The following is a 144,179-nucleotide window of genomic DNA, read 5'->3' as shown; positions in this document are numbered from 1 at the left end:
ATGTAGGGTGGTCAGGCACACAAGTCGCTCAGAGTAGAGGGAAGCATAAGGCATGTGACAGATCACATGTCATTCTCAAAACAAAATTCTCCAGCATGGAGGTGATCAGAGAGTTAATGATAGTAAGGTTAGTAATACTGCATCAACTTACGTGTGAGACTTTATTAAACTCTCTAAACAAGGGAATGTGGTATGGAGAGGAAGGCTGAAAGTTGGAACAAGAATACCTGATCTTCTATGGAGAGGACAACTCAAATAGAAACTTCTTATCTTTCCTATTTGTCATGAAGAAAGACAAAGTGCACACATCGTACACTTTTTGTAATGAGCCATAACTATCTAAATAGCTTTATTCTGATAGTTATGGCTCATTCCATGATATGGAAATTTGGCTGGAAAAGTGGATCATAAGAGGTAACACAACAAAATTGGGAGGGTCATATGACACTACACCATTCAATAGACTAGAATAGAACCCCTTTTTATAGAGATGAATTTTTAGGATTGATCGGGAGCTCAGATTCAGCACCCAAATCTCCACCATTTATTATATTTAACCTTTTAAGATATTGCAAAAAGAAAGATCAATGATAAGCCCTCTGCTGTAGGTATTTTTGGAGGACCATAAACAAATAGATGTATGTATGAATATATGTTAAGCTTGTCAAGTCCATGTCAAAATCTCTTCTACAGATAAATTGATTTTGCAAACTTAGATTTTTTTTCCCTCCGACGTAGAGCGTGGTGATATATTGATTAAGGTAAAAATTTAGGAACCAATAAAGCACTGAGGGAAAATATCTGACAGGTTACTTACGTGTCTACAGGAACATGATGCAAATGATGAAGAGTCCTCGACTTCACCTGGTCATATATTGCACCCAACTTGGTCAAAGTGCAAATAACAACCTGGGGAAGAAGGGAAGAAAACAAGGGAAAACACAGAAAGGTTCCACGTGGCACCCCAGTCTGAGATAATGTTACTGTAATAAATAAGAGGGAAAACAGGTAAGTATAAACTCAGTGTACACCCATGAATCTTTCTACTCTGTTGTCTAGTACGTATATACCTGATTATTTCCCTTCTTCTGTGTTTTCTAATAACTGGGGTAAGTCTAGAGCATTGAAAAGTCTGGAACATGGAAAAAACCTGGATTGAGGAATTAAAGGTAAGAATGCATATAATATAACCGTTGTAATTTGTTTGCATGTCTGATATTAGGAAAATGTAGTAATGAAACCCACCAAAAGTGTTATGGGTACTGCTCCATATGTGTCTTAGGTATAAACATAACTTAAATCCCCTTGACTGCAGGTAATTCATCTTTTCCTTATCTTCTGAAATCAAGAATGAACGAGGAGTAAAGAAAAAACAAACCATCATCAACTTGGATCTTCAATTACATAAAATACATAGTGAAGAACTGAGTGAAGTTTAAAAATCACTGTTGCCAGTCTTCAGCTTTTCTTTTGCATTATTTCTTATATTTTTCAATAGATAGACAGGGGCTTGTAGCCTGCTGCAATGGAGAACATACTTTGAATCTTCACATTAGAGAATTAAGCCTACCGCGATGAGGAGACTTTCATCAGGATACGAGAAGTTCCAGGATTGAGGAAATACGATGATGAAGACGCAGCAATGAAGTGAAACCCGACTAGAGAGCTAAGTGACCTGGAAGCTTAAGTAAAAACTGGAATGATAGTGAATCCTGCAGCAAAACCAGCGAATAAATTTATCCCCAATAGTTAATATATCTGGTGAAAGTCGTCCACCATTGGTGTGTCCACACTGTTAATACACCCACTGTCACAGTGCCTATCCAGTGCAGGATAATAAAAGCTTAAAAAACAAACACATAGGTGCACCACTCAACAATACATAAAACGGACATTTAACGAAAAAATAAGTCTGTGTCCAAAATATCCTTTCTTCTTCTTTTATTCAATTTTTTGATAAAAACATTTAAGAAACATGTTTTGTCCAGAGAATGGAGTTCTTTGGGGCAAATGATCCAAGTTGACACTCCCTTTTTCAAGTTATCATGGGAATAATCGTCACATATGTATGTTTCCAGAGGCGGTAATAAAGATAGTTGCACCAAAATCAAATATTCAAAGTTGGTCCTCCCAAATCCAAAGTGTCATGGGAATAACAGTCACAGGCATACGTTTCCCGAGGCGGAGATAAAGATAATATCACCAAAGTTTTAGAAATAAGGAAGAGTATTCCAAGAGTGTTTCTGGGGCAATCAGGAAATGTGATGAGCCAAATACGGCTAGGCCGTCAGTCTCACTAAAATAAGGCAAGATAGAAATATCATATAGAAATCACCGTCTTGTACCTATATTATGGTCAAGAGGTTCCCCGGCAGTCACGGACAGAGAAACTACAGCTTGCCTTATTTCAGTGAGACTGATGGCCTAGCGAAACATACATATGTGACGCTTATTCCCATGACCCTAGGAGTGTCAACTTGGATTATTCACCCTGAAGAAGTCCATTCTCTGGACGAAACACGTCGGCTGTTTCCTCAATGTTTTTATCAAAAAATTGAATAAAAGAATAAGAAAGGATACTTTGGACACAGAATTATATTTTTGGTCAATGTCGGTTTTGTGTATTGTTGGGTGGTGCACCTATGTGTTTGGTTTTAGACCTGGAAGCTTAGGTAAGTGAATTAGGAAGTAGGTACTTTGTCGCAACGCTAGAACGCGAAGCTTTCCAGCCCAGGAGCAGCTTTATTAAATGAACGGCGGCTCACTCCCGTGCATGTGCAGGGCGCAAGTCGGCCATCATTTTATCCGATAGCCACTCGTGCTCTGCATTCCTGGCAATATCATTATAAAGGGCTGGTAAGGAAACTCATAAGAGGAAAAGAAAAATGAAGAATTCTGCTGATTCGATCATAGGTGAGGGATTAGGAGCACCCAGTGCACATGCAAAGTAAAATAGTATTCATGGATAAATCAATAGGGAGTGGTTCAGAACTAGGCATGTCTACAGAAATCTCATCAATTTAGAAGGCAAAAACAGATGATATTGAGGGTGTACTATTCAAATTTAGTGATGAAAACACCTTGGTGATTCACTGCAAATGTGAATCAACATAATAGCATATGTAGTTTAAAATACATTAGATGAACAGGCTGTTGAAAACCACTAAAGAACTAAAGCATTGGATAGAATGGGCATCATTTTTATCAGAAGAGTAAATATAATATTATTAAGTCTCTCATTTTTGCATGGCTTCATGGAGTGACCACAAGTTTGAGAGAAATAACAATTGGCAAAAACCTTTTAACCTGGAATTTAAAGTAGCAGAGGCTCCAAGTGTTTGAGAATTACTTTTTAGGCCACCATTAGTAAAATGCTGAAGCTTCTCATTGTCCCTGGGTTTTAATTCGGAATGCTGACTGAGCTGTATTTTGTATGATTTAAAAAGGAATTCTCTTATAAATCAGTTCAAATGTTCCCCTCTGAAATGTTTTAAAAGTAAGTAGCTAAAGAATTTTCAGTTTTATTCGCATTACTGGCACAACATTTTCACAGATCATGGCCATCCCCAAATTCTGTTCTTTCACTACTATGTGGCATAACTTAATACTTGTTATGATAGATATTTGATAGAGGTAATCACTGAGCTATCCCTGAATAATCCTTTACCATATGCTTGTGGAGGTAGGAGCATGTTCCGAGCTGATTTAAAAAGGGAATTTGGTTGCACAAGGTAATGGACTTTCTGGAGAAATGAGTAAGTTTTTGCACTATACATCCATCAGCCCCATTTTACAACTGGTGTAGGTCAATTGTTACAAAAAGCCCTGGATGTCTTTTGTTCAGTTTACTAAGGAAGGCCAGAAAATTGAAGAGAAAAAAATTAATGTCTCTGGTAAGCTGAGATTTGTCTTTGTGCATGTTACAAATATGCCAATGTACCCGATTCAGGGGAGAGACTCATGATTTTTTGAGCCACGAATTGATTTATTTTGACTGTCTCCCGCCTGAAATTGCCTCCATTTCAATAGAAGTAAATGGGGGAAATACATTCTCCTGATTATTGTTTTTTAAATCCCCCACTTTCCTCTTCCTAAATGTTGCCATGTACGGTGTAGGGCCATTGATTGATTTCCAGGTTAAGAACGTGTGGGCCTAATGATGGTGATGGTCATCTGTCCGAAACAGGCCAGGGTGACTCTCAATTGGCTTCAAATCCTACCAGTAAACAGGGCATTAAGTCAGAACTATCCACTGGTGAAGCCAGTTGAGGTTCTTTCATAGAATCCCTCTGGTTTCCCTACCTCTACCATGTGGGTGGGCAAAGCATACTCGTCTGTCAACCTCTAAATGAGTCATTTATCAAGATTTGGTGCCCATTAAGCATGTTTTTGGGGACAAAATCACCTGTAGCCAGCACAAAGGTGTAAATGGACTGTATGCTGTCATGTTTTCTTATATTTTTTCTACAACTAATACTGCCATCACCCTCTTCTTTCTGATAACCACAGGTTACCCTTGTGTAGTGTATGCATATGCTTTTAGGTTGCATGTAAGTTTATCAGTTGTATTGTTCTTTTCTGCAAGTCTCCCACAGAGTCGGCTTTTTTCTCATCTTATTGGTAGTAACCCATGTTTATTTTGTTATCTGTGAACATTTGAAGTTTCAATAATGTATTTACAAATGTAGGGGCATATTAGCAAGAGCCATATCGCCCCTTTAGCTGCACTTTTTGCCGCTAAAGCGGCAATATTTTTATCGCCCTATTAGCAAGCTATCGCTAACAGCAGTTAGCGACAGCTTTTAGGCGATAGCGACCGGTTTGGGGCCCACTTTGCATGTCCGCGATATTTATCGCTAATGACATGCAAAGTGGGCGTACCTATACTGTTAGCGACTGAAAGCAGTCGCTAACACAGCTTTCGCCTATTAGCAAGGCAGGCCGAGCGCTAAGCGCGATTATCGCCAGAATCTAAAGTGTGCTCACACCATTACTTAACCTGTTTATCGAATGGGAGGTGGATATTCAGGTTAAGTCCCCATTAGTGTTAATGCCTGAATATCGCTGGATTTCCTGAGATATTCACGCATTAAGACGCTATCACCGGATATATTATCGCATTAGAGATAAACGTTGCTAATAGCATGTTATCTCTGCGATAATATCCGGCGATAGGCGGGGATAAAAAAGAACGTGCTACGCGCTTTTTGCAGTAAATGCCGCATGTCCTTGCTAATATGTCCCGTAGTTTTTAACTTACTCTTGAATGATCTCTGGTTTTAACCCTGAAAGTAGGTATGCAGACATGCAGCTGAAAACAGTTGCATTGCAGTGCAAACACGGTCACATCTATACCTACTTACTGAAGACTCAAGCCTTTTTACTAACTCCCGATCCTGTCAACCTGCATAGACACTGGTCATAGACAACATGACCAGCATGACCAGTAAGATCATAGCCCAGCCTTGACTGCATTGGTTTTATCCCCTTTCCTAACTTCCATATGCAACATGGTGCTCCCTAGTGCGACCCACTGTTGTAAGTCAGATTCCCATTTAGTAAAGGGAGTCTTCCCACTGACTTCCATACCGTTGAAATTTGACATTTACCTTATATCACACCAAGTCAAAGACTTCCTATGGATTTTCTTTATTCTAGGATGTGGGTACTTGTCCAGTAAGCATACCTCAGGCTTTGATGCGATTGCTTTTTTTTTTTGCTTATATACAACAGTGTTTGTTTAATTCAGCATTGGAATGTAGTCAACCTCAGAGTATCCCACATCATGCTGTCAAACACCATCTCTTCCACTGTGCATCTGGGACACTATGAGGTTTCAAATGAGTATCATCTATTTATCTTCTGGAGAGTCTAGAATGTTATATGGGTAATATTAATTACTTTAAAGTGAGAGTTTTTTACACACATTTTTGGGATTCCCATCAAAATGAAACTCCAGTTCTGTTAAATTATGCCCTTGCCCACATTATTCATCCATTTCACTTTCAACCACTTCCCGGAGAACTTGGACAAATCCACAAATGTTTAGCACACATTTGAGAAAGTTTTCTTCCATAGCCCCGATGTGCATAATAACCAGACGCCGTCCTACAGGAATACTTTTGGAGCACGCTGTTTTTACGGTTACCAGATGGATAAATGACAAACCAGGGACTTTGGAGAGACTTCACTTTTGTCTCACGGACTGGACACATAGTTTTATATGATTTTAGGTACTTTGGAATACAACATGAGAACGTTGTAATATTGGATAACTGTTATTTACTCTAGATTGCAGTGAGATTTCGGCCCTGAGGAAGTCTATGACTTACACCACAAAGAGACGAAACACGTTTTGGTGGCTAGGACATTTGTTTTTGGAAGAATCATATAGAAATAAATACGATAAAGAAGATTTATGGTGTTGAAACTCATTAAGAATTGTATCTAATTATTGCGGAACTTGCTCTTTTGTGTATATCAGTGTAGATCTGTCTACACGTCTGGTAATTGTTGGGTGGCCATTACCTTATCCTTAGAGCAATCAGATATATTGAATGGATTACATCACAACTCTGTGCAATTGATACCCAACCACCACCCCCCTTTTTTTTTGTAGTCCATAAAACCTTTGCGATGTAGATTCCAACTCACCCATTAGCTATATTCTTTTCAATTACTCTAGCAGAAACTGATGAGTGATGAAATTGACTCGAGAAGAGATATTAATCCCTTACCAAAACCATAAATTATCTCATACCGCCATTATTGTGTAAGTCTCCCATCAGTTTGGTTCTATCCACTTGTAATTTCTGTAATTATCCAGTCATGGACGCTTCCCATGTCCTGAGTAGGGCAATCCGGGAAATGGCAGATACATATGGCTTAGTCAGGCATATCTGTGTAAAAGTCACACTGAGCAATATTTAATGGCTTCCCCAGTCATTCCACCACTGACTGCAGCTGTGCCACAGTGTAGTGCATCTTAAAGTCTGGGGTATCGGAGACACCGTCCAATGCAGGCAGTTGCAGTTTATTAAGTGCCACCCAATAGGTGCCCGCACGTCATATGAATTCCTCAAGCAGGCTGCGCAAAATGGGGAACAAGCATTTGAGCACCTTCACTGGCAGAGTGATAAAATAGTATAACAGATGCCGGAGAGCCACCATCTTTGACAATGCTACTCTTCCCATCACTAATAGTGGTAGCATTCGCCAAAACTGAGCACACCCCTGCAATACTGCATTCACTGCTTTGATATTATAGTCAAGGATGTCTGTCTCCTTGCAGTAGATTTTCACCCTCAGACAATGAATGACATGCGGCAGAATCCTGCGGCAGAAACCTGCCCAAGTGTACGACACGCCGCTATAGAGAGTCTGTCTATAGAAGAATGTATTGGAAATATTCATGAGTTACCAAGTTAATTCTTAACCTAGAGTGATTGCTAAACTCTTCCTCAACCACAATTACTCACCATGCCCTGGATTGCACATCGTCTATGAATAGTTGTGTGCTATTTAAACATAATGACATCACTCAAGTGTCATTAATTTCTCATTGAATATACACAAGTTCCTCTCCCTGTGGCGTCTGAATACTACTTATAGGGATTCCAGGAGAGACCCATATTAGGGAACCTCTGAAATAGTAAGTACTCCCAATATAGATCGGTTGGCCCCCACATCCCTTCACATCCCCTCATCGCTTCCCTCCCTCTTGTAGCATGCGGAGATTCTCTTGTAAGTTTACAATGTGCACCCATGTCTTTTGAAGTTTGCATGTATTTTCTCTTTCTTGGCTATACTACTCGTAGCCCTAACATTTCTTGTGAGGAATTTAAACCTAGCTGGTGCATCCATTCTTGGAATCTATGCTATGCTTCAACGCCTATCTCGATTCCCTGACTGGCAATATCTTGCTACACCCCTACAATATCAAGACCGTGTCACTCACCAGTCTCTTGAAACGTGTCGATAAAACATTGCAAACTGTAGCAGACTATCAACCCTAGTACACAAGGTTTGAGAAGGCCCCATTGTCAAGCTAGAACACCCCTCGATTTAATTGTCTTGAATTTGGAGGCGGGAGGAAAGCAGGCATCCTGAGTCTGAACAACCACCGGCTGCCTCCTCACTTCTTAGCCTCTTTGTGTGATTATTTCAAGTTCTGTAGCAACATTGTGTCAATGTTGTGATAGGTGTGTCTATAGTATAGACAGCAAAGTCACAGGTGCCTCTGCAGGGCCTTGCATAATCTTTAGAGGTAGGCGTTACTTGTGCAATTTGTTATAGCATAATTACGCAGAATTACTGCAACATTTTGTTCTCTTGCACGTTATTATACGAGAAGACACATTCAGAATGTAGCTCTTTTTTCTATCCAAAATGGACCGAGGATGCATTTTGTGCTAAGAAAATACAACTAATGCAAACCAACACGAAGATCAGTGCAAACAGCAACTCATCCTTGCTAAATTAGTTTTTTTGTTTGTTTATTTTCACCCAATATTACTCTTAATCACGTGAGCGGGCGTAATTGTTTAATAATTGGTAATTTTGCATCAAAAAGTAACACAGAATGACCGAAATTTCTCTGATTACTCCATCATAATTAATATTGCTCCCCGGCCTAATAATCATATTAGATTATCTGCTTAGCTTAGTGCCCCTCTTGCTTCCCTTGCTCGCCTTGCAAGGTATGATCCGAGGCCTGATTATGTCAGCTGTGTCACCAGTTGTGTTGCCTAATTTGCCCTGAAGCCGATTGTCACTGAGCTTGGCCATGGCCAGTGCCAGCTGCTTTCCCCCGCATACTAGTTACATCAGGGGTCCCTTTATTCATACCTGTTGCCCCTTGATTCTTCTCCTTCTTTTCAACGAATGCCCTGCTTGAAAGGGCTGTCTGCAGCCTCAGCCGGTAGTGGGAGTACCGGCTGGGCGGTGATGTGGGGAGGGAGAGGGGCAGGGTGGGGGGTAGTAATGTATGGATTATGGACCTTAACAGGTAAGTAAACATATAAATAAATAAAAATCGAATTTCGTTGCGCGCACTGCATCGCATTTGGTGATGCAGTGCGCGCAACAAAATTCATTTTCTTTATTTATATGTTTACTTACCTGTTAAGGTCCGTAATCCGTAGGTTACTACCCCCGCCCTGCCCCTTCCACTCCCCAAGTCTCCGCCCAGCCGGTACTCTCACTACCGGACGCGGCTGTCTGTCTGTTACCGCCTGCAGTTGCCCTGTCCCCTTCTTCTTTGGGTTCAGTAAAGAAGTGCGTTTTTAGGTCTCGGCTAAACGCGCGGAAGCGCGTCTCGCCGGGAACTATTGTTAGCGAGTGTGCTTCCCAGGAGACACTCCTGGCCGTGCGCATCGCCTTGGAGGTGCTTTGAAACGCGCACGCGCTCGCTGTGGGCAGCTGCTGTTGAGCATTCATTCACACGCATGCGCTAACTTGGGGCCACGGGCACACACCGCTGCTGTCGTGCATTCACACGCATGCGCTAACTTGGGACCATGGGCACACACATCACACTTGGGACCCCCTACTGATGCTCGCACTCACGGAGACTCCTGTTGCGGGTGGAGTTGGGACCCCCCTCCTGATGCTCGCACTCACCGGGATTCCTGTTGCGGGTGGAGTCCGTTACCTGGCTTCTTGCACCAGCGAGATTCTCTCTTCCAGGCGGAAGCCTCGCTCCCTTCAGCACTCCTCCGGTAGCTGCTCTGGTGTCGCGGGCGGGGCTCCTCTCCTCCGTAGGAAGTTCGGTGAGTTCCTGTTGTCCCTCGGTCCCGCCCCCGGCCGGCCTGACTTCCTACAACGGGCCGGGTGGCGGCGGGGACAATCTTTTATTTTTCTAACCAAACTCACTTCCGTCTCAAGTAAAGCAAGGGGCATACATTTTTAGTATGCACAATTTGTCAATAATATTACAATATTTGAGTCTTAAGCTGCACACAACGTATGTTTTATTTGTTTTGGGCTCACTCTGAATTGTATCGCTTCTACATGTGTGCAGATCACAGTCTGGGTGACTAGTTAACTAACATGCCGCTTTCAGCCCAGGTATCATGATCAGAGTTTCCAGTTCAGCCACAGTGGTTATCTCTAGAGTTGCACAGGAACAGCAACATGTTAGTGCATAGTTATCTTTCAAACACAACATTACTACACACTGATCAATGACTTTGACTTTCGAAGTATGATTATGTGGTGCATCTACCAAGCACTTTGTAAGAAGTCTTTCTGGCACTATGAGAGCTAAATCGCAGAGTAGTGAGTGCAGAGTAGTGAGTGCAGAGTAGTGAGTGCAGAGTAGTGAGTGCAGAGTAGTGAGTGCAGAGTAGTGAGTGCTGAGTAGTGAGTAGTGAGTGCAGAGTAGTGAGTGCAGAGTAGTAATGCAGAGTAGTGAGTAGTGAGTGCTGAGTGCAGAGTAGTGAGTGCAGAGTACTGAGTGCAGAGTAGTGAGTGCAGAGTAGTGAGTGCAGAGTAGTGAGTGCTGAGTAGTGAGCAGTGAGTGCAGAGTAATGAGTGCAGCGTAGTGAGTGCAGAGTAGTGAGTGCAGAGTAGTGAGTAGTGAGTGCTGAGTGCAGAGTAGTGAGTGCAGAGTAGTGAGTGCAGAGTAGTGAGTGCAGAGTACTGAGTGCAGAGTAGTGAGTGCTGAGTAGTGAGTACAGAGTAGTGAGTGCTGAGTAGTGAGTAGTGAGTGCAGAGTAGTGAGTGCAGAGTAGTGAGTGCAGAGTTGTGAGTGCAGAGTAGTGGGTAGTGAGTGCTGAGTGCAGAGTAGTGAGTGCAGAGTAGTGAGTGCAGAGTAGTGGGAGCAGAGTAGTGAGTGCAGAGTAGTGAGTGCTGAGTAGTGAGTAGTGAGTGCAGAGTAGTGAGTGCAGAGTAGTGAGTGCAGAGTAGTGAGTGCAGAGTAGTGAGTGCAGAGTAGTGAGTGCTGAGTAGTGAGTAGTGAGTGCAGAGTAGTGAGTGCAGAGTAGTGAGTGCAGAGTAGTAATAATGAGTAGTGAGTGCAGAGTAGTGAGTGCAGAGTAGTGAGTGCAGAGTAGTGAGTAGTGAGTGCTGAGTAAGGAGTAGTGAGTACAGAGTAGTGAGCGCAGAGTAGTGAGTGCAGAGTAGTGAGTGCAGAGTAGTGAGTGCTGAGTAGTGAGTGCAGAGTAGTGAGTGAAGAGTAGTAATGCAGAGTAGTGAGTAGTGAGTGCTGAGTGCAGAGTAGTGAGTGCAGAGTAGTGAGTGCAGAGTAGTGAGTGCAGAGTAGTGAGTGCTGAGTAGTGAGTGCAGAGTAGTGAGTGCAGAGTAGTGAGTGCAGAGTAGTGAGTACTGAGTGCAGAGTAGTGAGTGCAGAGTAGTGAGTGCAGAGTAGTGAGTGCAGAGTAGTGAGTGCAGAGTAGTGAGTAGTGAGTGCTGAGTAGTGAGTAGTGAGTGCAGAGTAGTGAGTGCAAAGTAGTGAGTGCAGAGTAGTGGGAGCAGAGTAGTGAGTGCAGAGTAGTGAGTGCTGAGTAGTGAGTAGTGAGTGCAGAGTAGTGAGTGCAGAGTAGTGAGTGCAGAGTAGTGAGTGCTGAGTAGTGAGTAGTGAGTGCAGAGTAGTGAGTGCAGAGTAGTGAGTGCAGAGTAGTAATGCAGAGTAGTGAGTGCAGAGTAGTGAGTGCAGAGTAGTGAGTACAGAGTAGTGAATAGTGAGTGCTGAGTAAGGAGTAGTGAGTACAGAGTAGTGAGCGCAGAGTAGTGAGTGCAGAGTAGTGAGTGCAGAGTAGTGAGTGCTGAGTAGTGAGTAGTGAGTGCAGAGTAGTGAGTGCAGAGTAGTGAGTGAAGAGTAGTAATGCAGAGTAGTGAGTAGTGAGTGCTGAGTGCAGAGTAGTGAGTGCAGAGTAGTGAGTGCAGAGTAGTGAGTGCAGAGTAGTGAGTGCTGAGTAGTGAGTGCAGAGTAGTGAGTGCAGAGTAGTGAGTGCAGAGTAGTGAGTACTGAGTGCGGAGTAGTGAGTGCAGAGTAGTGAGTGCAGAGTAGTGAGTGCAGAGTAGTGACTGCAGAGTAGTGAGTAGTGAGTGCTGAGTAGTGAGTAGTGAGTGCAGAGTAGTGAGTGCAAAGTAGTGAGTGCAGAGTATTGAGTGCAGAGTAGTGAGTACAGAGTAGTGAGTGCAGAGTAGTGAGTGCAGAGTAGTGAGTAGTGAGTGCAGAGTAGTGAGTGCAGAGTAGTGAGTGCAGAGTAGTGAGTGCAGAGTAGTGAGTGCAGAATAGTGAGTGCTGAGTAGTGAGTAGTGAGTGCAGAGTAGTGAGTGCAGAGTAGTGAGTGCAGAGTAGTGAGTGCAGAGTAGTGAGTGTAGAGTAGTGAGTGCTGAGTAGTGAGTGCTGAGTAGTGAGTAGTGAGTGCAGAGTAGTGAGTGCAGAGTAGTGAGTGCAGAGTAGTGAGTGCAGAGTAGTGAGTAGTGAGTGCAGAGTAGTGAGTAGTGAGCGCTGAGTAGTGAGTGCAGAGTAGTGAGTGCAGAGTGGTGAGTGCAGAGTAGTGAGTGCAGAGTAGTGAGTGCAGAGTAGTGAGTAGTGAGTGCAGAGTAGTGAGTGCAGAGTAGTGAGGGCAGAGTAGTGAGTGCAGAGTAGTGAGTGCAGAGTAGTGAGTAGTGAGTGCAGAGTAGTGAGTGCAGAGTAGTGAGTGCAGAGTAGTGAGTGCAGAGTAGTGAGTGCAGAGTAGTGAGTGCTGAGTAGTGAGTAGTGAGTGCAGAGTAATGAGTGCAGAGTAGTGAGTGCAGAGTAGTGAGTGCAGAGTAGTGAGTAGTGATCGCAGAGTAGTGAGTAGTGAGTGCAGAGTAGTGAGTGCTGAGTAGTGAGTAGTGAGTGCAGAGTAGTGAGTGCAGAGTAGTGAGTGCAGAGTAGTGAGTGCAGAGTAGTGAGTAGTGATCGCAGAGTAGTGAGTAGTGAGTGCAGAGTAGTGAGTGCTGAGTAGTGAGTGCAGAGTAGTGAGTGCAGAGTGGTGAGGGCAGAGTAGTGAGTGCAGAGTAGTGAGTGCAGAGTAGTGAGTAGTGAGTGCAGAGTAGTGAGTGCAGAGTAGTGAGTGCAGAGTAGTGAGGGCAGAGTAGTGAGTGCAGAGTAGTGAGTGCAGAGTAGTGAGTGCAGAGTAGTGAGTGCTGAGTAGTGAGTACTGAGTAGTGAGTAGTGAGTGCAGAGTAGTGAGTGCAGAGTAGTGAGTGCAGAGTAGTGAGTAGTGAGTGCAGAGTAGTGAGTAGTGAGTGCAGAGTAGTGAGTAGTGAGTGCAGAGTAGTGAGTACTGCCTCCACAAACGTCGAGCCCTTTTCACGCATCTGAGCACTTTGGTGAAAGCCTGCTACAGCCGCCACGCCTTGCCGGACCCGCTTCGCGGGTCCTGCTTCGCGGTCTGTAGCGGCCTGAAAGACACTGCAAGGGGCCTCACCTGCACTGACCGGCAGGGCTGCGAGCGAGAGCGGCGGACTCCAAGGACCAGGAGTCCCCGCGCGCCCTTGTCCAGCTGGGCTGCTCTCCCTGCCGGCCCCACCCTCTCGGTGGCCAATTGCAACAGTTACAAAGAGGAAGTATCTTTCCCGCTGCGCGGGAGCGCGCGGGGGGCGCCGGGAGAAGCCCGGTACAAGGGCGGGACCGTCTGTGGCCGTCCGGGGCCGCAGGAGGCCGGGCTGGGCCAGGTTACTGTCATTGTTACTTGTATTTGTATTTTCATTTGTTGTCCACTGTTCCGCTTTCTGTCAGTAGTGTATTAAGTCTGTATTATTGGGTTGAAATAGCATAGTCTGTCCTGTCTGGATATGAGTGATTCTGCTCCCCCAGGCGTGGGTATTTTTGTACTTGGCCCACTAGATAAATTCTTTAAGAAATCTACCAAGGAAGTAGATATGGACCTACTCCTTGCCGAGAGAAGAGCTGAGCGACGACGCTCAATTGAGCAATTAAAGAAAATTCCACTGCCCACCCTATCAGACCCAAACTTCACCCAAGAAACGGCTGCCCAAGGGTTGAGCTCCATTGAGGATGATGTCACTGATATTAATCAAATCCCCAGTATATTTAGGTTCCCAATTATTTCCCCGCCATGTGCTAGTGCTACCAGCGGAGGCCATTTAGTTTGTCCCCCTATTGATCATTCTAGCTTTGTTGATATAAACATCCCCGATATTCAAATCACGGATTCCGAACCTCGTCCTATGTTGCCCAACCTGTCATTGGTTTGCATAGATCCAGGCGAGAATTTACTCCCAACGAGTGTGTGTAACGCTGGAACCAAGCCTGACAAGGCTAAGAGGGTTGTGCGTTCTCCACCTAGGAAAAAAAGGAGAAAGGGCGGGGTAAAAAGGAAAGGCCAAAGTTGTCAGACACCACCCCCGTCTCTACCTAAACCAAACTCTGAGTTATTGATCCCACCTAATGCAGAGTTACCGCTGCCAGACTTACAAGAATTGGTTACCCCTGAGTTAGTTATCGAAGGGTTTAATGAGGTGTCCTATGCCATTATAGAGAAGCTTATTAAATCATACATGTTAACCTTGCTGGAGCGTGTTAGGACAATGGGTGACAAATTGGATCGCCTACTGGCGACCATTGAGCCAACACATTCCTCTAGCTCTGATAAGGACAAGGGTCCATCCATTAAACCTCATGGTACTACCCATGTTGCTGGCAATATAAATACTACTACCAGCCAACATCCTAAATGTACAACTAATGTAGCCACTACCTCAAATAAAGCATCAGCTTTGGCCGTCAAACCTCCCAGAGCAGCCAGCACTGCTAAAGCGAATCCCAGGGTGGTCGCTAATAAACCATCTACTAAGGGAGTAGTGCCACAGGCAAAGAATGGGATGGGTAAACCCGCTAACTCTAATAGTAAATCTCACAAATCCCTACCACGGAGGAACAATGTAGACCTGCCCCCGGATTCCATGAACTATGTTATTGTAATGACGGGTGTGCCACCAGTTGCGGAAGGGGATTGGGAAAATAACGAAAGTCTAAAAAACAAAGTCATCTTTTGGCTGAAAACAAATAGACCCCTTCCTGTTCATCTTAACGGGGATATTGTTTCGGTCAGAAGATGTCAGTGGGTGGGGGTACGCCCCAAGGATATAGAGGGGGATATAGTGATTATTAATTTTAGGGACCATAGAGTAGTATCCCATCTCACAGATTGGTATGTGGGAAGAAATGAGGGAGGGATCTCCACGAGGAACCTTAGTTATTTCTATCCTGAGACCTTGATTAATCCAACAGATCAACCTCCTGCCAAAAACACTAAAAGTTTCCTCAAATGGTCCAACTTTACACCTAGCTTTCATGGACCCCAATTTAACCCTGAGGCACGGTACCGCTCCTACACCCATTCTAGCTACAATTGTCCCCTTCAAACGCCGGGTTGGGCTAAGATTAAGCCCCAGCCTCTTGGTCCCCCAGCCTTATTGGACTTTCCACTCCCTAATAAGTCTCTGTATCCTATGGTTCCCACCACCCCTGTTTTCCCACAGATACAACAGCCCCCAAGCTTCTACCCAGCATATCATTATCCAAATAGGTTCACTCAGCCTAAAGAGTTTTGGAATATCCCGCTGAGAAACCTATATGACCCACTATCAGGGCTGTCGACTAACGATTGACCAACTTTTTCGACAAGGGATGATGAATCTAATTCCGAGTGTATGGGTGTTGGAGATGACCTGAGTAACCCACTAAGCATTGTTGAAAGTTTTGAAGACCAACCTCGCTATTGTGTGGATGGGTGCATGGTTTACTCAGGAGAGCCAGATATACTAGCTATGGTACCCACCTCATTGTCTTTCATGGATGTCACCACTGTAGGCGTAAACCCAGAGCTAATTATCCAGGCTGGGTCAATATGTATGCCAATGGAAGGTACGAACACAGCTGCCCCCGTGCATGAAGAACCCTCTCCCCAGTCCAACGTATCCCACCCTCTAGACGTAACAAAATTGTGTGATCGAGTATGTAAAAAGGGTACTACTATGGGATGTTGGAACGTTGCGGGAATTGAATCTTGTATATGCATTCCTGATTGGGTTGATTTCATCCGTCAAGGTGATGTTTGGTCTTTTCAGGAGACCTGGGCAACCTTACCAGTGTTTCTTCCAGGTTTCTTGAATTTTAACAAGCCAGCTATTAGAGGTCATAGAGGTCGGGCCATGGGTGGCCTCACAATCTGGGTTTGCCAAGCTGCAGGTGTATCTATTAAGGAAATCTTTATTGACTGTCCTGATATATTGATAGTTAGTATGAAAACAAAAAGTGGGTTGGATATACTGCTGATCAATGTATATGCTAGAGGAATCGCGGGTGGCAGAGTTCCAACCACCCTTACTTGTTTGGATGATTTCCTAAGTTCTACCCTAAAAACTGGTCATGTGGTTGTTATGGGTGACCTTAATACTTGTTTTGAACCATTAAGTAAAGATGATGGGTTATTAACTGAAGCAGAGGATCTGACCTGGGGGATCCCTCAACTTGATTTACCCCCGATCATTAAGTGGTCCCAAGCAGCCATATATATTAAAGGTCTCTGCCTGAATTGGGGGTTACATGCCCTCAACGGACGTGTAAGCTTGGACAGGATGGGTAATCACACATTTTTTAATGGCAGACATAGTAGTCGTATTGACTACATCCTAGTTGACATCAAAATGTGGCCTGTGGTATTGGATATGATAGTTAAGCCACGTCCAGAAAGTGACCACGAACCTCTGATAGCGGAACTGAAGGATTTTAGTTTTGCAGGACCGGTTGAACGACAGCCTAATCCTGTACAGGAGGCCGTCGTACTTACAAACGACATGAGGAGGGTGCGCTGGCCAAAGGTTTCTGTAGATGTGGAAGCACGTAAAAAGATCAGAGCCCTGGTCTCCGATTCACTGATAGAAATTGATAAGTGTGAAAACCAGGAAACGATGAACACTAATATCACAGACATTCATGCTAGCCTATTTTTGTCCTTAAAATCACTGTTTATTAAGTTTGTTGCCAATAAGGGTAGAGGGAAGGTCAGGAAACCCGCAAATTGGTACAACGATGTTTGCCGAGAGACCCATACAGATCTGTTTAAAGCTTTAAAATCAAAAAACCCATCCCTAATTAAAACAAGTAGGAAGGCGTATAATGAAGCCAAACGCCATGCTAAAGCCGCATGGGATGACGAGCGTTGGACATCATTAGCTGAGGCCTGTGGCTCTAGGAACCTACAGCAGTTCTGGCACCTTCTCAGGTGGGGTCAGTCACAGGACGATCGCCCAAGCCCCGCATCCGTTGAACAACAGAAATGGGTGTCCTATTTTGAGGAACAATTTAGATGCCGCAGTACCACGCAAGATTCCATCAGTTGGCCACTAATGCTTGATACACTTGTGTTCTCGGCTAAAGAAGTCGAAGCAGTCCTAAAATCCATCCCAAGGGGAAAAGCGCCTGGTCCTGACTGCATCCCAGCGGACATATTCCAACAGGACCATGATCTATGGGTACCTTACCTACTGCGTTTGGTAAATGCATTGGCCATGGGTGCTAGGGTACCTGATTCCTGGGCTGGTGCCGAAATATTGCCTATTTTTAAGAAGGGTGACTGGTCGGTTCCATCCAACTACCGGCCGATCAGTCTAATTGACGCGGTACAGAAGATCATAACCCGTCTTGTTCTTTCCAGGATTCAGGCATGGATAGAGGAGCCTGACATCCTTACTCCTCTACAAGCTGGGTTTAGACCCCACGTGAGCACCCTGGATCAGGCATTCCGTTTCATGCTTTTGCACTGGAAGACGGTCACCTTGGGCAAAGGCAACCTATACGCGGCCTTCGTGGACTTAAGGTCAGCATTTGACCTTGTCCCGAGGGCCGGGCTATGGAAATGCCTAATGGATATGGGCATGCCCCCCATTTTGGTACGACTCATAGCGAACCTTCATGCACAGACATTTGCATTTGTGCGATGGGGTAAACCGGGTGAGGTGACGGAGAATTTTCCAGTGGCTAAAGGTGTCAGGCAAGGTTGTGTTTTGGCACCCACCTTGTTTTCTCTATATATTAATAGAGTTACCAAGTATTACGACAATTTTTCCACGGATGCCCCAAGTTTGGCTGGAATGAAAATCCCCCTGCTCATGTTCGCTGACGATACTCTCTTGATTTCACGAACCAGACAGGGTTTGCAGAAAGCACTGTCAAGGTTCGAGAGTTTCTGCAGCGAACATGAGCTGGAGGTGAACGTGTCCAAAACCAAATTCATGGTTTTAAGAGGGCACAAACAAATAAATGCCAGGGTCTCCATGGGGGATATCCCCCTGGAGCAGACAAAGCATTTCACCTACCTGGGAGTCACCTTTAGTGAGACCTTGAGCTGGACCCATCAGATCGAGCTCATGACCATGAAGCATCAGCAGTTGGGTGGGGCACTGATTAAGGAACATAAAGGGTCATTTACAAGGCCAATGTCCCCGCTTATTAAGATCTATGGCGGTAAGATTCTATCAGCAGTCCTATATGGAGCGGAACTTTGGGGTGGTAGCAATTTGGATCCGCTAAGACATGCCCAAAATAAATTTTTAAGAATGGCAACAGGTCTGCCACAGTCAACACCACTAATTCCCCTTCTTTACGACTTAGGGTGCCATCCGGTGGAGGACCAAGCAAGACTTCGCCCTCTAACATTCTGGCGTCGTCTTTGGACAACGCCGGAACTCCATCATTATGCAAAAGCTTGTTTGGAGGTTAGAAACAGCTTTGGTGCCACAAACATTGGCTGGTTCAGAGACCTTAAGGCCACCCTATTAGCTTTGGGGTATGGCGACCTGTGGTCCTCTCCCGAATCAGCCAACTTCCCCTCAAAAAAGGATCTCAAACAATGTTATTGGGATTGGGTGATACACAACAGGTATTCCAAAATGAGCTCGAATAGCCTCACTGGTCTGTTTATTGTATATAAGGACACGCTCAAGTTGGAAAGGTATTGGGATATTATAACAAAACCCTCGGACCGCAAACTATTTTTTCAATTCAGATGCGGTTCACTTCCCCTTGGGGACTTTACCAAAAATTGGGGAGCAGAAAAGACGGGGTACTGTCCCAAGTGTCAAGGTATAGGGGAAAGTTTGAATCACTTTTTGTATGTGTGTCCACTATACTTCGCCCCTAGAGCCAAATGGCTTAGGCCGGTATGCAGAAATCTAGGTACCAGATCGGCTGTGGAAGCAAGTAGAATCTTAAAGACCAACTTGGACCCTCTTATTGTCGTGGGGGTTGCTAAATTTTTGGGGTGGGCCTGGTTGCTTAGAAGCAGGCTCATTAAAAGTAATCTAACGGGGACTTAAAAGATGTGATTGTCTTACATCCTGGCTTGTATTCTGTTGAACTATGGTTGCACTTGAGCGTCTCTGTAAATTTTTTTAAAATGTACAAGAGGCTGATTAGCTTGTCAATGATTTAATACTTGTTTTAATTGTTTTATATGTATAAAATGTATTTTATGTCTTTTATGATGAACTAATCGAATAAAGACTTCTTGAACTGAACTTGAACTGAGTAGTGAGTGCAGAGTAGTGAGTGCAGAGTAGTGAGTGCAGAGTGAGTGTGCAGAGTAGTGAGTGCAGAGTAGTGAGTACAGAGTGAGTGTGCAGAGTAGTGAGTGCAGAGTAAGTGTGCAGAGCAGTGTGTGCTGTTGAGTGCAGAGTGCTGTGTATTGGCAATGTTAATGACAATGCCATTTATTTGTGATTTAAAGAAAAAAAATGTCATGAGCAATGCCAATAGCTCTACCTTTAATGATGCCGAGACCATTGCATTGCAAATGCTTGTTTCCCTCTACCATTACTTTCTTTGTTGCTGGGAACAGAAGCTCATCTCTGGCACTCAAGACACATCATTCTTCAATTAACTTCCCGAAAGACAACGGGTAGTGTTTCACTGCTAAAATATAACCTGAATTGATCAATATGTTGATGTTGTTTTTCATCAAGCTACCAGTTTCCTAGCTTTTTTCAAGATCACATCTCAATCACTGCAGCTCAACAATCTGGCCACCCCCTGCATAGAGAGTAGGCCAAGAGCATGGACAGGACTTCGCTCTGGATGGAGCATGGAGAACACTGACAAGCCTTCCGAAGCTATAGTTTATGCCAGCCATCTTTCCAGTTATGCCACCATAAAGGCCTTTTATATCTTCTCAGGTAGTCATACCAATTAGAAATTAGTTCACCTGGACAGCACTCTGAGATGTCGTCCTGCATTTCAGGAATTGGACCCTCTCTTCAAGGTCTGGGACCTCTTTTTGTTGAGTTTCAATCGTGGGATCCAATTCTTTAAGGAAGGACTCCTTTGATTCAACTCTTTTGGTTAGTTTTTTTTTTAATCTTCTTGGAGTCGGTTCCAGTCGATAGTAATGGAACGATTCTTATGATCAAGGGTTTTGCGTTTTAGTGACTTTTCTCCAATTTCTTCAAATAGCATCTGGGATCACTGCTGCTGCAGTCCTTCCTTGTTTCCGCACCATTAGTAGAAGTGAAGGCTTCAGATGCTTGAACACACCCCCTTTATCAGTCAGAGATAAGGGAGTTTGTTTGTTGCCCCCTTTGAGAAAAGGAGAAGAAGCAGGTGTCTCTCATGTGTCTCTGTAACGAGACAAGCTCATCTAGATGTAGAGTCTTCAGTCAGCCCTGACAGAGGTACTTTTATCTGCAAGGGGTTATTTGTAGCTATGCAGATCCTTGCCCTGATCTCCGAAAGCAGTAGACACAAACACAGTAATTTGTGTTTATAATGATTAGTTATTCATTATGTACAATCAGCACAAAAATTCTATAGAAATGATGAGTAATATTAACAGTATATTTCAGCAGCCATAGTATAAAACAAAACGAAGATTAGAAAGCCCAAAGCATCTCACATTCGAGAAAGTAGACCTAATTCCAAAGTAGGACGCATCTGCAGTTTTTGTTTGGCAGTAAAATAGCAGCCCTAACAATGATACAATGTCAGCTTTTATTATTAGCAGATATTGTGATCCAATGCCCACGCTGCTTTACCTGAAAAGAACCCCTTATAGAAAATTAACAAAGTTTACTTTGCAGTAGCTGTGCAACACCTGACAAACCAAGAAGCATCGCAGCAGATAGGAAATGAATATCCTCTTCTTAAATTCTTTAATATTAATATTTCTGATCTCAATGGCAGTGCTTCTTTAGCCAATGACAACGTTATTATAATTATTGTAATTACTATTATTATTATTATTATTGTTATTATTATTATCATTGTTCATGGTAACCTGCAATCCTTGTGCAAAACATGTCTCTAATGTCCTTATTACAGGCTAGTTGTGATGCATCTGTCATAATGTCTGCTGCCAATACCAGCTGCCCGGGCGTATGGCAAGTCACAGAGGATGATTAGAGCCACACTTTAAACCAATAAAAGGGAAACTTGCTTTTCCTTCTTCTGATGTCTTTTTCTACAATGAAAAGAGATCATCAGAAAGGAGATATTTTTGGTAACATGTTTATTATTTTCCACCCAATAGGCCAATATAAGAAATTAAGAATCTCTGCATGTTTCAACACCATCTGAGCTACAACATTTTTACATTTAAGCCTGGCCTATGTCAAACGGATCCTGATGTATTTTGCAAACATTACTAACTCCACTTTGGTTTGTTTTTTCTCAAAACAGATTCTTCTTGTAATTTTCATGTCTTCAAAGAACAAGAAATATCAACAAACCAAGGACTTAACTGGTTTTTGGGAAAGGTGATGAGGTTACCATCCATTATAAGGAATGAAATACCATGTGCTGTACATTTTAAGGATATTGCAATTCACCTCACTGTTCCATGACTTTATTGAAATGAGATTGCTTTTATATAGTGCTTACTACCCCTGCCAAGGAGTTGAATTGCTTTACAGTGAGTAGAATGCTACACAGGAGCCCAAAGTTTGGGGTCAGTCTTTTGGTTATCAGGGTTAGTCTTGCATGCTAACAGAAACAATTCCATGCATATACCCCTTTTTCTTTTTGGTAAATAGTGGCTTAGTTGTGATCATTAGACTTGGCTATGTGAGAAGCAAATGATTTCAAAACATCTTTCAGATAGACAGGCATGAGAATTAAAGTACTTTATATGCAGAAGAAGTGTCCTGCAGAATGGATTTGTCTGAGCTCACATTGACCTACCACCATCCACCTTGTCTCAATATGTTCACAGTATTCCTTGGTGACTTGCAAGATCCATACAATGTGTATCAGAGGCTACTTTATCCCACATATAATTATTGTTATTATGTAAAACTTTCATTGAGTGCCACTAGCATGAATACCATAGTCCAATGGATTTGGAAAGGGTCTTGGCCTTCATCCTCAGTACCTTGCAATATTCTCATAATGTACGGCAGGGGGTACTTTATCCCATATAATATATTTGTATTTATACTGCACTTTCATACCACTTGCGGTGCCCAAAGTATTGAAGTAGAACTAGTATTTTTATGGTCAATAAAATATTTGTTCCTGTCATCATTAATTCTAGCAATTATCTTTACTGTAACTATTGATGGAGCAAGGTTGCGCACGTAGAGCGACTTGCTTGTATTCAGCCCTCTCAAAATATTATTAAACGTACTAATTAATATGTTTCGTCTTAATAATATTGCATTACACGACATTTCTAAGTATCTAGGGGAAGCTCGCCTATGTGCTTTTACTAACCGTAATCCAAATACACTAAAATGGCCGCCGCAACGCTGGATTTTCTACTGCGCATGCGTATGTCACACTCACGTGACATGACGTATTACTTTGCTTGGAGGGAAACTTTCGCTTCTGCGCATTAGAACTAAGATGGCTTCTCTATGCTTGCCTCTCTGTTTTTGCTAAATTGTTCGTTCTGCTTAACCCTTAACACTGTAGTTAAAATAAAATATTGGGAATAGTGTAGAGAAAAGTGGTATACAGTGCATTCATTTATTCTTTGTTCTAAAACTGTTCTTCTTTGACTTTGTTATTGGTTCGTGTCTGGACCAATCAAGTACAGGTTGCTCCATCTTGGGTTTTGAACTGAACATGTGCTGACGTCACCCGAGTCCACAATCCATGGCATTGAACTCATGCCAAGTCTTAACTTGCTAGAAGATGCGCCTGGGAAAATCACCCCGTGACCCCGCAAGAGGAAGCTGGACTGTACAATATAATATACAATGTTATTGATATTGATACATTCACTGCCGGTGGAATAAACGTGCATGGGAAAATAAAGTTATGGGAGGGAACATTAATTTGAATATATGAATGAGGTAACCTCATAACTGGTATGGTGTGATGACCTCTCCTCGTCTTTTGACCAACCAAATTGCGGAAATACACAACTTGCAACATTGGGGGGTGGTACACTGCCCTGGAAAATGGTATATCTAAGGTATGCTTGGCTAGTTAGATTTTCCAACTTGTCCGAATAGTTGACCTGTCACTGACCCAACACACTTAATGATCGAGAGCAGAGATGCTGGCGGAGCACTCTGTCAGAAGATTCGATAACCCAATCGGGGTTCTGGGAAGGAGTTCGATAACACAATCGGGGTCCGACTATTAGCTGCTGAGAGGGGTGTGATCACCCGCGTAGCTAGGGGGGGGCGAGGGGGGCGGTCCGCCCCAGGCGGCACTCTTTTTGAGGCGGCCTCCTTTATAATTTATTTGGGAACGAACACAGTGTCCCCAAATAAATTATAAAGGCGGCTGCGCCTATGCCAGGTGCTAGCAAGCTCCGGCGCCTCCCACCCGGGGCCGGGCCGCAGAAGACTTCCCTTGCGACTCGACCAGCAGCAGCTCAACAGTTAAATATCTGCTCTAGTCGTCCTACAATGTTACATTATCTGCACTGCTTCCTGCGTGCGAAAGTCCCGCCGGCGCACATTTCGCCACTCTCACTGCAGCCCAAAAAACAAGACCACGCAGGTATTATATTTTTACGAAATGTGAGCGGAAAGCAGTGATTAGGTCAACAACCCTCCGCCGCCCCCGGGGTCCCACAGCTGAGCTGAGCCTAACAATCAGCATATACCTCCTGGCCGGGGCCCGGGGGCACAGGGTGCTTCAACAGTGTAAATAGCGTGAGACTCACACTTAACAGAAGACAGGAGCCGCTGTCTCGCCCGATTTTTGCAAAAGCGGCCGGCACTAGCAGCAGCAAACTTGACCCACTAACCTCAAGCACAGGAACGGCGCCGTGACTTCTAGATCCCAGAACACACTCGGCTGTTGAATTTTCATGCAGCTCGAGTGGTTGTGTTCACGAGGAGGCCGGGCCCGTACCAGTTTGCAGCAGCTGAAGCTCACCTCAAAGTAAGTAGAGCCTCACTCTTCTAAAATGTCAAACGTGGTTTCATTTTTGTATTATTTATCATGTGGGTTATCTTCGCCTGCCTGCCCTGTGTTTACAGCTTTAGACTTAGTGCGAGTACTTCATTTTCAGCTGCGACATCTACTGTACCATGCTGGTGGCTGCGCGCTGACCGGGACGATCGCAGCTCTCGGGGTGACTGATTTAGTGTCGAGCCACTATTTAAATAAAGATTGTCATAGTGTGCACCTTGGTTGTGACCTATGTATGTTTTGCGCCTCAGCCTGAGGCTTCAATGCTCGGCTGTCGAGTCCGATAGTCAGCAGACTGTTGACTATTTAATTTTAATTACTTCAGCAGCTGACGAAGAAGATCCATGTTGTTGGGGCCTCACATCCTATTTTGGCCGGGTCCCACGTTGGACAGAGTGGCCTGCAGTGCACATTTCCTCTGCATCGGATTGATTGCCAGGGAGTACCCAGAGGGGGCCACTAGGCAAAGGCTGGCTAAAGCAGGGTCTGTTACTTCATTGTCTGCCGGCCCGCTCTGCTGGGAAACACCTGTCCGGTCACGCTGTGACCCGGTGCCCGAGATGTCTTTAAAAGACAGCATTGCGCTACTGCACTCTGCTCTGCACCACAGACCATGTCGATTTAAGGCTCAAGCATGAGCGAGTTATAAAAAAAATGTCTTTGTAAAGTGTATATAGGGGCTTTACTTTCTATCTTTACTTTATTTATGAGACAGTTATTAACTTCGCAGCTCCAGAACACTGCAAAGTGTTTTTGGTTTTACTGTTTAAAATATGTGCTGATGAGGGGAAAAATATCGACTTTCAGGGCTTCTCAGAATTTTTGTAACAGCCAGGACAATAAAATACCAACAGAGCCTGATGGTAACCCTGAAAGTAAGTGACTGGTAGAGTAGGAACTACATGTGATCTGCGGCAGAATAGAGAGCAATAGTGAAGGCAGCAATCCTTGTTTTTGGCAGGAGGGTAAATGTGCACACTGAGCAGTATCTGCTGCTGCTTTTGGGCCAGTACACGCCTGGTTGTATCTTTTTGTTATTATGGTGGGGAGAAGGGTTTACATTACTTATCAGGTAACATTTGTGTCAAAGGGCGGCTGGCTCTCTGTGTCACATGACACCAAGTACTATAAAGTGACCTATCCGTAGCTGCTTCCTGTTGTGTGCTTCATGCAAATTGTAACACAGTGAATCCTGATTTTTGTAATCCTAAATACTTTGGAATCTGAAATAATAGTTTTCTCCTTTCCTATAATAATGCATGGGCATACAAACCCCAGAATACAAAAAACACCTAGGTATAAAAAGCAGACATTTGGTGATCAATAGGAAACTTTAATTTCAGGTGCTCTGCAGCAGTTTCAAGATCTTTTTAGAGTTTCTCACAGCTCAAAAGAGTATAATTTGTAATATTTATACGTTCCCATGGACTTCATTGCTTGGTTTTGTTTGCGAGAAATTGTCACTCATAAATTATTGAAATGCCACTCATAATTGCACCGAAATTTAAAAAAATGTCACACATAGCAATCTGAAACCTTGGCAGCTATGACTGACCTGTAGTAACATTTTGGCCAGCCCTCGTGATTAGAACGTAGCAGTGACGCGTTATGCGCTTCACCGCTACGCTCTCATGACGAGTCAATTCTGGCCTGGTGCTTGCAGCTTTTGGCGTTGTTTTGCTGGCTCTCTGGACTGAGAGTCTGGCTGCTGCACTGCAAACTCAGTACAGCAGAAGTTATTAGGGTATTAAAGCTCGAACCGAACCGCCCCTGCCTGCCATAGAAACCCTGCCTGGATCGAGTGAGGTAAAAGGAGTGCAGCAGCAGGTTCAGAGGGGTGGGTGGCTGAGTCTGTGGCCCACCCATAGCTGCCAAGGTTTCAGATTGCTATATGTGGCACTTTCAGAATTTCATTGTAATTATGAGTGACATTTCAACGTCTAGGAGTCACACTTTCTCATGGGGCAAACATTAAAATCACTCAATAAAGATAATGGAAAGTCATATAAATACCAGAAATTACACCCAACTTTCACGTGCTCGCCGCCCTTTTTCCCCAGCACCCCCCCCCCCCCAAGGGGCGGCAATCTCAGGAATAGCCCCGGACGCCACAAGCTCTAGCTACGCCCCTGGGTGTGATGCTGATGTTGCACTTTCGCTGTGGGTGCCGGTCCTGACCTGCGGTGGTCCTGTCCTGATCCAATTTGGTCCGTACTTATCCTGATTTCTGGTCTGCATCTGTTCTATCCTGCTGGCACCTGCACAATTGGGGGGGTCTCCTGTTCTTTATCCCAGCCCGTGGCCAGGGTTGGTCTTCACACCATTCTAGGTAAATATGAAATAGAGTGGGTATGTCATTATACTGTTCCATTTTCTTTCCCTTCCTATATTTCAATGCTTGAAAAAAGTCTTGTTAAAGATATGCCTAAAATCATAACAAACTTTGACTGAATTAGTATGGACATCTGACACTTAAAACTTACATAGATAAAGTGTTTAAACCTTGCCTGAGTTTGTGGTTATTTTATACAAGGAATGTAATTTACTACCTATTTTCTTGCTAACTCCCTTGATCCCTTAGGATTCTAGGTACCGGTGACTAAGGTTGGTAAGTCAAATGGTATAGGTCCTATTTGATATAGCTCAAATTTGGTGGAGCATTAGGAGTTACCTGTTCAAAGTATGAATGTTGTTTTATGGGCCTCGGTGAGTATGGTAAATGAGTAGGTTAGCCCACGCTCTATCAATTTCTTTTGGTTTCTTTTGGTTTGGGTTTAGTTAAGATAGGTAGTTAGTCGTGTTAGGAATATTGATTTGTATTTTGAATTTGATTTATGTATTTACCAAACTTGTTCGTACCTGTTCCACGTTTGTTTTGGAATCCCGGGGGCAGAATAGCGGGTGATAAATGGAAGCCACACTGCAGTGAGGTCACTGGCCTGTGGTAGTAAGTGCACGGTTAGGTAAAACCGGAAGCACTAGTTTAGGGACTTTTCTGTATAAATGTGTAAATAATTCATAGCAAAGAGTACGCTAGTGAAACTTTGGTGTGATATCACCTAGAAAGGGTCACACTGAAGAAGTAACAGGTTTTTCTGAACTTGATTGACAGCAAAGGGGTTCGCTGTTGAAACTTTGGCCATATATCACCAAGAAAGGGTAAGCCAGAGGGAGCAAAAGGTTCTCTGATGCTTGCGTGAAAGGTAGACGGAAGGGATCTACTTGTAGTGTATGAAGAGTAAACGAAAGGGAGTTACTCGCAGAGAGTGCAAATCATCTTTCCTTTGAATTAGTCTCTCAGGCACAGTGGCGAATGTTTTTACGTCGTTAATTAATGAAATGAGCATTTAAAAGTGAAAAGAAGTAAGTTCTCATATCACCTTGCAAAGAAGGGAGTCAGTTGCGGAGCTGCGCTGACATCACTTAGAGCCGAGAAGGTATTGGTTGAGACAGCGGGTGTGTAGTTGAGGTCTCACAGGAAAAGCTGCTCAACTATTGGTTGGATTTATTTGAATTCTAATTGTTGATTGGTCATTGAAAATAAGAAACGCGCTGGTATTGGCGAAATATTTAGTAAACAATAAAGTATAGCTACATATTAAAAATGATCCTGGTACAAATCATATGTGGCATATAGGTCCAGCAATTATAGGAAACAGACCCGATAGAAGGTACTTAGGTTTTGAGCAAGATCAATACATAAGAGGAAGATCTCATATCATGTACGGAGATAAAAGAAAAATTTTGTTCATTAAGAAAGTTAAACATTTCTTTAAGAATGATAAACCGATTAAAACTAGAGAAGGGATAATTATTCCACCAGCGAATACGCCCACATCATATATGATGCTTGAAAGGGGCTATCACACTTGTGTGTGGTTAGAGAACTGGACAGAATACACAAAATATGATGGAGTTTTGGCATTTCCAGAAAATGGTACCTTCAATGGAAGGATTCTGTATAATTTGAGGACTCGCATGAATGAATTAGATCCCAGACCTAGACTAACACAGTATGAGGCATTAGAAGAATGGGAAATTGAAGCTTTTGAGCAAGATTGACCCAGAAGTGAAAGGAACTTAAGCAAGTTTTATCCAAAATGTCCACGAGAGACAAGAGATAAGCAAATGAAACAATGGATACAATCCATGATACTGGAAGGATTGTATCCTGCATTAGCCCTAGAAAAACCGATCGGAAGCAAGAGTACAGAGAAAACAAACAATCTAATGACTAGTGTTGATCCAGAAGATGATTACCTGGCGGATTTGTTAAGGAAATATCTGCCACCTTATAATGAGGAGTCATACCCAGTTAATCCTAGTGCTCCGTTCCGCAAGTAATACATGACACTTCATTTGAAAAAGTGTTACAGGAAAGGGAAAAAGAAGCAATAAATAAACAGAGAAATTAGTTAATTCAGATAATTTCACAGTTAAATACGAGTCCCGAAGCCTTAACGATTCCAGTAACTATAGGACCTATTGTTCCCTTATACGGAGATAAGCAGACTAGTCCTAAACCTCCCGTTCTGACTACTCCTGTAGTACAGCCAAGAAAAGAGACATTAATAGTGGATGATCAAGCAAGTGAATGTGAGTCGGAAATTTCTCTGATGGATTTACCTATAAGAGAACCTGTAAATAGCTCAGCCAGGAAAACTACTCCGCCAGTTCTAGAGAGGTACAAATGGAAACATCCTCAGGTACAAGAAGGGCTGCTGTAATTACTCCGGAAGAATTTGAGAGATGGTCCTGAGAAATAGAAAAGCCAAAATCAAAGCCGAAAGCATTGAATATTTTTAAATTAAGAGTAGAATTGGAAGAATTGCTTGCTGGAAATGTGGGGTTAGACAGATTAAATACATTAAATGAAGATGAATTGTTGTTTATATGTCAAAGTATTACTCGAAATACAAAAACATTTCATGTAAAGTTAACGAGTTTGGCCTCTGAAATGGGAATTGATATTGGTAAATCCAAAGTGTTACAGAAACCTTATATAGCTGATTTTTCTGACAAAGATTTAAAAAACATGAATGTGTCAGGTCGTAAATTGCAAATTAAGGAACTATTATCACTATTGGAAAAACGGGGTGATTTAGAAAGGTGGAAAGCTAGATTGATAAATAAAAAGGAAGAAGCCCAAGCCAAAAGCACTGTATCAGAATACGTAATGAAAGAACCAGAAAAAGTAGAAAAGTTGTGCCCGATGAGAGATGTGCATGTCCCGACAGGACATTTTATCATTTACGAATGATTTTCCAAAACTCAGAGAGAAACCTGTAGAGTGGTACCGGCAAGTCGAAAGATTTGTAAAAGTCTCAAAAGTGTTGCTAAAAGATTTGGATTGGTTATTTGACATTGTTGTTCCTGTAGATCTATGGACAGAATGTAAAATAGCAATTGATTGGACTAATGATGAGTACCCTAGAGACCCGAAGACAGGAGGCCCATCAGATGAGGCTATGAAGAAGCATAATCAAGTAATATTGTACTTAAAAGGGAAGGTATCCCCAAAGGAAACTGACTGGACTAGAATAGACAGAACTACCCAAAATTAGGATGAATGAGTACATGCATACTATGAGCACCTTTTATAGCTATTCAAGCAGTACAGTGGCTTGGAAAGCATCGATATGAGAGACATGACACATTTTATTTATCCGTTTGTGTCAGGATTAAAACCAGAAATTTTGCAAATGATTAAAGATCAAAAGATCTGTTGGCAGGCCAAGCCGATAGATGTAATTTTAAAATATGCAAAATACTGTGGAGATGAAATAGACAATAAACGAAAGAATTTAGAAGAAAAAGTAATGTGGGCACAAGTAAAAGTAGCAGAGCAGCAAGAACTCCAATTAAGCCAAATGAAAAATAAACAGACGCAAGGAGATGGAAGTGGGGGTAAACCAAGGGGAAAATTCAATAGAGATGAGGCCAAGAAAAAGTTCCTGTGTCACGGGGGCGGAAAATTGGGGCATTGGAAGAACGAGTGTAAGGCTGTACTGCATAATAATTTGCAAACTAACAATTTGAATTCACAGACGCAGAATGAGGTGTCGAGAAAACAGCAACATCAGGTAATACAGAATCAGTTACCAGCAGCGCCTTAGCCAAATTCTGGGAGTCAAGCCCCATACAGTGTGGATACCACAAATTGGGAGGGAAGTGGTAAAAAGGACACTGACACCACAATTTCTTTTGAGTGACACATACTTTGATGAAGACAGTTTCTGACGGTGCCTGAGAGGGGAGGACGAGGAGTGCGTACTTGGTGCATCCTTGCCGGTAGATCAGTCAGGTCCATACATTGAAGGGAAAGTTGAAGGAAATGAGGTTACCTTTTTATTGGACACTGGCGCTATCCATTCTACTGTGTGAACAGCAGATGTTCCAAACCTACCCTACTCAGGAGAAGCGATCCAAGTAGTGGGCATTTCTAATAAACAAATTATCCCAGTTACAGAACCAATGGAAGTTCGAATAGGCAATTTTAAAGAAATGCACAACTTTGTTGTGTGCGATTCCAGTCCAGTAAACCTGTTAGGTAGAGAGTTGCTGTGTAAAATGAATTGCACTATCTTTTGCACACCAAGTGGTGTTGAAATTCAAACCCCAGATGAAGATGGAATTTATAAATTAATGTTAGCAAAACAGGAAACTGAAAATAAAAAGTTGACTCTAGAAGACTTGCCAAGAGAATTACAGCATACGGTAAATCCTAATGTGTGGGATTTTACAGGAAAGGATGTAGGATTAATGGCAAATATTGATCCAATAAAAGTGACAGTAAAAGAATGTGCAGTTTACCCAAATATTCAACAATATAAAATGAGCCCAGAAATAAAAGCAGGAGTTGCAGCAGAAATAAAGCATCTAGTTGAAGCAGGAATTTCCAAGAAATAATGAGCAGTCCATGTAATTCACCTATGATTGGCATAATGAAACTGAGGGGAAAGTACAGGGTCGTACAAGACCTCCGCAAAATTCATAAAATCGGTATCCCATGTTGTCCAGAGGTGCCAAATCCTGCTGTGATTCTGTACCAAATACCGTGGGGAGCAGGTTGGTTCACTACAATTGATTTGTGTCATGCATTTTTCTCAATTCCATTACATCCAGATAGCAAATATCTTTTCTCATTCAAATACGTTTGGAACCGTGTCCCTCAGGGGTACACAGAAAGCCCATAGATTTTTAATCAAATTTTGAAAAAGTGTCTTGAATCTTTGATATTGCCTGGACACTCAGTCCTGGTGCAATAAATAGCGACCTACTGGTGGCGTCTAAAACTCGAAATTACTGTGTTGTTGATACCATTGCCTTACTGAATCATTTAGGTGAAGGAGGACACAAAGTATCACCTGAGAAACTGCAATTTTGTACCACATCAGTGAAATATCTGGGGCACCAGATAGAGAGAGGTGTTAGAAGGGTTACCTCAGAAAGAACCAGAATAATACGAAACATGGATCTACCTCAAACACAGAAAGAAATCAGAATGTTTCTTGGAGTTTTAGGTTACTGCAGGCAGTGGATTGTGGGATTTGCAGTCCTAGCAAAACCATTGATACAAATGACAAAGAAAAGAGCAAATGACCCAGTAGAATGGGAAGACGAAAGCATGTAATCTTTCTTAAAATTACAAGATTGTCTGTGCTTAGCTCCAGCATTGGGGATGCCTGATTACTTAAAAGACTTTGCATTGTTTTGTGATACACAAGACAATTGTGCACTTTCAGTTCTGACCCAGACCCGTGGTCTGATGAGAAGTCCTGTGGCATATTTTTCTTCCACACTGGATCCAGTGGCATTTGCATTACCAGGATGTTTGAAAGCAGTAGCTGCAACTTGCATGAGTCCTGAGCAAAATGAGTCCATTATTATGGGACATCCAGTAACTGTGTATGTTCCACATGCAGTTGTAATTTTGGTAACAAGAACTAAAACTCAGTATTTGACTCCTAGTCGGCTGACTAAGTATGAGCGAATCCTTTTAGGTGCAGCAAATGTGACCATTGCTAGGTGCAATATTCTGAACCCAGCAAGACTATTGCCTGATTCACATTTTGCAGAAGTCAAAAATGAATTTGAACATAATTGTATCGACCTTACAGAATACTGTACCAAACCGCGCCCAGACATAAGCGAAGAGCCATTAACAAATTCAGAACAGGAGCTATTCGTAGATGGTTCATGCATGCAACATGAGGAAGGAGGATTGAGTGCTGCTTATGCTGTGTGTACTTTATGGGGTCCAGTTGAAGCATCCTATTTACCTGGAGTCAAGTCTGCCCAAGTAGCCGAATTAATTGCATTGGCAAGGGCTTGCAAAATTGGGAAACATTTGAAAGTAACCATTTACACTGATAGCCAGTACGGCTATGGGGTTGTGCATGACTTTGGCCAACTCTGGATGCAAAGGGAGTTTCTGACTTCATCAGGTACTCCTATTAAAAATGGAAATTATGTGAAAGACTTGCTAAAAGCAATCCAATTACCAGAAACAGTGGCTGTGGTCAAGTGTGCTGCTCACAATCTGGCAACGACAGAGTGACAGCAGGTAACCGATATGCTGACCAATTAGCCCAACATTGTGCAAACTTAAAATGACAATAAATAGGAAAACTGTTGCATGTGGAAACAGCTGCCAACTTATGTTGCTTGGAAGAGTGAAAACGTGGGAGGAAGTGAGAGACTTGCAAAATGATGCAGAACAAAAGGAAAAAGAAGAGTGGCAAAAGATAGGTTGTCAGAGAAGGGCTGAAGATGGTGTCATTGTTTACCTTGATGGTAGTATGGTAAATTTAAATTACCTATACTTAATTTATGCGGTAAAGTTCAATAAGAATAACTCAGTCAAAATGAAAAGGCAGAGTCCGTGGCATCTGAGTTTTAAAAGGGGTTTTATTCCTTAAAAAGGAATTGGTTCGAACCAGGTTCATTCATATTCCATCACCACGAAGGTTCAGGAAGGGAATTACAATGCTTTATTAACAGTACATCATATATATAGTCAATGCATTACAGTGGTGATGGGTTCAGAAGGCGTAACAGCTGAGAGAAAAGAGATAAGGACATATGTACGTAACGGAAGGCGTGCATGAGGGCGTACACGGAGGTGTGTGCTAGAAACCTCACATAGAGGTGTCACATGTGGGTGGATCCCTAGGAGAATCCTGCAGAGTCAGCAGAAACATGTGGCAGAGATGCGCGCGCAGCAGTATGACGTGTGAATGACGTGAAACTGGAGGGTGAAGGGGACTTGACATTTAGCCCTACATGTGGAGACAGAAGTCTGGAGTGTCAGAACAACCTAATCCCAAATCATATCTGGTATCTTGTGTTTAAGGAACTGTATTATCTAGAAAGAAAGGTCTCTCGGGCAGAGGCTATTCTATACTGACTGCTAGTGCGTGCATATGCGACTACGTGTCTACATGAGATGTGAGGGGCCATGGGCCTACCATGGTAACGGAAGCTATGAATTACTTGCATGGAGACAGTGAGGCCGGGCCCTTTGCTCTGCAGCTGGGAAGGATGTTTTCGTAAACTACTAGACAGGAATGTATTTTCGAGGAGCGGAGCAGATAACTTGAAGGTTGAATACAGTTTTGGCAGGCAAGGCAGGCCGAGCCAGGCACCGTTCGCCGCGCAGGGAGTAAGTCAAGGGTCAGGAAGCAGCAGACTGCAGCTTTCAGAGACAGAAGGCAGAAAAAGGCTCGATGGCAGAAATCAGGGCCTAACTCGCCAGAGCTAGAAGAACGTGGAGGTGCACCATGTAAAGACGTTGGCAAGGCACACTTAGGAACGGAATATCTGACCCATTCATAGTGGATCTGAAAGAGGACATGTTAACGTTGGACGCAAATGTATTTGCGTCTTCATAGCTGGAAGTGGAGGGAACTTACATGTACTAGAAGCACGTACATGGAGCCGTTGGGGTCTACGATAGGGGACACAATTGACCATAAAATTCATATTACCTCATTCCCTCCTTGTCCCCTACGGACCCTTCATGATATATCAATCCTCATTAATCTATCAATCTGTTCATGTAACATCATTTGCTCTTCTTTCTTCTTACGGCGTTTTGAATGAGGACTTGAATGAGGAATACATGATGTGGCGCACAGGCCGCAAATCGCTGGCCCACATTGTAGACATAGGCAGCAACTGAATACTATGAGAAGGCCAATACCTAGGAAGGATAGGATTTTCTATCCCCAGGCTGACAACGTGGTCCAGAACCAACCGGACCAAGTCCAGGTGCCTGGATCCTGGTGTATCAGACTTGCAATCTTGTGAAGGCGGGTAATGGCTCTGTATACTGATGGCGCGTTTTCTGGAATGAAAACACAGCAGCTCGACCCGATGACCTTACAGGCTCCGCCCCTATCGGCCAGAATGACGTCAAGGACGAGACGATTTTGAAGAACAACAATCCGTATAGCAGACTGCTCCTCTGTTAAGTTACTTAGGGCGGAAGTAGCTTCATTCACTACTGCTTCGAGGGTTCTGGTTAATTTTCGTATCAGTTTACTATTGGAGACAGTACCTAAGTAGGGAAAGAAACCTTTATTGAAGTCTGTGTATTGCTCCCATGCCGTTTCAGTATAGTCGACAATCGGGAGATCTCTCTGTGGTCTATTGTGTACTAGATGGGTGTCCCTATGATAATCAGGAGGGGCTAGGAAAACAGGTGGCAGAAGGAATGCAATGTAACAGGTGCCATCCCAATCTAGAGGTAAGCGTATATATGCGGTATGACCACAAACGAAGTAGGAATGACGTGAAGCTTTAAATGTAGACTTGCCTTTGTCACTGAATTCAATCACAGTAAGGCATTTACTATGACCCAGGTGTACTGAACCATTCTTTCTGACACATAATTCACCTTTGACTGGTAGTACGGACATGGCGGGCAAGACTGGTTCTGTTTCGGATTCAACATTCAGAATCATGAGGTTAAGTGTAAAGTTACCTAATCCATATACTTCATTTTCTAGATCAGTCCCTGTCCTTTTTGGAAGACCCTCCTTGTCAGGGAAACATACTTTATGCAAAACTGTGTTCAGATTTCCCCACACCCAGTTGCCCTGGTAAACTACGGAATCAGAATCTAAGGAATTGATTAAACTAAACCATGCCCCACAGGAACCATTGTGTGTGAACGGGTACGGGAAGAGGGGCAGGACTCCCTTATATTTCTGATAGGGAGGGAGTCGGCCACATATCCAACAATTGGTAGCATTGCTGGTCTGATGGGAATGATGTAACATACTAATGAATGTGTTGTTGCGCAGCGCAAGTCGGTAGGATAACTCGTGCGGGGGCAGTTCACTGAAACAGTGCTCGGCAGTAACATTGAAGGGAGACTGTGCACGCTTGAAAATAGGGTAGTACACATGTAAAAGCACACTTGCAGCAATAATCAGAAGACTTAGAAAAAACATAATCAATAGTGTCACAATGCAGTGGCTGCGAAGAGATTTACAATATTCACGTTTCTTGAGCTGTTTCTGTCTATCTCTCTCTCTGTTGGGGTCTAGGGGATACATGTCAGAAAACACGTCTAACCGATTCACCTAGGGGAGGACTTAAACAATTAAACTGTCTGACTTGCTAGACCTCAATTTCAGTTTGTATATCTCAGAAGAAGTTTTCTCGACCAGGGGGAGTTTCGAGTCAGTCTGTGGAGGAGGGCCGGGCGGCTGAGAGTTCGGATCTGGAGGCAGTCCATGAAATTTCTTAATGTGACTCGAGTGAAGCCAGCCCTTGCGGCCCTCGACCTTCACTGCAGTCCTTGTGGTTAAAAGTACTAATTTTGGCGTCTGCCAACGGGGCTCCAGCGGACTTCTTCGGTCGAAGTTCCTGATGAACACGTAATCGCCGGGAACCACTTCATGGGGCTTCACCTCGGTGTTGTCGGGAAAGGCTGCAGCTACCTGTGAACGACAAGATTGTAGTGCAGACATCAAGGAGGCAAGGTAATCGGTCAGCATAATACAGTCAACATCAGTTATTTTTCTAGGCAGAGGCGTCCCCCACATATTCGGTGGCCTACCAAAGACCACCTCATACGGGGATAGCCCTGTTCTGGAGTGTGCGACCATTCTAACGTAAAAGAGTGCGACTGGCAAAGCTACTATCCAGTCGACTCCTTTCTCTCTACAGATCTTGGCAAGGCGAATTTTCAGAGTCTGATTATGACGCTCCACGAGGCCTGCTGCCTCGGGATGCCGGACACAGTGGAACTTCCATTGGTAGCCGAGCAGGAGAGATACCTGCTTCATCAGCTCGGACGAGAATGGCTGACAGTTATCGGAGTATACGACGCGGGGCAAACCATATCTGGGGAAAAATTCACGAACCAGCTGTTTGGCAGTGGTCGGAGCAGTGTAATTTGGGACTGGATATGCTTCTGTCCAACGGGAGAGTGCACATACAACTACGAGGACATATTTGAATCCTCGACAACGTTCCATCTGGATATAATCCATCTGGAGGACTTCAAAAGGGTGATCGGGAGGATGGAATCCACCTTGCTCTACGGGAATGCTTTTACCTGGGTTGAACTGACAACAAATCATGCAAGTACGCACTGTCTGTTTGGCTGCTGCTCGTAAATGCTTATTGAACCAGATGTTTTGAATACTGTCTAACATGGCTTTTTCTCCTAAATGTGCAGGACTATGTACTGTGTTAATGATTACTTGGACCATAGAGTCGGGGAGAAACCATGTAGATTTTCCCTTCGTCATCCATCCTTGATCTGTCTGGACCCCTCCTAGTTCAGCCCATTTCTTTATTTCGTCTGGTGTAGCATGTGTCTGTATGTCAATTACATCTAGGGCGGGATCCTTAACTGTCATGCAATGTGTCGGTGTCTGGACTATTGTCTTTGTCAGGTCGGTTGTGTGAGTCTGAGCTGTATGTTTGGCTGTTCGGTCTGCTAGGTCGTTACCCTGAGAAATTGAATCTGTGACTTTCGTATGTGCCTTGCACTTCATAATGGATATAGCTGTAGGCAGATGTATTGCATCTAACAGAGTTTGAATGAGGGGACCGTGTTGAATTTTGGCACCGTGAGAAGTCAAAAAACCTCTCTCTCGCCACAGGACACCGAAGTCGTGTACGACTCCGAATGCATAACGTGAATCTGTGTATATGTTAACTCTCTTGTTCTTTGCTTGAATACAGGCTTGGGTCAGAGCAATGAGCTCTGCTGCTTGAGCTGACAAGGTGTCTATACAATTTGTTTCTATGACTTCAGTTTCTGTCGTGACTGCGTAGGCTGCCACTAAGTCTCCTGTGCTTATTCTCATGCATGAACCATCCACATAGAGTGTCAGGTCTGGATCTGGTAATGCGGTGTCTGTCAAGTCTTGTCTGGGTTTCGTCGTAATGGTAATGACCTCAATACATTCATGTGCCAATGGGTCTGTCTCACTTAATGGCAAAAGTGTAGCAGGGTTCAATGTATTGCAGCGTCTGATTTCTATGTGTGGCTGAAACAATGTCAATTCATAACCTGTCAGTCGTGCTATAGTCAAGTGTTGAGTCTGTGTTCGATTTAAAAGAACTTCCACGGAGTGTGGAACTTTTACTGTCAATTGGTGTCCTAACACTATGGAATCACTTTTTCTGATTGCTAGAGCTGTTGCTGCTACTGATTACAAGCACGCAGGCAGAGCCTGGGCTACTGGATCCAATGTACTAGAAAAATAAGCACACGGTTTGTGTGAACCTGCTTGTTCTTGGGTCAGCACTGACAATGCAGTACCTTCACGTTCTGTGACAAAAAGTGTAAAAGGCTTGCTGTAACATGGTGTCGCTAAAACTGGTGCTTGATATAAGGCTTTCTTTAAGTCGTCAAAAGCTTGTGTATGTTCCTGAGTCCAAGGAAGGACAGTCGAAGACGCTGCCTCCTGTGTTGTCAACTGTATGAGTGGCTTTGCTAGAAATGCATACTGAGGGATCCATTGTCTGCAGTAAGAAGTGAGGCCTATAAAAGCTCGTACCTCCTTTTGTGTCTTGGGTTGTGACATGTCTGCAATTAACTGGATGCGGTCGGGTGTTAGCTGTCTCCCCCATTTGGACAGCAAGTGCCCAAGGTACACCACTTGCTGAACACAGAATTGCAGCTTTGAAGGGGACACCTTGTGCCCCTTGTCAGCCAGGAAATGCAAAACCGTCAGCGACGCTAGTTCACATTCAGGTTCACTTCGGGCGGTGATCAATAGATCATCGACATACTGGAGTAAGGCAGTGTTATCAGGCATATGAATACTGTCGAGTTGTCTTTTCAGTGCTTGGCTATAAATGCTGGGGCTTTCTGTAAATCCTTGAGGTGCGCGTGCAAACTTGAAGCTTCGTCCATTTAAACAGAATCCGAAAAGGTATTGGCTTTCCGGGTCAATTGGGACACTAAAGAAGGCGTTCTTCAGATCAATTACAGTAAAGAACGCTGCCTCGGAATCAATAGCTGTCAATAGAGATGAGATATCTGGGACCACAGGATATTGTGGCACAATGCATTTATTCAATTCGCGCAAATCGATAACTAATCGATAAACAGGAGGTGCATTTGGATGAGTACGTTTAAGAATTGGAATGATAGGGGAGTTACATAGATTCGAGTCGGTTTCTACAACCACTCCTTGTGCAATGAGCTCGTCAATGATTTTCAGTAAAGCCGCTACAGCATCTGGTGGTAACTTGTATTGTCGGATTCGAGGTAAAACTACTCCTGGTCTGAGTGTGACTCGATACGGTGTAATGTGCAAACAACCTACATCAGTGGGGCCTTGTGCCCATAAATGTGCAGGAACATCCTGTAATCTGGGATCAATATCTCTCAACACATAGTGACCTTTAAAGTCACGTAAAAACAGTCTTACTCCTTCCGGAGAACAGCAAATGACAGCTCCTAGAGCTTTCAATGTCTTTATACCTAACAAGTTTTCTGGACATGATTTCGTTAGTAATAAATCTGTAGTACGTGTCAATGGACCAACTGCAAGGGGAAGTGGTTGTGATACTTCATTAATAATAGGCTTTCCTGAAAATCCAAGGGAAACATTCTGTGAGCCTGAGAGGGGAGCCCCTGGAACCTCGTCGTGACTTATAGTTGTCCTGCTTGCCCCTGTATCAATCAGAAACTTTTGGTCTTTCCCTAATACTTGACTGTGTACATAAGGACCTTCTTGATCTACAGGAACCTCAATGAGAGGCAAGCCAACTTCCCTCTCTAGGCTGTTTCATGTGTATCGCTGATAATCGGGGTAATCCGTCTGTGCATACTGGTACATCTGCTGGGTTGCATGTTGTGCTGCGGCAATCGGTTGTGGCTGTGGTACCGCTACTGTCTGTTGTGAGGCTTGCATAGGCTGGATATTCTGTGGTACTTGTTGTTGGACCTGGTCCTGTCTAGGAGGACGCGGTCTCTCTTTAGTCTTACCAGTAAGTATATTATGTTTCAAAACTGCACAATCGTTTATATAGTGACCTGGCTGTTTGCAATAGTTGCATATCCCTTTAACAGGAGCTGCTGAATTATTGGACTGTGTCGTGCCCTTTTTCTGACCGTCAGCTGGAACTGACTGAGCAACTAACATCTTCATTTTCGTGTCTTTCATACGTCTTTGTTCGTGATCATGTTCTTCTCTAATTCTGTTCTGGTTGTACTGTAACATTTGTAACATTTGTGAAGGCGTATTTGCTTGCCATGTGCTCTCGACTTTCAGAACACAATTCTTAACCTGGGGCAGAGAATTTTCGACCAATTTAGATACAAAAAGATGTGGATATGATTCGCTACTTGGTTTCAGGCCACTATTAATAACAAAACATTTCTCAAATCGGGAATAAAAATCACTAGTGTCTTCATCGGGTTTCTGTTTGCAGGCTGAGATTGCATCCCAGTCTTCTTTTTTAGTTGCTAACAGACGTGGCAATACTTGTACTAACAATCCTGGTAATGCTTTAGTTTTCTCCCCGAGCCCTAAACCTGGGGTTCTGGTATTTTCTTCGTTCTCTAATACAGCCCACTCAATCTTTGCCTCTCCCACCTCCCATTCTTTTTCCTTGAGTTTCTCGTAAATACCGGCAGGCAGTAATACTTTCAATATTTTCATGATGTCGGGATAGGTATAATCACCCATGAGTAACATATCTTTTATTTCACGGTGGAAACCTGCTGGATCTTTGTCATGACTGGGCACTAATTTCTTCATTTCTAACAGTTCCATTTTAGTTATAGGTGTGTACACAAACACACGTCTAAAGGTATTATCATCATTCTTGACTGGATGTACTTCTCGCAAGGGATTCTGTCTGTCTATGTAATACATTTTTCTTTCTGGAGGTGGAGCTGGAACAAACTGTGTATTCAGGAAAGTAGTGTATCTGTGCCGATGCTCTAAAATTATTTTAATTAGGTCAGTACCTAGACCTCTCCATCTATTCATGAGTAGCTCTATTAAAATATCAGGTAGGGGACCTGGATCAGAATGTTGGCTTTTATACAATATAAGGAGATGCTGAATCATGTATATTCCGGCTAATTTCTGTTCGTCAGGGGAAAGATTTAAAAAGGTCTGTGCTAATGCGTCATCATTATATTTATCAGAACTGTCAGCCCATTGTACTGCTGACCTGGCTAATTCTTGTTCATCCATGGAATTTAGTACATGGTACCCCATTCGTTCTTGAAGTATTTTATCGGTAGCTTGAAATAGGTGTTCAGGCGTCTTCGGGTTTGACATGGCAGCTTGAAAAAGTCTCTTACTTTCTGGACGTACCGGACGCATTGAATTATTAAAGGGTCTTCCCTTACCTACATATGCTATCATTTCTCTAGCTGGTAATTGTAATTGTCTTGTAGTCGCTTCTAGTTGTTCCTCCTCCTCCTCCGAGCATTCACTCTTGTCTGCATCTATTTCTCTTTCAGGCTGTCTCCTTTCATGTATTTGTTCTACTGCTTTTCGTATCCTTCGGTACATATTTTCGATACTACTCTGTTTATCGTGTTTTCCGTCTGCTATATTCTGACCCCATTTGTTAAGTGCTTTCATTTCTTCCTGGTCTACACCAGGCCTATCTTGCTCTCTTATCAAGCAGTTTATAAAGAAACGTAATATCATTTTCTGGGTGTCAACTTTCTGGTATACCATGGCCTCGCCAATACTTTCAGGACCTTCCCCCGTTTGGACAAAATGATATATTCTGTCTAGATGATCAATCATTCCAGGTAGTATCATTAAATAATTTGTAACTCGTCGTAGACGTACTGATGATAGCATCATTCTGTCGTCTTTACCGGGTACTGGATCATATCTACAATCTGTAAGAGGCTCTTTAAGTATGTCGTAATTTGCTGATTGAGGTGTACGTTGCTGTGCTAAATCCCTATTGGTCAATCGATGTGCTTGTGGCGGGGTCTGAAAACCTCCTGTGGCACCTCCTGAGGTGCCAGGTCCAAAAGGATTTGTTGGGTGAATGGCAGGGAGAATAGGCGCGGGAAGGAGTGGAGGAACAGGCGGAAGATGTGGAACGGGAGGAGGAGTATGTTGTTGCGGAGGTGGCGGTAGATTATCTCGAGGTGGAGTGCCGTCAGCCGGTGGCGTGCGTGGCGGCGGAGTATTAACATATTCGGGGGCTACATCGTCTAAATAGGAGGAGAGAAAAACGTCCTTTGTGGTTTTGTGACGTACTTTAATCGGGACCAATGGAGGGGGCAGATCTTTTGGCATTTCCGGAGTGGCCTTAGGTAAACCCTCGGCCAGAAGAGGATACATACCATTCATAAGAGTGTTTCGTTGTCTGTCTACTTGTTCTGCTTTTACTCGTATCCCCTCCTCAACTAATACGTTTTCACGGACTTTGTCTGAATCCTCTCTACTTTTCTCTGCTTTTCTGAGTGCTTTCTCTGTCCGTCTGTGTGATTCTTTCCGCCATAGTTCAATGGCATCTTTCTGTGACTGCCTGGCTTTCTTTTTCCATAATGCTTCTTCTACTCTCATGATGCAATCGGCATCCCATGTCCCTGCAGCGGGCCATCTCTGATTCTCTGCTAAATCTTTGGTGTAATCCACCCACAAATCGAGATATAATACGGCATCTAGGCCATGTTTGTGGTACATAAAGTACCCTGGAGTGTCCCTGGGTGGAATGGGAACAGCTTCCTCTAGATTCCCTTTTCTAGTTCCTATCTGTCTTAGTTTGGGGAACAGCGGCATGTCTTAGCCGTACTACTTGATACTTGATACTTACTTGGATTTGAACACAATTAATACAATGAGCACAGTAATGTAAATCGAACAATCACTCATACCACGACATTAAAACACATTTAAAACATTTTTAAAATGAACAATAATAACTAGGATAAAACTAACTACCTGCATACTCGATATACTGCTAAACAGTACAGATACACCGCTAAACAGTGCAGACCGGGTCTGTGTACCCAAACCCGTCTTGACCGGCACAAATTAATGCGCACGTCTAGATGCGTCCCCAGCAACGGTACTCACCGGGAAGCACGGAAACAGAAGGCCTCGGAAACTCGACACTGGACTGGACCGGACTGGACTCGACTCGTGACGTAGGTACTTCGAAACTTCGGAACTGGTGGGCCTCGTAATACCTCGGACTTTGCTCTCTCAGCTAGGCTCTGGTCGGGATCCTCCGCACTCCTCACCGCCTCGTCTGGGTGTCGATCGCAGCCTCAGTCACCTCCGTTGGCCTGAGGGAGATACAGGAAATCCTGCGGGTACGCGTAGTTGTCCGTCAGCGCTGTGGCAGGGGACCGGGCCTGCAACGCACCTCCGGCGCGTGGGGTGGGGGAGGGGTCCCTATTCGGGCGCCAATTATGTGGTAAATTTAAATTACCTATACTTAATTTATGCGGTAAAGTTCAATAAGAATAACTCAGTCAAAATGAAAAGGCAGAGTCCGTGGCATCTGAGTTTTAAAAGGGGTTTTATTCCTTAAAAAGGAATTGGTTCGAACCAGGTTCATTCATATTCCATCACCACGAAGGTTCAGGAAGGGAATTACAATGCTATATTAACAGTACATCATATATATAGTCAATGCATTACAGTGGTGATGGGTTCAGAAGGCGTAACAGCTGAGAGAAAAGAGATAAGGACATATGTACGTAACGGAAGGCGTGCATGAGGGCGTACACGGAGGTGTGTGCTAGAAACGTCACATAGAGGTGTCACATGTGGGTGGATCCCTAGGAGAATCCTGCGGAGTCAGCAGAAACATGTGGCAGAGATGCGCGCGCAGCAGTATGACGTGTGAATGACATGAAACTGGAGGGTGAAGGGGACTTGACATTTAGCCCTACATGTGGAGACAGAAGTCTGGAGTGTCAGAACAACCTAATCCCAAAACATATCTGGTATCTTGTGTTTAAGGAACTGTATTATCTAGAAAGAAAGGTCTCTCGGGCAGAGGCTATTCTATACTGACTGCTAGTGCGTGCATATGCGACTACGTGTCTACATGAGATGTGAGGGGCCATGGGCCTACCATGGTAACGGAAGCTATGAATTACTTGCATGGAGACAGTGAGGCCGGGCCCTTTGCTCTGCAGCTGGGAAGGATGTTTTCGTAAACTACTAGACAGGAATGTATTTTCGAGGAGCGGAGCAGATAACTTGAAGGTTGAATACAGTTTTGGCAGGCAAGGTAGGCCGAGCCAGGCACCGTTCGCCGCGCAGGGAGTAAGTCAAGGGTCAGGAAGCAGCAGACTGCAGCTTTCAGAGAAAGAAGGCAGAAAAAGTCTCGATGGCAGAAATCAGGGCCTAACTCGCCAGAGCTAGAAGAACGTGGAGGTGCACCATGTAAAGACGTTGGCAAGGCACACTTAGGAACGGAATATCTGACCCATTCATAGTGGATCTGAAAGAGGACATGTTAACGTTGGACGCAAATGTATTTGCGTCTTCATAGCTGGAAGTGGAGGGAACTTACATGTACTAGAAGCACGTACATGGAGCCGTTGGGGTCTACGATAGGGGACACAATTGACCATAAAATTCATATTACCTCAGTAGGTCGGTATTACCAGACTGTATGCTTGCTCCTATGGCTATGATGTACCATGGATATTCCCACGTAGGGCGGGACGCCATGATTAGGTTGTTCAGGCAAACTTGGTTCATTGCGAGGTGCTTAGTTTGCCAACAAATAAATCCTGGGAAGAAAACTGTTGTGTTACCAGGAAAGATTGGAAAGGCAGAAGGTCCATTCATGCAACTACAGATTGATTTCATTCAGTTACCCCCTTGTCGAGGACTAAAGTATGTCCTTGTCATTGTCTGCCTATTTTCAAAATGGGTGGAAGCCTACTCTACGAGAAGAAATGATAGCATTACTGTAGCAAAACTCCTACTCAGAGAACTCATTCCATGTTTCGGTTTTCCAGTAACAATTGAATCAGACTGAGGAAGACATTTTAATAATAAAATAATTGGTCAAATCTGTCAATCTTTTAAAAATGAGCAAAGGCTGCACTGTGCATACCGCCCAGAGGCTTCTGGAATGGTAGAACAACTGAATGGCACAATCAAGTCTAGATTGGGAATGATATATGAATCTACTCAATTGCTTTACCTCTTGTTCTGATGGTACTCAGAAGCATCCCAGACAGAAAGACAGGCTTGAGTCCCCATGAAATACTCATGGGAAGATGAGCTGATAAATATATCTGATGACTTAGTACTAGAGAACTGCAAAGAACTGGCTGACCAAGTGCATTCTATCTCTCACCAGGTTGGAGAAGACGCTGTCGCCAGACAATCAACACCAGCACATGATCTGATTCCAGGTGACTGGGTTGTGATAAAGAAACATACTCGAGAATCTTGCCTGGCTCCGAGGTGGGGAAAGCCACATCAAGTGATATTGGTTACCACCACAGCTGTGAAGTGCAAGGGAATTCCGAATTGGATCCATGCGAGTCACACCTGATTAAACAGAAGCAGAAGGTTGTGCAGCTGAGGGGTCTCAAGAAGTTGATCCCAAAGTAGTTGATGATGAACAACCGAGTACCTGTCAGAATGAATGGATTCCAGTGATTAACATTCCTGCAGATTTTGTGAGAACCAGAAGTCAAACCTATTTAGATAGACAGAGTGATAGTGAGGATGAGTCAGGATTAGAAGAACGTACTCAGATTACAGAAATACAAGCCAATAGTAATGCTGAGGTGGAAAAGATAAGGAGAGATCAATACACTCAGACATTCAAGATACCTATCACCGCTCCAGAGTCTGAGGGGGGACAGATAGGTACTATGTCAAAGGCTCAGGAAGAAGAAAAACAAGAGATCGAGATACCTGAGCAGGACTAGCTAGGTATATAAAAACTTGTGCAGGAAGAAGAAGGCGAACAAAGTCAAAGTCAAATTCAGCACACTCCTGAACAAGGCCAGATTAGTATCCAGGCAGAAGAAACAGAAACAACAAAATCAGATAGAGAGGGATACAAAAGATGAAAATGTACAAATTGTGCCACAACTAAATGACAATAAAAGAGCATTTGAAGAAAATCAAAACACAGATAAGTGGCCTAGTTTTGTTAAGAGACTGAAATTTCGCCTTAAAAGAATAAATGAAGAACCAGAGCAAGAAAATGAAATATCTAGTCAAGCTGGACCCTCCACAGAGCAGACTGAACAACAAGTTCAGAGGAGCAGAATGGACCTATGTCATCCTTGAAGATTTCAAAAACTTAGAATTAAGTGATGAAAGTGATGACGAATTAGTTGCTGATCAAGCTGACGAAGAAGTGAGACCAACTTGAGAAAACTTCACAGTTTAAAATTCTGTGGAAAAGTCTCAAAGAGGAGCTAAGTCTCCTTAATCAGAAATGGCTGATCATACCGTTAATGGAAGACCAAAAATAAACTGCTTAAAAACATGATTTAGAATATGCACATGTAGTATGGTGATAATACTCATAGTATGGCTAGGACTGACAGTAGCTATTCCTTATCTAATGAGTAAAAACATGAAGAATAACACTAACATACATGAGAAAGTAGATGCACCTGAAAAGTTAAATATACACGAAAAGATAGATAGTCTCAGACAGGAAAAGGTAGATTTAGAAGCATCAGATGAGGAAGGATTACACTATAATAGAGTTAAAAATAGAACACACTTGAACGTATTTGCTAACCTGTTAGTACATTATGTTGAAGCAATGGAAATAATTGATTGCTATGTTTGTATGAAATTACCAACATCTGTAGCCGAGGGTGTTACGTACCACCATTTGCCCCTGACATATGGTATTTCATGTAGTATTTTAGCTAGTTTATTTTATAATAAAGGACCCTTATACTATTACCATTCTAATTCAGATGTGATATTTTCTGAACTTCCTATACGTAGTAACCTGAATCCTGTGCATACTAAAAGTGACATAACTAGTTATATGGGTGAATATTTTCTAACAATAGGTACAATAGATGTATCTGAAGCACACAAGAACAATTTAACATGCATTTTACATGAAAAGGAGAAAATATTTTTAAACTTAGTTGAGAAAATGAGAGAGGATTTCCAGAGAAAAGCCACTGAGCAGAAGCGAAAGATTCCTAAATGGGCTGAAAATTAAGAATTTACCTTGAATGGCAAGACTCCTGCTGCTATTTTGCTGGATTTCAAAAAGAAACGGAAACTCTGTCTCCACATGGAGAGAACAAGTTATTATAACAATATATTCATTGGTTCCAGTGAATGTGAACACAATTATAAGGTAATTGGGGCTTGGGATTTCAAAGATGGAGCTGAAACAGTATTTCCTGGAATTTATTACATATGTGGGAACAAGGCATATTATAAACTGCTGGATCATTGGTATGGGAGTTGTTCTTTTGGAATAGTATTCCCAAAGGTATATCATGTAAATAAAATGACTGGAAGCAATGAAGAAATTAATGGACTAATACATAGTAAAAGAGCGAGTTTTTCTGAAATTGCAGGTGATATATTTAGTGCATTGATACCTTCAGTATGAGTGCTTCTGAATACTCAAAGAATCTGCAAATTGTCAACAGTGGTGGATCGCTTATCGGCTGACATTGCTGGCAGATTTTTTTATGATCAATACTGAATTGGTTGCGATTAGATCAATTGTTTTACAAAATCGACTTGCTCTTGATACATTGTTAGCAAAAGAGGGCGGAGTCTGTAGATTGTTGAAAGAGCAACATTGTTGCACTTACATACCTGACAAAAGTATTGAAATTAAAAGGTATGCAAAGAATATTACAGATTTGGAAAAATAACTCAAACCCTCGAGGTTGATAGTGCATGGAAGAGACTTACAGATGGTCTCTCCTCTATAGGTAGTTGGTTCTCTAATGTAGGAAAATATTTTGTAGGTAGAATAATGATGCCAATGGTGGGAGTAGCCCTACTGATTTTAGGGATAATAATTTGTTGCAAATGCTGTAAGCATACAAAGACATATACAGTAAATAAGAAAGGAAAGAAGAGAAATATTGATGAAATTGAATTAGAAGAGTTGAATGGAAATTTGTACAAGAAAGTAAAAAAGTTTCACATGAATAATGAAAAGAAACAAAACAGAAAGTTTGAAAAAATTGAGTTGGGAGAAATGTGAAAGTTTTTTGGTTTTTAAAACGTTATTTTCCAGTTTTGATATACAGGCGTTATAAAGATATGACATTGCAGATTGCAACATTGATGGCAACGAAGCACATATTTAGTAAACCAAACATGGCATGTTCAAACATATCAATGTAAGTGAGCGGTGAAATATGGCTACGCATCTAGGACATACATTGTTCAAAAAACCCAGTAATACATTGATACATGTTGGAAAGAGACCCGATCGTCCGTGGCAAATGAAATGAACCAGACAGCAATATTGCAACAGCGGCAATGAGCAAACAGACATTTCCCCAATATGCGACCAAAAGTGGACACCTAGCCAACCCCCTCAGGGACTATGCCACTTGCCACCTTCGAGTCATGCGTTGACTAGCGTCTGGCAATGCATTCCCGGTATGGGCCCATATGTCCACCGGTCTTGACGAGCTAGGGAATAAAGTGGAAAACTCCTCACAATTTACTTTGCAAAATGCCAAACTCCTTAGCCAAGCCTGTAGAGTGAGAACTCTCCTGCTACCCCACAACAACGCAATCTCCAGCTTGGCCAACAGGAAGCCCAAGGCCGCCAGCTTCCTGACCTTCCGAGGGAAGTTGGACACAACAACACAATCTCAGGAGTGGGTAAAAGCAGCATGGATAGCATGTCCCCCAGTGTTGAGTGGACGAGGGTCCAGAATTGATGTATCCGAGGACATGTCCAGGCGAGGTGCGCAAAATCGGCAAAGGGAGATAAGCATTTCTGGCAGTGGTGTGTTCTGGTGTGATCTATTCTGTGGGAGCGTCCGGGGTGTGGTACATTCTGCGAAGGAATTCAAAATGGAGTAGTTTGTCTGCTGTTCAATGAGACCTCCTTGGTGGCACTACAACATGGTTCCCACTGATCGTCAGAAATAGGTTTACCCAGATCCACCTACCAAGTCGCCCGCACCTTTGCGTCTGACACTGGCCGGATCGCACTACACTGCTTGCATATTTTTTAGACCAAATGCACGCTGGTAGGGCTCTGTAGCAGCAACGTCAGTGGTGGTGCCAGCTCAGGGGCAGTTGGGAAGGATGTGAAAGTGGCCCTTAGTATGGAGCGAACACGCGTCAGAACAAAGGAGTCCATAAAAGAGCGTTCATTAAAGCGAGTCTCTTCTGACACTGAAACGGCATGACCCTCAGGGAATAAATCTCTGATCGTACGAATATGAAATTTCTCCAGGGTGCGCTGGACCAAGGTTTCCCCTGTTATTGGGAGCAGAGATGAGCTAGGCAGAGGCAACTCAGGAGAGTACAGCGACTCTAGTCCCAGCAACCAACGCAGTTTGTCGCATGCCCAGCATGTGGTAGAGACAGTTTGAACATCTCACGGGTCTCGAGGAAATCCTGTAGGAAGGATAGTAGCAAGCTGGCGTGGGAGCACCAAGTCCGCCTCCGGCTTTAAATACGGGACACACGCGTCCAGGTGAAACCAGACATGCACATAGCAACATTGTGCTATCAGGTAGTACAAATAAAAATCTGGAACCCCGAAACCCCCCTCTCATATGGTAGAGTCAAGGTCCATCAGCACACCCGAGGAGTCTTATTTCCCCACACGAGTCGTATCAACAATGTAGGCAGTTGTGAGAAGAAGGTCTTCGTAAGAGGGATAGGAATATTAATAAAAAGATAGAGAAACCGGGGCAGGACCACCATCTTAATCATGGCAACTCTCCCGTCCATAGACAGCGGAAGGCGTAGCCATTTCACAATCTGGGAATCCAGGGAGCTAATCACTCTGCCATAGTTGAATCTAATCATTGTAGCAGTATCGAGATGGACATGAATCTCAAGATACTTAACTGCGTCACTACACCACTCAAGTGGAAACTCAAAAGTCCAAGCAGTCGTGCTATCTGTGAGAGGGAAAATAACGGAATTATGCCAGTTGATGCTGAGCCCAGAAAACTTGCCGAATCTAATGATTTCCAAAATCAGGCGTTCCAAATTGACATGGGGCATCCAAACATATAAGACAGTTTCATCCGCATACAGTGAAATTAAGAGGGGACCCGTACGGAATTGAAGGCCACGGTGCAGATGGTTCTCCTGAAAATGTTGCACCATAGGGTCCATGGCAGGAATAAAAAGTAGAGGAGATAAAGGGCACCCCTGTCTCGTACCGTGCGACAAAGTGAAAGGGTCGGAAAGAGTGCCGTTTAGGTGCAGTCTGGCATTGGGATGGTATACAAAAGAGCCACTGTGGAGACAAAGCATTCCAGCATGCCCATACGACGCATGACGGACAGGAAAAAAGGCCACTCGAGGGAGTCAAATGCCTTTTCAGCATCCAGAAGTACAGCGGCAGCAGGCATGGAAGGGTCAACCCTATGCAAAACAGTATATAAGGTCCTAAGATTAAGGGAAGTGGATCTATGTGGTACGAATCCCGACTGCGCTGGTGAAATGATAGATTCCATTAACAAAGACAGTTGAATATCTATGACCTTGGCCAATATTTTATAATCGATGTTTAACAATGCCAGCGGCCGGTAGGAGTTACACAGTTTAGGGTCCTTCCCTGGTTTGGGAAGGAGAATAATGACCGCTTCCCTGAATGTAGGGGGGAGAATGTCCACCTCTAGTGCCTCCGCATAGACTTCCACTAACCGCGGAACCAAGATGTCCTTATACGCCTTATAAAAATCGGCAGAAAACCCATCCAGCCCTGACGCGTAAGAGCCCCGTAAGGCATCGATGGCCTCCCCAATACTATATGGTGTGATGGGAACCAGAGCGATCTCAGCCAGGTAATCCCCCTGGCCTTGCAGATCTACAGTGAGTCTGGAAGTATACAGCGTTTTATAATATGAGAGAAAATGATCACCGATATCCGGGGTAGTATATAGTGGGGTGACATCAGGGCCCTTGATTTCAGTGATGTACGTGGAGTCTCGTGGAGGGCGCAGAGTGTTTGCCAACAATTTACCGGGTCGCTCACCCTCACCATATCGCCGCACCACGTGTTGCTTACTGAGAAACGACAACTCTCGCTCCGCCGCCTCTCTAAAGTCAAGCAGCAGTGCCAAAAGCCTTGCCTCTCCCATACTGGAAACCACGGCCAGTAATTCACGGTCTAAAGCAGTGATTTCACCTTCAATGCGATTCAAAGTGGAGCGTAGATCTCGCAGGACTCCAGCGTGCTTGGCAATGCAGACCCCTCTAATATAAGCCTTGAAGCCTTCCAAAAGCACCGGCCATGTGTCCCCAGACCCTGTGTTGATGTCAAAGTGGTCTTCAATCACCTGTCTGACTTCTTCATTAAAAACCGGATCTAACAATGCGCTACCGGGAAACCGCCACTGCCTCTCGTAACCCCCCGGTCTAGGGACACTGAACTGTAACACCACTGGGGAGTGGTCTGATAGCGCGCGGGGAAGGGTAAGTATACCACCCAGCCAACCCTCCAACAATAATCAATCCTGGTCCATGTGTTATGAAACCCCGAAAAGATGTGAATGCAGTTTGAGCTCAACGTCTACCAAGGCAAACTGGGCATATATGTCTTTAAGGACTTGCTGAACCCGGGGCATCCTATCAGGGGAGGTGGAAGTGCTGTCCCTAACTGGGTCGAATAATAAATTGAAATCACCCCCTAGGATCAACATCCAAGGGTCAAGTGTCAGGAGCCGTACCTGTAAGTCATGGAAAAAGGCGGGGCGTCTAAATTAGGGCCATAAACCCCAACCAAGGTAACCTTATGTCCCATCAATGACCCGGTGACGATCAGGGTGCGGCCCTCAGCATCCTACAGGGTATAATGAAGTGCATAACAAACCCGTTTGTGTATGAAGATTGCGACCCCCCGAGCGCAGAGACTGTAATTGGGAAAAAACAATGGGTACCCCAACTTGCCGCAATGGAGGTGTGGTGGGAAGCTGACAAATGTGTCAATATCGATGTTATGTCGAACAAGGTAGTTGAGGACTTGCCTACGTTTTCTGGTATTGTTGAGCCCCCTAATGTTCCATGTCATCAGAGAGAGCCCGGAAGGACCGGGCAGATGTCCTAGCCTAACCATTGAAACACTGCTACATCAAACGTGTCGTAATGCAAGCCTAAGCCACGCCATACTTTAACAACTGGAGCAAATATCCAGCAAAGTCCACTGGAACTGAACGAACAATCCCCCTTTCACCCAGCACCCAGCCTCTTTCAAACCCCAAAGAGGCACATCCCAAAACCACTAGCCAAGAGCAAGTGCATTGCAAACAATAACATACCTATAGGAGCAAAAAAAGCACATTGCAAAGCAAAAACACTAAATAAGGGCATTGCGGTATTCACCATAGGGCATGGCAACGCCATGCCAGCTGGGCAATAGCATAGATGACATCATTGCATAGGAGAAACCTGTATGAATAGCCTACGCACAGAAGAACACAATGAAGAAATATAGAAAAATCAGTTAACCAGTCCCGGGTTGGGAGAAGAGCTCAGCGCTGTTTTGTGAGTCCCCCTGTGGCGAGGAAGCAGATCGTGGTACACCAGACGCCATGGCATGGTTCTTATTATAGTCCTGGCAAAATTCCTGCACCTCCGTCGGATTGTCCAACACGCAAAATCTGCCATCCACATCCACCTTTAACCTTGCCGGATACAGCATGACATATCTGAGACCTAAGTTCTTCAAAGTCGCCTTGACCCCTTGGTATTTACGCCTCACCTCCTGTACCATGATGGTGAAGTCAGGGAAGAAAGCCAACTTGTTACCCTGCCATTCGACATCTCCCAAATCACGAGCGGAACAGAGAGCGGCATCCCTGTCTCTGAAATTCATGAGCCTTGCAATGAAGGGCCTCGGGGGGAGACCCGACCGAGGACGGGGGCCCAACGACCTATGGGGGCGCTCAACCACGAAACCTTGGCTCTTGTTTTGTTTAATATATTAGTTGGACTCAGCCATCCTGAGTAATGAGTCAAGGCCCTTCTTGATTCCCTGACGTTTGAGCGGGCAATTGCTCGCGAGGTCCTGATTGGTAGTAACCTCTACCGCAGGGTATTAACTGTTGTTTTTGATTGGTTTCTGCCCAGCCTGTGGGCATTCGTGTTTGGTCACACAGTTGGAACTACTCTTACTTACTTATATCCGTTTTCTTTTTCTTTTCACTTTCGTTACTCACATTGTCTTTGTGTGTTTTGTTTAAGTGTTTCACTTGTGTGATATGGCTGAAGAAGACACACTAGTTTATAGTGAAGAACATATTAAAAATCTAATCAGGGATCCTCCAGTGTTCGCCTCCGCGGCTCTCAGCCTTACAGCTAACACTCAGAACGAATCCGATAAGCTCATTCGGTTACGTAAAAAACAGATCCGGACAGACCTGCATGGTCATTTTTTACTGCAACACCTCTGGGCTGGTACCATCCCAGCGGGTCTAGTGATCCGTAACATACCAGTGGTATTCACAGACGATCCATTGTATAAAAAAGGTTTCAGCGGCATTGAAACAAAGTGCAGCAGGGACCTCATGGTCCTCACCATAGAGACGGCACACAGGATATCTCTGAAGGAACTAGAAGAGATCGAAACTTTAACAAAGGAAATTGAGACCAACCAATTGATTACTGATTCTAAGTCTCTTTTAGAGAAAATTGACAAAGAAATACTTGAATTTAAAGACTTCACGGTGACTCAAAAAAACAATAAGTTTGAAGTGGACAAAAAAAACTTTTCATTAGAATCAATTTATCCATACCTTAACAAAGACTTCTTTACCTATTCGGATTCACGACGCTACCTACAGGATAACCAAGGACGATCACGTCGAAAATTTCTAACTTTCTCAGATACAACATCTTCCTCTGGAAGCGAACCAGATAACAGCAATAGATCAAATCAAAATAGGGCAGGCAACCGACCAAACCAATTCCAACAACAAGCCCAAAATCAGCAGCCTTTTTTAGGACGGGGTCAACCGAAACCCAGAGGACGAGCCCGGTATACACAACCATGGCAAATGAGGACGCGCCAGAAATCCTACAACAACTAGAACCCTCACCAATTTACAATCTATCCGATAGGACGCTCTCACCAGCAGAAACATCTATCCTAACTAAGGGGCTCAACTTTGTACCATCTAGACCTACGGACTACACAAGATTGAAACTTGAGACAATGGAATTCTGTCGAAAAATCCGTTTAAAAACCTTTTTTCAAGATACTATTGAGAACACCCATGAGGAAACCACAGGCCTTAAGAGAAAGTCTACGTTTTGTCCTAAAGGACCCAAAATCCCGAAGGAAGTCTCAACATTCGAAACCACCGTGCTATCAGGTATTACGTCAATTAAAAAAAAGAAGCCATTTGTGAAATTCAACCTTTCCAAAGCAGAGAAAGATGCACTAATATCAATGAAAAATGATAACACCATAGTTGTCAAACAAGCCGACAAGGGCGGAGCTGTGGTCCTATGGGACATTAACAAATATAAATCGGAAGTACATCGTCAGCTCAATGACCTGAACTGCTACAGACGCATCGGAAAGGACCCCACACATGAATTAAAGAATCAACTATTTGACATCATCCAAAAAGGTTTTGATGAAGGATTTTTAGGACCAAAGGAGCTAGCATTCCTACAAAATAAAAACCCTAGAACGCCGGTTTTCTACGTGCTACCCAAATTGCATAAGGACGAACAAAATCCACCAGGATGGCCCATCATTTCAGGATGCGAATCTCTGTTTGAACCTATAGCCAAATATATCGATCATTTCTTGAAACCCTTCATTCAGACCATCCCGGCCCATCTCCAAGATACCACTGCTTTTCTAAACCGCATTTCGACCATCCAATTTGATCAGGACAAGCAACTCCTAGTTACACTGGATGTGGTGTCTTTATACACCCAGATACCCCAAGAACAAGCAATGGAAACCTTAACAGTGTTCCTAGACAAAAGGGAAAGACCAGTCAGAGTCCCGACCAAGTTTATCCTAGACCTTGCACAGTTTGCATTGCAAAAGAACTTTTTTACGTTTGACAATGAATTTTTTTATCAAGTTAAAGGGGTGGCGATGGGTTGCCCCTTTGCCCCGGAGCTAGCTGTAATGTTCATGGGGTTATTTGAGGAGAAATTTATTTACCAATCTAATCCTTTTGGCGGCAGCATAACACACTACATGCGATACATCGACGACATTTTTTTGGTCTGGACAGGAGGACATGATGACCTGGACCAATTCGTATGTTGGTTAAACTCGAGAACGACTGACATCCAATTTTCAGTCTCAGCTTCAAATGAATCCATCAACTTTTTGGATGTTAAAGTGGAACCTTCAGATGGAGGTTTGAGCACTACATTATTCCGGAAACCTTCCGATAGGAACAAAGCGCTGCATTTTACTAGTAACCATCCTCGCAGCCTGAGACAGAACTTGCCCTATGGGCAATTTCTGAGAATTCACAGAAATTGTTCAAGTAAAGCAGAATATTTTATCCATGCTGAACAATTGAAAAATCGACTCATTCAGAGAGGGTACCCTAAAAAACTAATAAAAAACTCCCTTAAAAGAGCGTGGTGGACCCCTCGAGAGGCGTTGTTGGAGAAAAGAGTCAAACCTGATGTCAAAAGGATGGTCTGTGTTACCACCTTCGGTCCAGCTGCAAACTTACATAAAAAGCTGATCATGTCCAATTGGCACCTATTAAAAAACCTGCATGAGGATTTCACAGCACCACCACTTTTTGCTTACAAAAAGGATAAAAGTGTGGCCAACTATGTCGTTAGGGCAGCATTACCCATCACGAGGGCACCTACATTACATAGCCTTTTCGGATTACCTCCACCCAAAGGACATCATAAGTGCGGGACATGCACTTGTTGTGATGAGACTATCGAGGAATCAGTTTTTTCATTTGACAATATTCATTGGAAACACGATACCTTCACTAATTGTAAATCCAAAAACGTAGTCTATGCCATCATTTGCCCTTGCCCTCTAGTCTACATTGGGAAAACCACACAGGAAATCAGAAACAGGATCACGCAACATAAATCTCGCGTCCGCAGGGGGGTGGAAAATGCCCCATTGGTCAATCATTGGATCAAATGTAAGCACGAGAACATGGATTTGCGATGGACAGTTTTGTCCAAAATAGAAAAAGACCCCAGGGGTGGCGACACTGAAGCTAGATTGTCCCAACGTGAAGCTATGCTCATAATGAAATTTAACACTGCCGTACGGGGACTAAACGAAATTTCTGAAATTTACAAGCCCAGTCCATGAGGCAGTCCACGCCAGCCTTTGTTTTATTCTTCAGCCAAAAATCGCGGTTTTGGACTACAAGTCCCAGCAACCCCAGGCCTCCATATCCAAACCAGGAAGCACCGAGGCACCACTCCCACTCGACGACTCGAGCAGTGTGAACCACGGACACCGCCGAAGGAGTAGGTCCCACGCCTTGCTCCCGCATCGGTAGGTTTTCACGCATTTCTTCCATTCAATGCACACGCGTCTCCCACGCTAACCTCCTAACAACTCTTATCGCTCCACCTTGCAGCAGAGGAGCGGGCGTACAGACACCGGCTGATAGAACAGCGAGCACGAAGCAAGTTACGAACGGGTAAGTCTTCATGAACCCGACCGCTTCCCCGTAACGTTCTAGAGCTGAATGAACCATTGCGAAAGAGTAGACACTAAATGTAGTCTTTTGTATTGTCTTCCCCCACAGCGACTTTGATCACGCCTATTGGGAAATACTATTCCACTTTGGATTTTCACCTGCCCGCCATTGTTTGAGTTCTTAATACTTTTGGATTAAGGTATGGAGCCCCTGTTGAACACAGGGAGTTGATCCCTTTTATTCATCTAAATCCTGAATTGTTTGCCTAAGCCACTCCCCTTTCTATTTTGTTTCAGAACCATTCCGGTCCTGAGGAGAACCCCCATTTAATTAAAAGGGGTTCGAAACGCGTCGACCAGCTTCTTTGTCCCGCATCTGGTCACCAATTTTTGTTGGAACAGTTGTTCGATTCATTTGGTTCTACAAGACAGACTGTGATAATTACAACTAAAACAGATCGTTAAAACACAGAATGAAATTCTCTCCATTGAACTGAATGACCGATGCTCGGACGTATTGTTTCTCTATATATTTTTTGTTGTTGTGAATGCATGTTGTATGAGTGTATGGCCAAGGTTGTCTGAAACTGTATATTTATCTGTGTGTATATTTTGTATATATAATTCATTGTTTTGTATATTTCGTATTTTCCATGCACGACGAATAGTGTGCTTAAAAACCAGAAAAAGACAAAAAGTTTGATTTATTAATAGAATAAATTTGTCTGTGGTTAAAGGAAAATAGGTTGTTTTTGTTTCAATCGAAGCAGCCGTCGCCACAAATTGACCAGTCATCTAAATTTGACACCCCAGTGTTGGCTCTTGTTTTGTTTAATACAACCACGAAACCCTGCGCGAACGTTTCCCTCCCGAACAGCTCCACCAGCAACTGTTCCACGAAAGTGTCCATCCGGCCAGTGGCTGTCATCTCCGGAATTCTCATGATTCGGACGTTGTTGGGGCGACTGCGAGCCTCCAAATACTCGTTCTTTATAGCTACGTCTTTGAGGATCTTCTCCATCCTATCCAGACGCTTCAAGGAGGATGCAGCACCGTCCTCGACGTCCGACACTCTTGAATCCACTACATCCAGTCGCCGATCATGCACCTGAATTTTAGACCCCATGTCCGCCAACTTCTTGTCCAGGTCATCAAAAAGACCATCCAACGCCTTGAAACTGGCTCTTAGTTCAGCTAACATGGCAGTGGCAAGAGATGCCAGGATCTATGCGTCACGTGGGACTGCAGCCGCATCAGACTGACCAGTAGGGACATCCGACATGTTGCCAGCGGCTTTATCGAATTGTAGCTTACTTTGTTTAGGATCTTTCTTCCCCATCTCGAGGAAGAAAAGAGGGTCTGGGCGACGAGAGAGCAAATGTGTCATTACGACACGGCCAAAGGATGAAGAGGGTATCACCAAGCACGTGAAAGTCACTTAGCCAAATCTCCAGTTAGCAGAGTTAACACTTGACAAGCAACGTAAGGCGCCAGGTGTGATGAATGTAGGCACCAAATGAAGCAAAGCGAAACCCCTGGCTGTAATGGGGGGAAAACTACAAATGGCCAGTGCAGGGGCAGAGTAAGGTGTCTGGCTGGCCTCTGGTCTGCACAGCAGCTGCTTCACGCTGGATCGCACAGCTCACAGTGGCAAGAGGAACTGTAGCAAGCCTAGAATCCCAGTGCACCAGCATGCATCCAAATTGCAGATGGGACACAAGCAATATCAGCCCCTCAACAGGAGGCCGGGCGTGTAGCTGATGCCAGAGACCTGCAAAGAGATGGGGTCACAGGGCAGCCAGTGGTCTCGATGGAGCCCCAGCAAGGGGTGAAGTGTAGCTGGCAAAGTGCTCAAGGCCGCAGAAACAACATTCAGGGCCGGCCGTCTCCTCTATCAGGCTGGTGCACACTCACGAGGGGTCGGGGGGAAATCCACGCGCCCGACTAGGCCCGGCGCCACCATTGCCCCAAATCAGAGTCCCAGAGCCCCCTAGCAAGCCTACCCCCTCCCCCACCAGGCTCAACACAATGGACCGCCCACAAGGCCCCAAAGCCCAGAGAACAGACCTCAGACAGCGGGGCCCAATCGGAGGCACGGCAGAGGGGAGGCAGCGGGAGGAGAGCCCGCGGTAAGGAGCGCTAGGGAGAGGATGACAGCGCAGGGGCACCCATCCGGGCAAAACCCCTTTGCCCCGTCCTATTTCGTCAATGGAGACCAGCAGGCTGCGCCAGCCTACCGTCCCGGCCCACGCCGCTCCAGTCCTAGGTCATACAGCGCACCGTACCAGACATCAATTTGGTCCTCCCATACTCCGGGCACCGCAGGAAGGCGTCTGCTTCTGATTAAGAGCTCCTACATCGAGCTACTCCACAGCATTCAAGCTCGACCTGCGAAGCTTCAGCGAGATGCGACCATCTTGGACACCTCCGTGGCCACGCCCCGGAGAAATGTTGTTGTAAATGAATCTAGGACCCTAGTGTAAATTTTCCTCATTCATGCCCTTATATAGGTATACTTTATCATATCCTTATATAGGCATAGAAATCACTACCATATTTGGCCTAAGCCTTGCAACCCAAATACAGCATGGCTACTTCCACTAAGTTCCGAGAATCAACAACGATTTCTTGGAAAAACCCGCCTTCAGCAGCTAGGGACTTCCCCCTGCTTGAATATTGCGTTCTCCAAGAACTCCTGGAGTTTTCAAAGAATTTAGCCTTTGAGTGACGTTATGAAGTCCAATCATGCTTCAAACTCGGCACCTTCAAAGTATAAATAGGCCTAGGTTTGCCCATACAAACACGCAGTGGTTTGAAGCAGATCGACTATCTACTTGCCCAACGCCCTGCAGCAGCAAGTGCCGAAGGAAGCCAACCCACCAGCTGATGCACTGAAAGAGAAGCTGTCATTTCTCTTGTCGAGAAATCCAGCTCCAGTGTTTCCGGATTACCTTTGCGGGTATCTGGGAAATCGAGTCCTGAGAGAGAGATACAAGACCTCCTTCATTCTAAAACCAAGATACGGAGCTGATTAGACCTCTTAGGGAATTCTTGGAATAGATTCCTGGCAGAGAACTACTAAACTTAGGCTACTCCTCACTTACTTCTTCCCTCGTACTAGACTTAGGTTAGGTACACCGGGGTAGGCGTATTTTAGAAGCACCAGTTGAGTACTTTTAGTAATTATTTATTACTGTATGTATTTTATAAATGTTATGCACTTTTATGGCTTAGAAACCATATCATGCTTTTACAGTACTACTTTATAATACTGTTCGTATTATATGCATTGTACTTCATAAAAAGTATTTCGGTTGTAGCAGTACATTTCTTATGCTTGAGAAAGAAGACTGTTCAATAAATACCTTTTATTGAAAACACCCGTCTCTCTATTTTCTCAGCACTTCTGGTGAAACGAAGCATGCACGATTTACTGAGTAAAATAGCTATCTATTGTTTCCGCGACTCTAGAGATTGATTTCATATTCTTGGGAAACAAAGTTGTCATGTTTATGCAGTTGTCGGAAACGAATCCCTTCTTGTTTATTCGAGAAAGTTTCTAGTGACCTCTGAGCTAGCTGGCACTCACAATTAAGTCTAATATATTCGGTGGAGACCTAGTAGACCTCAGTCCTACGTCCAAACTACAGTATATATTATGAAAGTTGGCATCTGTTTCATTAATTGCTGAAGATATAAAATATCATCAAAGAGCGGATTGATGGAGCAAGGTTGGGCTTGTAAAGCTTGTATTCAGACCTCTCGAAATAATATTAAACGTACTAATTAATATGTTTCGTCTTAATAAAATATTGCATTACACAACATTTCTAAGTATCTATTGGAAGCTCGCCCATGTGCTTTTACTAACCGTAATCCAAATGCACTAAAATGGCCACGCAATGCTGGATTTTCTACTCGCATGCGTATGTCACACTCGAGTGACATGACGTACTACTTTGCTTGGAGGGAAACTTCTGCTTCTGCGCACTAGAACTAAGATGGCTTCTCTATGTTTTAACATGCTAAAACTTGCCTTGCTGCTTTGCAAAATTGTTCGTTCTGCTTAACCCTTAACGCTGTAGTTAAAATAAAATAATGGGAATGGAGTAGAGATAAGTGGTATACAGTGCATTTATTTATTTTTTGTCCTAAAACTGTTCTTCTTTGACTTTGTTAACAGGTCGTGTCTTGACCAATCAAGTACAAGGTTGCTCCATCTTGGGTTTTGAACTGAACATGCGCTGACTTCACCCGAGTCCACAATCCATGGCATTGAACTCATGCCAAGTCTTAACTTGATAGAAGATGCGCCTGGGAGACTCACCCCGTGACCCCGCAAGAGGAAGCTTGACTGTACAATATAATATACAATGTTATTGATATTGAAACATTCACTGCCAGTGGAATAAAAGTGAATGGGAAAATAAAGTTATGGGAGGGAACATTAATTTGAATATATGAATGAGGTAACCTCATAACTGGTATGGTGTGATGACCTCTCCTCGTCTTTTGACCAATCAAATTGCGGAAATACACAACTTGCAACATTGGGTGGTGGTACACTGCCCTGGAAAATGGTATATCTAAGGTAGGCTTAGCTAGTTAGATTGTCTGACTTGTCCGAATAGCTGATCTGTCACTGACCCAACACACTCAATAGGCGATCGAGAGCAGAGGAGCTGGCGGAGCACTCTGTCAGAAGATTTAATCAACCCAATCGGGGTTCTAGGAAGGAGTTTGATAACCCAATCGCGGGTCGACTGTTAGCTGCAGAGAGGGGTGTGACGCTAGCGTTGTACTTTAGCTGCGGGAGCCGGTCCTGACCTGCGGTGGTCCTGTCCTGATCCAATTTGGTTCGTACTTATCCTGATTTCTGGTCTGCACCTGTTCTATCCTGCTGGCACCTGCATTATCGGGAGTCTCCTGTTCTTTATCCCAGCCCGTGGCCAGGGTTGGTCTTCACACCATTCTAGGTAAATATGAAATAGAGTGGGTATGTCATTATACTGTTTCCTTTTCTTCCCCTTCCTATATTTCAATTCTTTAAAAAAGTCTTGTTAAAGATTTCTGCATCAGTTTTGCTTAAAATCATAACACACTTTGACTGAATTAGTATGAACATCTGACACTTAAAACTTACATAGATAAATTGTTTAAACCTTTCCTGAGTTTGTGGTTATTTTATACAAGGAATGTTATTTACTACCTATTTTCTTGCTAACTCCCTTGATCCCTTAGGATTCTAGGCACCGGTGACTAGGGTTTGTAAGTCAAATGGTATAGGTCCTATTTGATATAACTCAAATTTGGTGGAGCGTAAGGAGTTACCTGTTCAAAGTATGAATGTTGTTTTATGGGCCTAGGTGAGAATGGTAAATGAGCAGGTTAGCCCACGCTCTATCACTATTGATTGGAACCCTCCCGCATTTGACTTGAGGCGGAGGCTGGGTGCGGATGTGCGGTGGCAATTGTGAACTGCTCTTAACCCATTTTTTAGATATATTGTATCTTGCGCGGATTACTAGCGTTTTTTAACTTCTTTCCTTGCTGCTGCATTTTGTTTATGTCCTAGCGCCGTGGGCCAGTGCCTTACAGCTGCTCACTAGCGCCTACCGGCATCTTCATACTGGTGCGGTATTTCTCCAGCTCCTGAGCTGACTTCTAGCGCTGCTATACTTTCCTAGTCGGAACTGCTTTTATTGACTCCCGCGCTGAGTGCGAGCGCTCCCAAACATTTCTGTGCATTTTCAGTGGCTGTGTAATGCTACCTTACTGGCCATTTCTTCTTCTCTCTCCTTTTTTTCTACACCTGAGTCGGAAAGCCGGGTGTACTCTCACTATTCTCCTTCTCTTTTTCACGCTCGATCCCCCCGCTTCGCTGGGTGGCAACGGCATCGCGGGGGATCCTCTTTCTCTTTCTCCATACCTACACGGCTCACGATGTCCCGCAGGGTATCTCAGGAATTGTTTGGCTGCCTGCTCTGGGAACGGTCATCTTTGGAGGAGTCAGGCACGCTGGTCGGCGGACCAGTGGTGCGGGCTGCCTCACTTTGCCTGCTCAGGTATAAAATTAGAGGCACTCTCCTCCGCGCATCGGACGCGCTGTGCGGCTGCGCCTATCCAGCGCCAAAGGAGCGTCTAAGGTAAGCCCGTCTGCGCCCGTCAGCGTCCCGGAGGCAGAAGGGGTGCGGACAAGGCTATCTGCCTGGGCACTCATAAAGCATGCTTACTTACACCTCGCTGGAACTTCTCTCCCTGAGGGGCGATACAGGCAACTGTCGTAGTATCTTTCCTGGGAGGCGGGCGCTGAAAAAGCAATGTCTTAATTGTGGTTGGCGATTTACCTGTCTGCCTGTTTCACCTCCCCTTGATCCCCCCAAACTTTTCCCTTGTCTGCTTCTCAACACTAGATCCCTTACCAGGCACTCCCTTGACCTTTACAACCTCCTGTCTGAGGCAAACCCTATCTGTCTTTTTCTAACTGAGACTCATCAAGTGTATGCAGGGCTTCTTATATACAGACCTCCTGGTCCCTTAGGCTCTTTTTTCGACGATCTTCACACAGTGGTTTCTGCCTTATGTTTGAGATCGTCCCACTGCCTATTGCTAGGAGACTTTAACATTCATTTGGACTCTAAAACTGACACCAATGCCATTAAACTCCTGGACGTTACTGCTCCACTTGGTCTGTCCCCTTTTATCACCGGCCCTATGCATGAGAAAGGCCATACTCTCGACCAAGTGGTTTCCACCTCACCACTTGTTGTTTTCCCTCCTGAACCGGTGCTCCCTGTTTGTCATTCCCCCCGTCACAGATCTAAATCTGGCAACACTTATTGGCCATATGAAAACTGGCTCCCCCAGCGACCTCCTTCCTGCCAAAATGGTGGCCCCTTTGATTCCCATCTTAGGCCCCTCGATCCAGGCAGTTATCAACACCTCCCTGGCCAAAGGCCAAGTCCCCATGGAATGGAAGATTGCGGTAGTAAACCCAATCCGGAAGAAGGCGACCCTACCCTGGACGGACTTATCTAACCTCCGACCTATCTCTCTCTTGCCTTACATCGGCAAGTTAACAGAGAAGCACGTGAACACCCACCTTTCTAACTATATCGAGACAGCTGGTGGCCTAGACCCTTCACAATCTGGGTTTAGACCCAACCATAGCACCGAATCCGCCCTACTGGCCGTCACCAATAACATCAGGATGACGCTTGATAGTGGAGGGTCGATGATTCTGGTGCTATTGGACTTATCCGCTGCCTTCGATACGGTGTCTCACGATTTGCTTCTCTGTCGGCTGAGAGAGATAGGACTGGGAGGTACAGCCCTGTCCTGGATGGAGAGCTTTCTTTCGGGTCGCTCTCAGGAAGTCCGATTGGGCTCCCATAAATCCATCGTTAGGGAGCTCACCAGGGGTGTGCCACAGGGCTCATGCCTAAGCCCCACATTGTTTAATGTGTACGTGGCCCCCCTGGCTGACTTGGTGAGATCTTTTGGGTTTATACCGGTGTCCTACGCCGACGACACCCAACTTCTGTTCCCTTTTAAGACCTTCTCTCCTGCTTTACAAAGAACTTTCGCAGAAGGCATGAGGGCAGTTTCCAGATGGATGACAAACAACCGCTTACAGTGCAACGTGACCAAAACAGAGGTTGTACTCTATGGGGAAGCAGTAACACTATGGTCCAATGAGTGGTGGCCGCTTGAACTGGGACCTGCCCCTATTCCTAAACAGACCATAAGAAATCTGGGAGTGCTGTTTGATCAGTCACTGACCTTTAAAGAACACGTCAACCAGGTTGCTGGTACCTGTTTCGGGGTTATTTCTTTGCTGAGAAGGGTGTTTCCTTTTCTCCCAGATCACCACAGAAAGACCTTGGTCCAGGCTCTGGTCGTCAGTAGACTGGACTACTGTAATGGCCTTCTTTTGTCAGCTAATGAAGGCCAATTCAACAAACTACAGGTGGTCCAGAATACGGCCGCGAGGTTAGTCATGAATGCTCCATCTAGGACTCCCTCCCGGCCACTACTGACAGAACTTCACTGGCTGCCAGTGCGACTGCGGACCAAATTCAAAATCTTGTGTACAATTCACAAGTGCCTGATGGGGAAAGGACCGAAATATCTCACCTCAGCCTTCCTTCCTAATGTTCCTGGACGTTCACTACGATCAAGCAACCTCCAGCTCCTTAAGGTTCCAAAAATTAAAAAAACTCGGCAAGGAGGCAGGGCCTTAGCATACACAGGGCCTGTCCTATGGAACACCCTGCCCCTCGCATTAAAACTTAGTACTGATCACCTGTCTTTCCGAAAAACCCTGAAAACGTACCTTTTTTCCAGTATCTAATTCACTCCCCTCCTACCACCCACTAAAAATGTTTATGGGCAGAGTAGCTGGTCTTCTTTGTATGGCAAAGCGCGGAGATACCCCTTCGGGGGTCTATTCAGGCGCTATAGAAGCATATAAATAAATAAAATAAATATGGTCGGATCATCATGTAGTTAACTTTCAGATCTCAGCGACTGTCACATTTTCATTCAGGCCTTCAGAACGCCCGCGGCAAACATCAAGAGCCTTCCATCGTGTACCCCCTGACATGCTATCGCATGCTCTTTCCATTCATCCGTGCCAGCTGTCAGGTAGTCTTGAGGTTGATCTCGACCTTCTGCACAGATGGCTCGTCGATAGATTCACCGAGTAAGCACCTGAGACCACTTCGCACAAAGCCAACAGTCGGGCATCTGCCCCGTGGTTCACGTCCTCGCTCTCCGACCAACGGCATAGGTGCAAGAAAGTGGAACGTACCTGGCGCCGGCATTATGAGGCAGCGGATAAAACTGCATAAAGGGAAGCCATCAAACTCGACCATACTAACATCATGCTAGAGACAAAAGCCTATTATGCCAGAAGAATCGAGGCCGCCGTAGATAATAGTACATACATTTTTCTTATAGTCAAGGAGTTCACTTCACCTAGCTCTGTTCTGCCTACACACTCTCACTCTGAATCATGGGTGTCGCATCTCGCTAATTTCTTTATCACCAAAATCAAAATTATTCAAGACTCTTTTCCCTCCACTAACCTAATTTCTCCCCCAGACACTAATCTTTCTCTCTACGCGTCTTTTTCCGGCGAGGGTCCCTCCCTGTCGGAATTTCCCTCCTTATCTCTCTCTTCTTCCTTGGAGCTTCTTTCTAGACTCAAATATCGATCACCTCATGACCCTTGCCCTGCAAAATATCTTGGGAAAATGGCCTCAGTGATCAATCCTTTGATCAACCCGGTGCTCAATCTCTCCTTGAGCACGGGCGAGGTCCCTCAGGCCTGGAAGCACGCCCTGATTCTGCAGCTGTTAAAAAAGCCTAATCTCGATCCTCTGGCCTATGCTAATTACAGGCCTATCTCCCTTCTCCCGTCACTGGCTAAAGTGGTGGAGAAGCACGTCCACATCTCTCTCTCCAACTTCTTGGAATGCAACAACATCCTTCATGAAACTCAGTCCGGTTTCTGTGCCAACAAGAGTACGGAGACCGCTCTCCTTGAAGTCACCTATGCCATCCGTGAGGTGTTAGATGAAGGTGGAAAGGCCATGCTGGTGATGCTGGACTTGTCGGCGGCCTTTGACACCGTTCCCCATAGCGGTCTTCTTTCAAGACTCTGGGAGATCAGGCTACGGGGAGCGGTGTTCAGCTGGTTTAAGTCCTTTCTAGCGGGCCGCCGCCAAACGGTCTGGGCCCCCCGTTTCTCCGTTGAAATGCCACCAATTGGAGGTCGGGGTGCCTCAGGGCTCTGTCCATTTGGCACCCTTGGCAGCCTTGGCGGAGTCCTTCGGTGCCCAGATCATTTCTTACACTGATGACACCCAGCTTCTCTTCACCTGCAAAAAGGGCTTGGATTTTGACAGCAGGCACATCAGAGGCTGCCTGGGGGCTGTGTTTGAGTGGTTTGAACATCATAGCCTCAAATGCAACTCTGATAAATCGGAGTTGCTGTTTTTCGGCTGTCCGGTTGATCCCAGATATCAGTCTTGGTGGCCTCCGGCCATGTTTCCTCCATCGACTGTCTCCACCAGAGTGAGGAATCTGGGAGTGCAGATCGATGACGGTCTCACTCTGAAACCTCAGATCCTAGGTCTTGTTGGAAAGTGTTTCGGCATTTTGAAAATGCTTAGAAAATTTCTTCCTATGCTTTCTCTGGCGCATCGAAATGTCACTGTACAGGCCTTGATAGGCTCCCGACTGGACTATTCCAACGTCCTCTACCTGGGCATGCCTGATTACCTGCTATCACTTATACAGGTAGTGCAGAATTCGGCTGCTAGAGCCATCTATGGCCTCCATCGTAGAACCAATGCAAAAGAGTTATTGGAAAAATTGCATTGGCTCCCTATTAAGAAACGGGTGGCTTTCAAGGCACTTACACTTGCCTTCAAGGCACTGTACGACTCTGGAGCAAAATATTTTAGAAAGCGATTGGCCTTCTACAAGCCGGCCAGAATGCTGAGGTCAGCCTCTCTGGCCTTGACATCTGTTCCATCCATACGTCGGGCCCGCATCGTGGGTCGTTCCTTCCGCTGTCTGGCACCCAGGCTATGGAACGCCTTGCCAGCTCATTTGAGCCTCGAATTTGCTGACTTTTAGGAAAGAGTTAAAGTCCTGGCTCTTTGTTCAATAGTTTCCTGTCCCTCGTCTGTTCCCAACAGCCGCATCTGTTTTTTTAAAAAGCGCCGGGACACTCCTCGGAGTAGCTGAAGCGCTATATAAAACCATTTAATAACATTTATAACATTTATAACTCTTATCATTTATAGTAGTTTTAATCTCAATATAGTTTATAATATCTAGAATTTTAGATGGTTAATAGCGAACAACAGGGACGTTTTTCACCGAGGGGTTCTGAGTAACATCAAATATACAAAGATAGAGACGCTCAAGTTGTCTATGATGTCGCTCAGAACCCTGACATGAAAAATGTACCAGTTATTTACTTTCTATTTATATAATTTCATGCTACGCACGGACCTCAAAATCATCTGATCCTGCTTTCAACTACAACTTAGAGGTAGAGGAGTAATGGGGAACCATACATAAAAAGGCTTCTCCTCCCTGTAAAACATGTTAAATAATACAGCCTTCAGCCTCCCATCCCAACCCCCAGTGCCCCCCTCCAGATGCTGTACCTTCTGCCGCCCAATCAGAGTAGAGAGCCAGAGCTGAGCTGAAAGGCTCTCAGAGAGTCCTGTCAAAGCAGCCTGGAATTGCTACCTACAGTTGCTACTTCATGGCAGTAAGTAACCATATTTAAAATCTTGTGTAAATGCTAGTGGGCTCAGAGAGAACCATATATAACAATAATAGTGATTATAATAATCAGAATTATCCTCTACTGTAGTAATATTCTCATACTGATTATTATTACCATGATTAGTATTATTATGTATCCACTACACTCTTAAGCAATCCCTAAGTGTTCTGTTCCATTCCTCAGAAATGTGTCACCCGGCTCGCCCATCAGTGCCCAGCTCCTCACAAATACACTGTCTCTGTTCCTTCTGTGTCATTTCCCTTTCCACTGGACTATTCCCCATCAATGCATTTCCACTGAGCGATTCCCCAGCAATGCATTTCCACCCAAGAGCACTGCACCCTTCTGCAATGTCTGGCATGAGCATCCAATTCCATCACCTGCTCTAGTTGCAATCATCTCACATCATCAATAACTTGAAAGGAGCTTCAATGTTCCCAGTATACACATTGCAATCAATGACAATATTGCCCCTAGTATCTAAAAAGTCTGGGCCTCATTTATGAGGTTTTGGCGTAGAGCAGCGCTGCAGGTCTTCCTGCTGCGCTGCCCTAAGGCAAAAAAAAGGTCAGAAATTGCCATATCTATCAGTTACAGCACATTCCTTTCCTTTTCTCCTGACATGGCACACAATGGGCTGCTTGTGCCAATGCAGGCGTCTTTGAAGGGAAACCTTCCTGCAATTAAACAATCACAAGAGGCTTTTTCCTCTTTCTATGTGTGCTGCAAAATGCAGCACACGTAGAAAAAGGAAAAACAAGGAGAAATAAAGATATTTCTCCTCATTGTGGCTCTCTTACGCCTCCCCTGGGGAGGGTGTAATGCAGAAAACTGCGTTAAAGGGAACATGGTAAATATGGAGCAGGCTCCTGTGCTACCGGAGCATCACACAAAGGGAACCACCTGCGGCGCAAGACACTTATAAATATGCCACCCTGGGTCTAGCACTTCTAACATCTTGCTGGATAGTATGATTTTAGAGCCTTTCTTGACTTCAGTGCCTGTAGTTATAATGGAAGGTAAAGAGACACAGAGAGCCACACAGTTTTCTTGTTTCACCAGAAGCCAATATTGGAAATGTGTTGGATACAGAATGGTATCCCCTTTGTACTTCATAAATATGAAATTTAATTAGGGATTACAAAGCTTTATCGCCCATCTTGTAAACTGCGACAACCCCTCAGCAATAGCAGAGAGATGACAACAAACGTTCCCTACAAATCTTGACATTAGGTTATTCCTCTGTAGTAAAAATTACTTCTCTAGCATTCTTGGCTCTCTGCAGTAGTCTGAAAATGTAGACACAGTCTAGCTTGAAAGATGTGGAGTGCAAGTAGAGTATAAACAGTTATCTCAGTAACAATTAAAATAGAATGTTGAGCCAGAGCTTGTGTGTGAAAAACAACACTTTAATAACCAAACAAGGGAAATCACAGAACTCAATAAAGCAACAAAGTATCTCAAGTGAATTGCAACACAGGGCGCCTACGTTACACCGAAATATACTGTTTGCTTTCACTGGTTAGTTGATTGGAACTTCTATGCTTCTCGCTATTATTTGAGAGCAGTGAGAACTGAGATTCTTCCTCCAAGAATGGTATCTCCTTGAGCAATCGCTATATGATCATTATCCTTTTGGTTAAGGTGAGACCTAGGCAATCAAAAACAGATACCCGCTCCAGTTGAATACCATTGATATGCGGGTCGGAGCGAGTTGAGCTGACGGGGATGAAGACCATGTATTTTGTCTTTTGCGTATTGAACTCCAGCCCCTATGTCTACAAAACTCACAAAAGCCGTCAAGGATTCTCTGGAGGCCCATTGGTGATTTAGAAAGCAAGAGGGTAGCATCTGCAAACATCATTGCTGTAATTAGCTTGTGTTCCCACTTGGGGACATCTATGTCCTTCGGTCCACACAGCCCATCAACGAGACCGTTGATATATATGCAGAACTGGGTAAGGGCGAGTACACAGACCTGTCTGACTCACCTGTTATTTAAAATGGGCAAACTGAGTTCCCCCTCCTCCCTTACTTAATTTGGGCATAATTGCCTTCGTGAAGTCTTCTCAACATTTTCAGAAGATAGTGAGGGATTCCAAAATCACTCAATACCACCCAAAAAGCATCTCTGGGAACCAGATCAAAGGCGCTTTTTAGATCTACAAAGACCAAATAAAGACTGCCACCTTCCAAATACACTGATTTCCAGTATAGGACTTGGAGCCTGAAAATGTGATCTATAGTGGAGGTTTTTTACCTAAGGCGGGCTTGTAGGGGGCTCATAACCTTGTGCTCCTCCAGCCAGAACTGCAGGCGATCAAATAGGATCCTAGCAAATTCTTTTTGCAAGACATTGATCAAACTGATTGGCCTGTAGTTGATGGGAAGTAGGGGAGAACCCTTTTTATATACTGGTAGAATCTTGGCTCCAGCCCAAGTTGCAGGGAGTGACATGCAGCAGAATCCTGCGGTGAAACCTGCCTACTTGTTCGACATGACGCAAGGAGAGTCTGTCTATGAAAGAATGTATTGGAAATAATCATGACTTTACCTAGTTAATTCTTAACCTAGAGTGATTGCCAAACTCCTCCTCCGCCACAATTACTCACCAAGCCCTGGACTGCACAACATCTATGAACAGTTGTGTGCTATTTAAACACAATGACATCACTCAAGTTTAATTAATTTTTCATTGAATATACACAAGTTCCTCTCCCTGTGGTGCCTGAATACTACTTATAGGGATTCCAGGAGAGACCCATATTAGGGAACCTCTGAAATAGTAAGTATTCCCAATATAGACCGGTTGGCCCCCACATCCCTTCACATCCCCTCATCGCTTCCCTCCCTCTTGTAGCATGCGGAGATTCTCTTGTAAGTTTACAATGTGCACCCATGTCTTTTGATGTACGCATGTATTTTCTTTTTCTTGGCGATACTACTCGTAGCCCTAATATTTCTTGTGAGGAATTTAAACCTAGCTGGTGCATTCATTCTTGGAATCTATGCCCTGCTTCAACGCCTATCTCGATTCTCTTACTGGAAATATCTTGCTACTCCCCTATAATATCAAGACCGCGTCACTCACCAGTCTCTTGAAACGTGTCGATAAAACATTGCAAACTGTAGCAGACTAACAACCCTAGCACACAAGGGTTGGAGAGGCCTCATTGTCAAGTCAGAACACCCCTCGATTTTATTGTCTTGAATTTGGAGGCAGGAGGAAAGCAGGCCTTCTGAGTCTGAACTCCCTACGGCTGCCTCCTCACTTCTACGCCTCTTTGTGTGATTATTTCAAGTTCTGTAGCAACATTGTGTCAATCGTCCATCTTAGACTAAGCCTCACAAGCCACAACTGGAACTATTATAGAAACAAACATAATTAAACGTTAAAGATTGAATAATAGCTCTTCTGTTTACCTCCCCCTTATTAAGGTATCCCTGTTAGTTGGTACCTAGTAAATAAAGTCAAATTTATGCGTGATTTGCTCACCTGTCTTCATGTTTTGCCACAAATAGACAAACAGTAAGCACATTTATGCCGCTTTTGGTTAAATTATAACTTTTGCGTTACCTTTAGACATCACATTATCACTCAATTAATCGATTATGGTTGCAACAAAAAACAATTTAATATCCCACGTGTATTTTTGTGTGTGCATTCTATTCTACGTTGATTAGTTTTTCCAAAACCACACGATTAGTTCATGTTACTGTTATGAGATAGAGACTTCACGAGGGTATGCAAAATTTTTGCTTTTTACCTCGATTCATCAACTTCCTCCTTTCGTGATTTATCCCTAAATACCTCCCAAAATTTTGAAAATGTTATCTTAACATGTTTCAAATTCTTTTGATTAGCATGAAATGTTATACTGTAGTCTCTTCTGTCTTTCTGGTATCTTCGTAGTTTCTCTTGAACCTCCTCCATTTCGATGTCATTCATTTCTAATTTTCTATTTTTTTTCTTCCTGAATAGCTTTCTTTATTGATCTTTTAACATTCCTTCTCTTTCTAATCATACAATATGATCTTAATATCAAAATGACTATTATTATTACTATCACTGGAAAACATATTTTACCTATAAAAGAACTACCTATTTTGTGTAACCAATGTTTAACTGCTGAAAAACATTTACTCATTCGTTCAAGAACACCATTAACCCCGATTGGTTCAATTTCTTTGTGCAACTCTGTAACGTTTTCAATACATTTCTCAATGTTTTGACTCCTATCTGGAATGTATGTGCAGCAGTGCTGTACATGTAAAATTCCACAAACTCCTCCTTCTTTTGCCAGATTATATCAAGAGCAAGGAGATTTTGCATCACCATAGCTTTCATATCAACTAATTCAGTATTTACCATTAAAAATCCACCTGCAGTGTCTGTTGACAAACGATCTACTATCGTTGACAATTTCCGAATCTTGTTTGCATTAAAAGATATCCCCACCATTGGTATCAGTGCTCCAAAAATATCACCTATTATTTGTGATACACTCTCTCTTTTTCTACGACTTATTGTTTTAACTATCTCATGTACTCCATTAGTACCTCTATCTACATGAAAAATTTTAGGAAAGACCAAGCCTACATAACATGCCCCGTACCAGTGGTCCGGCAATTTGTAATAATCTTTGTTCCCACAAATGAAATATATCCCATGAAAAATTAGATCCTCTCCACCTTTAAATCCCCAACACCCTATTATACGATAAGTGTCTTCACATTGACTTGCTCCAACAAAATAATTGTCATACACAGTATGACTACAAACACAAAACTTCCCTAAAGAAGGATTATCAATATTTATAGCTACATTCACATTTCGTTCATTTAAATTTTCATCTTCAGATTCCCAAAATTTCGATTTAGTATATTTCAATTTCTCATTTCTCCTATACCCAGCCCTTCTTTCTTCAACCATATTTAAAAAGGCTTTTTCTTCACTTCTCATTTTATAAGTTAAATTGTGTCTAAAGGCGTAATCAAGTGTTAATTCTTGAGTTATTAAGAAAAACTCTCCCATAACTTTTGCTGGTTTAACTTTGTTCAGTGCATTTACTACTTTCAATCTTGCAAAATCATCATCAGAACCCGAATATTAATATTCTAGTTTCCCTGTATTATAGAACAAACTTGTTATTACGCTACAAGTTACCCCATATGTAAGTGGAAGATGGTGGTAGGTCACCCCCTCTGACACTGATGCTGGCAATTTTACACATACATAGCAGTCTTGAGCGTCCATAGTTCTAACATACTCGGATACTAATCTTGAAAATGTGTTTTAGAGAAGTCGCTAATCGACCTATCTTGATGAATTTCTGGCTTATATACATGTGGTTTATCAATTTTCAATCCATTGTTTCTCCCATTTATAGTCACATTAGATTTAATTTTCTCAAAATTTTCTTTAAAAGGAATAATAATAGGTAAAATCAACCATACCAATATTAATAATCCAGTACATATGAATCACATTTTACACCATTTTCTAAGTATTGAACATTTCGTAACCTCATTAGTAGTAGCCATTTTTTTTCTTTTTTTTTTACACAACAAATATTTTATAATTCTCTTTATTCAGATTTTTGTCTCAAATAGATTTCAGTTTACTCTCACAGTAGTTGTCATCAGTGTTCCCACAAAGCCGCGCGCCTGGGCGCCCGCGCACCTTCTTCCCCCGGAGCGCGCACTGCTGTGTCTGTGGCACGCACATCCCCGAGATCAGTCATGCCACCGCTGCATTTAGCAAGTGCTACCTCTTGCTAAATGTCTTTTGTTTTCTAGAGTGCGGCTGTGGGGTTAATTGTGTTAATTGCAGAGTTAGTCATGAGCTGTGATTAAGCACAAATCTGCCTGCAGCCACACTCTAGAAAACAAAAGCAATGCAGCACCAAACACAGCGTGTGCTTTTAGAATCACTTAAAAGCACACACTGTGTTTTTAAGCTTCCTGCATTTCTTCTCTAAATAGAGCTGGGCTGCCCCAACTCTGCCTGGTCCGTCTCTGCAGGGAGCAGCCAGCCTCTCGGGTTGCTGTGATGCTAGACTGTGTGTAGGAAGGTGGATATCTGACTATGGGTACCCCCAAACTTTTTGCCTGGTGTTTAGCTGGTTTTTGACTTAGTTGGCCTGGGATCCTGCTATTCAGGGCCCCAGGCTGATTGCTCTCTCCTTAAAATGGACTCCATGTACCTTAGGTGCATAACACAATTGGAATTGGTTCACCTTATAGGCCCCTGTAACAGTGTACCATAGGTACCCAGGGCATAGGTGTAGCCAAGGCCTGCCAGGGGCTGCAGCATGTAGTGTGCCACCCCTGACCTGGCCTCCATATTTGACACAACTGGCTGATCACTCAGCTGGGGTAAGTTGGTGTAATCACCTCTTACTTAGGTACAGTATGTCTGTGCCTAACCCTAAACTGGACACATATGTTCCTATCAGCCACTCCTATGGAAGGCCTCATCAATCCTAGAGGCAGAGTGCTTGGAAATATGTGAGATGGTGCTCTAGCATGAGCTGAGCCTGTCTGCAGCTGTCGGGAACCACTCCCTAAGCTGTTCCGGGATATTGCCATACCATATACTCTTAAGTGCATTATAATCCTCGCGGTTAAATGCTATCTTTGGTTTGGCTTTATCAAAACATGTCGAGTAAGGTGTCATACGAATTGGAATACTATCCCCTCGCCAGTTCTGGCGACGGGGATAGCATTCCACCCTTCTAGAGGGACACGACATGTGTGTAGCCTTAACCCCGGTTAAAGTTAAACAGAGCCTCAGCATCACAAAATGGATGCTGCCACCACAGACACAAGTCTGGCCTCCTGCTGCTGACCGAAACTTGGCAGATGGTGGCCTGGACAAAGGGTTTCCTGCCTTGGGAGGTGCGAGCACCACCCCAGACAGGATTTTGTGTATTGGGTAGGACAGGGCTGAATAGAATCAGACATGCCCGGGGCACACAAGGTGTCCCCGTGCATAGGCCAGCCCAAACCGGTTCTGGGGCCTTCCAGCCCCAGTCCTGGCGCGGAGCTGGACAAAGGAAAGGGGGTGTAACCGCCCCCCTTCCTGGTTCCTCCCAGAGGAGGGACCTAGTAGGTGATCCACCCCCTAGATTGGAATAAGAGGGGGAGCAGTGCCATTGCACAGCAGATCATCCCGAAATCAACTTAAACTAAGAAGAAGACTGGACTTCGACATTCTGCTGCACAGAAGACTGAAGAAGAATCTCCCTTGTGGCCAAGGAGTGACCACCCTGTGAACACAGGTACCAACCAGCAACTCGACGTCTGCTTTGCCGCCGCCTCCCGCCGGAGACCGAGCCCAGAGCCCGACAAGAACCAGACTCCCAGACTTCTCAGAGCCCGATCCACAGTCCCTGCAAAGAAGGGACCCGTGGAGGCACTGAGCGACGTGGGACCGGACCTCTTGGAAGACACTCGAAAAGCTGACTGCGCAGCTTCTGAGGCATCCTCGACGTTGTGCTTTGGGGATTGAGAACCCCCACCACCGAGCAGCCCTTGCACCGAAGATCAGCCCTCCAGCATCTCCACGATCTGCGTGGGGCCCTTTTGCATTGTGCCACTCGACGCGCCTTCCCGGCCACTAGCCACGCGGCCAGCGGCCATCTTGGCGACGAACCCGAAGATTTAAACAGCAGGTCTGGTTGCTCCAGACCTACCCAAGCTCCTGTGAAAAGGAGCACCCGCTCTGACCTTGCTGGTCCGAGTGAACAGCATCTTTCAACTTCTGCGGGGCCTGCATTTGCCAAGGCCTGTTTGCTCCGATCAGGTCGCCGACACCGCCAACAGCGAGAAGCCTACGTGGGACAGCTCGTGACCGACTCCTGGACGTCCTCGACCCCGGGTATCCACGTGGCTGCAGAAAGAATCTACCCGACAACGCCTGTTTGCACCCGACATCGCCTGGTTCCACTCTGGTTCCAGGGCAGTCACTGGCTAGTGACTTTGAACACTGTCCCCTCTGCTTTCAGGTCTTCAACTCTTTCGATCCACCCTTGGATCCACCGGAACTCTTCTCATCGAGCCGCCTGCAGCATCTTCAGCTCCAAGCACCATCGACCAGCGTGACGAAACCCGACACATCTTCGACCCTGTGCACCCGCTTCCTGTGGGTGAGGTAACTCAGCTCCGCCGGTGCTCCTGCACTGGTACACATCCCAAGGGCCTGTGTTTTAAGTTTCAGCTCCGTAGGTCACTCGGAAGGTTCCTAACTTTCTAACTTTGTGCTTTTTACGCACCATAGACTTTGTATTGAGAAGTGCGTGCACTTTGGACACTGCACCCGAGTCCCGTGGGCCTTTCCCGACTTAGCTAACTCCAGTCTCGAATAGCTCCAGCGATTCCCAAGGCCCTAGGCCTCTTCACTTTCCTCCTGGTATCCCTTATACCACTTATTTAGTATATGGTTTAGGTGGCCCCTAGGGCTCATCCATATTGTGCAACTTTTGTGTATTTTAAACTGTCTTGTGATTTAACGCTTGTGCTTCTGTGCTCATAAAGAGTCCAGGGGATTTTAATAGTTAATAAATCAATATATATTTTCAATATATATCTGTGTGGTGTCCCTTTCATTTGGTATTCAAGGGGGTTGTGTATGGTATAACAGCTGGCTTCACATGCCTTTCAGAGTTTAGCCTAAGACTGCTTTGTCCACGTTACCACTAGGATAACTGGTCTACAAGGTTGAATTACAACCATCATCATAAGGGTTGCTTGGCATGGTACAAAGTGATCACTAGAACTAGTGAGCATTATATACCAGGCCAACTTCTCACATTGGTGAGCAGCGGATTGGGATCTGAGCTTGCTGTTGTTTTACCATTACAATCTTTGAGATTATCATTTGAAAGATCATACAGGTACCTGCTAGGTACATATAAAACAAGACTAGTATACTTAAGTTCTACTGAACTTAGTTGTTGTAGAGCAAAGGGAGTAGCACACCCTAGCTACAACTACTAGATAGGTTTAGTAGGTAAACACCAGTGTAGGTAGATTGCAACACATCCACCCACACTAGAGCAATGTCTGGAACAGAGGGGTCCAGTGGACTTACTCCTGTTGAGAGTGACCCTCCAAGGGCACCATCCCAGTTTGCTATTTTTCCCTTTAAGGAATTAAGACAGCTTTGTGTCTTAAGGGGTCTGAAGACAGGGCCTACCCCTACTACAGACCACCTAAGAGAGCTCTTGGATCAGTCTGAGGCTCTAAAGACCTCTAAAGCAAACCCCACAGGGAATGCTGAAGGAGGCCATCCTTCAGAGGATGACACTGTAGACACCCCTACCCCTATCATCCTAGTAGATGAGGAAGCCTCCACCACTGGAGCTCCTCAAGTAGATGTAGAGGAAGAGGAAGAAGAAGAGGAGGAGGAGGTGGAAAGCAGTGAGTCAGATGATGACAGAGATAGTCAGGTGCTGGTCAGTAGACTGAACCAGGCTAACTTAAGTCAACTTGGGAATGAATCAGGTAACAACCCATTCAGACCCTCAGGTGGACTTAACCAGGGCCATAGGAGGAGGAGGCATCACTCAGGTGAATCCAATACCTCCCATGTCTCTAGAGGCTCTCATGGTCACTCCAGAAAGGAGATGACTAGCCCTCAGAGAAGGGAACATGAGGCCAAGATGAGAGAGGCTGAGCTTAGGATCCAGAGGCAAGAGTTAGAGGTTGCCCTGGCTAAGGAGAAACTTGCTAGAGCAAGACAGCCTAGAGAGAGTGGATTAGGATCCACTGGTGGCAGCAATATCCAGAAGGATAAAGACAGGTCCTTTGATACAAGAAACCTGAGTAAGATTGTGCCCCCCTACAAAGCTGGGGATGATATCCACAAATGGATGACTGCACTTGAGAGAGCCTGCATGGTACAGCAGATCCCTCAGGAGCAGTGGGCAGCAATCTTGTGGCTCTCCTTTGAAGGTAGAGGCAGAGACAGACTCCTCACAGTTAGTGATGAGGATTCTAGAAACTACATGGTCCTGAAGAGTGCTCTGATTGATGGGTTAGGCTTAACCACTGAACAGTACAGGTTAATGTTCAGAGATACCCAGAAGACACAGACTCAGGACTGGTCTGAATTTGTTGAGTGTGCCACTAAGGCTCTGGAGGGCTGGTTGCTGGGAAGTAAGGTTACTGACTATACAGGATTGTATAATTTAATTATGAGAGAGCAAATCTTAAGTAATTGTCAAAATCAGCTTCTACATCAGCACCTGGTTGACTCTGATCTGACCTCCCCACAAGAATTGGGTAGGAGGGCAGACAAATGGGTCAGAACCAGGATCAGGCCTAAGAACCAGGGTGGTGACCAAAAGAAAGAGACTACCAAGCCTCAAGAGAAGGGTGGGGATAAAAGTAAGGAAAAGACTTCCCCAGGGCCCCAAAACTCCAAGAATGGGGGTGGGTCCCAAGACACTTCTACATCCCAGAAAAAGCCTTATTGTCATACCTGTAAACAGGTGGGGCATTACAAAACAGATAGCTGTTGTCCCAAGAATGGCAATAAGGAGAATATACCTCCAGGTAAGGCTCCAACACCTCCTGTCACTGTTAGCAGTGGTCCCCCAGGTGGTGGGAGCACCCCCAAGAATTTGGGTGGGTTTACTTTTGGAGGACAGGTGGACTCTGGCCTATCCAGGTCCCCTAACTCAGATACTCTTGTCTATGAGACTGGCATGGGGTTTGCCAATTTCACTGCTTGCCCAAACACTTTGAGCAAGTATAGACAGGAGCCCCTCATCAATGGCTTGAAAGTTGAGGCCTTCAGAGACACAGGGGCTAGCATCACCATGGTGGCTGAATGTCTAGTCCCCTCAAGGCAACTTTTACCTGATGCCAAATATCAGGTGACAAACATTGATGGCATAGAATCCAATCATCCCATGGCAGTAGTCAATCTTAGCTGGGGAGGTGTCACTGGCCCAAAGAGAGTGGCAGTGTCAGCAAACTTGCCTGTAGATTGCCTACTGGGTAATGATTTGGAAATCTCAGCCTGGGCTGAGGTTGAACAGCAAACCCATTCTAGAATGGTAAATCTCCATGGAAAGGTTAGTGGGGCTGTAATGGCTACAGCCCCAATTCAAGATGTCCTTCCTGAAAAGGTTGGGAGGGCTGAGCAAACCTCAGCCCCATCTTTAGATAACTTCCCTCCTGAAAAGAGTAGCAGGGCTGTACTAGTAACAGCCCATACCCAAACTGAGTCTCCTCCTGAAAAGGTTGGTGGGGCTGTGATGGCCACAGCCCAAACTCAAACTGATACATGGGTAGTGAAGCCTGAAATGATGGATCACTCCACCCAAACAGAGAGCATTGAGGAGGAAGAGAAATCTCCCTCCCACCAGACTTTAGGAAAGGATCAGCCTCCTCAGGGAACTGATCTTACCCCTGATGAAGGAACTGTCCCAGAGGTTGTTAGGCCTGGCCTGACAGAGCCTCTGATGGCAGTGGACCCTTCTCAGGAGGGACCCAGTCTGGAGCAGGTAACCTGCCCCTCTCTACCTTGCCTTACTCAGCCCAGGGCTGCAGAGGACAAGAAGGACAGTGAGACCCAAAGGGCCCCCTGTCAAATAAAGCACCCCCATCAACAGATTAGGGGCACCGAAACTAGTAGCCCTAGTGAGGTGAAAACTTTAAAAACTCCTGAGGGATCCCCCTTAAAAGTAGTTAGGGACCTCCCCCAGATGGATATTGTTGGGCACAGCCAAACCTGGGACCAAAAGGCCCCAAACCTGACCTGTCCCTCCAGTAAGCCAAACAGAGGGACCCAGCCTCCCGCTTTAGGTAGCCAGAGGTTGACCCTGAGAGCACAGTGCAACTCAGTCAGAGAAAGAAAGGCACACATGGTGGAGAGTGATTGGAGGAAGCTGAGCCCTACAGAGGAAACTCACTTCAGTACTCCATCCCAACACCAGCCTTTGACTTTGCAAAGACACACCACAGGTAGAGATTCCCTATGGTGGAGACCCTCAGATACCCTTAGGGTGAGGGATTGCTTAGTGGACCATGAGACAGGGGGTTACCAAGCCAGAGCTGGTACTTCCTTATATGGCCACTTAGGCAATATAGGCTTACCTGGTCAAGGATAGCCTTATCTCCTTTCGTTTGGGGGGGGGTTATGTAGGAAGGTGGATATCTGACTATGGGTACCCCCAAACTTTTTGCCTGGTGTTTAGCTGGTTTTTGACTTAGTTGGCCTGGGATCCTGCTATTCAGGGCCCCAGGCTGATTGCTCTCTCCTTAAAATGGACTCCATGTACCTTAGGTGCATAACACAATTGGAATTGGTTCACCTTATAGGCCCCTGTAACAGTGTACCATAGGTACCCAGGGCATAGGTGTAGCCAAGGCCTGCCAGGGGCTGCAGCATGTAGTGTGCCACCCCTGACCTGGCCTCCATATTTGACACAACTGGCTGATCACTCAGCTGGGGTAAGTTGGTGTAATCACCTCTTACTTAGGTACAGTATGTCTGTGCCTAACCCTAAACTGGACACATATGTTCCTATCAGCCACTCCTATGGAAGGCCTCATCAATCCTAGAGGCAGAGTGCTTGGAAATATGTGAGATGGTGCTCTAGCATGAGCTGAGCCTGTCTGCAGCTGTCGGGAACCACTCCCTAAGCTGTTCCGGGATATTGCCATACCATATACTCTTAAGTGCATTATAATCCTCGCGGTTAAATGCTATCTTTGGTTTGGCTTTATCAAAACATGTCGAGTAAGGTGTCATACGAATTGGAATACTATCCCCTCGCCAGTTCTGGCGACGGGGATAGCATTCCACCCTTCTAGAGGGACACGACATGTGTGTAGCCTTAACCCCGGTTAAAGTTAAACAGAGCCTCAGCATCACAAAATGGATGCTGCCACCACAGACACAAGTCTGGCCTCCTGCTGCTGACCGAAACTTGGCAGATGGTGGCCTGGACAAAGGGTTTCCTGCCTTGGGAGGTGCGAGCACCACCCCAGACAGGATTTTGTGTATTGGGTAGGACAGGGCTGAATAGAATCAGACATGCCCGGGGCACACAAGGTGTCCCCGTGCATAGGCCAGCCCAAACCGGTTCTGGGGCCTTCCAGCCCCAGTCCTGGCGCGGAGCTGGACAAAGGAAAGGGGGTGTAACCGCCCCCCTTCCTGGTTCCTCCCAGAGGAGGGACCTAGTAGGTGATCCACCCCCTAGATTGGAATAAGAGGGGGAGCAGTGCCATTGCACAGCAGATCATCCCGAAATCAACTTAAACTAAGAAGAAGACTGGACTTCGACATTCTGCTGCACAGAAGACTGAAGAAGAATCTCCCTTGTGGCCAAGGAGTGACCACCCTGTGAACACAGGTACCAACCAGCAACTCGACGTCTGCTTTGCCGCCGCCTCCCGCCGGAGACCGAGCCCAGAGCCCGACAAGAACCAGACTCCCAGACTTCTCAGAGCCCGATCCACAGTCCCTGCAAAGAAGGGACCCGTGGAGGCACTGAGCGACGTGGGACCGGACCTCTTGGAAGACACTCGAAAAGCTGACTGCGCAGCTTCTGAGGCATCCTCGACGTTGTGCTTTGGGGATTGAGAACCCCCACCACCGAGCAGCCCTTGCACCGAAGATCAGCCCTCCAGCATCTCCACGATCTGCGTGGGGCCCTTTTGCATTGTGCCACTCGACGCGCCTTCCCGGCCACTAGCCACGCGGCCAGCGGCCATCTTGGCGACGAACCCGAAGATTTAAACAGCAGGTCTGGTTGCTCCAGACCTACCCAAGCTCCTGTGAAAAGGAGCACCCGCTCTGACCTTGCTGGTCCGAGTGAACAGCATCTTTCAACTTCTGCGGGGCCTGCATTTGCCAAGGCCTGTTTGCTCCGATCAGGTCGCCGACACCGCCAACAGCGAGAAGCCTACGTGGGACAGCTCGTGACCGACTCCTGGACGTCCTCGACCCCGGGTATCCACGTGGCTGCAGAAAGAATCTACCCGACAACGCCTGTTTGCACCCGACATCGCCTGGTTCCACTCTGGTTCCAGGGCAGTCACTGGCTAGTGACTTTGAACACTGTCCCCTCTGCTTTCAGGTCTTCAACTCTTCCGATCCACCCTTGGATCCACCGGAACTCTTCTCATCGAGCCGCCTGCAGCATCTTCAGCTCCAAGCACCATCGACCAGCGTGACGAAACCCGACACATCTTCGACCCTGTGCACCCGCTTCCTGTGGGTGAGGTAACTCAGCTCCGCCGGTGCTCCTGCACTGGTACACATCCCAAGGGCCTGTGTTTTAAGTTTCAGCTCCGTAGGTCACTCGGAAGGTTCCTAACTTTCTAACTTTGTGCTTTTTACGCACCATAGACTTTGTATTGAGAAGTGCGTGCACTTTGGACACTGCACCCGAGTCCCGTGGGCCTTTCCCGACTTAGCTAACTCCAGTCTCGAATAGCTCCAGCGATTCCCAAGGCCCTAGGCCTCTTCACTTTCCTCCTGGTATCCCTTATACCACTTATTTAGTATATGGTTTAGGTGGCCCCTAGGGCTCATCCATATTGTGCAACTTTTGTGTATTTTAAACTGTCTTGTGATTTAACGCTTGTGCTTCTGTGCTCATAAAGAGTCCAGGGGATTTTAATAGTTAATAAATCAATATATATTTTCAATATATATCTGTGTGGTGTCCCTTTCATTTGGTATTCAAGGGGGTTGTGTATGGTATAACAGCTGGCTTCACATGCCTTTCAGAGTTTAGCCTAAGACTGCTTTGTCCACGTTACCACTAGGATAACTGGTCTACAAGGTTGAATTACAACCATCATCATAAGGGTTGCTTGGCATGGTACAAAGTGATCACTAGAACTAGTGAGCATTATATACCAGGCCAACTTCTCACACTGTGCCTGTGGGCTCTGCTGCGTAGGCGTCTGCTTGTGCGAGGAAACGCCGCTGGCTGCCGTGAAACATCTTTTGGTTTCCGCTTGCAATCCTTAAATGTAACTGGAGCATGCTGAGACTTATGAATATTCAATACCTCTGCCCCCAAATAAAAGGGTGGTTTGCAATTCAGATGTTACCACCATCGTTTGGTTCTGTTTAGATTCCGTTCACTGTGCATATGTCCTCAAGTACCCTCTTCTACTCCACCACACAAACACAGGTGTGCCCTTGTGCATGCTTGAAAGGTGTACCTTCTGTGTCCAAACTTCCTGAATGTAGTTGGCTGTGGCACAAGAATTTATGGCCATGGATAGAACACTCTGGAAATAATGCCTTAGGATGCTGGCTTACAGTTCAACTCTCCGTGTACTGGGATGCACATTGATACCTCATTCCGTTTTCCTTTGCCTGCCCCCTCTTCCTGGTTGTTGCTTTTCCACTTTACTGTTCTGTTCTTTCAGTGAGGTCATACCTGTTACCTCAACGCTGCTGTTGTGCATCGCCAGACTTGTTGTGAAGAGGGCACCCACAGCTTGACTGCATATTGTAAATCTCCGTAGCTACTGAAGATGTGTTAGACGTTGTCACCCAGAATGTGCCCAAGGAATGAAGTCCTAAACACAGGGCACTATGTTGGTTGGTACCACATTCGGTTGAGAGTAGCTTAGCCACACAATGCAATAGATGGCTCAAAAGCATGTTCAGATAAACTATTAAATGATGTAATGGAGTCATAGGCGGTGTTTGGATTTAGAGGGTAGGATGGGCAGGGGAGTGAAGGGCTGACCTTCATTTCACAGGCAGAGATCGCCCCTTCCCTAGACCTTGACAACTATATCTGTGTAAAAGACAGCTGTGAGCTTCAGTATTTTTAAACACCCATATGTTATTTCTATACATAGCATTTGATGAATATGGCTTCCATTGTTTTCCACTTATCGACATTTTCATAAATACACCTGATGTCTCCTGTGGTACGGGATGTCCACTAATTCTTTACAGACCTTGCTCAGTGGCCCCCACAGAGTACAGCCACGCTCCAGGCAATTGATATTAGCCAGAATATACAGAACCAATGTGAGTCAGCTGCTCCAAACTGCCTGCAACAATTGGCATCATTAGAACCAAGAATGTTGCAGCAGAGCCTTCAAAGTCAAATATTGACGAGGTTGGAAGTAATTCAAAGAAAATGTGGGCCAGTGACCCACAAAAGGAACCCAATGAGCATAAGAAAAGCAGGAAGCCATTTGCACCTACAAGCAAAAATGGGAATGGGCCAGATTATGCACCCTCAGAGAAGTGTGACCAGAACTGGCCACTCAAGGTTCAGAACAGACAATTTCGAGAAGCAGGTTTTAACATCCAACACAGAAGTAAGACGGAAAAAGATTGACAATTCCACGTACAAGTATGTTTTCTGGATGCTCTTCCACTGACTGGAATCATTCCATTATTAGATTTCCTTCAATAGAGGTAAAGACACATAGTCACCCCATTAACATTCCTCTCCTAGAGAAGTCTTGAACATGGATGCTCAGAAGAGTTGTGTACAGCACCCACTCTCAATTTGGAGTTTTTTTTTAAATGGAATTTGTTCTAAAGTATCTGTGCAAGGCATACAACCTGCTGCGCAGAGTTTAATATCAAATTCGCTCACCGCCAAATTTCCACTTTGATTGGTATCAGATGGTTTCCATCTAAAAAAAATAAAGAACTAAAATCACTCACATATTAAGGAGAACAACGGTCCTTAGGGTTAGAATTTTTCAATTCAAATGAAAATATAGACTCCAATCAGTACTATATCAGAAAGTTTTTCAGTACCCAGCCGGGCCTGAATTTTTATTCAAGTATAAACATAGATAAAAAGACCACCAGAGAGGTCTAATTCAGAGACTGATAGGGTACAAGCCTGTACCTATCCAGAGCACCCTCGAACAAGATTCAGGGGTGAGAAAGGTAAGAGAAGAAAAGAAGGTAAAGAATATCAGGCAAAGAGGACATGGGAGCCAACTGTCCCTTGCATCATTAGTACATTTGCAAAGCAAGTTCAGACAGACAATTACTGTAACAATATTGACACAATGGAAAGGTTACAGAATTGTAAGAGTGTCAACGACGTTTCGATCCCTGGCTCCTAGTGAACTGGGATCATCATCAGGACTTTAAAATATATTGCCTGTTTGTACTTTTTGAGAAAACCTGTTAATAGTGGGGAAAAGCAAGATGGGAAAAAAGAAAGAAATTCTTGTTTAAATACAGCACTTGTTTCAGGTACTATGCACTTAGATTCACATGTTATTCATCCGTATCATGCCAAGGTGCTCGACGATAGATTATGCCCATTCATGTTGACATCATATTTATAGTGTTCCAATCTCATGCTTCCAGAGAGAGTGCACACGGATTTTAAATTAAATCGATTCATTACACTGTGAACCTGCCGACACTATCGTGATTGTGGCTAGAGTGTCGTTTCCAAGTTTGGAGCAGTGGCTGCTGCGTCGTGTACATGCAGAGCGTGAAGATCAATGTATCAGTCCGGCGAGACTATCTAAGTGCCTATTGTGATTTCAACAGTGTTATTGTGATAAGGGGACAAACCTTTCAGAGGCTGGGGGTCGCGTAACTACGATGTTCAATCTGCTCCTGTGGGTCAAAAAAGGGTGGTTGGGATCGGTGGAAGGAGGACTGGTGCCTGAAATGAAGAGGGTCGGTTACGATCGAGCAACGTTACATGCAACGACAGGCAGTGTGTGAGCGGAACGAGTGGTTACCTCGAGTTCCTATTAGGTAGGCATGTTACTGTTACTGTTATCCTGCTTGCAATAATTCATCCGAAACGGAGGTATACAATATATCCAAACCACACGAGGGTGGGCACTCGAATTATTTCAAGGTCTGGAAAAAAACGGGATTCTAATTACGTTAAAACAATTAATGGCTGTGACAAGAAGGCAAAGGGAAAACCTTTTAACTCTTACCTTTAGTACATAGACGATGCTGCCTTGCTCACACTACGAGCAGAATTCAATCGGCGTGCTCAATGGCACTACGCCGACTCAACGCAGATCCGGAAGTGAACTCCTGACCGGCACAGTGTATTTAAGGGAAGAGGGAGTGAGGAGGGGTGTCCCTATGGCGGCCATCTTAGAAAGGTGTCAATTACATAGACCGTCGGGCGACACAAGTGATTTCAGTGCTCGCATTCATGCATTTGGAGTGTTTTGAAATTCATTATAAAGGTACATTCAATAACCATTGCACTCTGTTGTCGGTTATTAGAAACTAGCTTATGAACATTTTAGCAATTGTTTCGAGATTCATAGTACAATTACAATCCGTTATTGAGTATTTGGTTATGCTTGTGAACATCATTAGACATTATTCTAAACCACCTTTGAAACAAGTTATCTTTGAAACAATCTCTGAAACCATGCAAGGATGTCATATTTGTAAAATATTCGGGTAGTCTTTGGAGTCTATTTCACTTTAGCCAGTCTCTCAAACAACCATATGAGGAGTTAAAGCAATCCAGCCCAGCCTTCAGTGCGATTCAGGCCATTCTGTATTGCATCCAAAAGTATAATGCATTTCAGTTCCTCTTTGTTAAGAAGTTGAGTCATGCTTCCTCCTCTAGTAGGCAACTTTAGCCCCTGGTGGCCTGGGTCTGACAAGACCTCTCTATAAAGGAAATCCGTTGGGCGGATGTCTGGGAGGACAGAATCTCGCTATATGTGACGACATCCTTCTATATCTTACTAGCCCTCGTAAATCTCTAATTGTGGCCATGGACATTTTTACTAGTTTCGGGTGTAATTCAGGCTACAGTATAAACTGGAGCAAATCGGTCCTATATGTCCTCCACGGTGGCCCACCGATTGTACCCCGTGTTTGCCCGATTACGCTAGCTGACGACGGGTTCAAGTACCTGGGGGTGTATGTCTCCAAAATTGCGAGCAGAGCATCGCTGTTTAAGATGATGGCACTGCCTAGATTCTTGTTTGCATTACAGAACCATCCGGATCTGGTGCCGCAGTCCTACTTTGCGACACTTGAATCTTCACTCCGTGAGCTGCTATGGGCAGGAGCGCCCCGCATATCCCTTCAGAAGCTGGCGCTTGGCTGGTTTGATGGGGGTATTGCGTTACCTGATATCCGCAAGTATTATTGGGCTGCACACCTCTCCGCCATTAACCAAGGCACGTATTGTGCTGGTGATGAACCCGGGTTTGGGATGGACCGGTGGCTGCTGCCGGGGGGGGGGGGACTATGAAAGAGCGCTTTACTCCAAACCGGCTTTGGTTCCCGCTCACCGGGCTCACCAAACACACTGGTGGTCCAAAAGAAGCTGGGCTGGGCAGATACCATCACTATGTCCACTCCATTGTGGGCCTCTGAACGTCTGGGCGGCCTGCACCGCACGAAAGGGTTCCACAACTGGGACTTGATTGGGATCTCCCACGTCCGAGACCTATGGGGCCCCAAAGGGGTTGTATCATTCGCGCACCTCTAACAGACTTATGAACTTGCCCCTAGTGAATTTTACCGTTACTTACAGGTTCGCCACTCCCTTCAATCCAACATTCCCCATGGGACCCTTCCTCCAGCGTCTTCCCTCCTTGAAGACAGACTGCTAGATGGTCACCTACCTGACCACGCCATCTCCCTCACGTATAAGAAGATTGTTAATAACTCCCCTGAACTGTTGCACACTCTCAAAAGGAAATGGGAGGCGGACGGGTTAGAAATTGATGAAGAGGAATGTAATGGAGAGTTGGCATCCCCTAGGGAGGTGGCTATACCGGCCAGACTCCGTCTGATTCAACTTAAAATTCTCCACTGAGTTTATATTTCAGGCTCAAGGTTGCTACTCATTGGGCCATGGCTCTGACGGGCTCTGTTGGAGGGGATGCAGGTCGTTTTTCCATATTCTGTGGGAATGCCCTCTCATACAGCTCTACTGGCAGCGAATACACCAGTGCATGCACGAGGTATGGGGGGTGGAATTGCGGGTGGAGGCTAAACAATGCCTGCTTAATATATGGGAACCCACCGATCTATCAACACGAGGTAAAACATGGGCTACGCTTGGATTTGTGATTGCAAAGCGTAATGTAGCTAGACTCTGGGGGGCTGGTACGTCCCCAAAGGTTGATCCATGGAAAAAAGACTTGGACTAGTGCATGCTTCATGAAAAGACAGTCTACGTGGCGAGGGGCTGCCCGCAGAAGTGGGTTGATATTTGGTCCCATTGGAATGAGTATAGAGGACATATCTGCGAGCCCCCGGAGACTTCTAGGGTTGACGAACCACTCGAAATGTTGCATAAATGATGTAATCCTACCCACTGTAAAGCTTATATTTGTGATTTCATGTGCTGAGCCTTGCTTTTGTCTGGTACGGAAATGCGAACAATGCTTAAAATGTGATGTACACCACTGTCTCTTTCATGCAGTTAATAAAAAGTTTCATTAAAAAAAAAAAAGATATCTACATATCCCTATGCAAACTGTAGGCCTTCTACTGAAGTACTCTTATCTCCACCACGTAGGACAGCCAATATATATCCGCAAACCAAATGATCAGACACCATGTTTTAAGCATCAGGTATTGTCTGCATAGCTGTTATACTACAGTGTGTGATGGCAATCCAGGAGGCTGACTGAACCAAAGACAGTGACCGAAAGATTTACCTTGTGTGGTTTGCTATTAGAACACCAGTCCCTGGCACGATAGGGGTATAGACACCTTATTTTTCAAAACATCACCAGTTTTTTCCAGGCATGAACGTTAATCCTGCTAAATCAATCCATGATCTTCCACTTTTTTATTTCTAAGGTCTTATCTGTTAATTTTTAACAGTAATCCTTTATGGGTTCCGGAGTGGCGTGCTACTTGCCAGAAAAGCGATTCGACACCCATCAGGGGTAAAAGTGCTATATGAATGAAAATCTTTCTTCCCCTTTTATCCCTCCGCTATCCTTCTCACTCCAAGTAACTGACTAATATCCACCACTGAAATTACTTCGTGTTTCACCATATTAATTCACCACTAATCCTTTGTAGGCTTCCTGAATAGCGTGTGTCAACAAGCGCTATATAAATATAAACCTTTGTCCTCTATCCTTCTGCTATCATTCCAAATCCAAATAACTGACTAACCTATCCACCACTTAAAATGTACTTGCATGTTTCACTATACTAATTCAACACTAATCCTCTATGGGTCCCGGAGTAGCGTGCTACTCACCGAAAAAGTGCTTTGATGCCTCGTCAGGGGTAGTAAGCGGTATATAAATGCAATTACAATACAATACAATACAGTAGTGTGCCTTTTTTACGTTTTCATGTTAATTGCAGCCCATGAAGGGTGCTGCCATTAACATGAATACGTTAACTGAGGCGCACAATCACTCTGTAGCTGCGCTCTATTATGAGAAGAAATGCAGCAAGGTTTCAAAATGAAATACCTGGATTAAAATGCTAGTTTTCTGTGCTGTCTGCAGAATAGCTGTGTCTGGATGGGGCCTCGGTCCAGGCAACTGCGGATGATGCGTTATTGTTATTCATTCGGACCTATTGACTCGAGTCACAGAATTACCAGGTATTTTAACTGGTTACTTGAATATTTTTTTCTTGCACCTAGGCGGTTTTGATAAGTGCAGAACAATAACATTAGATTCTGAGTGTCTAAGACCATAGGTTGATTTACTTTCCCTCGTTTCAAGGGAAAATTGACGCTGCCAACTATGGAAGGTAGGTATTACTTTAAAAAATAAAATGGCAGTCACCTCATACAATTAGCAAGCTTATTCAATAACTTCCTCTTCATCATGACCTAGTCATTGGTGCATCTTCTGATGAAGGACTAATGGTTGCTTTTGTAGATGGGCACTCTTTATAGACTTACGCTACTCATCAGTAGCCTGACTTTACCATGCAAAAGACACAAAAATTATGAAAGGAATGAAGAACAAATCAAACATTCACCCTGAGTCAAGAGATCTGGGTTAAATCCATCATTCTTTTGTTAACCACGCCACCCATCTTAGACCTAGCATTATGCAAATAAATCTTGACCTTGCCCCTCATGGGAACAGTCTAGCCTGAAATCCTAAGCCAGGTCTTCATTGGACCAGAAACAAGCGTCCTGGGCCTGGTTTTGGGGTATTACCCCTCATCAGTCAGGCTAACTTGGATCCAGTGGCACAGTGAGCCAGCTTTCTTTCTGGAACTGTGACCCTCAAACTGATCTTTTAGTTGCAACCAGGAGAGTTGTCTGGGGGATTGGTCATGAAGGCTGAACCTGGTTCCCCAGCTCTAAACTCGGCAGCTCTGACCATAGTGCAACATCCTCTCCTCCACTGAACACCATACTGCCCCATTGATAGAAACCCACACTGCCTTCAGCTACAACCCAATTGTGGCCCGCTATAAACTCCTGGATGCGACACAATTAAAATTACGCATTAGACGAGAGTAATATGCGGCCTAAAAAGAGTTACAAAATCATGGAAAAAGCAAACACTCATAGGGAATGCAAGTTTAAGTAAAGCATGTGAAATGTAAGCAGGAACAACATGGTTACCTTGATGCTTTTACATTAATTATTCAGATATCAGTGAGTGCTTTTGCCCGCTCCTACCTCTGCCGGTCGCACTTAAACACTTGTGTGCCTCTCTGTTGACAACCAAGTCCCGGGAACAAGTGACAAGTACAATACTGTGACTCTGGTTAAGGAAAGTACACATGTTCAGAGGGCGCAGCAGGGGCTGAGAAGTTGACTGTTTTTTCAACAATCTCTGTCCAGGCTGATGCAGGAGCTTAGGAAGGAATGGGTCCAGCAGGCTGTAAACCTATAACATCCTGAGCAAGAGGCTCAGGTAATGTGACTTTTGTGCTGGGGGGTGCGAAAAGGAAAAACAAAGCTACCACCCGCTGGTGTGTCCAATCTTCAAAGCATGTGTGTGCTTCTGGTCACCAAAAGGGTGATGTGATTGTGGGAAAACAGCAGGCAAGACCCGCTCCATGGATCACCCTCGTGATGACTGGTACCCCCAGAGCAGACTCACAAGAAGGCTGGTTAGGGCACGGATAATTGATCTGTTAAATTCTGGCCAGCCTGCTCAGCGCTTTTCATGAATATTATCTCTCTGACACATAGCTTTTTAAATTTGAAGGCACAGTTGCATGCTCTCATATGTTAGGCAATTTTAGCATGCTGGGCTGCCTCATTGGCAGTGTGCCTCAATTGCAGTATTGGCAGAGGGGCGCTAGAATACGTGACTAATGCATTTTAATGCGGGGATGCGGACACTAGCACTCAAATGTGTTGGTCAAACGCCTGATGTGGCCCTACCCTAACCCAGCCCTGAAACTGCGAAAAGTAAAATTATAATAATATTTTTTAATTTTATTATTCCTGCTCAAAGAGAGCATTTGTTAAAGTTTTCATGTTAATCGCAGCGCCCATCATGAACTGAAATCAACATGAAAACTTGAACAAATGCACACAGTCACCCCGCAACCCAGCTCAATTAAGAAAAGAAATGCAGTAACATAGCTGCTAAAGTTTCAAATTGCTGTGTGGGACGGTTTCAAATCTGCCTTAACACTGTTCACGTGGATCTGTATGTGAGGAAATGCACAGTCTTTTCACTTTTTTAAGCAAAAGTTTGGAGTGATATTTAGCACTGCACCCACACGCGCGCCCGGTTACTGGCACACACAGCCTGGTTGCAGCGCACAACGACCTTACACTGCCGCACACAGAGGAAAAGAATTAGAGGGAACATTGGTTGTCATATACCAGTACTTCAAGTTTTTACCCTTTACCTGGTAATTTCAGATCAAATATCTTTCTTTAAGTTTCAGTCTTTTACTCACTTTCTTTTTCCTGGCTTGCAAAATTCAGGTTTTTTTGGCTACTGTTTACTTCCTCAATAGGAGGCAAAAACATGTGAGTCCATTCAGGTGATTGGTATTTCTGGTTTGGTCTCCTCACTCTTTTTGGCCTTTGGACAACCTCTATTTTTTTTCCAACAACTCTTTCTGACTTGTTATCTCATTTACTTGATCTTCTTGTTTTCTTGATTTGTTAGACAGTTTGACTCTTAGTCCATCATTTTATCTAGGCTAATTATCTCCTTTACGAGGTCTTTTTGTCTTTGGCTCTGCAGTGTTATGTTCCACTCTCCAAGCTCTTTTCCTTGAACTCTTTCTCAATTGAGTTTCATCTCCACTGTCATCAGTTTCACTTTCAGTATTTTCAACAGTATCATTTATAATGAACTTTATAATATCTGTTTCTTTTCTGGATCTGCTTTCTCTTTACTCAGTACTTTAACTCTGTTAGGAACATCTCCATAACTGGTACTTGGAATCTCATCCTTGTCGTGAGTTATTTCCTCTTTTCCAGTGTCAGGATTTTGGCTCCTGCTTTCAGAGCTTACCGACTGTTCTTCAGTATTCTCTTGATTACCAGTTTTATCTTCACTTTGCTCAATGTCTTTACTGGTATAATTTCTTACCAAATCTCGACTTTCATGTTGATTTTCAAAATTTGGTATTTCAAAAATGTCACCTTCTCCTTCAGATGCAGAGCTAGCATCCAATACTTCCAGATGTCAACGTCCTTGTCGAGCTTCAGTATCTGGATTTCTTTCCGGTTCTCCTTCAGAATCAGAATCAGTTGTGCTTTCACCTTCCTCGTGTGGATTTTTAGGCTCAGGCACACAAATGGTGTGGCTAGCATGCACCCATCTCTTTACTCCAGCACATTTAACAGCAGTGTGCTGACCAAAATGACCTGTCTTGGTCTTTGCCAGCGGGGCACCAAACAGTTTCTCCTTCGGTGTACTTTTATCTGAACCCAATATCCAGGAATTAGATCATGAGCTGGATTTTTCTCTTTCATGTTTGACCCACCTGATGGAACACAGAAGTTACCACATCAGACAGATTTTTGCAGTAATCCAGTATGACGTCATCATTTATAGTTAACAGTTTATCAACTGGTACAAATGTTTGTCTCATCACTCTGCCCATCCAAATCTCATGTGGACTTAGTCCAGTTTTTCTGTCAGGTATACTCCTTAAGGTCATCAAAACAAGTGGTAATGTGTCCGGCCAGTTTAGTCCTGTTGCCAAACACATTTTTGCAATTCTGTTTTTTATTGTTCCATTCACTTGTTCAACTACACCTGAAGCTTCTGGTCTGTAAGCACAATCAGTTTCTGGAGAATGTTCAGTGCTTCACAAATCATTTGTAATAGTTCATTCTGGAAATGGCCCCCGCGATCTGTTTCAATCGTTACTGGAAAACCGTATCGTGGTGTATTCTCACGTAGGAGCAATTTTGCAACAGTTAGACCATCATTCCTCCTGGTGGGGAAGGCTTTTACCCACCAAGAGAACAGATAAATGATTACCAGCACATATCTGAGTCTATTACAAGGAGGTAACTCGATGAAATCCAATTGAAATCGTGTAAATGGACCTCCCTCCCGTTCTATGATTCCCAAACTCACAACTATTTTTCGATTAGGATTAAACTGTTGGCACACCAAGCATCTCTGGCACAGGCTTTCAGCAATCACCCTAAACCTAGGGTTGTACCATGTCTGTCTAAACAACCGTATCATCGCATCCCTCCCAACATGAGCTTGACCATGGTACATTCGGGCCATGTTTGAAATCATGTTATCAGGCATTACTGGTCTTTCATCTTTATAGACCCAGATTTCATCTTCTTCTCTTTGTCTACATCCTGCTTTTAGCCAAATGTTTTTCTCCTCTTCACTAGCTTCTTCCTGCATTTGTCTTATTTCTTGCCAAGTTTCAACTACTGTAGTTAGCATTAAAGGTCTTGAAACATGTTCTTCTCTCCTGTCCTGATTTATGGATGCAAGATTTCTAGCACAGTATTTTGCAATAGAATCAACATACCTGTTACGCCTGGTAATGTAGTCATCACCTTTTTTATGGGCAGCATACTTCACCACTGCTATCTTATCAGGCAACTAAATAGCATCAATCAGCATTTTTACAAATTCAGCCTTTCTGATGGGGGATCCTGCAGAAGTCAAATAACCTCTTTGGGACCACAATTGTCCGTAATCATGGACAACCCCAAATCCATACTGCCTGTCAGTTACTATGGTAAATCTTATTTCCTTTCCCAGTTCACATGCTCAAATCAAAGCTATCAATTCTGCTATTTGAGCAGAACAAATTCCTTTCAGACAAGATGTTTCCAGGACATCTGCCACAGTACACACAGCGTATGTAGCACTTAAAGCACCCTCCTCTGTTCTCAGTCACGAACCATCCACGAACTCAGGCAATGGTTCATCTCTGATATCTGGTCTGGGTTTGGTACAATACTCAAGAACATCCAAACATTTGTGATTAACCTCATTTCTTACTTCAACTTCCATGGCATCAGGCAACAATGTGGATGGATTTATGTTTCACAACGTGAAAATGTCACATTGTCTGCTCCCAGAATCGTTTTCTCGTACTTTGTCATTCTGTTATTTGTTAGATACTGTGTTTTTGTTCTCGTGAGGAGAATCTCCACAGAGTGAGGTACGTATACTCTCACAGGAAATCCCACCACTATTCCTTCACTTTGTTCCAAACTCACACTTGTAGCTGCTACTGCTTTTAAGCAACCTGGCAAGGCTTTTGCAACTGGATCTAAAACAGCTGAGAAATATGCAATTGGTTTCCTCAGTTTTCCATGTCTCTGAATCAATACTGACAATGCACACCCTTCTCGCTCACTGCAATACAGCTCAAACTCCTTTTCATAGTCAGGCATTCCTAAAGCTGGAGCTTCACATAGACTTGTTTTTAGTTGTTCAAATGCTTCCATTTCAGTTTTATTTAACACAATGGGTCTCTGATATCTGCTTTACTTAATCTCTGCAAGGGTTTTGCTATCAGTGAAGATCCACTAATTCACTGTCTGCAGTAACCAGCCATTCCTAAGAACATTCTAACCTGTCTTTGTGTTTTTGGTGGTTGCATCCCTTGTATCATTTTGATTCTTTCTGCAGTAACCTGTCTAGTTCCTTCAGCAATCTTATGACCTAGTATTGCACTTCTTTCTGACAAAACTGTAATTTTGATAGAGACATTGTATGTCCCTTTTCTGCCAAGTGATTCAATAATGCAATAGTAACTGATATACATTCATCTTTTGTCTTTGATGCCACCAATAGGTCATCGATATATTGGACCAACACGGATTCTCCAGGCATGCTCAAACTTTCTAATGACTTCTTTAGCAATTGATTTAAAATGGATGAACTCTCAGTATACCCCTGTGGAATTCGGCACCATGCCAAAATACGATCTCCGAACCGGAACCCAAATATTGGTTGGCTTTCTGGGTGCAATTGAACAGTTAAGAACGCGTTGCAAAAGTCATTTACGGTATACCATTCTGCATCATGTGTAATCGGATATAGAATTACTGCAGGATTTGGTACAATCGGACAACATGGGACAACGATCTTATTAACCTTTCAAAGGTCTTGTACAATCCTAAATGTTCCGTTTGGCTTTTTCAATCCCGTTATCGGTGAATTACAAGGACTGCTTTCTTTTTCTTGCAAAATACCTTATTCAATCATTTAATTTATTACTGGCGTTATTCCTTCAATTATTTATGCTGTCATTTTATATTGGGGAATGTTTGGGTAACTCACTTCTTCTTTTATAGTCACTTTTACAGGATCTACATCTTTCATTAATCCAATATCTTCTCCCGTAAAATCCCACACTTGCTCTTTTACTGCTTCTTTCAATTCCACAGGTATCTTTTCTCGATCAAACACAGGAAACAATTCATTCTTTTCTGACTCTACCTCAAGAGTGGCTCCAAGCACACACTCTTCTTCCTCTCTCAGGCACTGTCAGAAACTGTCATCCGACTCACTCCCGCCATCCTCTTGTAACCAGTATTACTGACTCACATTCACTCTGTGCGATCGGTTTACCTGTTCGCCTCTGCTGAATCCTTTCTCTGCACTGTATCTTTGCAGATTTACACTGTGTGGAAGTGGCGGTTGTGGCACCTGACTTTTCTGAGTAACTACCTGCTGCTGTTGCGGTTGCTGTTGATTTACCTCATTCTGCACCTGCGGACTCAATGATGTATTTTTGGGATTAACTCTTGGTGGATACTTACACTCTTTTCTCCAGTGCCCTATCCTGCCGCAATTATGACAAGGACATTTTTCCTTTAGCTCATCTAAATTCCCTACAAATTTAGGTTTATTGAAATTTCCCTTAATTTTCCCTTGATTCACATCTGTAATTTTGTTTTCCAATTGGGCCACTTGATGTTCTGCTACCTTTCCTTGAGCCCACATTGCCTATTCTTTGAGTTTTCTCTGCTTAGCCTCTATTTAATCACTGCAATATTTTACGTGTCTTAATACGTCATCCACATAGCATGTTTGCCATCATATCAAATTATGTTTTATCATATCTCCTATCTCTGGTCTCAATCCAAACACAAAACGATATACAAAATGACTCATATCTTTTTCATTTAACTCTTCATAACCACTGTACTGTTTGAACACTAATAACAGTCTCTCATAAAAGGCATGTACACATTATTTCGATTCCTGCAATGTAGTGTCAATTTTTACCCAATCTGTCTCTTTTGGTGGAATTTTAGTTTTCAAGAACACTATTACCTGTTCATACTTTTGCATTACCTCAGGTCCAGGAGCACATGTCACTCTATCGCGTGGATACTCAGTTTTTGGCCAATCCACTGTTATTTTGCATTCAGACCATAAATCTGCTGGTACGACTATGTCAAATAATCCATTTAGATCCTCCCATAATACTTTTGAAAGTTTTACAAATCGATCTACTTGTCGATACCATTCTACTGGTTTTTCTCTTAATCTGGGGAAATCGTTAGTAAATGATAATATGTCCTGTCTAGTCCAAGGAACATGTACATACCCTCCTCCCGGTATTTCTCTCATGGGAAATTCATTTACTACCATTTCTTTCTCTCTCACAGGGGATGCTAATGTGGATTTATCACTGGCTTATTCTTTTTTCTTTGCCCATTTTACTTTCCATTTGTTCACATCTCCCCATCTCCTTAATAAAACAATTAACTATTTTATTTGGGTTAATCTTCCTGCAGAATTCATATTTTCGATGTCTTTTTCGGTAAAATCTACTCTGTAGGGTTTCTGCAATGTTTTATTCTTTGTAAAATCTACATCTAATTCATTTGCTAGTGCTTCCAATTGATTATGTATAGATTTAGCTTTCCAGGTAATACTTTTACACATAAACATTAATTCATCGTCTTGGTAGGTTTTTAATCTATCTGTCCCGATTGTTCCAATAATTAATTCTTCCATATCAATTGTTAGTCTAACCAAGTCTAATACTTTTGGTTCATGCTCTTTTACTTTCAGAGTTTTAAACCAATCAGTTAATTCTTGTTCTGATGGTCCTTCTGGAGTCTTTTTAAATCTATTTTCTCTACATTTATTTTGGGTGTTGCAGAATCAGATTCTGCTCCTGTTGGAAACTTATATGGTAGGCTTTGATTAAAAGTCAATTCAGGTGGTGTCACATTACTGGTTCGTCTCATTTCAGACAAATCTGGATAAGTCTTTTCTCTTACTTTTTGCAAACTCTGGTTTAAAGGAATCGTTAAAGTTGGTTCTTTTATTTTCTGATTTTCGAATACTGGAATTACAGGACCAAAATGACCTGTCTTGGTCTTTGCCAGCGGGGCACCAAACAGTTTCTCCTTCGGTGTACTTTTATCTGAACCCAATATCCAGGAATTAGATCATGAGCTGGATTTTTCTCTTTCATGTTTGACCCACCTGATGGAACACAGAAGTTACCACATCAGACAGATTTTTGCAGTAATCCAGTATGACGTCATCATTTATAGTTAACAGTTTATCAACTGGTACAAATGTTTGTCTCATCACTCTGCCCATCCAAATCTCATGTGGACTTAGTCCAGTTTTTCTGTCAGGTATACTCCTTAAGGTCATCAAAACAAGTGGTAATGTGTCCGGCCAGTTTAGTCCTGTTGCCAAACACATTTTTGCAATTCTGTTTTTTATTGTTCCATTCACTTGTTCAACTACACCTGAAGCTTCTGGTCTGTAAGCACAATCAGTTTCTGGAGAATGTTCAGTGCTTCACAAATCATTTGTAATAGTTCATTCTGGAAATGGCCCCCGCGATCTGTTTCAATCGTTACTGGAAAACCGTATCGTGGTGTATTCTCACGTAGGAGCAATTTTGCAACAGTTAGACCATCATTCCTCCTGGTGGGGAAGGCTTTTACCCACCAAGAGAACAGACAAATGATTACCAGCACATATCTGAGTCTATTACAAGGAGGTAACTCGATGAAATCCAATTGAAATCGTGTAAATGGACCTCCCTCCCGTCCTATGATTCCCAAACTCACAACTATTTTTCGATTAGGATTAAACTGTTGGCACACCAAGCATCTCTGGCACAGGCTTTCAGCAATCACCCTAAACCTAGGGTTGTACCATGTCTGTCTAAACAACCGTATCATCGCATCCCTCCCAACATGAGCTTGACCATGGTACATTCGGGCCATGTTTGAAATCATGTTATCAGGCATTACTGATCTTTCATCTTTATAGACCCAGATTTCATCTTCTTCTCTTTGTCTACATCCTGCTTTTAGCCAAATGTTTTTCTCCTCTTCACTAGCTTCTTCCTGCATTTGTCTTATTTCTTGCCAAGTTTCAACTACTGTAGTTAGCATTAAAGGTCTTGAAACATGTTCTTCTCTCCTGTCCTGATTTATGGATGCAAGATTTCTAGCACAGTATTTTGCAATAGAATCAACATACCTGTTGCGCCTGGTAATGTAGTCATCACCTTTTTTATGGGCAGCATACTTCACCACTGCTATCTTATCAGGCAACTAAATAGCATCAATCAGCATTTTTACAAATTCAGCCTTTCTGATGGGGGATCCTGCAGAAGTCAAATAACCTCTTTGGGACCACAATTGTCCGTAATCATGGACAACCCCAAATCCATACTGCCTGTCAGTTACTATGGTAAATCTTATTTCCTTTCCCAGTTCACATGCTCAAATCAAAGCTATCAATTCTGCTATTTGAGCAGAACAAATTCCTTTCAGACAAGATGTTTCCAGGACATCTGCCACAGTACACACAGCGTATGTAGCACTTAAAGCACCCTCCTCTGTTCTCAGTCACGAACCATCCACGAACTCAGGCAATGGTTCATCTCTGATATCTGGTCTGGGTTTGGTACAATACTCAAGAACATCCAAACATTTGTGATTAACCTCATTTCTTACTTCAACTTCCATGGCATCAGGCAACAATGTGGATGGATTTATGTTTCACAACGTGAAAATGTCACATTGTCTGCTCCCAGAATCGTTTTCTCGTACTTTGTCATTCTGTTATTTGTTAGATACTGTGTTTTTGTTCTCGTGAGGAGAATCTCCACAGAGTGAAGTACGTATACTCTCACAGGAAATCCCACCACTATTCCTTCACTTTGTTCCAAACTCACACTTGTAGCTGCTACTGCTTTTAAGCAACCTGGCAAGGCTTTTGCAACTGGATCTAAAACAGCTGAGAAATATGCAATTGGTTTCCTCAGTTTTCCATGTCTCTGAATCAATACTGACAATGCACACCCTTCTCGCTCACTGCAATACAGCTCAAACTCCTTTTCATAGTCAGGCATTCCTAAAGCTGGAGCTTCACATAGACTTGTTTTTAGTTGTTCAAATGCTTCCATTTCAGTTTTATTTAACACAATGGGTCTCTGATATCTGCTTTAGTTAATCTCTGCAAGGGTTTTGCTATCAGTGAAGATCCACTAATTCACTGTCTGCAGTAACCAGCCATTCCTAAGAACATTCTAACCTGTCTTTGTGTTTTTGGTGGTTGCATCCCTTGTATCATTTTGATTCTTTCTGCAGTAACCTGTCTAGTTCCTTCAGCAATCTAATGACCTAGTATTGCACTTCTTTCTGACAAAACTGTAATTTTGATAGAGACATTGTATGTCCCTTTTCTGCCAAGTGATTCAATAATGCAATAGTAACTGATATACATTCATCTTTTGTCTTTGATGCCACCAATAGGTCATCGATATATTGGACCAACACGGATTCTCCAGGCATGCTCAAACTTTCTAATGACTTCTTTAGCAATTGATTTAAAATGGATGAACTCTCAGTATACCCCTGTGGAATTCGGCACCATGCCAAAATACGATCTCCGAACCGGAACCCAAATATTGGTTGGCTTTCTGGGTGCAATTGAACAGTTAAGAACGCGTTGCAAAAGCCATTTACGGTATACCATTCTGCATCATGTGTAATCGGATATAGAATTACTGCAGGATTTGGTACAATCGGACAACATGGGACAACGATCTTATTAACCTTTCAAAGGTCTTGTACAATCCTAAATGTTCCGTTTGGCTTTTTCAATCCCGTTATCGGTGAATTACAAGGACTGCTTTCTTTTTCTTGCAAAATACCTTATTCAATCATTTAATTTATTACTGGCGTTATTCCTTCAATTATTTATGCTGTCATTTTATATTGGGGAATGTTTGGGTAACTCACTTCTTCTTTTATAGTCACTTTTACAGGATCTACATCTTTCATTAATCCAATATCTTCTCCCGTAAAATCCCACACTTGCTCTTTTACTGCTTCTTTCAATTCCACAGGTATCTTTTCTCGATCAAACACAGGAAACAATTCATTCTTTTCTGACTCTACCTCAAGAGTGGCTCCAAGCACACACTCTTCTTCCTCTCTCAGGCACTGTCAGAAACTGTCATCCGACTCACTCCCGCCATCCTCTTGTAACCAGTATTACTGACTCACATTCACTCTGTGCGATCGGTTTACCTGTTCGCCTCTGCTGAATCCTTTCTCTGCACTGTATCTTTGCAGATTTACACTGTGTGGAAGTGGCGGTTGTGGCACCTGACTTTTCTGAGTAACTACCTGCTGCTGTTGCGGTTGCTGTTGATTTACCTCATTCTGCACCTGCGGACTCAATGATGTATTTTTGGGATTAACTCTTGGTGGATACTTACACTCTTTTCTCCAGTGCCCTATCCTGCCGCAATTATGACAAGGACATTTTTCCTTTAGCTCATCTAAATTCCCTACAAATTTAGGTTTATTGAAATTTCCCTTAATTTTCCCTTGATTCACATCTGTAATTTTGTTTTCCAATTGGGCCACTTGATGTTCTGCTACCTTTCCTTGAGCCCACATTACCTATTCTTTGAGTTTTCTCTGCTTAGCCTCTATTTAATCACTGCAATATTTTACGTGTCTTAATACGTCATCCACATAGCATGTTTGCCATCATATCAAATTATGTTTTATCATATCTCCTATCTCTGGTCTCAATCCAAACACAAAACGATATACAAAATGACTCATATCTTTTTCATTTAACTCTTCATAACCACTGTACTGTTTGAACACTAATAACAGTCTCTCATAAAAGGCATGTACACATTATTTCGATTCCTGCAATGTAGTGTCAATTTTTACCCAATCTGTCTCTTTTGGTGGAATTTTAGTTTTCAAGAACACTATTACCTGTTCATACTTTTGCATTACCTCAGGTCCAGGAGCACATGTCACTCTATCGCGTGGATACTCAGTTTTTGGCCAATCCACTGTTATTTTGCATTCAGACCATAAATCTGCTGGTACGACTATGTCAAATAATCCATTTAGATCCTCCCATAATACTTTTGAAAGTTTTACAAATCGATCTACTTGTCGATACCATTCTACTGGTTTTTCTCTTAATCTGGGGAAATCGTTAGTAAATGATAATATGTCCTGTCTAGTCCAAGGAACATGTACATACCCTCCTCCCGGTATTTCTCTCATGGGAAATTCATTTACTACCATTTCTTTCTCTCTCACAGGGGATGCTAATGTGGATTTATCACTGGCTTATTCTTTTTTCTTTGCCCATTTTACTTTCCATTTGTTCACATCTCCCCATCTCCTTAATAAAACAATTAACTATTTTATTTGGGTTAATCTTCCTGCAGAATTCATATTTTCGATGTCTTTTTCGGTAAAATCTACTCTGTAGGGTTTCTGCAATGTTTTATTCTTTGTAAAATCTACATCTAATTCATTTGCTAGTGCTTCCAATTGATTATGTATAGATTTAGCTTTCCAGGTAATACTTTTACACATAAACATTAATTCATCGTCTTGGTAGGTTTTTAATCTATCTGTCCCGATTGTTCCAATAATTAATTCTTCCATATCAATTGTTAGTCTAACCAAGTCTAATACTTTTGGTTCATGCTCTTTTACTTTCAGAGTTTTAAACCAATCAGTTAATTCTTGTTCTGATGGTCCTTCTGGAGTCTTTTTAAATCTATTTTCTCTACATTTATTTTGGGTGTTGCAGAATCAGATTCTGCTCCTGTTGGAAACTTATATGGTAGGCTTTGATTAAAAGTCAATTCAGGTGGTGTCACATTACTGGTTCGTCTCATTTCAGACAAATCTGGATAAGTCTTTTCTCTTACTTTTTGCAAACTCTGGTTTAAAGGAATCGTTAAAGTTGGTTCTTTTATTTTCTGATTTTCGAATACTGGAATTACAGGACCAAAATGACCTGTCTTGGTCTTTGCCAGCGGGGCACCAAACAGTTTCTCCTTCGGTGTACTTTTATCTGAACCCAATATCCAGGAATTAGATCATGAGCTGGATTTTTCTCTTTCATGTTTGACCCACCTGATGGAACACAGAAGTTACCACATCAGACAGATTTTTGCAGTAATCCAGTATGACGTCATCATTTATAGTTAACAGTTTATCAACTGGTACAAATGTTTGTCTCATCACTCTGCCCATCCAAATCTCATGTGGACTTAGTCCAGTTTTTCTGTCAGGTATACTCCTTAAGGTCATCAAAACAAGTGGTAATGTGTCCGGCCAGTTTAGTCCTGTTGCCAAACACATTTTTGCAATTCTGTTTTTTATTGTTCCATTCACTTGTTCAACTACACCTGAAGCTTCTGGTCTGTAAGCACAATCAGTTTCTGGAGAATGTTCAGTGCTTCACAAATCATTTGTAATAGTTCATTCTGGAAATGGCCCCCGCGATCTGTTTCAATCGTTACTGGAAAACCGTATCGTGGTGTATTCTCACGTAGGAGCAATTTTGCAACAGTTAGACCATCATTCCTCCTGGTGGGGAAGGCTTTTACCCACCAAGAGAACAGACAAATGATTACCAGCACATATCTGAGTCTATTACAAGGAGGTAACTCGATGAAATCCAATTGAAATCGTGTAAATGGACCTCCCTCCCGTCCTATGATTCCCAAACTCACAACTATTTTTCGATTAGGATTAAACTGTTGGCACACCAAGCATCTCTGGCACAGGCTTTCAGCAATCACCCTAAACCTAGGGTTGTACCATGTCTGTCTAAACAACCGTATCATCGCATCCCTCCCAACATGAGCTTGACCATGGTACATTCGGGCCATGTTTGAAATCATGTTATCAGGCATTACTGATCTTTCATCTTTATAGACCCAGATTTCATCTTCTTCTCTTTGTCTACATCCTGCTTTTAGCCAAATGTTTTTCTCCTCTTCACTAGCTTCTTCCTGCATTTGTCTTATTTCTTGCCAAGTTTCAACTACTGTAGTTAGCATTAAAGGTCTTGAAACATGTTCTTCTCTCCTGTCCTGATTTATGGATGCAAGATTTCTAGCACAGTATTTTGCAATAGAATCAACATACCTGTTGCGCCTGGTAATGTAGTCATCACCTTTTTTATGGGCAGCATACTTCACCACTGCTATCTTATCAGGCAACTAAATAGCATCAATCAGCATTTTTACAAATTCAGCCTTTCTGATGGGGGATCCTGCAGAAGTCAAATAACCTCTTTGGGACCACAATTGTCCGTAATCATGGACAACCCCAAATCCATACTGCCTGTCAGTTACTATGGTAAATCTTATTTCCTTTCCCAGTTCACATGCTCAAATCAAAGCTATCAATTCTGCTATTTGAGCAGAACAAATTCCTTTCAGACAAGATGTTTCCAGGACATCTGCCACAGTACACACAGCGTATGTAGCACTTAAAGCACCCTCCTCTGTTCTCAGTCACGAACCATCCACGAACTCAGGCAATGGTTCATCTCTGATATCTGGTCTGGGTTTGGTACAATACTCAAGAACATCCAAACATTTGTGATTAACCTCATTTCTTACTTCAACTTCCATGGCATCAGGCAACAATGTGGATGGATTTATGTTTCACAACGTGAAAATGTCACATTGTCTGCTCCCAGAATCGTTTTCTCGTACTTTGTCATTCTGTTATTTGTTAGATACTGTGTTTTTGTTCTCGTGAGGAGAATCTCCACAGAGTGAGGTACGTATACTCTCACAGGAAATCCCACCACTATTCCTTCACTTTGTTCCAAACTCACACTTGTAGCTGCTACTGCTTTTAAGCAACCTGGCAAGGCTTTTGCAACTGGATCTAAAACAGCTGAGAAATATGCAATTGGTTTCCTCAGTTTTCCATGTCTCTGAATCAATACTGACAATGCACACCCTTCTCGCTCACTGCAATACAGCTCAAACTCCTTTTCATAGTCAGGCATTCCTAAAGCTGGAGCTTCACATAGACTTGTTTTTAGTTGTTCAAATGCTTCCATTTCAGTTTTATTTAACACAATGGGTCTCTGATATCTGCTTTAGTTAATCTCTGCAAGGGTTTTGCTATCAGTGAAGATCCACTAATTCACTGTCTGCAGTAACCAGCCATTCCTAAGAACATTCTAACTTGTCTTTGTGTTTTTGGTGGTTGCATCCCTTGTATCATTTTGATTCTTTCTGCAGTAACCTGTCTAGTTCCTTCAGCAATCTAATGACCTAGTATTGCACTTCTTTCTGACAAAACTGTAATTTTGATAGAGACATTGTATGTCCCTTTTCTGCCAAGTGATTCAATAATGCAATAGTAACTGATATACATTCATCTTTTGTCTTTGATGCCACCAATAGGTCATCGATATATTGGACCAACACGGATTCTCCAGGCATGCTCAAACTTTCTAATGACTTCTTTAGCAATTGATTTAAAATGGATGAACTCTCAGTATACCCCTGTGGAATTCGGCACCATGCCAAAATACGATCTCCGAACCGGAACCCAAATATTGGTTGGCTTTCTGGGTGCAATTGAACAGTTAAGAACGCGTTGCAAAAGCCATTTACGGTATACCATTCTGCATCATGTGTAATCGGATATAGAATTACTGCAGGATTTGGTACAATCGGACAACATGGGACAACGATCTTATTAACCTTTCAAAGGTCTTGTACAATCCTAAATGTTCCGTTTGGCTTTTTCAATCCCGTTATCGGTGAATTACAAGGACTGCTTTCTTTTTCTTGCAAAATACCTTATTCAATCATTTAATTTATTACTGGCGTTATTCCTTCAATTATTTATGCTGTCATTTTATATTGGGGAATGTTTGGGTAACTCACTTCTTCTTTTATAGTCACTTTTACAGGATCTACATCTTTCATTAATCCAATATCTTCTCCCCTAAAATCCCACACTTGCTCTTTTACTGCTTCTTTCAATTCCACAGGTATCTTTTCTCGATCAAACACAGGAAACAATTCATTCTTTTCTGACTCTACCTCAAGAGTGGCTCCAAGCACACATTCTTCTTCCTCTCTCAGGCACTGTCAGAAACTGTCATCCGACTCACTCCCGCCATCCTCTTGTAACCAGTATTACTGACTCACATTCACTCTGTGCGATCGGTTTACCTGTTCGCCTCTGCTGAATCCTTTCTCTGCACTGTATCTTTGCAGATTTACACTGTGTGGAAGTGGCGGTTGTGGCACCTGACTTTTCTGAGTAACTACCTGCTGCTGTTGCGGTTGCTGTTGATTTACCTCATTCTGCACCTGCGGACTCAATGATGTATTTTCGGGATTAACTCTTGGTGGATACTTACACTCTTTTCTCCAGTGCCCTATCCTGCCGCAATTATGACAAGGACATTTTTCCTTTAGCTCATCTAAATTCCCTACAAATTTAGGTTTATTGAAATTTCCCTTAATTTTCCCTTGATTCACATCTGTAATTTTGTTTTCCAATTGGGCCACTTGATGTTCTGCTACCTTTCCTTGAGCCCACATTGCCTATTCTTTGAGTTTTCTCTGCTTAGCCTCTATTTAATCACTGCAATATTTTACGTGTCTTAATACGTCATCCACATAGCATGTTTGCCATCATATCAAATTATGTTTTATCATATCTCCTATCTCTGGTCTCAATCCAAACACAAAACGATATACAAAATGACTCATATCTTTTTCATTTAACTCTTCATAACCACTGTACTGTTTGAACACTAATAACAGTCTCTCATAAAAGGCATGTACACATTATTTCGATTCCTGCAATGTAGTGTCAATTTTTACCCAATCTGTCTCTTTTGGTGGAATTTTAGTTTTCAAGAACACTATTACCTGTTCATACTTTTGCATTACCTCAGGTCCAGGAGCACATGTCACTCTATCGCGTGGATACTCAGTTTTTGGCCAATCCACTGTTATTTTGCATTCAGACCATAAATCTGCTGGTACGACTATGTCAAATAATCCATTTAGATCCTCCCATAATACTTTTGAAAGTTTTACAAATCGATCTACTTGTCGATACCATTCTACTGGTTTTTCTCTTAATCTGGGGAAATCGTTAGTAAATGATAATATGTCCTGTCTAGTCCAAGGAACATGTACATACCCTCCTCCCGGTATTTCTCTCATGGGAAATTCATTTACTACCATTTCTTTCTCTCTCACAGGGGATGCTAATGTGGATTTATCACTGGCTTATTCTTTTTTCTTTGCCCATTTTACTTTCCATTTGTTCACATCTCCCCATCTCCTTAATAAAACAATTAACTATTTTATTTGGGTTAATCTTCCTGCAGAATTCATATTTTCGATGTCTTTTTCGGTAAAATCTACTCTGTAGGGTTTCTGCAATGTTTTATTCTTTGTAAAATCTACATCTAATTCATTTGCTAATGCTTCCAATTGATTATGTATAGATTTAGCTTTCCAGGTAATACTTTTACACATAAACATTAATTCATCGTCTTGGTAGGTTTTTAATCTATCTGTCCCGATTGTTCCAATAATTAATTCTTCCATATCAATTGTTAGTCTAACCAAGTCTAATACTTTTGGTTCATGCTCTTTTACTTTCAGAGTTTTAAACCAATCACTTAATTCTTGTTCTGATGGTCCTTCTGGAGTCTTTTTAAATCTATTTTCTCTACATTTATTTTGGGTGTTGCAGAATCAGATTCTGCTCCTGTTGGAAACTTATATGGTAGGCTTTGATTAAAAGTCAATTCAGGTGGTGTCACATTACTGGTTCGTCTCATTTCAGACAAATTTGGATAAGTCTTTTCTCTTACTTTTTGCAAACTCTGGTTTAAAGGAATCGTTAAAGTTGGTTCTTTTATTTTCTGATTTTCGAATACTGGAATTACAGGACCTATTGTTACTGGGACCGTTACAGCTTCTATATTTTTAGTAAGTTCCTGTATCTTTTCTGTCAATTCATTTGTTGAATGCATATATTCAGAAGTACTCACTTGTTCTTCGGTTTTTCTTTCAACTCTGGCTACACTCCTTTGAATTTCCTTGTCCTGTTTAGGAGTACCAGTGAGTCTAGCTTCCACCAATGGGGTGTTTGAACTATATCTCATTTCTACTCTTTCTGGAAGGTCTCTAAAATTTGAAAATCGTTTTGGAGTTTCAGTAAATCTGTCTCCTATTGGTGGAGCTTTTGGAGTGGTCCATGTAGAACCCGGTTGATATGGTGGTGGTCTTCTATTTAATATCTCCTCCAGCAACGTATCCTCTGATTCATTCTCACCATAATCCTTTCTTCCTATCTCCACATTATTCTTTTTCTCTGTGCACTTTCGCCTTTCCATCTCATCTACCAACCTAACCGGATACATTCCATCATACATGTCAGCATTTCTCTCATGCATTTCTCCCCACAATCCACGTAATCTACCTCTAGGTCCTCGATGATTTTCCGATCTTTCTCGTTCTAGTTCATGCATCTCATCTTCCCACTCAACTAGTGCTTCAAACTGAGTTGGTCTAGGTCTCAGTTCAAGTTTCATCATCTTTTCTCTCAAATTTCGTAGACCTGCCAAATTAAATGATCCTACTTCTGGAAATGCGAACGCACCCTCATTCTTGGTATATCTAGCCCAATTCTCTAGCCAAATGCATGTATGATAGCCATATTTTGACATCATATAGAAAGCAGGCGTTTTTGGCGGAGGAAGTAATTTTTCCTCCCTTGTTACTATCGCCTTATCAGCTCCATTCAGTTAGCGCATGCGTGCTTCACATTACCACAGAAACAGTCACAGCCCTTTCAGCCAAACTACGGGGGGAAGTCTCAGCCTAGATCGGGCGGGAACGGAAATAAGCGAGGCGTGTGTTGGGGTTTCAATAAGGGGACATGTAGCAGGCCGCAAGGAACGTGTAGGTTCTGGCATGTGTGCTCTAGTTGTGGTAACACCTCACACCCCAAAACTAGCTGCCGATCCAGAGCCAATGGTACCGGAGGCAAAGGGGGTACCAAGCAGGATTGATACAGTGCCCCGGAAGTCCACACCTTCGCCCGTAGATATCCTGGCTTTGACCCCATGGCTGAACAGATACCCTGATCATGCGTTCGCTGGGATCCTGCGAGATGGCTTCTCACATGGCTTCAGAATCCCGGCGGGTGATTTTCAGGGGGGCCCCCTCATGTAAGAACCAACTGTCTGTTCAGCACAACCCGGCGGTTGCCGCCAAAAAGATCGCCAAGGAGGTTAGCTTGGGGCGGGTTGCAGGACCTTTTGGTGACCCACCAACGGCTGATTTTGTATGTTCCCCATTAGGAGTGGTGCCTAAAAAGGACCCGGGGGAGTACAGGCTCATCCATAATTTGTCAGCACCGAAGGGTGCTTCCGTCAATGAGGCGATCGATCCTGACATTTGCAGTGTGAAGTATGCATCTTTCGATGACGCAGTGGTAATGTTGAATCGCTTAGGCCCCGGTGCATTGTTAGCAAAGTCGGATATTGAATCTGCATTTAGGTTGCTTCAGGTGCATCCCCAAGATCTGCGCTTGCTGGGTTTTACGTTTCAGGGGAAATACTACATGGATATGTGCATGCCAATAGGTTGTTCAATTTTGTGTGCCTATTTTGAAATGTTTAGCTCGTTCCTGGAGTGGGTGTTCTCAAAGGCCACAGGGCACCAACATGTGATGCATTATCTAGATGATTTCCTCTTTCTCGGCCCAGCGGGCACTCAGGACTGTGCACGGGCATTGCATGATTTCTGCGTGCTCATGCGGGGTTTCGGGGTACCGTTGGCGCCAGGTAAGACAGTGGGGCCGACTACCTTCCTGGAGTTTTTTGGCATAGAACTAGACTCCGCGGAGGGTTGCTTCCGCTTGCTGGCGGAGAAGATCGCCAAATTCAGGGCTTCCTTGTTGCAGTGTCTCCGGAACGAGAAAGTGGCACTGCACCAATTACAGCAAACAGTGGGTCAGCTTAACTTTGCATTAAGGGTGATACCGATGGCTCGCCCTTTCTCACGATCCATTGCCCAGTCCATGGTAGGCCTCAAGAAAGGGCACCATCGCACGAGACTGTCGGCGGAGGTTCACCAGGACATGCTCATTTGGCAACGGCCGAGTGGTCTAGAGCAAAGCCCCGGCCTCGTCGGCGGAACTAGGCTTATGGACCGACTCGGCGGGCAGCGTGGGGTTTGGCGCGATCCTCGGAAACCGTTGGTCGGGCCAGAGATGGCCAGCATGGTGGGATGTGGAATTTTAGTTTGCGGGCTAAACATCCTCTGCGCCAGCTTGTTACCCACGTACAACATGCATAACAGCCATTTTAGGTAACATGGTCTCTCTGTCCACGATCGACCGCCAGCGCGCCCTCTGACCCAGCAAGCATCCTCCGCGCACCCTGGCTCCCCCTCCCTCCCCCTTATGAGCATAACCCTTCTGCATGACCCTGTCCTTGGGAGTCACACCAGGGCCTGACCAGCACCTCCTCTCCTCCCATGAATGCCCCTCTGTTGATAAACCTTCCCTCCGCGCTCAATTGTCCACGCGGCATGAATACCACTCCATTGATGACCCCTTACCCCGTGTCCGACTGTCCACACAGGTCCGAGACCATCGCCTAAGCCAGGAGATACCATTTACTGCCCCTCATTGTATGGAGTCGCCCCTCTTCAAAGGACACGCTGTTGATCAGGGCCTCCCCACCCCCTGGGATATGATCAGGCGCACACATCCTAAGACTTGGCGAAACACTCAGCTGCGTGATGACCCCCTCAGCGGGTTGAGGACCTCTATTGTGAAGGTATATGGGGGTGGGATTGACACGAGGATTACGGGGATGTCTTTTTCCTTATTTCACAATGTTCTGATTGTAATAAAGAAAGGTCACATGCCATAAACCAGTGTATAAGAGCCCAGGCCTCCGAGAGGCTGTTAGAGCACCTCGAGACGATACCTTGTTGTCCGATCTGATGTGTTCTGCTCCGTCGGAATAAAACTTCTGTTTCCTGCCTTCTGGTCTCCGGCGCCTGCCTCATTGCTTGGCAATTTGAATGGTACGAGGGCGGTTAGCGCCGGGCAAATCTTGAAAAAGGTCATAGCCCTACCTTTTTCCACAATTGGCGTCCCAAAGCGTGGGGCCCATCAGCGACACGTGGATCCAGTGGGAGAGGTCCCGACGACAGAGTGAACGACTGCAACGATCGGGAAGAGCTCGTGTCCGATAGACCCTCGTCTGACAGCCGATCATCCGACCTTCACTAGTTCCGAACAGACCTCTCTCGAGTGATCTACGGTCCTGACTGGGAACCATCAGGAGTGCCACGGACATCACGAAGAAGAGAGGACAATCGGGCGCTGGATTCAGAAGACAGGAAACCGTCCATGCGGTCCGGGTAAGGTCGTGTAAACACGACGAACTGAGGAATAATTGTTTTGTTTGGATAATACTAGTATTACGCTTTGTTGAACCCTCTGGAGATTCACCGTCTGCAAACGGAGAAAACAACAGGCTCTCTCTTTGCAAGCAGTGAAGGATAGGTAACGCAGACTTTGGTCCCCATTGTAATCCGTCGTGCCTATCTTCCTCCCCCACTGTTTTCCGGAACTATCGTTCGGGGATTATTGTCTGGAGATTCTTTGTCTGCAAACAGGGAAGAACAAGGTCTCTCTTTGCAGGTAGAGAAAGGGTGGGTAACGCAAACTTTTCGTACTCACTTATTCTCCCCACTGATTGTTTGATTGACCGTACATTAAGTGTTCGGTATTGGTTCTTTTGAGGTATTCACGGCCTACAAACAACGTAGAATAGAAAAATTCTGTCTAGTCTTTGTCCGCCGTGATAAGATAGGTAGTGCAGACCTTTGTCCCCGTTGTAACCCGTCATGCCTATCTTCTCCCCACTGGTTGGTAGCCTGTACAGCCCGGACCGCTTATTAGAGATGAACCATCCGGCTCCACTGGAAGGCACCCCTAATAAGGACATGTTCACTAAGCATGGACTAGTCGCTATAGCTTATACTAAGTTATGGCATAAATATACAAAGAAGAACCCTGAAAGTCAGTGGCCACTGATAGGTTCCTTTGACGATCATAAAATAAAAGCATTAGAAATAGCGCTTCAGAAAAATAAGACCACGCCCACTATGCTCGACAGTATCGGCATGTGGCGCAAGGAAACGGAACAACGAAAGAAAAGAGAAGAGGCAAAAATAGGGAAAGAATTACGAAAGGCAGCCCACCTAGCCGCTAAGCAACTAGAAGAAGGAATAAAAGAAAGAAAGAAAGCTACGCAAAACCACGAACCAGGGTCGACAGGTCAATGTCCTGTTAGGACCCCCTCTGCGCTCTACCCTGAAGTACCCTCCAAACAACGGGCGAACGATGAGTTACTGCTAGGTCCCCCAATCATCTACATGCCCCCTCCATATGCCCCCTGCCAACAAAGTTTGCAAGCCCCGGGTGCGAGCGAAAGTGACCTTAGTGCTAGTGCACCAGCCGTCACGGCCTCTGCACCAGCCACATTAACAACATCGTCAGACGACCCTGAGGCTAGCAAACAACCACCAGCCAGACCAAATAGGTTGAGCAAAGATGAGCGGGATGAGATCGACAAAATAGCAAAAACCTTAGTAGAACGAAGGGAAAGCGAAGAATATACAATGAGCATATATAATTCACATGCCGACAGCCACAGACGGCATTTCATTTTGCGATTCAGCTACCACACCCTGAACGCATATGAAGATAGGTATCAGAGTAAGGGCCCCGCTAAACTAACAAAGCTGTATAGGAAGATTGATGTTGGAGATGGGACAGAATGTGAGGCGACGGAGCTCTTCATGCAGATGCTTGAGTTCTTCCGCCACCTCATGGAACAAAAACCAGAAACCAAGGTTACAGTCCCTGAAACGACCTCAGTAGAAGTAGCCAATACTATGATGCCCATTAGAGAGGCGGCCCCTTACTGGATCCCGCCACGTGGCCAGGGAACAAGCGATGATATTAACGATGCAGATGCAAAAGGGAGAGTTGTGTACAATTGGGTTTACCAACCGTGGGATCGACAAGATATCCTAACCTTTAAACAAACCCTGCCCGATTTAAGAAAGAACCCGACAGCATTTTATACCGAATTAGGCACAACCTTGGGTTCGACGATAATGACTTTAGCGGACATTGACTTGTTCTTCGGGTTATGCCTGCCAGCTGACGTGTGGAAGCAAATCCGGAAGGCTGACCACACGGATCTGTTTGGGCATACCTGGGACCAACTCGGTAAACTAGATAGACAGCGAGAGCCTGGAAGGAAACCAGTAAAGGACATACTAGAACTTCCAGACAAACTAGTTCAGAAGTTAAAGACGCTGATCCCAGAAAGAAAGGTAGACTGGTCGATAGTCACGGCCTGTCGACAGAAACCCCAGGAAGATGTGTCAGAATACTTCTCCCGATTCGAGACAGTGTTCTCCGACTACAGTGGCCAAGACATGACCACCGCAACCGGACAACACCTGTTTGTGCAAAATTATGTAAAGGGCCTATCACAAGAGGTCTCCCAAAAACTGCAGACGAGTGAGAGTAGTTGGGGGGCCTCCAAACCCGCAGCTATCCTTCAGATGGCTCAGTATTACGAGCACCAGAAGAATGAGAATGATAGGGCGTCCGAGAAAAAGAAGAAAGATTTGAAAGAAAGAGTGATGATAGCCCAGATACAAGGTATAGCGGTCGGACGGGAACCCAACAGGGGGAACTACCAATTGACCACCCCCAGAAATCTACCTCCTAAAGATCACACCCCAACACCCCACACTGGACGTAGAGACATTAGCAATGACCAATGCGCCTTCTGCAAAGGGTTCGGCCATTGGAAATCCCAGTGTCCGGTTCTGCTAGAGATGAATAGAAATAGGGACTCCAGGGATGTGGCAGGAGGGCCGAGAAATAGAGTACAAGGACAAGGGCACACTAACGACACCAACAATGACAGATCAGGGAGATTGAACACATTTGACCGTCCTCGGCAGAACCAATATCAGCTGTCCGAAGGTGAAAATACCCCCGACTTTGCATAGGACTGCCAGGGGCAAGGGAGGGATCCAGTCGAGCTCTGTGTTGACCAGCAAGGTCCTTACGTCACCGCTAAGGTCCTGGGTACAGAGTCTCCATTTTTGGTAGACACTGGGGCGACACGTAGTGTGTTATCGAAACGACTGATTCCAAGGGCACCCTTGTCTGGCTCACACATTACATCGATAGGTTTCGATGGGACGCCCTCCACTAACCCCCTGTCCGTACCTATCACCTTCGACCTAGAAAGCAACACCACTGACACGACATTTCTGCTCTCCTCCAACTCCCCTGACGCCATTATGGGTATCGACTTACTGAAACATTTTCGAGCCACCATTAGATGTTCCCCGGATGGAATCCGAGTCATCCTGTACGACAATCCGGACACACCCAAATCTTGCCCTGCACGACACATGTGCTCCATAACTGACGCTGACCTGTCTTTACTTGACACCCTGCCCCCGTACCTATGGGCCAAAAATGACTCTGATGTGGGACGAATGATGATTGACCCTATTCATATAACTGTAAAACAGGACGCTATGCTCCCGAAACTCCCACAATATCGGATATCCCCCGAGGGCGAGAAGGCACTGGTAGCGATCATTCAGTCTCTGGTAAATGCAGGAGTGGTTGAAGAAGTGGTTAGCAACGTCTGCAACAGCCCAATCCTACCTATTGTTAAGAAACAAGGTGAAGGAGATGAGAAAGCGTACCGCTTCATCATCGACCTGCGAGAGATTAACAAAGTGGTTGTACCCCAATACCCCGTGGTCTCAGACATCACCACCATTCTGACCCTCATCCCGTCCACTGCCACCACCTTCACTGTCATCGACCTTAAAAATGCGTTTTTCTCTATCCCGATCCATCCAGACAGCCGTTATCTCTTCGGCTTCACTTTAAAATCCCGCTCGTACCGATTTTGTAGAGGTACACTGAAAGCCCGAGCATTTACAGCCAGGCCCTCAAAAGACAGCTGGATGCCTTCCAGCTACCAGATGGAGTGGTGTTGATCCAATATGTTGATGATATCCTTTTGGCGGCCGACACCACTCCACTTGCCACGACAGCCACTGTCCAACTCCTACACTTTCTTGCAGAGAATGGCCATAAAGTTTCCAAAAAGAAATTACAGTTCTGCCAGCCACAAGTGACATACCTAGGCCATCTCCTGTCCAAGGAAGGAAGGAAACTTACACCCGACCGAATCCAAACCATCCTAGACACCCCCATCCCAAAAACACAAAAGCAAGTCCGCTCTTTGGTTGGCCTAACTTCTTTTTGCAGACAGTGGTTACCTAATTTCAGCCTCATTGTAAAGCCCCTACTTGCCCTGTTGGCCAAAGATGTCCCCTCCCCGCTCCCTTGGACCCCTGAGTGTCAAGCATCCTTTTGTGAATTGCGAAATGCACTCTGTTCAGCACCCGTCCTAGGAACACCGGATTACTCCAAACCTTTCTCCCTCTTCACTCACGAAAGGGAGGGGTGTGCATTGTCTGTCCTAACTCAATCAATTGGTCCTAAGCAGCGCCCTTGTGCCTACTTCTCCGCCACTCTTGATCCTGTAGCCAGAGCTTTACCTGCCTGCCTTCGAGCAGTAGCTGCCGCTGCTGTCTCTATCCGTCAGAGTGAGGGAATCGTACTTTCAAACTCCCTCACCGTGTTAGTACCCCATGCAGTCGACACCCTTCTGAACCAAACCAAGACTCAACATTTGACTAGCGCACGACTGACAGGGTATGAACTGACGCTACTTGCACCCCACATCACACTAAAGAGATGCACGACTTTGAATTCTGCCACATTACTGCCCCTGCCTGAAAATGACCCTGACGTTCCTCCCATACACGACTGTGTGACCCTCACGGACGAACAAACTAGGAGTAGAATTGACCTCCGAGACACTGCTTTTACTGACCCCGATGGAGAGCTATGGGTAGACGGCTCATGCATCAAACTCCCAGATGGCACCACTTCAGCTGCCTACGCAGTAACTACAGCCCGAACAGTAGTTGAAACAGCCTGCATCACACAACGGTCTGCCCAGGCAGCAGAGCTGATAGCCCTCACGCGAGCATGCATCATAGCCACAGGGACCACCGCAAACGTATATACGGACAGCCAGTATGCCTTCGGGGTGGTCCACCATTTTGGACTCCTGTGGAGGGAAAGGGGATTCCTGACGTCCCACGGCACCCCCATCCTCCACGGAGATCTAGTCTCCGCCCTGATTGATGCAGTTCTCCTCCCCAAACGATTAGCGGTGATCAAATGTCAGGCACACAAGAGGGTGACAGACTTAGTCGGACAAGGGAATGCACTAGCCGACATCACTGCACGAACAACAGCTGAGAATAGGACGGTGACACGCATGTATGTGACCAGGTCACAAGCAGAGAAATGGACCGACGCAAGGGAAATGATCAGAGACATCCAGTCGGCCAGCACCCCGCACAAACTAACTAAATGGGCCGGGGTGGGTCTGAAGGATGATGAGGGCTGCTGGCGAACAAGAGATGCAGACAAATGGTTACTGCCTGACTCATACCTGATCCCCATACTGACTATGGCTCATTCCCCCGCACACATAGGATCTGCACCCATGATCGAACTCATTTCCACAGTCTGGCACAACGACAAAATCCCAGACTCAGCCAGACGCCTAGTTCAGCAGTGCCTTATCTGTCTGCAACACAACCCCGGGAAAGGAACTGTGGTACCCCGGGGAGGGTTTGGGACCCCCAATCACCCCTTTGCGGTCCTTTCGATGGAACACATCCAACTAGAGAGATGCCAAAGCTTGAAGTATGTACTAGTCATCGTATGTGCCTTCAGCAAATGGGTAGAGGCCTATCCAACCCGTGACAACACTGCCATGACCACTGCCAAAGTACTACTGAAAGAATTCTTCCCTCGCTATGGCCTTTGTCGAATTTTATGGAGCGACAATGGCCCCCACTTCATAGCTGAGGTTATCCAACTAATCCTAAAGGGGTTGGGGGTGAAACAGAGATTCCATGCAGTCTTCCACCCCCAATCCGCCGTCCTGGTGGAACGCCATAATGCCACACTGAAGCTGAAATTGTCAAAAATAGTGGCCACCACTGGACTTAAATGGCCGGATGCCCTCCCACTGGCATTGTTATCAATGCGCTCCACTCCCACCAAGCATCATTTGACCCCCTACGAGGTTGTATTCGGGCGACCGATGAACCTCTGGACCGCTCCCAAGCCGACCTCCATTCATGACGTCCCGGACGTCCTACTGTCTGATTATTTGTGCAAATTAACTAAAACGTTGTCTGTCATTCATCAACAGGTGCAGCAGGCCATCCCCGATGCTTCCAGGGGCCCCGGCCACGACATCCAAATGGGAGATTTCGTGCTAATACGAAATTTCCAGTGGACCAAGAGTCTGGAACCCCGGTGGACGGGCCCCTGGCAGGTGCTGATCACCACACGAACGGCGCTTCGAGTGGAGGGGAAGAAGCACTGGCTGCACGCACATCATTGCCGGAAGGTCTCTGCGAATTTGGCCACGACAGAAAACGTCAACACCCAAGAAGAGCTCCTGAACAAGGACCGGCCCTTACTCTGATACCTATCTTCATATGCGTTCAGGGTGTGGTAAACGAAGTCTGTGGTTCTGCCCGCTACCGAGCCCCTTGAAGGTGATGGAAGCGCCAGATAAGAAGATGATGGAAGCGCCAGATAAGAAGATGATGGAAGCAACAGGAAATACCCACTATAGAAACCCAAAGACTGACAATTTGCACAAATCAAAGACAATCGCCCTATTTATTGCCTTCCTCTTCTGCCTCCTCCTCATGACCTCCTTCTGGATTCTGGAGGAAAGCGCACCGGCTCATGAGGCATTGCTACCTACTACACAACCAACACCCCTGAAAGAGCATCACCTAATCTCTCTGTCGCCTCAGCTCCGAGAAAGGCGGAAGGAGTTCTGGAACAATTCCTTCGTGCAACTGTTGCACCAACACAACCTTGCTGCAAATGCGACGAACTGCTGGATCTGCGGGTTGCTCCCGCATGCCACTGGACACTCCATCCCCTTCATCCCTTCTCCTTTCTCAGTTCACGGCTCCTGCCTCGCCTGGTTGATCCTCATGCAAGAGAGCCACAAGGACAACGCCACCTCCAGCCAGACAGTGTCACACTTCTACTCTGGTTTCTGGCTGAACAAAACCGAAAAAATCTCTGCTGCCTTGTGTCCTGCGCTCACCGGCGCCACCTTCCTTAAAGACATTCCAGCCAAAGAACGTGTTGAAGTACAGGTACTCCACAATCCAGCTAGATCCACCTTCTCTCATCTGCAAAAACAAACCACCGCCACTCTGACTGTGGCTCTGTCTGTCATCAATGTTACAGGTCTCGTGTGCCTTGAAGGCCAGGGAACGCAGCTGGTGGGTCGCAGTTCCTGCCGAATCACCAGAACACTGAACTCAGTTGATTCCCCTTCCTTTGTTGCTTCTCCAAATATGTACTTTGTGTGTGGCACCAAAGCTTACACCTGGCTCCCGAAAAGTTGGAAGGGTACCTGTTACATTGCCTTCGTTCTTCCACCCACCTATGTAGCCCCTGCCAACCATCACCGGCAGAGGCGTGCAGATGACATTGGACAAGCCGACTCCACTGGAGCACAGTTCCTAGATGCAGCAAAGGGACTTGTTCCTCTGTGGGGCCCAATGGCAAACAGCCGCGCTATCCGGCACCTGACCCAGGCAGTGGAAACAACGATCAACATCACAGCTGGCATCCTCGCTAACAACACGGCGGAGCTTCAGGCGGTCCGCCTTGTGACCCTTCAGAACCGCCTTGTCCTAGACGTGGTCCTAGCCGACCGAGGAGGAGCATGCCGCATCATCGGATCCAGCTGCTGCACATACGTGCCTGATAACTAGCCTTCAGTCTACAAAGCCATTGAACACCTCCACAGACTTTCCTCGGAGGTTCACCAAGAACAGGAAGGATGGTCGCTTGGGAGCTGGTTTTGGGACACTTTGAGGAACTGGGGTTGGAGGTTGTTTTCCTTCGTGCTGATACCTGTTGTGATATTATGTGGGTGTTGCTTGGGTATTCAATGTCTACCCTCCTTGTGCAGCTTCATTTCTAACTGTATGTGCCCAAAGACTTTGGACTTCCGAACTGAGCACATGAGTCCCCTCTACGAAGTCGAAATACGTGGCCTTATGGGGATAAATCCAAACTGACAAGTTGGCGAGACATGTTAAAAGGGAGGACTGTGGAATTTCAGTTTGCGGGCTAAACATCGTCTGCGCCAGCTTGTTACCCACATACAACATGCATAACAGCCATTTTAGGTAACATGGTCTCTCTGTCCACGATCGACCGCCAGCGCGCCCTCTGACCCAGCAAGCATCCTCCGCGCACCCTGGCTCCCCCTCCCTCCCCCTTATGAGCATAACCCTTCTGCATGACCCTGTCCTTGGGAGTCACACCAGCGCCTGACCAGCACCTCCTCTCCTCCCATGAATGCCCCTCTGTTGATAAACCTTCCCTCCGTGCTCAATTGTCCACGCGGCATGAATACCACTCCATTGATGACCACTTACCCCGTGTCCGACTGTCCACACAGGTCCGAGGCCATCGCCTAAGCCAGGAGATACCATTTACTGCCCCTCATTGTATGGAGTCGCCCCTCTTCAAATGACACGCTGTTGATCAGGGCCTCCCCACCCCCTGGGATATGATCAGGCGCACACATCCTAAGACTTGGCGAAACACTCAGCTGCGTGATGACCCCCTCCTCTTATCAGTGGGTTGAGGACCTCTATTGTGAAGGTATATGGGGGTGGGATTGACACGAGGATTACGGGGATGTCTTTTTCCTTATTTCACAATGTTCTGATTGTAATAAAGAAAGGTCACATGCCATAAACCAGTGTATAAGAGGCCAGGCCTCCGAGAGGCTGTTAGAGCACCTCGAGACGATACCTTGTTGTCCGATCTGATGTGTTCTGCTCCGTCGGAATAAAACTTCTGTTTCCTGCCTTCTGGTCTCCGGCGCCTGCCTCATTGCTTGGTAATTTGAATGGTACGAGGGCGGTTAGCGCCGGGCAAATCTTGAAAAAGGTCATATCCCTACCTTTTTCCACAGGGAAACAAGCGGTTTGACGAGTAACATTGGCTTTCTAGAGCTCTTCCCCATCTGGGTGGCTCTGTCGGCATGGCCGGAGGAGTTCAGAGACCGCTCGGTGGTATTTTGGTCCGATAACATGACTGTGGTTGAGTGCATTAATCTGCAGGCAGCACGCTGCAAATGGATATTGCGATTGTTGAAAGAAATTGTGTTGAAATGCTTGAGATTAAACGTACAATTCAGGGCAAAACATGTGCCGGGTGTACTGAATAATGCAGCTGATGCGCTCTCTCGTTTCAAAATGCAGGCTTTCAGGGATTGTTTACCCTCAGCGGAGGTAGTGGCAGCGCCATTTCCCGAAGCACTATGGCAAATCGGCGCCCCGGACTACAAAACCTCGTGGCAGCCAGTTTAGCGCCCAGGACAAGGAAAGCTTACGAAGGGGCGTTCCACTCGTACTGCGCCTTTTTGGGCCCGGCAGGGGAGCATAGATGGGGTCAGGAGGAGTCCTTTATCCAATTTTTAGTGGCACTTCATGAGGAAGGCCGGTCGGCGGCAACCGCAAGTCGGTATAAGGCCGCCATATCATTTATGGCTCAGCTCCATAGGATCAGGGACCCGACGGACTCCTTTCTAGTCAGGAAGGCTCTGCGCGGTTGGCGGCGCTTAGAAGGGTGCAGAAAGGATAACAGGCACCCAATAGGATTTGACAAGTTGACATCCTTGCTGGCTAAACTAGAGGTTATACTATTCCAGGCAGCGTTCGCGTTGGCGTTCTATGGGGCCCTGCGGGTGAGCGAACTAGTGGTTGCCAACAAAAGAGATGCGGAAGGGGGTCTGTGCAGGGATCACATCCAAGTAAGGGGGGATTCTCTGCTGATCACGATAGCCAGGTCAAAGACGGACCAGGAGGCCCAGGGGAATAGCGTTGTGTTGCAGCGCGCTCCAGGTAGTCCCTGTTGTCCAGTGAGGCATGTTGAGGCCTACCTAAAACAAAGGTTGACAACGTGGGGGGGGCCTTGCTGCGACATACGGACGGCACCCCTTTGACAAAGTTTCAGTTTCAGAGGGTGCTGGCAATCACGATTACAGCGGCGGGCTTGAACCCGAGTGATTTTGGGACCCATTCATTCAGGATAGGGGCCGCTACAGAAGCTACGGCTCAAGGTCTGCAGGCAGACAATGTTAAGCAGTTAGGCCGCTGATCTTCGAATTGTTTCAAGAGGTACGTGCGACTGCACATGTTGTAAGTTACTGATGAAGTGCACTCACGCTTGTTGTCTTTTGTTTGGATTACAGTTTCACGAGCCTGTGACGCAGGGCGGAAATTGGGACCGGCCCAGCATCAGCTAACCACCACTTCAGGAATAAGGAATGGAAGAGGTGTGGTCTGGGTCGTGGGCCACTCATATGTGAGGCGTGCCGGGGACATATTCAAGACAGGTGATGCGATCCACACATCTGAAAAATATGGGTTCAGGGTGTCCTTCCATGGGAAGGGCGGCCTGTGTATTGACCGACTGCAAAGTTTTGTGGAAGAATTACTAGGGTGGCACAGGTCACCGCCATATGTAGTCATAGTGCACATTGGGGGCAATGACTTGGTAAGACTGGGCAGACGAGCTTTAGTTGAGCACATACTTTCTGCAGTTAGCAGGTTAGCAAAAATGCTCCCGGGATGTACAATAGCTTGGTCTCACATGATTCCGAGGAGGGTATGGCGGGGTGGTTTGTCCACAACAGCGTTGAACCATTCGGTAAAGAGGGTCAACAATAAAATGGAGAAATTGTTTTTCTCTGCTCATCTTCAAAGCATATCTCATGGGTGCATCTGGGGTGATCACTGTTATTCTGATGATGGGGTACACCTGTCCAGGGTGGGGAATGACTTATTGATAGGAGACATGATAGCTTGGCTAGTGGGGTTGAGGAGACATGACCTATCGGAGGTGTGGGGGGGCCAGATACTCGGTCAACTATCTGGCCTGTGGCGGTAAGGTCATGATCGGTGAGCAGTGATTTCAAGGTCCCTAGGGGGGGGGGCCACCCATTAAGGATGGGAGCTCCCAGGGGGAGGCGGCCATTGGCCCCTCCCACGGGGGACGGCACCCATTACGGATGGGTCGCCCAGGGGGAGACGGCCATAGGCCCCTCCCTGGGGGAGACTGCTATATGCCCCTCCCCAGAATTTCCCGGGGGCTGGATATCCGCTCCGGTGGAAGAGAGTGCGGGGAAAGGGGGGGGAGTCCACGTTGTCCTTCTTACGGATACCCCGCATGGGAACTCGGACGACCTTAAGATGGCGTCGAGTGAAAGGGTGCCCCCACGACAAGGGAAGTTACAGTTGGCTACGAGGGTAAAGTCCTCTGCGCATGCGTGAGGGCGGGAATTTGGTGATAGGGATCTGACACCGGTTAAGACCTTGCCGTTGGCCCCTAACGTTAGGATGTACAAATTTGTATGCAATGCATTTGTCATGATGTTAGACTTCGTTAGGAAATCTTTGTATTAGAGATTTGTTAAGGTTAGCCTGAATACCTGTCTTTATCAAATGTAATGGAAGTTGAATTTGTACATGATACATGAAACGTTTTTAATTTAAAGTTTTAAATTTTGTTTCATATTTTAATAAATACGGCCGGGGGGGTCGTGAGGCCCCCCTGCCGTCCAAAAGTTTAAACTGTGTCTGTCTCCTCCCATTGGGATTGGTGGTGGAAGGGGTGGCGGGCATCCCGGCCCATAAGGCTCTGATAACTTCTGCCAGGGTAAGCTCCGGAGCATCTTATTTAGGGTTCAATAGTGGCATGCTTACTAAGGTCTGACTACGAGCCTCAACCTACAGTGAAGCATAGAGAGACTGGAAATGCTCTTTTCAGGTATCGGGCGCTATATTTGGCTCCAGAGCAGGCCTTCTGTTGTTGCTACCTCTAGTTACAATGTTCCAGAAGGTTTTCATGTCTTTAGCCGCTAGGGCCAATTTCAGGTTTTTCCACTGGTCCATTTCCCAAGATGTTTTTGAGAGTGCAATGTTGCCTTTATAAGAAGCCATTGTTGTATTAATTTGGTTGCTACTCTCAGATTGTATAGCTTCTATCAGGGCCTTCTTTGCCTTCAGGCAATTTCCAGTAAACCTGGTCCTCTTCACCTTCATCCCTACCCCTGAGTGCACACTGGCCAAACACATCCACCAACTTGGCAGTCATGGTCTCATGGATCTTAGCAACATCTACTGCGGGATCAGTGGCACCGACTGTCGTTACAAGCTTTACACCTCCTCAAAAATGGGTATAATAGATTCAAATAAAAAGGACATTTTTTGGAGCGATTTTTCAATCCACGCCCACCTTACTTTCCGCCTATCATTGGTAAGTGTCAATCTGTTATCTGTTATTGAAACTATGTCATGGTTTCCACAGATGGTTGGCAGTGACAGTTCGAGGATTAAAGCATTGTGATCGCTATTGTGCCGTGGCCGGACAGTGAAGTCATCAACCCAACCACACATCCTGGTTTCTACCAGGATGTAGTCTATGGTGGAAGAATGACCAACCATATTAATTGTATGCTTCCCAGGAGAGTCGGAACTTGCAGGCTCTCAGAGAATGTTTTAGAGTACATGCTTTTAATCTGAAGAGCCAGCGGTGTCCAAGCCCTGATTGGAGAGTTGTTGGGCTCTGAGATAACACAGAGCTCATCCTCCTCTGCGCCAGGTATGCCGTTAAGATCTTTCATTGGCTCAAGTTGACAGTTAAGATCGCCCCCCCAGGACCACCCTAACATTGCCCTAAGTGGGAAGGGTATGCCTAGACATAGGGCCCCTGCTCGCTATGCCACCAGATTCAAGCTGGCCTGGCTGATGATGGGTGATAGCCAGAAACCAGTCTCAGGATGCCTGTTTCTGGTCCAGAGAGGACCTGACCTGGCACTTTGGGCTGGACAGTTCCCTTGGGGAACAGTGTCAAAACTGATTTGCATATGGCCGGGTCCAAACTGGAATGGTATGGCACGCAAAAAAAATGGCTTTAACCTCAGACTGCAGGTGAATGTTTGATTTGTTCAGCATTCTGTCCATCATCTGTTCATTTTGCATTTGTTGCATTAAGTGGGAAGGGTATGCCCATACGCGGGACCCGTGTTTTCCATGCCACCGGATTCAAGCTAGTCTGCCTGATGAAGAGTGATACGCTGAAACAAAGTCTCAGGATGTCTGCTTCTGGTCCAGGGAGGACCTGGTCTGGCACTTCAGCTGCACTGTGCCCATGAGGAGCAGGATCAAGACTGATTTGCATATGGATGGGTACAAACTGGGATGGCATGGTGAGCAAAAGAACGATGGATTTTACCCAGATCTGTGCCTGGGTGTGAATGTTTGATTTGTTCAGCATGCCGTCCATCATGTGTTCATTTTACATCAACCCCTGCACTGGCACACAAACAGGTTGCCTAATACCAGGCACAATCTTTGCACCATGGTGCAGAGATATGTGTATGATGTCAAGCCTAGGATTTTTACAGTCCACCTACCCTCCCAGTACAAAATTCTACACATGTTGGTTGTGTGCTGTTCCAAGCAGCCCACATGCAATGTGTGGAAAATTTGGAGAAATAAAAACATTTCCCCAAGTTGGGGCCTGTTTCAAAGAGGTATTATTTATTGACGAAAAGCACTGTGTGCCTATCTTAGTAGATCAGGCTTTGCATCGAAAACTATGTGTGCTCGTGTTGAGCTACTCAAGTTACAACCATGAAACTACTCTTTTATACAAAGTGGTGCAAAGCATCATAGTGCAGTTTACAGCAAGAAAATGTTACCTTTCGTGTAGAAAAATACTTTTTGCTCTTTAAAGTAAATACACTGGGGAAAATGTGGCCCAGCTCCTAAAACTGCTGGACTTTGGAACCTGGGGACCCAGGTTCGCAGGCCTCCCTTGGCACCTGATTCAACATTGTGTGATTCTAGGCAAAGCACTATGGGCTAGATGTAGGTAATTCTATTTTACCACTTCTAAAATACCGAATTTTACTGATTCGGTATTTAAGAAGTGGTAAAATAGAAGGGGGCACATGTAGGTATTTCAGAATCGGTAAATACCGAATCTGTAAGATTCGGTATTTACTGATTCGGTAAATACAGAATCGGTATCCCCCATTGATTCCTATGGGCCTTGAAGCCCATAGGAATCAATGGTGAATACCGAGTCTGTATTTACCGATTCGGTAATTTTACTGATTCTGTAAATACAGATTCGGTAATATACCGATTCTGTAAAGCATGCTCCTACATTAGAAAACCCTAATACCGGTCGGAAACGGCCGAAATCGGCCGTTTCCGACCGGTATTAGTGCTCCTACATCGGGCCCAATGTCTCCCTGTGCCTAAAAAGTTGGAATCTGGGGCCAGATGTAGGTAAGTAACATTTACCGATTCTTAATTACCGAAAATTACCGAATTTTACCGATTCGGTAATTAAGAATCGGTAAATGTGAGGGGTGGGTATGTACGGAATCCAGATGTTCCCTTTTTCCGAATCGGTAAAAGTCGGTATTTACCGATTCCGTAAATACCGAATCAGTAAAGCCTATTGATTCCTATGGGCTTCAAAGCCCATAGGAATCAATTGGCTTTACCGATTCGGGAATTACCGAATCGGTAAATACCGAATTTCACAAGGGTGCAGGGGGTGTCACTTTGACACTCCCTGGCACCCCCTAAACAGGATTGGGTGCCATGTGGCAGGCATACAAGCCCTAGGGGCAGGTCTGCCTGCCACATGGCATAGGTGTGCATGCACACATGTGCATGCACACCGGAATCGGTATTTTACCATGAAGTTGGATTTCATGGTAAAATACCGATTCGTTTAGGCCTTTGGGGCTCAGAAGAGTCCCACCTACATATGGAATTTACAGAATCAGTAAAATTACCGATTCGGTATTTTACCGAATCGGTAATTTTACCGATTCTGTAAATGTAGATTTACCTACATGTGGCCTTGGATTTAGGCCCCTACATACCGATTGGCCATTTACCGGTCGGTAACGGCCGAAATCGGCCGTTACCGGTCAGTAAATGGCCTGAAACGGCCACCTACATCAGGCCCATAGTGTAGTTACCCCATTTAACATATCCAATTTTGTAGAACCACTCCTAATCCCCAGTAATGGCTGCAGCATGCATGGTATTACCCCTGGGCACCTCTAGCTACTCTTTAACTGCAGCAGTGGGGGGTTGGTGCTTATCATCCACCTGTACGGAAGACTTACCCTGCCCCTGTGGCCTACACAATCACCGAAGCATGAAAGCAGCCAGCAGGTTCAGTGACATCCCTATCAAGTTCAGTGGTATCTCCAGCACATTAGACCACTCAGTCAGGGTTCAAACCAAATGAAGATTAAAGCAGTAGGGCAAGGGAGTCAGGGGATGGGGTTGTCACTCCACCATCCATTCCAGAGTGCTCCACCGATTCAGAAAAGCCAGGGGCAACCCATACAATTCCAAATGATGCTGAAAAGGGAGCAGTTTACTAGCCAGGAGGCATTACTGTCTGAACCAGGTCAATAGGCGGGGCATTTGTCCAAATAGGTCAAATAAGAGATTTTCAAGAGCATTTGGAGATGTTTTGGTTTTTATTGATCCCCGCCTTGAAGGTGGGATCCTAAAACAAAGGACTGGGATAATAATGTTTAGAACTCATTAGAAAAATAAATGCACAATAAAAAGGTTTTATGACAGTTTTATTGCAATAAAACCCAAAGTGGGCACTAAACTACCATAATAGCCACTCACAATGATTATGCTAGGATGCACGGTTGTTTTATGATTCAACTTTTAGGAGGCTAAAAATGGCAAAAGCTGTTATGTCGCTTACATCATTCAGAAGTTAATAGTTGAATAAAAAACTCCCCTGTAAAGTCATGGGTTTCTAGGGTGTCTCCTTTCTTTCAACCTACTCTCCGAGGCAACTGAGTACAGTTTTGCTTGCCGGACCACAAATAAGAAGGCATGTTAAAGAACCCACAACATGCCAATACAAGGATATGTGTGCTTGTTGTGACCTGTCCACCATCTTAATCTAATATGCTACAGAAAAGCATGGGTACGCGGTTGTAATGAGTAAGACTGCTGTCACTCCTTTCCAAGCGGGCAAGTGGAAACCTTGATTCTGGTAGATTTTGTACCAAGGCACCCTTATATATTTGCCCTGAAGCATTTCTCTACTGGTTGTCATGCTGTTGGGCATTCAGAACTGTTGCTGATACCAAGCAAATAATCTACTACTTTCAAGATTTCCTCTTTTTGTGAGCCGCACTTTGTGTAGAAATCCTGGTGGTTTTTGTGACTCGAGTGGCGAAGTTGGAGATTCCCTTATTACCGGGTAAACACGCAAATCCATGCACCAAACTGTATTGGTCCAGGGTATCGAGCTTGACGCCATAAAGGGCCACTTGCGTGAAGGTAAAATAAGGGTTTTCCACAGGACTTTTGCTGTCTGCCTAGAGGCAAAGTAAGTCATGTTACATCAGTTACAGGTCATAGTGGATCAGCTCTGCTTTTGTTCAGTGTGTAGACCATATTCCTGCTCAACTGCACAAGAAGTGTCAGGGTTCACATACAATATCATAGGATTTAGATGTCAGCCGAGGGCAAGATGGGCTACAAACCCAATTTATAACAGAACTCAACTGGGTCACCGATTTGGCAGACACCTGCCACGTGTCACTGAAATGCAAGGAAAAATAATGTTTTTATTCAAAGTTACATCTTTGCAGGGTATTCTGGGTAGGACAACATTGGGGGATTCATGCAAGTCAAACATCCCTGAACTCCCCTGGATATATAGTTTTTAGAAAAATCCGGGTTTGAAAGGTTTCCCTAGATGGCCACTGACACCGTGGCCAAAAACAAAGGCGCCCCACTTGGAAAAACAGGTCATTTTGTAATAGATCATTTTGATGTAGCAACAATACGTTCTGGGCCCTTTTCTGTCATGGGCAGTTGTGCTACCCAAAAAGGTGAGGCAGCATGTTTATCAGGAGACCTGGTAGAACGCTGGATGGTAGGAAAATTGTGCTGGTCCGGTCATCGCACAACTTTCCCTGTCAACTTATCAAATTTGCAAGGAATTCTGCTTAAGAAACCTTGTGGTATCCACACAAACATATCACATATTGTTCCCTTAGTGATCAGTTTCCAAAAACATGTGAAGTAAGAATGTGTTCACCACATAGGGAGTATGCACTGACAGTAAAAAGCGAAATAACAGCAAAACATAATTGCACACCCATCCACTAGTTAATCACAGGCATACTGGTTGGATTTGGCACACAGGAAGTAAATGGTTCATTAAAAAACGTTATTCACCAAGGACTTTGCAAAATAAATCCCTCAAAGGTCATTGTTAATAATTTTAACATTCAAATAGAGAACCACTGACTTACAGCTCGGGAGTTGTAAAGCCACGTCAAGGCCCTAACTGCTTTAGAGGTCCATGCAGTTACAGAAAACCATTCACACTGCCAGGTGCGGGCCCAATACAGTATAACACTTACGTTAATAGCGCCTTTCAAGGACCTATCACTCTCATATGCCAACAGTACTAACACATCAATCACACCACCAAACACCCAATCTTCAGATAACTTACAAATGGTAACTAGACAAAATATCGAATCCAATATATAGAATAGCCATAATATCGAAATCAAAATATAGAATGGACAAAATATCGAATGGACAGAATATAGCGGTGAAAAATATCGAATTGAAGGTAAGTAATATAATATCGATTTTTTAAATATAGAAAGTCAAAATATCGAAGTATATAATATAGGTATTAAAATATATCGAATTTTTAATAATATCGAATTTTTTAAAGTGTTTTGTATGTTAGTATGTGTGTGAAAAGTGTATTTTATTTTTGTTATTTATTTTAAGTAATGAATTTTATGTTATTTAATTTTTGCGTAATTTAATCCTGTAGCAGGTTGCGGGTTTAAAGGGGAATAGGGTGGGAAGTAATTTAATTATATTAAATTAAATATACATTTTTAGAAATTACTAATTATTTTTATAATTTAGCTTTTTAGCTCTGTAGCGGGTTGTGGGTTTATAGGGGAATAGGGTGGAAAGTAATTTAATTGCAATTAATTAAATATTTTTATTTATTTATTGGCATTCATTTTAAATTAATTGGTAATTAATTTTTAATTGGTAATTAATTTTTAATAATTGATTAATTGATAATTATGTTAATTTTATTAATTTATTTTCCGTAGCGGGTTGTGGGTTTATAGGGAAATAGGGTGGGAAATAATTTAATTGTTATTAAGTAAATAATTTTTATGTATTTATTGGTATTGATTTTTTATTTATTGTTAATAATTGTTAATTGGTAATTAATTTGTACTAATTGGTAATTAATTTGTATTAATACATTAATTGATAATTACGATAATTGTATTAATTTATTTTCTGTAGCCGATTGTGGGTTTCTAGGGACATAGGGTGGGAAGTAATTTAATTGTAATTCATTACATATTAAAAATAATTTTTGTATATTGATAATTAATTTACTGTTAATTAATTATTAATTGGTGTTAGTTTTTTTTATTATTAATTAGTTTTTGTTATTGAAAACTAATTCGTTGTTAATTAATTATGAATAGGTAATTAATTTTAATAACTAATATTTATTTGTATATCCAATTGATTAATTATTACATAATATTAAATTGTTAATTAATTTTAATTAATTTTTTATTGGTATTGATATTTGATTTCTTTTTATTAATATATTAAATCATTACTTTCCCTACTGTTAAACTCACTAGAGTGGTAATAGTAATTTTTACCCCTAGGCTATCCAACACTTTCCCTACTGTTGCACTCTCTGGAGTGGGGATAGTAATTTTTTACCCCTACGCTATCCAACGCTTTCCCTACTGTTGCACTCTCTGGAGTGGCAATAGTAATATTCACCCCTACACTATCCAACGCTTTCCCTACTGTTCCACTCACTGGAGTGGGAATAGTAATTTTTACCCCTACTCTATCCAACGCTTTCCCTACTGTTGCACTCTCTGGAGGGGGAATAGTAATTTTTACCCCTACGCTATCCAAGGCTTTCCCTACTGTTGCAATCTCTGGAGTGGGAATAGTAATTGTTACCCCTACTCTATTCAACGTTTTCTCTACTGTTGCACTCTCTGGAGTGGGAATAGTAATTTTTACCCCTACTCTATCCAATGCTTTCCCTACTGTTGCACTCTCTGGAGGGGGAATAGTAATTTTTACCCCTACGCTATCCAAGGCTTTCCCTACTGTTGCAATCTCTGGAGTGGGAATAGTAATTGTTACCCCTACTCTATTCAACGTTTTCTCTACTGTTGCACTCTCTGGAGTGGGAATAGTAATTTTTACCCCTACGCTATCCAACACTTTTCCTACTATTGCACTCTCTGTAGTGGGAATAGTAATTTTTACCCTTACACTATCCAACGCTTTCCCTACTATTGCACTCTCTGGAGTGGGAATAGTAATTTTTACCCTCCCGCTATCCAACGCTTTCCCTACTGTTGCACTCACTGGCGTGGGAATAGTAATTTTTACCCTCCCACTATCCAACGCTATCCAATGTTTTCCCTACTGTTGTACTCACTGGAGTGGTAATAGTAAATGTTACCCTCCCGCTATCCTAGGGTAAAAATATTGTATTTTTTGTATTAATATTACGTTAATATATATATATATATATATATATATATATGTTCGCTCCAAAGTGCCCACCTGGCAAGCAGCACTCAGACAACAGCTTCGAAGGTTAAACCTTTATTAGGTATGGGCAGAGTCCCGCTAACTGCATCCTTGCAGCCCTGGATTACCATCCGCCTGACGCGTTTCGAAGCAAAATCTTCTTCCTCAGAGGCGTGGCAAAGGAAGTGCATGTGGTCCACTCACAGTTCTTTAAATATTCCATGCCCGAGAGCATTCTGGGACCTGTAGTGTCACTGTTCAAACCCTGGATGGGTGCACGAATCACACTGCTGGATTAAAAGAGAACTTGGATAGAACTCCGCTGGCGGAACTTGCCCTCGATCCTAAGCCGCTGTCCCGGATAGTAATCCAGGGCTGCAAGGATGCAGTTAGCGGGACTCTGCCCATACCTAATAAAGGTTTAACCTTCGAAGCTGTTGTCTGAGTGCTGCTTGCCAGGTGGGCACTTTGGAGCGAACATATATATATATATTTATATATATATATATATATATATATATATATATATATATATATATATATATATATATATATATATATATATATATATATATATATATATATATATATATATATACATATATGTATGTATTAAAAAATAAAATTGTGTGTATTTTTATAACTTAAATGAATTATTTAAAAAATGTAAGGTTATTAAAGTATTTTTAAGTATGTTTTAGTTCATTATATTTATTAATTCATTAATTTTAAATTACTTTTAAGACATTTAAAAAAATTCAATATTTTGACTAACTACATTTTTGACAACAATATTTTTGATTCGATATTTTTGTACTTACCTGTTTGGAGATAGGAATTCTATATTTTTGCATTCTATATTTTTTCATTGATATTTTGGTAATTCTATATTTTTGTATTCAATATTATGTCAGTGATCCCCTCATGCAAATCAGGACCGCCCGCCATAGGAGCGGCGGTCCCGCCTTGAGCATTAGGATGCGCCTACCACACAGGCGGGCGCATCCTGTATTTTTACCATTGTGGCGGGCTGTGCAATGGTAAAAATGCACGTTGTCTATTTCAAAGCACAACATGACAGGCACCGCGCGGTGCCTGCCATGTTGCACTTTTAAATGCGGGGGCAGTACCATAGGTACTCCCCATGTGCACCCCCGGACTCCCAGGGGGCCCACAACGGGCCCCCACAGGGAGTCTCCGCATGCCTTTCCGTGCATGTCAGGAAGGGCATCCTAATATGGCTGGTGGTGTCTCATAGACACCGCCACCATATTAATCCTTTTCCGCCTCGGCCGCAAGGCGATCGGGGCGGAAAAGCGGCGGACGGTCTTTCCGTCCGCCGCGGTCCCGCCCGCCATTCTAATATGGCGGGGGAATTCTGGATATGATGTTGGGCGGATTGCCCCCGCCAGGCCGGCGGTGGCTACCGCCAGCCTGGCGTGGGCAATCCGCCCCACACCATAATGGGCCCAAGGTGGCTACCAGCCACCAACACACTGCCAGCCCACACATACCGCCAATCAGATGCCAGTTCAGACCCATCAATCACACCGCCTGAAGCTGGTGGAGTGTGTAGAATTGCGTTTCAGTGGCAGTGTGTGTGTGTGTGTAGTGACTTGCTGCTGGTGACAACACACACTAGCAGCCAAATGCCACTCCACACACACCACCAACCACACACACCACAAATGTAATGGCAGTTGACGCATACCACCAGCCAAGTACCAGTCAATGCATACCACCAGCCAAGCGCCAGTCTACACACATACTGCCAGTCTACACGTACTGCCAACCCAGTGCCAGTCGACAAACACCGACAGCCAAATGCCAGTCCACAACTCACAGGCCAGGCGCCTGTCTACGCACACTGCCAGCCAAGCACAAGTCCACACATGCCACCAGCCAAGCGCCACATTATATCCACTGCCATCACATTTTGTTTTTAACAAACAAGAAAACACAAACCAAGGAGGTGAAAAACGAACTATGACGACAAAAACAACGGTTCTAACTAAATACATCAAACAACCACTAAATGTGAAACTGAACAAAACATATAAAATGATACAGACTAGTCATTTCAACGTGTTGCAAGTTGGCAGCATGAAAAACAAACATTCAGTCTGTTGAGGAGCGCAAGAATCAGGACTACTCACGGTTTCACCCAATACTTGAGATGCATGTGGTATGATTTAAAACATGAAGATACACATAGCCCAGGACTAGAAGTACACTTGGGGCAGTACATACAACTCTCCTTTTGCATGTCGCTTTAGACACAGACCCTACTTCTCCAACGTGGAAAGTTTTTTTGGGTGTGGGAGGAATGTAATCAGGAAAGTGGTGATCTTTCAATCTAGCAACATCTTCCACTACTCTAACTCTAGGAACACTTGCCTGCTCTTGTACAGCAAACAAAAGTCATCTTTGAATCTGGAGAATAATCCTTGAATACAACAAAAGCATTGATGATTGCCATATGAAACAAATGGACAGCCAACTTCTTATATCAAATGTATGACTTACAAACATCACTGTAAGGCGCCAACTTCTGATCTACTCTGTCTACAACCACCATGTGGTTATTGTATTAAAAAATACACACAGATGTGTGCACTTCAGCAACCTGACCCTAAACAATCACTGGTGAAGTGCTTTCATCATGAATAGTTGCCAGCATGTGAACATCTCTACTGTCTGAAAATTTGGTAGCTAGAAGTTCATCACTACACAAGTCACTGCAGTGTCTCCTCTAAAGTTTTTTACATACAAGCTTGTTAGGGTAACCTTTACAGTTAGAGCGGATTGTGCCACATGCAACAGTGTCCACTTTGAACAATTGCACACCAGTGTAGAAGTTATCTATATAAAAATGGTGACCTTCGTCAAAAGGCCCTCTACAAAGTTCCCACACACTTTTTTTCACTGACTCCAAAAGTGAATGGACAACCAGGGGGGGCAAAAGAAGAATCCCAACCAGTGTCGGCCCTGAAATTATATACATATCCTGTGCTACTCTAAGACAGCAAATACATCTTAATTCCATGACGTGCCCTCTTTCTAGGAATGTACTGCTTAAAAAACGAACAGCAATTGAACAAGATCGAAGACTCATCCACAGCTACTCCTTTCCCTGGAACCTAGATCTCTGAAAAGTGATCTATAACTTGATCAAGGACAGGCTGAATCTTGAAGAGATGGGCACAATCAGGGTGATTCTGTGGCAATGCTGAAGCATTATCAACAAAATGCAGCATCCGAAACAGATGCAAAGCCCGATCACGACTCATGGTTGCAGGTATTATAGCAGTTGCCGTCAAGGGATTAGTAGGCCAATATGAAGGCAGCGACGGCTTCTTTAGCAACCCCATCAACAAAGTTAAACCCCAGAACTTCTTCACCTAATCCAAATCTGTGAGAGACCACTGGCATAGCGCTGGAGTGGGGCTTAAATCTGGCACTGTTGTCCCTCAAGTACTGTTCAAGATTCAAGTTAGTCTGGTCAACAATCTCATCCAAAAATACATCATCCATAAACAACTGAAAGAAATTTAAAGACAAATCATTTTCATTATTGACCTTACACCCTGTGACATCACTAAAGGTAGGCCACACCATCTTGGGGGCAACCCAGATTTCAGCACTTCCAGTAGGAACCTTCCAGCCTTAGGCTGCAAAACATATTCCTCTTGCTGCACAATCGGCATATTGGTGTTCTGCCCTAAAGAGACACTTCCTCTGCACTGTTAGTTGGTTAATCAGGAGATGAGTACTCTTGGACACATAATTCATTATCAGAATCTTGGACTTCATCCTCTGCCTCAGATGCAGAATCAGTCTCAGATACATGGTCAGGGGAAGGTTTGAAAAGCAATACAACGTCCTGCTGAGCTGCCAACCTGCGGTTAGCCATAATCCTTACTAATAGAATTAACACAAAAAATAAGTCAACAATAAAGAAACACTGTTTCAAATAAATGATAAACAACCTGTGGCTTTATCAAACAAAAAGTCAAACTACTGGCATATAGTAATCTGGAAGGAAAAGTCAATCAATACAAAGCACACAAAGACCTATATATTCAAAAAAGATACCACTCACTTTCCAGAGACATCAAGACTAAGGATCAACTGCACCTACTGTGCATAGACACAGTAGGCACCAAAGACATCCCACTGGAAAGGAAAAATCCCACACATTACACATATCACAAAGCAGTAAAGAACGTACACAAATCAATATGTTACTTTGAAAGACAATCACACAAAAGCAAAAGATTCCAACATTAATACTGTATTCAGAAACATTATACAAACAGGTGAAGGATACACATCAGAAGAAAAGATTACAAAATTAGTTGCTTAACAACCACAACTCCACAAACTACAAATTTGCCAAAGCTGCACCCATGAACAAGATTCACCACCAAGACAAAGGAAACAATTCACTCTACAATAAAAAAAAATTAAAACCTATATAAAAATGATAACAAAATATAAATCAAAAGGCAGTGATATTTCTCCGAAAGGAGGCGTGCAAAGGCAAAAAAGCTACCACCAGAGGGAAGCAAACCTTAATCCAGCAGCAGATACCCCATCACATACATAACCTTATTCCCAGGTGACTCGTGTGTTACCACCCATCCTGTGACCCAATCCACTCAAAAAAGATCAAAAACTCTAAATAATAATACAGCCCCCAAGGGGACTCTCCAATACTAAATCCCTGGTGTTTAGTGGCTTCCGCTCTGCCCCCAGAGGGCAGATCAGCCTAAAAATAGTCGATCTGCCCCCAAGGGTGGGCGTTATACCAAGAAAAATGCATTACAAGGGGGTCGGACATTGCCCGTCGGGTCGCTCACTTTCAAAACAAATTTCCCTGCTGTTTAGTGGCTTCCGCCTCTCTCAGAGCACAGTTTGGCAAAGATTGGAATGTTGGAGCTCCAGGCTTTAACCAGCCAGTATATGCCTGGAGCAACTCCATTGTCTTCAATTGAGCTCTCGACAGTCCAATGCTCTAATATAGCCATAGCGGCTATACCACCAATTAAAGGTCCACTCCAGCATTAAAGGCCTGAGCCAAAGGCGAGGAACTTTAACAAGGGGAGGGACTTTAATAGTCTGTATAGCCCAACTACAAAGGGCTATAAGGATATTAGAACATTCTGCCATTAGAGGGCAGAATGTTCTAACAAATAAAACAAAGGCTTCAGGGAGCGCGAGGGGTTTGAAATCTCCTCAAGCTCCCTGAAGCCTTTGTTCACAGCCACAGCTGTGAACAAAGAAACATTGGAATGTTGGAGCTCCAGGCATATACCAGCCATTATAAGCCCAGAGCGACTCAATTGTTTTCAATGGAGCTCCCAACATTCCAATGTTCTAATATATGTTGTGAGAGAAGTTTTACTGAGGAAGAGTGGTTGGAGTCTTTGTCTAAGTAGGATTAGAACACTTGAATGTTAAGAGCTCTATTGAAGATAACGGGGTGGCTCCGGGATTATAATGGTTGGTGGAAGCCTGGCTCCCCAACAATCAAATGATTGTCATCATGTTTCTCTGTTTTTCATTTAAAACATTCTACGTTGAGTGGATGGAATGTTCTAATAGCCTTATAGCCCTCTGCTTCTGGCTATACTGGTTGCTAAAGGTCCTCTCTCTCATTATAGCTCGAACTCGGGTTCACGGCCTTTAATAACCTCTATAGCCCTCTGAAGTAGGCTATAAGGCTTTAGTAGTTATCATTGGTTAACAAATATATGATGGAGGACTGACCAATAGTGAAGCCACTGCAGAAAGAAATCCAACCTTATTTTGAGGTGGCTGAAGAGCTGGCCCTTGAGAAAAACAAAATGTTTATGAGAAATTTGTCCTGTTGTATTAAAAGACCAGATTTTTCAGGCAGGACACTAAGGACATCTTGGTCAAACGATCACCAAGAGAAAAATATGCTGTGTATTTTTGTGGGCTAGCATGGTGGTAGATATCATCGAATCAGTAGGAGCTTGTGGGATTTGTTCAAGCAGTGACAAACATCTTAAAAATTAGTCTCCTCCGCTCCAGCCAGTAGACTTGTCTGATGAGCTGTGGTGTAAGGTAGCAGTTGACTTTATTGGTCAGTGCTTTACTATGGAAACAGAAATATGCCAATGTTGTAGTTCAATACTACAGTAAATTGTGGGAGGGAAAGTGTATTGAAGAACCAAATACTGAATCAATAATCAAATTTTTACAGAACATTTTGTTGATAAAGGGCTTTTCCAAGCAAATGGTGCCAACCAATGGTGTCCTATTTGTACCTGAGGTTGACAGGATGCTACAATCTCTTTGTAGAAGTGCCAACAGTATTAGTAGGAAAGGTGCATTCCAGGTCAAGAGAGAATGTTTTCCTGCTTTCAAAATGAGTCCTGCATGGTTAAGATGATGATGTCCTCTAACAGAACATGAGCAAGAGATGGACATTTTGATCTGGCCTACAGTTGAAAGACATCAAAATAAATTGAAATACGACCATGATATTAAGCATGTGGTGAACATGTCTAGGGAGAAGGTTCCAAAGGATTGTCCAAATTTCGGACACCCAAAGAAGTTGAAATTTGAATGCAAGAACATCAGTAGCGTGTCAAAGTGAATAGGAATCACCTGGGTTTGAGACAATGCCAGGAGAGGGAAGGTGGTGATGCAGAAAAACAGGAGTAGTATGTACGGCACAAAAGCCAAGGGACACACAAAACCCCATAAGATTTTGTGATAATTAAGGGTTCAGTCTTTTAACTCTTTTAATTTAATTTAATTTTTCATTTTATATAGGTTTTTAGTATTTTTATTTCTTTCTTTGTATATTAAGGAACAAGAGGAAGACAAGAATGAGCTGAGGACCTAGACCAGAGGGGCAAGATTACCGGGGGAGGAGGACCATGAGGAGACCAAGGATAATGAAAAAATAGGGAAGTATGAGAACCAGCATAAAGCCAAAAAGAGGACCAGGAGGAGCTGAGGGACGACCATGAAGAGAACACAGGGAGACCAGGAGGAGGACTTGGTCAAGGAGGATCAAGAGTAGAGAAGCTGGACTAGAAGGATCAAGAGGATTAAAACCAGTAGGGTCAAGAGGAGCAGAAAAAGGGTAACCATGAATACCTGGACCAGAAGAAAGTGGGGTAGAGGGCAGAGGACCAGGATGAGGAGGCTCACCAGGAGAATCAGAACCAACAGGAAGACTTGGTAGAGGAAGGTGGGGAGATGGAGTACAAGTCCCAGGAGGAATGAGACCAAGAGGATCAGGTGGACCAGGACCTGGATGATGATGATGATGGTTAGGAGGATGCAGAAGAGAACTATTAAGAGGTGGTAGAGGAACAAGAAGAAGATTAATCAATCCAGTAAAAGGTCAAAGAGGAGCAAAGAACAACCAGTAGGAGAAAGACCAGGAGGACAAGGACACAGAAGACATTGGGAGTAATACCAGGCGAAGGCCAAGGAGGAGCAAGAAAAAGAGGGGGATGAGCACTAGGAGGATGAGGAAAGGAACTGGGAGGATCAAAGGAAGGACACATCGGAGAAGGAGGGCCAAAAAGAGAACCAGTAAACTCAGGACAAGGACCTGGACAAGGAGGATGAAGATTAGAAAGATCAGTGCCAGCAGAAGGACCAGGAACATCAGAGCTAGGACCAAAAAGAGATCCAACAACAGTATTAACAGTTGGTTCAGGATCATAGAACCTAGCTTTGGAGGACCAGGACAAACAGAGCAAGTAGGACTACTATGTGCACTCCCCATTTCCTGGTTTGTATCACCCTTTTGCACAGTATTCTCTTTCCAATTGACACTTTTATATGTCCACTCTTATTATTTTATTTTCAATTATGTATCTGTCTTTTTATTTTTCAATTATTGAAATAATATGCAACAGCATCATTTCATTTCATTCCATAATCATAAAGTATAAATACTATTTTCTTGACATTAGTTATACTAGAAACAAGTGGACCATCAGGGTCAGGACTAGGGAGAAAGGACATCAAGGCTAGGAATGAGATAGGCCCAAAATTAGTTGGACCAGTACAACTTGGAAGATTAGGGAGACTAGCGACACCCATACCTGGAAAATCCATGTGTATTAGGACTAGTAGGGCAAAGACAAGGAGGAGGTACATGACCAAAAGGAACAGATGTACCATGACGGGCGACCAAGAGGAACTGGGTGAAGAGGATTAGAACTCAAGTCCACGGCACCGACCCATCGTGCAGTCCATTTGCTTGATCCCATCTTCTGGCATCATCCGGGGCTGGTGGTTGAGCCCCCGACCGCCATCCCATGGTCTGACCACTATCTCATAGTCTTCTATATTACTCTAATTAAACCCAGACCAACGCAAAAATCTAGCTCCACTTTTCCACGTAGGAAATGGGCCAGCTCTAATAGTGAGAGTTTTACCTGCGCATTACAGAAAAGTCCACCTCTACTAAGTAATGAGATCAACATGGCCAATTCTTCAGTAGAGAAGCGGATTTCAGAAGCACTGATGAGGTGGCACCTTGTGCCACAATGATACCAAGTAGATAGTCTAAATCAGCTTGTTGGTGTAATGAAGAACTGAGAATCGCTAAAAAAAGCGGTAAGTACCTTGAGCGTAAATGGAGATCAGCCCTCTAAAGAAACCAAGGAGGCTTATAAGACAGCACAAAAAAAAGTACCATTCTTTGCTAAAAAAGAGGCGCACTGTGTACTATAAGGAGAAAATAGAAACAGCAGAGAACTCCTCTAAAGAACTTTATGCCACTTTTAAAGAGATCTCATCCCTAGAGAGGACATTGACCACTCCTACCAGCTCTGTGGAGCGGTGCAATCAGATTACCAATTTCTTCCTATTGAAAATATCTAATACATAAAATACCTTCCCTGAGAAAGCCCGCAATGACCCTGTCTCACAGCCTGAGAGATCCTTTTGAGCAGGGGCTTACTCTCTTCAGGAATTCCTATCCTCCCCAGTGACAGAGCTCAAGGAGATGGCCCTAAGTTTAAAATCTGGCTCCCCTACTGATCCAGCTGCACCTAGTAGAATAAGGGAGGGCCTAGAATTAATACTACCCTTTGTGCAGCAACTAACGGACTTATCTTTTAAATGTGGGGAGGTCCCTAGGACATGGAAGCATGCGATTGTCCTACTCTTAAAGGAAAAGCCCTCGGCTAACCCTGAGTTTTTGGAAAATCTGAGCTCCATCTCTCTGCTTCCCTACATCTCCAAACTTACAGAGAAGTTGGTGAACTAACAATTAGCGGCTCACATCAATCTAAACAATCTTCTACACCCCACACAATCAGGTTTTAGAGCCTCATATTCAACTGAGTCAGCACTCCTTTTTGCTACAGAGTCTCTACGGAGATGGGTGGATGACGGACAGATGGCTGACTTGGTCCTGTTGGACCTTGGTGCCGCCTTTGACACTGTGTCCCACAAACTCCTCCTACTTCAACGTCTCCGGATGTGTGGATTGGATGGAGAAGCACTAAAGTGGATGTGGTCCTTCCTACAGGACTGTAGCTTCCAGGTTGCGCAGCACCCTTATTCATCAAAAACATTGCAACTCCTCCACGGAATTCCACAGGGCTTTATTCTGAGCCCCACTCTTTTTAATCTTTACATCGGCCCTTTGGCAGATATTATGGATAAATACAAGATCACCATGGTGTCATATGCGGATGACACCCAGATTGTAGTGACCCTTGCACAGAACTCTAGTGAGTCAGCTATGCAATTTTCAACCTGTCTCACCGATCTAGCCTCATGGATGTCGAATAACTGCCTAAATCTGATTGGCAGTAAGATGAAGGTTATGGTAATTGGGAAATCCCCCTCCATTTGGTGCTCAGCCTGGTGGCCCCAGAGGCTGGGGCCCGTCCCCTAGCCTAAAACAGAAGTTAGAAAATCTTGGAGTGTGGCTCGATCCAAAACTATCCTTTGAGTCTCACACTAGGAAGGTATGAAAAAGTGCCATCCTTCTTGCATGGTATGCCCCCACTTTTTGCTGAATTGCTGGTGTGCTTTGACTGAGTGTGCCCTGGGCTCCTGCCAATCAGGTACCCAAGGCCTGTGTTCCTTCCCTAAAATTGCATTGAAGCCTAAACTAAATTGGCATCTCTGGCCACATGTCAGTCCCTGGTAGATGGTACCCTAGGTACCCAGGGCACTGTGACCAGAGAAGGCCCCTAATGGCTGCAGCACTTATTGTGCCAACCTTAAAGGCCCTGTACCCTGACACACACACACTGCCTTTGCAGGATGTGTCTTGGTGCAGAACAAAACAAAGATTCGTCATGGCACACATCCCTGTGTACCATGCCCAAAAACACTCTGCCCTGGCATCCCTCAGTCACCCCTCTAGCTGGGTGCCTTATGCTAGCGGTGGGGGTACAGGTGCATGAGCCCTGTACCCCTACAGTATCCATTCCTAGGCACTGTAAGTGGAGTGCTGCCATTAAGAGTATATGGTGCTGGGAGGTTGTCACTACGAACTACACAGCACCATGATGGCTACACTGAAGACTAAGAAGTTTGGTATCAAACTTCGCAGCACATTAAACCCATACTGATGCCAGTGTGGGATTTAATGTCACATGCATGACAGAGGGCAACTTAGAGTTGCCCCCTGAAACTAACCCACAACCCGAGTCCTGACTGAGAGGCTGCTTAGACTGCAACCCAGCAAACATGTTGCCGGACCCCTGGGTAGAGAGCCATCTCGTGGGCCTGCAACAATGCACATCCTGGGGCGAGGTGCTAGGCCTCCTCCCCCTGGATGGGCAGGGGAAGTTTCAAAGGCATGCCGCCTTTGTGAGCCTCTCCAGACCACTTGCTGTACTCAGCAACATGTCCCCACCGGTTCTGGCCCCCACTCTGGCGGGAAGACTGGCGGGAAAACCCAAGTGAGGAAAGGGGGTGTGCCCGCCTCTGCCAACCAAACCGCTCGGGTGGGGCAGGTGAGGTGAAGCACAGCTCCGGGCTCCCGACATCTTGAGGATGGGAGGCCTTACCCAATCAGGACTAGGCTCCTGCCACTCACCCACTTGAGAGTGGCAGAATAGGGGATGGAAAAGGACCCATTGGTCCCTGACCTTTCCCTACCTGTAATGCCCCTAAATTTAGTATTTAGGGGCACCCTGAACCTTTCTTCCTCAGGTCCCAATTCTGAAGCTACAAAGAAGAACAAGAAGAAGGAAGACATGCCGTGCAGCTTCTAACAAGAGGACAACACCAACTGACTTGGCCTCAGCCCTACTGGCCAGTTGACCCTCGAACCTGCTCCTGCTAAACCCCAGCATCTCCAGTGGTCAGTAACCTCAAAAACCCTGGAGGACCTGACGGCCTTGCTCATCAAAAGACTGGGACTCCCACGAGCAGTGGTTCTGCTCAGATATCTACAACCCCTGGTGCCAGCCAGGAATCGCAAATCCAGCACACTCTGCACCCGCCGAGCTTGGCCCTTGCCTGAGTGAACAAAGATCACAAGGATGTCCCCCCGGTGACTGAGACCAATAAACCAGCACCCTCAATACCAGGGACCCCTACTACCGTGACCAGCAGAGGGTAAGATTTGCTGATGCCTAAAGACACCCCTGCACCCAGCGCCCCACGGCCCCCTGTGCCCAACTCCTGGGTGTCTACCCAACCTACAACTTTCCAACGTACCTCTCGAAGTGGTGGTCGCACCTGAAGAATCTCCATCCCCGTGCTTGTAGCCTTTGTTCTTCACCCAGCTTTCCCATTGAAAACCATTGGGCACCTGACGGCCCAAAAGCCCCCTGCACCCAGCCCACCCAGTATCGCTGGGAATGTACCATCTGTTTTGTTCAACTTCCCACTTGCCCTGAGCAAGTGACCAGGAGCCCTGCTCCCAAAGCCGTGTGGCCTGCCTGCTAGCAGCCACTAACCAAAGGCCCCCTACCCGCCATAGGCTAACATTGGGCCTACTCTCTCTGAACCCGGCTGCCCCTGTGCCGCTGAGGGTGCAACTACTGTACCTACCTGAACCTGGGAGACCCCTGAGTCTTGCCCCAGAACCTTAACTCAGCCAGTCGAGTACTTACCTGAAAGCCGACTTACATTTTCTCCATTAGGTAACATTGACTGGTTTTCACTTGGAAATTCTTCTCTGTGTCGAGTTTTGAAAACTTTGAAATATTCACTAAAAATCAGCCAATCAACGAAAACAAAATTACTCACCTGTTACCAGGAGAGATCTCAGTGCTGTATCTTGAGGCCCAGCACTGACCCTAAAAAGTAATTACAACTGTGATTTTCCGATAACCTGATTTTTCCTCCATAGGATAACATTGCCTGGTTTTTACCACAAATTCTTGCGTCGATTTTTCCAACTTTGAAATATTCCTTAAAAATCGCCTGTTTTACAAAAACTGTTTACAGGACATGCACCAAGGCTGAATCCAGGATCCAGCCCTGAGTAAGAAAAACATACGTAAAGTAACTGATATTGCATTTACTTAAAATTCCCATTGAGCTCAATGTTAATATTGTGTTAAGATTATGTTGCATATTGCCACAACTGTATCTATTGCATTCAAAAGTCTATTGCTCATTGTAAGAGTTCAATTGTAGTATCTCATTCTGAGAAAGTAATTTTATACCAACTTGTGGTTCTAAAATAAAACAACATTATATTTTTATATACAAAACAATTGGCCTAGAGTTCAGTTCTTGAGTGTGTGAGACCATTTGCTGACTGAGTGTGTACATCAAAAGCTTTACACTGTTCTCTGATACTGCCTTACTGCTCGACCAAGCTTCTACTTTAGAGAGTAAGGTTATATCTAACTTTAACCTCTGACAAACCTCTGGGGACTGTTGGACTCTATACACACTGTACCTTACTTTGGTGCAGTATATACAGAGCCACTTTCTTACAGAAGGTGGCAGCGAGATGTTTTTGCACCCTCAAATGCTAAGGAAAACCTTAGACATTCTTCCCGTATCGGCAAGGAAAACTCTAGTCCACACCCTGGTGACCTCGCAGCTGGACTATGGAAATGCCCTATATTGGGAGCATCAAAAGGTAGCCTGCAACGCCTTCAATGCATTCAGAATGCAGTGGCATGCCTAGTTCTTAATCTACCTAGGCGTGCCTCGGCGAGGAAAGCCCTCGTCTCACTACACTGGCTACCAGTTAGAAAAAGAATCCTCTTCAAGGTCCCAGCTACCTGCATGATCTCTTGACCCCCTATAACTCCTCTCGGCAGCTAAGATCGACAGGAGTTCACCTGCTCAAAATACCTAAGCTTAAAAGGGCAAGGATGAGTGCACGCTCATTTGGCAATTTGGCAGGCAGAAATTGGAGCACATTGCCACCTCTGCTGCGCACAGAACAATCTGAGTTTGTATTTCGTAGAGGCCTGAAAACCTGGCTTTACCAGCTATAGTCCTGAATCCCATCTGACTCTTGCTGCAACTGCTTCATAGCACGGGGACACACCAGTAGATGTAGCCAGGCGCTTTATAAATGACTTTATTATTATTATTATTATTAGGAGGAGGAGTAGGATCAGGATTGCCAGAACTCACTGTGCTCATGAAAT

Source organism: Lissotriton vulgaris, unplaced genomic scaffold (assembly GCF_964263255.1).
Source record: "Lissotriton vulgaris unplaced genomic scaffold, aLisVul1.2 SCAFFOLD_540, whole genome shotgun sequence".
Lineage (NCBI taxonomy): Eukaryota > Metazoa > Chordata > Amphibia > Caudata > Salamandridae > Lissotriton > Lissotriton vulgaris.
The sequence above is the reverse complement of the archived record's forward strand: the minus strand, read 5'-3'. Positions refer to the sequence as shown.